Source organism: Carassius auratus, chromosome 1 (genome assembly GCF_003368295.1).
Source record: "Carassius auratus strain Wakin chromosome 1, ASM336829v1, whole genome shotgun sequence".
Classification (NCBI taxonomy): Eukaryota; Metazoa; Chordata; class Actinopteri; order Cypriniformes; family Cyprinidae; genus Carassius; species Carassius auratus.
This window is the reverse complement of record NC_039243.1, coordinates 29831440-29935568: the sequence shown is the minus strand read 5'-3', so window position 1 is coordinate 29935568 and position 104129 is coordinate 29831440. Positions and strand designations below refer to the sequence as shown.

Sequence of the window (104129 nt, the reverse complement as noted above, 5' to 3'; positions counted from 1 at the left end):
GATTAAAATTCACAGACTTAAACAAAATGCTAAAACCTAAAAAGTACATTGACACTGAACTAACACTAAACTTAAAATATAGCTGATTAAATTAACACTAATGCCATGGTCTGGATCAATACATTTGATTGCATATACAATACAAAAATTGCATATGACCATTTAGTCAGCAACTTTAATTACGTTTTGGATTATCAGATGATAATTATGGAAGCATGTTTCCACTGAATAAATCCTAAAACAAGGTAACTGCTTTTTATCTCACAATTCTGACAAAATTGTGAGTTACAAAGACAGAATATATAATGAAAGTCGCAAAGAGTTCACATCTCGCAATTCTGCCTTTTTTCTTTACTTTATAACTTTTTGGATTTATAACTCGCTTTATAAGTCAAAATTGCAGAATGAACTTGAAATTTTAAGGAAAAAAAAGTCAGAATTGCGAGTTTATATCACAAAATTGTGAAATAATAAAGAGTCTCAATAACCTTGCTTTATTTTTTATTTAGTGGCGGAAACAGGTCTTCCATAGATAATAACTAACTGCAACACTAGGGGGCACTATATTGATAATGCATTCAGTTAATAGCCTGTACACAAAAAAAAACTACATGACCAGAAAAACATGGACATCACCTTCTTATTAACTAGTTTGACTATATAAGAATTCTAGGATTTTATTAATAATTAAACTATATTTTGTGTGGATGATATGTCCTGTTAAAATATTTTTCATGATTTATCTTTATGATATGTATGCGTTTCATTCTTTGCCTTCTCTTCAGTGGTTACGACATTCCTCTGAACCCCCTACATTTGATTCCATTCTACGCTGGAGCTCGTTTCCATGATTTCCATCACATGAATTTTGTGGGCAACTATGGATCCACATTCACCTGGTGGGACAGACTTTTCAACACTGATTCCCAGTTTAAGAAACATTACTCACAACATAAAGCTGTGAAGAGCGACTGATGCCTCACCATCGGCCAGAACAAGCTGTTTCTCATGGACTCCCGTCTGGGCTTTGGTTGCTCTGATGCATTTTCATTGTCTTCCACTGCACTCGCTCACTCTTAAGTATTTAAAACCGGACTGAATGGATTCAAATCAATGCCGGCTTCTTACAGCACTGTGCCTTTGAAAAGAGAAAACACACCCCACGGCTCACTGTGCAACAACAGACTGTTTATTAGGAATGAAACAATTTCAGCCTGTTCTGTGCTCTCTATTATAAACATTCATCTGTCTCAAATAATAATGACATTATTCTTTAAATGCACTTTACTTTCACCTAAACAAAGATGCAATGTTTTAAATTGATATTTTTGTAATGTTTTTTTTTCTTTACTTTTTTTTTTTTTTTTTTGCTAAAGATTTTATAACTTTCCACAGTGACCATCTATATAGCATATTAGATATGCTTTTGAAAGGATTTGGAGAACAAATTATATATATAAAAAAATTCATAAGGGAGAAAGCTAATTGAGATGTTAGTTTGTTCATTTAAATGCAACTTAATTAAAAACATAAATCAACTCTGCAGTTGTGCTGTATTTAAACAGTGAGAGCGTCCAAACATTTCAGTATGTGTTTTCATCACGATTCACATTCCCCAGCGTTGATCATCTTACACGTCAAATTACATCATGTACACAATACATGGTGGGTAGACATTCCCAGAACAGAATATACATACTACAATTTTTTATGTGTCACATGAGGTAATGTAATGTAAATATTATTGTATGTAAATAACCATATGGATTGAATAGACAGTCAAATATTACAGTATGTAAATTATCCAATGGAAAGGGTAGATGGCCGTCCTTTTATCTAAATACACAGTGTACAGTAATGAAGTACTTTCTTATTAGTACTTCAAGTACTTGTGCTAAAGTACAGTTTTTGGAAATTTCCACATTACTCGTATGCAAGGTTTTGTTGACTTGATATTTTTTCCTTAACTAAAGAGGAAATCTATGCTTTTACACTGCTACATTTTTCCAGTCCCTTTCATGACATTAGCAACTACAAAATTGCAAAAATGATTTTTTGCTACAGTTTAAATTCTTTTGAATCCACCCTTCGTTTGTGAAGGGTTTTAAACAAAAACTCATTTCATTATGTTGTTGCATAGATTTATGTTAATATATAGGCTGCTACTTTGTTTTTGTGATTCCAAAGACCATTCGATTGATTCAGTTGCATTGAATCAAACCGGTTCACAAAGAGGTCTGTGTCGAGAGACATTCAGAGCGTAAACCAAATTGCCCTCTTTATTTTATTTACATTTTTTGTTTATTTTTTGAATGCTTCGATGAGATGCTTGTCGGTATGACATCACTAACATTGACTAAATCCAGACATCTCTTCACGGGTGCTGGTCATATGGGTTCCTGCTTCACAAGCTCATTCTGGGGTTACATGGGGACCACTGAGCTCTAGTTTAGATTAATAGTTGGGGTGTAGCACTAGGAACCTCTAGGGGACCTCATGAAGCCGTGAGGTGGGTGGCTTGGCCAGCAGGGGGCGCCTTAGATCCTAATTAAAAAAGTTTTTATAACTGTGTTTCTAAAAAATAGACTCATCTCACTATGTGTGTGGTATTACCCTTTGATACAACACTTCAACATGGCACTGCCACAGCACTTTTTGTGAGGGTTATTAAACTATCTATTTTTGTTATATATGTAGTTATAGTTTATATTTATATCAATATATACTTCTTTGTTTTGTATGTTTCTGTGAAATTATAATAACTCAAGATCAAGAAGTAAATGATGATTGTATCAGTCGGTGATCCTAATGGAACGTTTAGCTGGGTATTGCAGCCCGCTTTCTCTTGTAATTATATTATAATTACTTCCATGTGTAATCAATGGATTTTACTTTAACATAGAACATGAGTATAACATTTCAACATTTCAAATAATTACAATATTACTCAAGTAGGAGTTTAGGACCCACTTTATATTAAGTGTCCTTAACTACCATCTGCTTACATTTCAAATTACTTATTTGATAGAGTGCACTTATTGTACACATGCATATTTTACACATGCGTACTTATATTTGAAAATACCATCCTGTAATTACATCTGTAATGTAGTTAAATCTATAATTACACCATTGACCCCTAAGCCTAACCAGACCACCAAACCTGTCCCTAGCCTCACCCATATCCAACCTCAATCAATTTAACATGAACACTATAAGTGTATAGTGTTATATAATCCATCTGACCTTTGGATACTTAATGCAACGCTGCAATTCGATTTCGTCATAACTTAAGCCACGCCCCTGCAGGGGTAGCACCGTGCGCGTTCGCCAGTTGCGCGCTGCGCTTCCACTATCTCAAGCGCGTCCCCGCGTGCGCACGCATCCGTTCTGCTGCGGCTCTATACGGTACACGACACAGAAAACGAGAGACGAGGAAAACCAGACAGGAAAGAAAAGGAAGACTGACAGGGGTGCCAAGAGCGACAGAATAGGAATAGGCGGAGAGAGAGAGAGAGAAGGGTCGAGTGCTTTGAGAGACGGGAGTGATGATGACAGCGGCGGTGTTCTGCGGGGCTTTGCTGATGCTGGCTCTGGCCTCGGCCGGGGATGCTGCGGGGGAAGGCGGAATCTCGTTCGAGTACCACCGATATGAGGAGATGCGGAAAGCGCTGGTGTCCGTGTGGCTGCAGTGCCCCTCCATCACCCGCATCTACACGGTGGGCGAGAGTCACGAGGGCCGAGAGCTTCTGGTGCTGGAGATGAGCGACAACCCTGGGGTCCATGAGCCTGGTGAGAGAGGATCATTCGTTGTGTCAGATTATAATGAAGGAAGGCAGACCATCGTTGCATTAACTAATGAAGCTCTGTAGAGCAGCACAAGCAAGCATCTTCCTTTGTGTGTGCCATGTTTATCCATTGTACATGAAATTAAATCAGACTTTTAATCACTAAAGGGGGTTCTTCTTATGAAATAACCACCTTTGACATTTTGCAATTTGTATATTTAGACTATTACATGTTTCAGGCTCTTTACATACACAGGCGAGGAGCCCAAGGCGAGCCAGACATCCACTCGATGGCTATTGAAATTCATTATTTTTTAACATTCAAATTTGTAATGCAGACTTGTCTCTAGGTCTGTTGAAACCCAACAGTGATTGCATTAGAAACTGTTTTGCAGGGTCATAATGGTGTGTGCTGTTTCATTTAATCATGTTCCAAGTGCTTCATAAATCATCGCGCGGATGTCTATCGCTGCTCACTGTGACGCGCAGGTGCGCTTTGGTGTGGTCTGCGCGCTCCCGGGGCTCACTGTGCGCGTGGACGCCATTTTGCGAGGGTTGCAGAAACGCACTACTTCTTACTAAATTTATAGATGCATTAACATAAATATTGATTATATCGTTTATTAGCTTACTTATAGAGACTGCAGAGTAAAGTGTGAAGGAGCCTTCGGTTGTCTAAATGAGGGCCAGTGTTGTCTGCTGTCATTATTCTAGAAAAATACAACATTAAAAAAAAACCTCGATTGCTGAATGTTGGAGCCATCAGACTAAAGTATTTCAGAGAGTCTTAGAATAAAATAAGAATTTTTGAAGTGCACATTCAGATCTTTATTTTAGGCCTACATATGCCATTCCTCTAATGGTTGCACAAGACAGGGTTTGAGTAATAAAGGCTTAAAACATGAAAGTAATATTCATGCTGGCATTTAGTTTGTGTTGTGTAGGCCTATGTAGGCTACTATGGTTTTAAGTCTTTGATGTGGAGCTGTGTATACTAATTAGTTCATTTAGTGTGCTCTATTTAGATTTGGGACTGGAACAGATTAAGCTAATCACTAAACAACTCCAACTGAAACCTATAGAGACGCATCGGTTATTTAGGAGTGTTCATTTTTTGATATTTTGTGTTCTGTCTTCAGTACGTGATTACTGAAGCTCAATATGATGTGTGCTATTATATTTATAGCTTATCAATATCAATAAAACACATTTTGATTAGCTAAAACAGACTTGAATTTATAAAACAAGTACCTATCTTTACCCTATAATGTAATTTATTCTGACTAGATTGAAGTCATTAATTATCATCATTAGTTAATTCATTAGAACTCACAACAAAGCATTTATTAATCTAGGTTATTTTTAAATTCTGTATTTACTAATATAATATTTGCGTTTCAAATTGAATAAATTAATGAAAAATATTTAAAATAAACATTCTCTGTTGAATAATAATAATAATCATTTTTTTAAGAAGAAATATTGAATGTATTAGTTGACAGTAATACCAAGGTAGTGGTTAGTCTTAATGGAGTCCGACAAGTAAAAAAACAAAATTACATTAATCCATTAAAATAAAAATAAAACAATACAATAAAACATGCAAACCCAATATTCATTCAAAAGATAAAAATCAGCAATTAACAGAGTACTGTACCATTAAATATTCTTTTAACGATTTTTCAAACCTCATTTTACTTGTTAAAAAACAGTTAATGTCTGATGGCAATTCATTCCATATTTTCATTCCTCTATACATTACAGTGCTTTAGAACAAGAAGCAAAAATATCCTTTTAATGCATGCCTGGTGTTAAAATTATGACTAGCATTACTATACAAATGTTAAAAGTACAATACACCTGAAACTCTCGATACGGAAATATTTCTTATAAAACATAGCAGAGAAACAATTGCCCTATCCTTCACCAGTAGCCAACCTAGAATTTATTGCATTCTCAAAATATTAACCCTTCTCTTACAGTTCAGCATTAGTCGTGCAGCTCTATTCTGGACTAATTGTAACTTTTCGAAGTCTTTACTTGATGCACTCGACCATACCACTGGACAGTAGTCTAAATAAATAAGAACCATTGTTTGCACATCTTCATGGCCCCTGTTCCTTAAATAGTATGGTTGGTTCTCCGTATGTGTGTTTGCATGGATATGACTCATTGCATTAAGTCCTTTATTGCTAGCAGATGAGTTTCCAGCACCACCCATACCGTGTAGCCGTGGTCAACCCACTCAGCAGCAGCAGCGTACAGATGCAGGAGTGAGAACGGGATATCAAAGACAGGTCGGGTGCTGCTAGTCTTGAGTGTTACAGCTGGGCAGAAATAGCTGTTGTCCTAGAGACAGATCAGCTTAGCACTGTGAGCCATGCGCTTCCCTGTGCTCAGTCAGATGAGGAAGAGATGAGTGGAAGAATTAGCGTGCGATGCCACGCGCTCAGAAACAGGCCATCTGGTGCTCTGCTGAGTGAGCATGTGACAACACCTAGATCAGATGCACACATTCACACATACGATTAGATCTGGTCTTTTTATTGCTTTGTCTTAAAGGGATAGTTCACCCACAAATGAAAACTCTGTGTCATTATTTACACACCCTTATGCTGTTCCAAACCTGTATGAGTTTCCTTCATCTGTTGGACAGAAAAGAAGATATTTTGAAGAACAGTTGACGGTAGCCATTGACTAATGGTATGAAGAATAAAAAAAAAAATACTATGAAAGTCAATGGATACCGTCAACTGTTTGGTTAATAACATACTTTTTCAAAGTATCTTTTTTATATTCATACACTTTTGGAGTAAATGACAACAATTTTCATTTTTGGATGAACTACCCCCTTTTCAAACTGATCAAGCGTTTTGTATTTCAATATTAATATTGCATGTTCATATTTTCAGATAGCACTTTCCGCTAATTGGTATTCTGTGGTTTTTATTTATTTATTTAAAAGCATTTGAAGGACACATGGGGCCCTATCTTGCACCCAGCGCAATTGATTTTGTACACCGACGCATGTGTCATTCCTATTTTGCACCTGCGCAAAGCGCGCTTTTCCCTCCACAGAAGCACGTCGCTAAACTAGTGAATGAACTTGCGCTCCCTGGGCGGTTCAGCGCAAAAAAGGAGGCGTGGTCCGGCGCAAACAATCCCTGGTGCTATTTTGCTGTTCCATTAAACGATTGCGCGTTGCGCGTTGTTCATTATGCTATTTGAAGGGCGCATGCTTGACCATAGTGTATAGCGTGCACAACGCGCATACACTTTGCTCATGTAATCTACACAGATGCAACAGTTATTTTTGCAAATCATAAATTGTTACACTAAAAAAATATTAACACTTGAGATGACGGAAATCATTGTGGTGTGCCACGAAGATGTGAAAAAATAGGCATAAATCTAGCTTACAAATTATTGAGGCTAATTGTAGTAATTAAGGATCAGACCTGTTTGAGGTCATATATGTAGCTATATAAGGACATCTGACAAATTGGTTTGTCCGTCAAGAACCATGAAAAAAATTGTGGCTATTTCCTCCCACGCCTGTTTAACCGACGCTATTTTGGGTGGGTTTCTCCCATCCCCATACAACACAACTTCTCTGTCTTTCACTGCTCTTACAGGAACACCAGTCTCCTCGGCTGTGAACCGCTCCTGGCGTGCGCCTGGTAAATACGCCTAATAATAGCAATCCATAATGGAACTTGCGCACCTGCTTTTAAAGGGAATGTTGGATGACGCTCTGATTGGTTTATTTCACGTTACGCCCAAACAACACCTATGAATAATGAAGCTACTTCAGACCAACCCATTTTAGATTTGCGCCGGGCGCAAGAGCCATTTATCCCGCCGGGAAAATAGCAACAGCGCCGAGACCCGCCCACAAACTAAATTGCACTTAGCGCTTTGACACTTGCGTTTCTGATCGTTAAAATAGGGCCCATGGTGTTCGTTTTGAAAAATACATAAAATCATTCAAAAGTACCATTGTTTGTCGTTATCCATTGAATTGAATATATATATATATATATATATATATATATATATATATATATATATATATATATATTTATAATTTTTCATTATTGTCCAAAATGTAATATTTCACTGTATCCCACATGTTGTACAATCCTGTTACCGGATGCATTTTCCCAAATGGGAAGAAAAGTAATTAATATTAGTCCATTGTTAATTTTTTTTACACATTTTGTTTATTCATCAAACTTAACCATTGCTCAAGTTATTGTAAGAAAAAAAAATGGTTGGGAACATGGAAAAAAATATATTTTAATCAATAAATACAAAAAACATAAACCAAACAAAACTTGCTAGAAAGTAGCTAAATCATGGCTAAACATGCAACCCTGTGACCCACTTTGCCATAGTTTAAAAATATATAATTAAATTAATTAAATTTAATTTAATTTAATATAAATATTTAAACATTATTTTAAAATTAAGCAGTTCAGCCTCAAATTAAGATTATGTCATTGTTATTCTCCCTTATGACTTGAGTGATGAAGGAATTCTCATTTTTGGGTGAACTAGCCAGAGATGTATAGTAACGAAGTAGAACTACTTCACTACTAAAAAGGCGGTATCTGTACTTTACTAGAGTATTATTTTTTTCTCCTTCTTCCACTTTTACTTCGGTACATATTTTCGCTGAGTTTAATACTTTTACTCCGATATTTTTTTTATGTGCCTCATCGTTACTCGTTACAATTATAAAAAGGTTACGAATCATTCCATTACAAACCACTGCCAGAACTGTAGATGGCAGGTTTGATGAAGCTGCCACATCATTGAGCGAATCAAGCGAGACTGAACTGCTGTGAAGAGAGAGATGAACACCGAGCCGAGCCAGATAATGACTCGTTCACGAGTCAAGAACCGGTTGCATCGGTTTTCGGATGACCAGTAACGTTAGTTCTTTCTGACATTTCGATTCAATAAACCAGTTGAAGAAAACAGTTCACCGATTCTTTTGCGCTCGATGCAATGGCGTCATTGGCGTTGACTGCACATGGGCTCATAACATTAACACAGAATCAGTTCAGAATCAATCACCAAAAGAATCAGTTCGGTTCCAGACGCTCTGTGTGTCGGTTTGCTTCACGCTAAATCACACATGCGCAGTATCATCAGCTCCTCGGTTCATGAATCGGACGCGTCTGACAGAAACGGTTCTTGACTCGTGAACGAGTCATTATCTGGCTCTGCTCGGTGTTCATCTTCAGTTCTCTCTTCACAGCAGTTCAGTCAGTGTACTGTTTGAGTCAATGAATTACTCCGGTATATTGGTTTGTTTTAACTCAGAGGGAGTGTCAGACACATTAAACAAGTTAACAGCTTAATTCATCTGTGGATTAATGCGTATTGGAGACGCGAACCGTTTAAAACGATTCAGTTCGAATGTCATCGAATGATTCGTTCGCGAACCAGATATCACAAACTGCTTTGTTTTTAACTGTCTTACAACAGACACGTAAGAGAAGACAATGCTGAATAAAGTCATAGTTTTTGCTATTTTTGGACCAAAATGTATTTTCAATGCTTCAAAAAATTCGAAATGACCCTCTGATGTCTTACGGGTTTGAAACAACATGAGGGTAAGTTATTAATGACATCATTTTGCAAATTGGGCTAACTAACCCTAGTAACTGTTTTTTGTTTACAAGAAGTTACAGCCAAAGGAATTGTGATTGTCCTTTAGGTTAATCATTTGAAATAGTAAAAACAATATGTTCAAACTTTTGACTATTTTCTTTAATAGCTACATAACACAATACTTCTACTTTTACTTTCAGTACTTGAGTAGTAAATTTTAAAATAAACTACTTGCAATACTTAAGTACAAAAAATGTTGAATACTTTAGTACTTCTACTTAAGTGTGGTGCTTAAAGAGCACTTCTACTTCTACTCAAGTCACTTTTTTGATAGAGCACTTGTACTTTTACTCAAGTATGGTTCTCTAGTACTTTATACATCTCTGGAACTAGCCCATTAATTTTTATGTTCATTTAAATATTTAATGCTTCAAAATAAGAAAAGCTATTCTACAGTTGTTTGACATCTTAAGGTTAATAATGAAAACTTTCTAAAAGGTTAAGCACCTCTTTTCACTGACCATATGTTAGAAAAACGAGAAATTTCAGGCTCTATTCATGGAAACTGTCATATATTATTTCTATCTATACATTTCCCCACTGTGTTGTACATATTTATTGTACAGAAAAAGAAGAGAATATCTGAAACAGTTGAAGCTCTCTGTCTCTTTCTGGGTTTTTGCACAATGGGTGTGAAGAAAGTGTATCTTCCAGTGACTGAAAGTTCATTAATAATGCAAGCTAGAGGGATCCCACGTCTGCTTTCATCTCTCTCTCTCTCTCATAGATCACACAATATGTTTAATGAGATCATTAGTTATTTTGGACAGGAATATTGTTTAGTTATACAGTGTACAGCTTTCCTTTTCTTTAATCATCATCGTCTCTACAGTCAGATTGTTGTTGAGGTCGTATGAAACAGCGTACATTTCCCGGCCTTCTGTGTTTTCACTAAAAAAGTGTGCTGAATCAGTCATCTATGTCTCCTTTGGTCAACATGGGGATGGAAAAGCAGTGTGTCTTTGACGTTACTAGTAGTGTTTGCGTATGTCTTTAAGACCTGCGTCATAAGCACACACATCCTGACTGACTGAACTGATGAATTCACGCATGGATGGGCTAAGTACAAAGAACAGGATGGAATCAAAACTAAATGTGTAATGCTGACGTTTGAGGTTATAGAGAGGAAGAGAGTCTTTGATGTTATGTAAATGATGTTGTGATTTATTTGTCATCATGTGGTCATATGAAGATCAGAATGATTAGAATAAAACCACTTCCTCTCTCTTTTCCTCGCATGAAGGTGAGACAGCAGTTTCTGCTCTCTAAGGCACTGCGTTTCTCATCTCTGAGCTCGCTCTTCTCTCAATGTGGCAGTAAAGACATTTATAAAGTAAGATTTAGCTATTTCAAATAAATCCTTTTTAGGAATTCTGAAAAATGTATCACAGTTTGCACAAAAAATATCAAGCAGTTTTCAATGTTAATATTAGAAAGATTTCTGAAGGATCATGTGACACTGAAGACTGGAGTCATGATGCTGAAAATTAAAATTTGACATCATTTTATAATATATTCGAATAGAAAGCATTGAATATTACCATCTTTACTGTATAAATGTAGCCTGAATGAGTCATTTATAAAATCTTGCAAATGTTTAAATTGCATCAAGATTAACTCCATAAATTTGTTAGATTAATCTTCATTTACTGTATTTATCAGCAATCCTAATGAATATATTTATCTTACTGTGGGACCCAGTATACAGACTACATTTGCTTGCTGATGAAATCGTGGAATGTTTACCAGTCATTCTGTGACATTTCATCTTTATTCAAGAGTTTTATTCAAGGCAGATAGTTAGTAAGTATGATAACTTCACTTGTTAGATATCTAACTCTCCCTTAAATATGAGTGTATTGAACATCGGTTTAAACAAAAGAGACCTTTCAGTTACATTTATACACTTTTAGACTTAATAAAGGCTTTGGGTTTGTCTAACAAACAGATGTGAAGGTACACAAATAATAAAGTTAAATAAATTTAAGAAACAGTACACTGTCTCTTTAAATGTTTGTCTTGAAGAATTGTCAAAAATGAGGTTAACAGATACCTTGTAATAGTTCTTGTCTTTCAATTCTTTGTTAGAAAGAGAACAAAGAGAAAGAGGGATAAAGAAGGCAGGGAACAGAAACAAAGCTGAGAGGACGTGAGTGTGTGAGAGATGTGTTGATGTTACAGAATATGTTTCGAGAGAGAGGCAATGATGACTGTTTGGCTTTGAAATGTGTTATTTTAGTCTTTTTGTTTGTCAGTTTCTCTGACAGATGAGCAGTTTTTCCTTCTTCACCTCATCTGCGCCGCACATGATTTCCTCATCACTGCTATCCAGAAAGCTTTACTTTCTATTGGATAAGATGCACATTATAACTGTGTTTCTGTTTCGTAATGAAGGGGAAGTTTGTTCTTCACAACCTTGTGTGGGATTTCACACTTTTGCAATCATCTTTGCTGAAAACCCTTCGCCCATCTCGTTTCATTTTGAGACTACATGTGTAAAAACAATTATGACATGAACATTCACAGCACCTCTCATAGAACTTTCTGTAAGTATTACGTAGTCATTAATGTAAAATAGTAAAGGCAACATTTCAGTTTGACTGACACCTGTACCAATATTCATTTTTAAGATGATGATTTAAGAACTTTTTAATAAGACAAATGAATTTTCCAGAACAACTTTACATAGCTATAATGCTATGAAAAGTATTATTCTTTTTTAGATATTTATAATGGATAAAAACAAACAATAATTAAAATCTTATATCATTTTCCATACTAATGATTCCCTGCAGTTAAGTTGTTTCTGCATCATATTTTTGAAAAGATGACTCGTACCAAAAAACAAATATGCAAAAAAAAAAAAAAAAAAGTTTGGATGTTTTTTTGTTTATTTCAGAACGTTGATGTCTTTGAATTTAATTTACATATATTTTTATCAGTAACACTTTAGTTTGGGGACAAATTCTCACTATTAGCAAACTGTTAAATATTATTTATTTGCTGCTTATTAACAGTTAGAAAGGTAGTTGTTAAGTTTAGGTGATGGTTATGGTTAGGTAAAGGGATCTAAAATATGATCGTTCAGAATAAAGCATTAATATGTGCTTTTTAAGTGCAAAAAAAAAATGAAAACACCGTCACTTTTGTCTCTCACACACTTTTTCGCACTCACCTACCCATCTACACACATTACACATTCATCCGCACATTTCCTGCGGACAGGCCTGGGAATACTTTACTTTGACTTTAACATCTGTGAAAGAGCTTGGCGGTAATTTCATTTTGATTGGAGTTTCAAAGTCTGGTTGTAAATGTGACAGGGACATACGTCCTTATTTAGGAGCTTGAACACACACACACACACACACACACACTGTGGATATTGTGCACATGCTGCTCTTTAATTGCGAGATGAAGAATATTAAGATGTTTAAGTAGGCAATGAAATAGACGGCTATAAAAAGGCCAAAGCCTGCAAGGACCCCTGCTGAATTAAAGCGGCGCTTCCATCTGCTTCCAATCTGTGTGCGCGGCAAATAAATGTGCGTCCAGTACTGTATCTGTATGCCTTTGTTTTCTTCCTTAACTGGTGTGTTGGCTTTTCTAAATGGGTCTGTCCAATGCAAACATCCTTTTCAGAGCCTATATAAGGTGCTTAAATATATTATATAATGTTTACTGCGCAAAAGCAGGTAAACCTTGCTTGTATGTTGTGTATCTGTATAAGCTCAGTGTGGTGTGATTATCAGGCCGAATTGTTCTCAGAAGCTCATGTTTCTGAGATTAATAAAGAAAAAAACTTCTAGTGTCCTTTCCTGGCCTTTGATGATTTGTGCTTGTTACCTGAGGGATGAAGTGTGTCAATGCTCATGTTTGAGCGTGAAAGTGTTGGGGAGGATTTAAGTGGGCCAGGGCTTTGTTGTGTGAAAGCAGAGAGGTTTCTGAAAGGTCATTAAAATGAGTCCAGGTTTGCTCTGGTTCAGATGATACTGTATATAATATCTGTTTTTTTTTTTTTTGTATAAGCATGTATATTTTATTGCACGAATGGTTTTATTAATATTTTTGAAGGTTTTTATATGAAGGTTGTGTGTAACTGGTTTGATTTGAATGTGAGGTGAAATTTATTTTATTCCTGTGGTTATCTATTAGATCGCCGCTGATTTGCCAATTTAGAGTAGTTAGGTATGGTTCTTTGTATTTAAATGTTTTGGTTGATTATATTGATTTATTTTCTAGATTGATTTTGTTTGTTGTTTTGGGTCTTAGGTCTCTCTGAAGCCTAGTACCACATATTGAATCTTTCTCTTCATCTTTTATATGAATTTAAACCTTCAATTTAAGGTGTTTTCTTTGGTTTCATTTCTGGTCTGACGGCTTGATGCGAGTCTTTATTCTTATTATTGCGTCTTAACCCTAGTGGACATCATATACTACTCCATCTGTGCAGTCAATCCAGCATTATGGATGTTATGATGATGAATATCCCCTCTCTCTCTCTCTCTCTCTCTCTCTGTCTTTATGCGTGTGTGTTGATCTTAACATCTGGCTAGGTGTTCTCAGAGGAGGAATTCTCAGTAAATCCACAACCTAGACCAGAATCATTCAACACACGCTATAAACAAGAGGAAACCAAAGTCATTAAAGCAAACAAATAAGACCATGTCTTGATTATTCAAACAGAGAGGACATTAAAAATAACCAAGAGGAAGTGTAACATCTCATATAAACTGAATAGAAAATAAAACAGCTCATAAAGTATCTAGTTTGACCTCCTGGTGTAGAAATGACTTAGTCTATAAATAGTTTCAGGCCCTATTTGTGGAAAGTGACAAGTATACTAAAATATCCTTTAACTATGTGGATATTCCTTTTATATATCTCAGTGTTTTTGAAACAGTTGACTTGATTTATTTTATGATTTCCAGTGTGCTTTTCTTGATATTTTACAGTTTTAATTTAAGTTTTGAGTTTTGCATTTAACAGTTTAATGTGGTGACTGTCTTAAAATGCCAAAAATTGTCAGTATGTAATGAACTCTTTTTTTTTTTTTTTTATATTTAATATTATATTTTTATTTGACATTGAATTTAAGTGAATCTTTCTATTCATCCTCAACCCAGTATCATGATTGTAAAATACATCATAAAATTTCTATAATAATTGCTAAATGAAATTGTCCATTTTGATTGGTTGGTAAGATACTGATGGTGTTGTTTTTGATATTTATGCATGTGATTCATGCAACTCAAATAGAACAGATCACTTTTAAAAGATAAAGCTTGAATTAAGATGCATCATTTAGCTGTTATTTGCATCGGTTGATTTGACTCACATGTGCACACAGCATGGGATCATGAACTGTGTTTGGTTTTGTGTGACAGGCGAGCCGGAGTTTAAGTACATTGGGAACATGCACGGTAATGAAGCAGTGGGCAGAGAGCTGCTCATCTATCTGGCTCAGTATCTCTGTAATGAGTACCAGGAGGGCAACGACACCATCATCGACCTGATCCACTCCACACGCATTCACATCATGCCCTCCATGAATCCTGACGGCTTTGAGAAAGCAGCCTCACAGGTACACACACACACACACACACAATGTAGCTATAGCCAAAAAAGAATTGCATGGGACAAAATTATAGATTTTTCTTTTATGCCAAAAATCATTAGGATATTGAGTAAATATCATGTTACTTGAAGATATTTTGTAGATTTCCTACTGTAAATATCTAAAAACTTAATTTTTGATTAGTAATATGCATTGCTAGGAATTCATTTGGACAACTTTAAAGATGATTTTCTCAGTATTTAGATTTTTTTTTTTTTTTTTTGCACCCTCAGATTCCAGATTTTCAAGTAGTTGTGTCTCGGCCAAATACATCAATAAAAAAGATTATTTATTCCATTTTCAGATGATGTGTAAATCTCAATTTTGAAAAACTGACACTTAAGACTTTGTAGTCCAGGGTCACATATGTTTGCAGTTTCTAAATATATATTTAGAGTTTATACATATTAACTGTAAAAATAAAAATGAAAATATAATGAGAAAATCTCATTCTTAAAAACAGTTGCATTTATCATATGTTCTCATATTTATTTTGTTAATAATATGATAAAGGTTTAATTTAGTTATAGTGTAGGCTAGGGGCAAACAACATGAGCAAAATCTTATATCAAAAAAATATTATATTTCAAAATAGCAATATATATCACAATATAGTTGTTTTTGCTTTAAGTAAGGTTTTTATGAAATTTCATAACTCTCATCATCAGTTTCAATATCACAAAAACATAGCTCTCAACCTTGACAAGACAAGTAAACATTATAAAATAAGAACAAAAAAAAAATAAAAATACAACCAATAGGACAAAAAACTGTAATACACATATAAAAACACGAACAATTAGACATGTGAAAAACTTTAAGCTCTAGAAATAAAAAATATTACTTAAATTGTGTTATGTACAAAAAACAAAAAACAAAAAAAAAAACATACACACTGCATAGTCTTCCCTTAATTCAGGGCCAGCGAGAGATTTTCTCTCTTTTGTTGTTTTTTTAGGCTGCTGTCACTTTAAGATCAAATGCACATATCAAATATACTGATACACAAGCATTTTCTTTCTCAACTGTTTTTGTTTGCTAACCTGTGTTTACAAGGACACATACACTTGACACATAACTGTGTGTTTGACGGTTCAAACCCAATGAGGCACAAAAGTTCAGTACACACACATTATGTGCGCATGTTTCAGGAGTTACCAGTTAGTGGTGACTCACTAAAATCTGATTAATTATTTTTTTCGTAGTACTATTAAATGGAACCCACAACAATGTAAAAACAACGCAAAATTTAGAGATAACAACAAGTGAGGTTTGTGTGATATTTTAACCACTGAACCAAAAAAACTGTTCAACTTGAGTTTTGTTGGCAGAATGTAGGGATGCTGATTTCAAGACACTTTATTTTGGTTTACCACATCCTTCTGCAGCCTGTGCTCACACAAGTGTGGGCTGTAACATTTCATGACACATTTGACTTTTAGATTCACATGTGTTTAGGGGATACCAAGAGATTATGAAGCACCTCACTGTGGTGTGGTTTACTGCACTGCTTTACTGATAACACAGCAAACATGCGTTCTGTCTGGGCTTTGGGATAGTTTCAGAGGTGATTTTGGGTATGGGTTTTATTTGTACATTAAATCAGTAACGGTTGTATTCAGGTTGGAACTCACTTTACAAGACTCTGGCTTTTCCTGTAGCGTCTGAAAAATGACAAATAACTGAAGTGATTTCCTCATTAGTCTGCAACTTATTCCCCACATCTCAGTCTGTTCAACTTTCACTGTTCATAACTTTATGTCAGCCCTGTCAAAAAAAAAATGTACTTAAAAAAATTATATGTGTGTGCGTGTGTTTTATAATAGATTCATATTTTTTTTATTCAGTAGAGATGCATTAAATTGACAAAATAATTATTTTAAGCTCAAAAAAAAAAATATTAAAAATTACTATACTTTACTGGTAGAAAAGCAGCATAAAAAATCTTTAAAAAAATAATATACTGTATATATATTGACAAGATGTACATACAAATTTGGAACCAATTTTTATTAATTTTTTGAGTGAACTATTTAAAAATTGAGATTTTTTATTTATTTATTTAGATTATGGCAATTTGGCTAATAGTATCATTATTCTCATAACTGTGTGCAGCCTGGTGAGATGAAGGACTGGTTTGTGGGCCGCAGCAATGCTCAGGGGATTGATCTGAACCGAAACTTTCCAGATCTTGATCGCATCATCTACATGAATGAAAGAGAGGGTGGATCCAACAACCATCTCCTGAAAAACATGAAGAAAGCTGTGGATGAAAACACCAAGGCGAGAGAGGCTATTTGTTAAATGTTGTAGCATGGTAGTTTTAGCAGTGCTCCGAGCATCATTATTTTTTGAGCTGGGGAAATGATTTTTGATCTGTGTGTTACAGCTGGCACCAGAAACTAAGGCTGTCATTCACTGGATTATGGACATTCCTTTTGTGTTGTCAGCCAATCTGCATGGAGGAGACGTGGTGGCCAATTACCCATATGATGAGACGCGTAGTGGTGAGAAAGCACCAAACACACACACACAAATGTATATATGGCGTATATACAGTACTGTAATGATAGATAAATATTTGAATATTAAAAAATACAAAATATTTGCATCATTCAACATCATTTGTCATATTAAGTTACATTTTCTATTAGTTGCTTTTAAAAAATGTTACCAAAATTGTGGCTCTCACAAGTATAGTGAATAAATGAGATCTCATATACCAGTTGATCATAGAATTAAACCAGGAAAACTGGTCATAGAATGTGATTGGCTATTTGTTTTGTTTGTCCACCAGGTTCTACTCATGAATATAGTGCTAGTCCAGATGATCAGGTGTTTAAGACTTTGGCTAAGGCCTACTCCAGCTATAACCCAGTGATGTCCGACCCAAACCGACCGCCATGCCGCAAGAATGATGATGACTCCAGCTTCAAAGAGGGCATCACGAACGGAGGAGCCTGGTACAGTGTGCCTGGAGGTATAATGAAACACTCATATACTCTATTTGTTATGTTTGGGTCTCCACATGCTTTGACAATGTTGTGATGAATAAAAAAAAGTCACTTAGTGTTAGTTGAAAACCTTTGATCTTTCCCTATCTCTGTCTGTCAGGCATGCAGGACTTTAACTATCTTAGCAGCAATTGTTTTGAGATCACCCTGGAGCTGAGCTGTGATAAGTTTCCTCCTGAGGACACACTCAAGCAGTACTGGGACCAGAACCGTAACTCACTGGTCAGCTACATAGAGCAGGTACAGCCCAATCCTCTCTGACGCCTGCTCTTTGTTTGAAGGCGGAGAGTTGTTTTGTTTTCTGTGAAGCTCAGACTCACGAGTCAGGATTAGAGGAGGCTAGGTTCATCCCTTCTTGATCCCTCGCGTCCTTCACAGGTTCACAGAGGAGTGGCGGGATTTGTGCGGGATCTACAAGGAAACCCCATCTCAAACGCTTCTATTTCTGTTGAAGGAATTGACCATGATATCACCACAGGTACACACACACACGCACGCACACACACACGCACAAACACGTATGTTTGTTTTTGTGAAAAGTGTGTTCATCCCATAGACGTAATGGTTTTTATACTGTACAAACTGTATATTCTATCGCCCTACACCAACTCTACACCTAACCCTAACCCTCACAGGAAACTTTATGCATTTTTACTTTCTTAAAAAAACGTAATTCTGTATGATTTATAAGTGTTTTGAAAAATGGGGAAATGGGTTATGTCCTCATAAGTCACCCTCTCCTTGTAATACCTGTGTCATACCCATGACATTATACAGAGTTGTGTCCTGATATGACACACACACGCACACACACAGCAATTTGAAATAATTTAAAGGCTAAGCACAGCTTATATATATATATATATATATATATATATATATATATATATATATATATATATATATATATATATATATATATATATATATATTACCTGATCAGTGACCTAGAAGTAGTGCAAAATATTAATATTTAATATTACAATTATTGTTAATTATTATACAAATGTATCAAATATATATTTTAATTAATACTTCTTTTATACCAGGTTTTGAATTTGGACTTTATATTTTTATTCCATGGATTTATGTGCTTCCTCATAAATATTATATTGTATAACTAAGCAAGTAATGAAATAAAGTTTTTTTTTTTTTTTACTTTTCAGAGAATTAAAATATTACAGATATTTACGGATAATAAAAAAGGTGTTATTGTTATTATATTTTAACAAAAAAATTGTGTTTTCTTTCCATGAAATTCTGTGTACATAAATTTTAAAAAGTGACTTGTCTCTGCAAATTAAGAGAGAAAATAAATAAGAAACAATTGTTTCACCTTTAAAACAATGAACTTGGTAACACCCAGTTAGGTTTCTGTTCAAAACTTGTGTGTGGTACTGCCCTCTAGTGGCATTTTTGGCCACTTTTTGGAAGTAAAATTTCAAACGTAAATCACTTACATATTTTTGATTGGTCATTATTTTCTTTAGCTAAGGATGGTGACTACTGGCGCTTGTTGGGTCCTGGTAACTACAAAGTGTCAGCATCTGCTCCTGGGTACCTGACTGTGGTCAAGAAAGTGGCTGTTCCCCATAGCCCTGTCACACGGGTAAACACACACCCTCTCTTCTCTCCCTTTTCTCATTGTATCTCACATCCTATTCTGATGTCTCCGTCTTTCTCACTCCCAGCTGGATTTTGAGCTGGAGTCGCTGGAAGAGAGGAAGGAGGAAGAGAAGGAGGAGCTCATGGATTGGTGGAAGATGATGTCAGAGACACTCAACTTCTAACTCACCTGAGGCTTTGGCCTACACAAGCATCATAGGTGTAAAATATTCATTGTTGTTGTATGTGTGTGCTCATCAACTTAAAATAACATAATTCAGTTTATTGGTTTGTTTTGGCTGTTTTGCATTAGAGGTACTGCATTTTTACATTTATAACAGCCATTCATTAAGCCATTCCTACATTAACAAAGACAACCAGTGTTACTCAGTATTTGCATATATGGTTGTCCTTGTAAATATGGATGAATATAAATAAATGAAATGCTATGTAGATCTGGTAAAGTGCTAGTTGACCCTATTGTAGGGTTTTTGCGATTTCGATCAACTAGGTTAGTGTTACTCTAGAGCAAGTTTCCTTCAGTCAAGCAAAGGTTATTACTGTACATGCACACACAGAAAAGAAACACGGAGAACACAGACATTTGATATTGTGGAGGCCAATTGACCGATTTATCACTCTTTTGTAAGGTTGTGTTTTACACTGATATTGTGAGATTATTTTGTAACTATGATCACCAATCACTCTAACCAATCAGAGAGCACTGTGTTGTGATGAATGTACATCAGCAATGAATATTACTATTTATTCTGACTATGACTGAAGCCATTGTAGACTCATTCACACCTTGATCTCAAGTCTCTTTCTGTCCCTGTGGGTTTCAATAAAATTATGCTTGATGTTTTGAACGGGAGTGCTTTTGATAAACCTGTTTCATTTACAAATGCTTTAATAATTATCATATCCAGACAATTGCTCAGATGAAAAGAAAATGGAAAAGGTTATCAATTGAACTCCTTTTTTATGTTATAAGAACTATATAGGAAACTAAATAATTCTGAACGTATGATAGCTATAAATCTGTATTATCTATGTTTATCAAGCAGTGAGTTTCATTTCAGATCATATAACAGCAGATTTTAATGGCACAAACTAATAAAATAGACATTTATTTAGATCGTATGGTTTTGTAATGAATACCAAAATGCACAATGAAAATGTGCCCGATGAAGTCCTATCTGCAGTCTCTATTGAACATTCTGTAATATATTGTCTTTTTTGTCTGTTTCAGTATCTTTATAGTTAGTGTATTTCTGTAATATGAAATGGCATGTTAATGCTAAATCAATCAACATTAAGTCTATAATCCTGCATTCAGAATTTTTAATTAAAACCCTTTAGTTTGGGAAATTTCTTAATCTAAATTAAACCCAAGCTTAAACTTTCAACATTAATGCCATAAATTGGCATTTCAAGTCAGCTTATGTATTTTTCCTTTGAGACTTCAGTGGTATGTCTTGTATATGAATGTAATGATTTAATTGAATGATGCAGTTCGCAACCAAAATAAACTTCCTTTTCTGTTTTCAGTCTACCTCCTGAATTTCATCTTTCTATGTTATAAAATAACTTCCATCACATTTTTCTGTTCTGTCTGAATATTTGCAAATGCTAATATTTGTACTTAAAAATAAAATTAATAATAATAATAATAATAAACACTAAACCGATAATATATTGCAAGCAGAGTAAATATCTCAAATCCTAACCATTATTGTATTCAATATCTTTGGAAGTTTGAAATGTCTTTGCAACGATATACTGTTAACAAACATGAAGACGCCATCCTTGTTGCTGAGATTGATGTTTAGATGAATAAGTAAATAGGTGCCGCACACTTTCTTCATATAACAAAATAAACACACACATACACACACATATGACAGCGGTGAGAAAGCAGCAGTTAAGAAAGCATCCAATAAGGATGTGGATATGTATGCACCAGATCTGCAATTTCACTGCACAAGATATTAACTGATGGATTGGAGTGGTGTGGATTACTTGTGGATTATTATGGTGATGTTTTTATCAGCTGTTTGGACTCTCATTCTGACGGCACCCATTCACTGCAGGGGATCAATTGGTGAGAAAGTGATGCTACATTTCTCCAAATCAGATGAAGAACAAACGCATGTATATCTTGGATGGTCTGAGGGTGCGGACATTTTCAACAAATTAAAATTTTTGGGTGAACTGTTCCTTTAAGTCTCAAGCCTTTGCAGTGTAAACAAACTTGCCTCTGACATCAAGCAAAAGTTTGTGAACAAGTCTTAAGTTCATAAGTTTACATGTCTACGGTAAAGGTAAAGTTCACTCTTCTTTACTGCTATTCGAAAAGCTCTGCAGTTAATGTAAAGTTGTGTCGACATGTTACTCAGTTCTATTCTGTAGTTGCTGGCATAGCAGATTCAAGCAATCTCCTCCATTTTTCATTCCTTACCTATTAGCATAAACCTGATCAATACTATTGATCAGAGAGGAGACAGCAACTGTATGGCAGTTTCTCCTTTTAGCCCAAAGGGATCTCATAATGCCTAAAACAGCAATACCATCTCTACTTCTCTCATTACTTTCCTGTGAGAGGGCTGAGAGTAGCATTGATATGTGTTTAATTAAAGCTAAAAAATACACATTAGCTCCAGTCTCGCAGGAGAGCTGACACCGATATCCTATTGAATGCATTAAACAACAGCACAAAGTTTCACAAATGGCCAATTACTTTACTTTTGCACTTGAGTATTTGGAGTCCTGACTTACTTTGGCATGTTGGACACTTTCTTTTCTGATTGCCTCTCCCTCTGAATTTTTCCTAAAACTTCTGTTCTATTGTTTCTGTCAAAATATTAGGCTTGTATAAGAAAACAAAACAATTCAATATCGGAAGTAAAAACAATACATGCATATATATGTTATTCTATCTGTTTTCTTTTTATTTATGATATTATTTAAAAGCCCATGCTACGTGTACTGTGTTAAGCTAACTGAGACTTGTTATAGCACTTATATATCATTGCTCTTTTTGTTGTTTTTGATTGCTTCCACTGTCCTCATCTGTAAGTCGCTTTGGATAAAAGCATCTGCTAAATGGCTAAATGTAATGTAAATGTAATAAATTTAATGTAAATGTAAATATATATTTACATTTACATTACATTTAGCAGACACTTTTATCTAAAGCGACTTACAAATGAGGACAGTATGTATATATATATATATATATATATATATATATATATATATATATATATATATATATATATATATATATGTGTGTGTGTGTGTGTGTGTGTGTGTGTGTGTGTGTGTGTGTGTGTGTGTGTGTGTGTGTGTGTGTGTGTGTGTGTGTGTGTGACATTACTATTAAATACAATTTTAAATAGACATTTCTTATGAACATCAACAGATGGCGCTGCTGAAGCATTTTGTCAAATGTTGGCTAAATGAGCAACTTCTTAAATCAGCTTTCATGTGCAAAAGTGCATATGCATCATTTCAATTATAGCCATGTTCCACACATTCATGTGCCATTGGGACTGTAGTTTTAAATGAAGCAACATGTGAATGTCAATTTTATTCTTTCATAGGCTGAACTGCACAGAATGTTGTTTTACCCCTTTTCCCCTGTCATTGTGTGGTGGCTAATGCTCATACGGTTACAGCCACATTATCAGCCTAAACGTCTTAAATGTTAACAAAAGCAGTCCTGTGAATCTATTTCCTGTGGTGCAGAATGAGTGTCAGGAATGAAAAAGACATGAGACAGATATGATCGCATGCATGCAAGCTGTGTACTCAAGTGTGTGTGTGTGTGTGTTAGTGGGGCAGCTTATATCTTTGATTCATTTGTTTCAAATCCTCTCCTCCTTTCAGTCCTTTTCCCTTTTTCTGTATTTCTTCTTTGTTCTTCTGGGTGGCCTAACCTTCTCTTCTTTCTCCAAATATCCTTCTATCACTGGGCTGTGAACACCATCCTAATCTTTGTGTGTGTGTGTGTGTGTGTGTGTGTGTGTGTGTGTATTCAGTATGTGTGTGGATGTCCAAAGAAAGAAAAATAAGAAAGATTCACATTCATGTCAGTTTGAAGTAGTGTATGTTAATGTTTGTGTTGTTTATGTGAGTGTGCCTGTGGGGTGTGAGTGAGTGTGTTTGTGTGTGTGTGTGTGTGTGAGTGAGAGAGAGAGAGAGAGAGAGAGAGAGAGAGATGGATTTCAGGGATTTCAGATTACCATAACAACTACATAGTAAAACCCTGGAAAGAACCCTCAACACTGTAGAATTATAGCGGTGAGTTAATACCACTCACATTTTCTACAAAAAATCTAGTTTAGTAGAACCATTGGCTATAAGTATAGTTCAGACTTTGGTATTCTTGGCTTTATTGCTGGTACATGTTATAATCTTTTCTTCCACCTGCATGTGATTATGAGTAAATCAAGTAAAGCAGCAATTACGCATGAAACACTTCTAAACTATATCTATTAATCATGATACGTGCTGGGCTACTGTAGGGGAATCCAGCAGGGAATTAAATCAAGTTTCTGTGTGTGTGTGTGTATGTGAGTGAGAGAGAGAGAGTTCCTTCACCTCCTTCACTTTCCTTAGATACTCTGTCTTTAGTTTTATCTTCTTTGTCATGATTCTGTAACTCTCTTTGTGTTTTAAACAGTACAGTGTAACCTCTTGTTCTTTGTCTTTGAATACAATGATAACTCTCTTTCTGTGTGTGTGTGTGTGTGTGTGTGTGTGTTGTACTCCAGCACACCGACTCTCCATTTCCCCATCGGCTGCGGTGGTGGCATGACAGACAGATGCTCTGGAGGTGTTTTCACGCCGTCTGTTGGACATTTGAGTTTTATGTATCAGAACAGCTGCTGCTAGGGATCAGCCAATCACAGAGATGAGCAGTCACCTCCACAGACACCTCACACAGACCCCGGCAGAACCCTGCCACAGCCAATCAGATCTGCGTGTGATAGGTCACTACCCCAGGAGCATCCACACAAACATGTTTTTCACATTTTCACTCATGAATCCAAAGATAAAGTCTGCAAAATCTTAGATTATCAATTGTGAATAATGACAAGAAAAATAGCAACCAAACACTACACAATAAAACATAAAACATATCTCTATTTGCCAAAAAAGGTACCATATCCAAGAAATTATAGAAACAAAAGGGATTGAAGATAAAAAATAAAGCTTCTCAAGACATTAAAAATACTCTAATATACCATATGTACAATGATGGTTTTGATATTAGTTATCATGGCAGCACTTGGTTTCTGAGGATGAACTGGAAAAAAATGTAAAATTAATTTTGCTGCGATGAAATTGTAACTGGTTTTCTATATTCGATCTGTTTCTGAAGACCTGGAAAACTGGCATGTGTAGGTAAAATTATATGTATTAAATGAAATGTGAGTATAGGCCATATGAGATAATATATCTGTAATTTGAACCATATTTTGCATGTCTTTTTTAATATATGAATGGTTACTAACCCAGAGCCTACTTGCCCATGCTAAGCAGCAAAGTCTTGAATTCCAAGAAATAATTTAACTCTGAATCACTCGTTAAGATCCTGGCTATTTTTATTCTTTATAATTAAAGATTAAACACACACTTGGGTGTAGGTCACTCACAGTGTGCATCCAGCTCTTTTTCTGTTCAGACTGTGACACAATTAGTTTTGTTTAGCCACATTTTTGACTAACGGAGCAAAGTCTGATCTGATTTGCTGCTTATTCAAGTAAACCCCCCAAAACCCTTATTGATCAGGTTTAATGTTGTCTAAATGTGCATAGACTTTCTGAATTTACAATTCTGCCTATCCAAAAGTAATACGAACAGATAATTTCACAGGCATAACTCCAGAACAATGTGAAATGCAGAAGGAATCAGATGGTCAGTAAACAACATATCTTTGAGGTCTTGAGGTGTGTTTACAATACAACCCCATACTTAATGCATTTTTAGAAGTGAAATAAGACATAAGTTAGTCATTTTGTTGTAAAGACTGTCTTTGCAAGGCCATTTCCAGAAATCTGCCCTTTACAAGTAGTGAAACATATACACACACACGCCAAACTAAACACACAGAAGCTCCTTTAGTTGATGTAACAATCCTTTCAGCATCCTTTGACAAACATCTTCACGTCCTTTTCCTGTTTCAAAGGGGGCCTTTTCCTGTTGGCTCTGCCACCTCAGCTGTCCAATCTTCCCCTGTCCACAAAGCCCGAGTGATTTGGTCTGCATGGCTCTTATCATATCTGGAGCAGTCCACACCTTTATATATGTGAGGTGATGGAGGGAAAGAGAAAATGCAAGGGGCTACACATGCACATGTTAGTTACACACACACACACCTTGTGAAATTAATATTTTGCGTGGAATGATATTGTGTAATATCTATGTAAGATCCAATCCAAATTAATGTATTCAATATAATTTAGTCAGAGTGAGTTTAATTTACTTACTTTTCAGCTGTATGTTAGGTTAGGATTTCGTTTAGTCAGTAACTGAAGAAATGTCCACACACACATACACACACTTACACACTCCCTAAAGCTGATCATAATGCACTTCCACTCTGGAGAGGAAACATATCTCACACAGCCAGAGACACAGACTCAAAGAGACACCAGTTCCTGACACACACATCCACTCTTTACTTAAGGAAAATCACAGCATGCTGATTTCCGTGTGCTAGAACGGGGCTGAAAGCTCAGCTCCTTTCAGAAATTACTCTACTGTGTACGGTGTACTTGTGAATGTACATTCCTGTAAAAGCACATGTTTTACAAGGATATATTTTTCTATCTCTCCTACTACAGCTGTTCTTTTTCTTTGAAATACTCTAATCGCACTGGTTACTGAATATTCAAATTAGAATATTCTTTTAATTCAGTTTAGAAGAACAGAAGTTCTGTTTTAACTCTAAGCCTTAAGTGCACGCATAAACAGTGTGCACTGTGTTTATACCTTTATGTGTTTTCTTTACATTTCTCCTTGTCTACTGGTCTGCATATTTCATATTCTCACCATCCTTGTAGGAGGAAATGGGTTATATTATAAAATATTGCTTACAAAATGGTAAGATATATGATTTATTCAGCTTGTTAGAGGCTTATAACGTAAAGAAAATTACGGTAAAAATGTTAAAATCTCAGCACATCCATTTCACTGACCTTGCTTCTGTCTCCTCTCTCCTGGAACACTCTCACAGCGTTTAAACAGAGGAAATCCTCTCTTCCCGTTGGCCAAGTGTGTGTTTACTCACAGAAGGACTCCACTACACTCCAGAACTGTGGTCACACACAGGGTCAAAGGGCACGGTCCCTCACTCCACACTTACACGTACAGTGTGTACCAGACTTCACCTCTCGCACCAAAGCAGTCTATGCCTTCCTCTTAGTAATTCACTCAGGCTACAAACACCCACAGAGAGTTAAGTGTATTACAAAATTGCATGAAAACAATTGACACAAAAAATAGAAAAACCCACTGTATTAAGATGTGACATAACAATATGACATTAAAAACTAGTGGCAAAAAAGTGGACTTGTGACACCTGCTTCAGAGGTTGAATGCACAGCAAAAACTACAGCCAACAGTTCTAGACTGTAGAATGTAAATTCTTTGCTTGTGGCAGTAGTCTGTATTTGTCAAAGGAAAAGCAGAGCTAGCACTTTGGATATACAAACCATAAATTAAGCAGCAACTGCTTATCATTTTCAGTATAAAAATGAGTTCTTCTTCACTTTCTTCATTCCAGATGGCTTTGTCGTTATGAACGTTTTCATATAGCCCTATTGGAATGCTCATGAGCCAATCAGAGAAGTATCTTGCGCGATGACTCTCTTAATCAGCTGAAAAGCCATCAGTGATGAGCGATCCGACTCGTTCCAAAGGTCCAGAACACAGAGCAAAAACTGGGCTTACAGATGCTCAACGATTGCAATGTTTTCTAAATTGTTATGTATGAAGGAAACTCACATAGCACATTTTAAAGCAACACATTGTAAATTTTGGCGCTCTAGTGGTTAATAAACAGAACTGCGTGCATCCTGCAGAAGAACATTCTAACCTGAGCTACTTCTCCAATTTCATGTCTAGGACGATTCACACATGTTTATGTTACTCCGCAGGATGTTTGTGTATGAATTTCTTCCTATTTCAGAAGAAATCTTTGCACAACTCCAGCACTGAACTGACCCTCGTTTGTGAGGCAGTCCGGTATAAAATGTTAGCACAAATGTACAAAACCTTTCAGTATGTTTCTGGGACATTTCCTTCGAAAATTAAAGCTCACTGGCCTATGGAGACTCCTATGTTTGTTGGTGCATCCCAATATATGACACATTTAATGGCTCTATAGCGCTAACATTGTACCTCCAGCAGCTACAGCAAGAGAACAGTAATGGCGGACCGCAGCTTCTCACTCAGGGCTGTGTATATGCTAATAGGGCAGAGAGCATCACAAATGGGCAGTACTATGTCGACTACGTCATCACAGTAGTGAGAAACCTAGAAGTAATAGTGTGGAGAGACTGTTTATTAATTATTGGGATTATAAAACAATGAGTGGGGGGATTTTTACCATTATGGGCTGGTTGTTTTCACACACAGCAGCCACACAACTGTGTTCCAACACCTTATAAAAGTGATTTTTGCATTCTATGGCACCTTTAAGTCCATTCCAGGTCTCAACCAGACAGGTCAAACTGCAGTCTGTGTCAGTTAATCTGGCACCTCGATGCTAATCGCGTCTTTATTTAATTCGTGTTCTCACTTACACCTCAATCCCAATGAACATTGTATTGCTGCTGAGGTTACTGAGGATCAGATGTCGTCCATTAAAGGCCTGGAAAATACCTCTGATTAGTGTTTGAGTGCTGGCAGTGTAAGAACCACACTGAGATTCCAGTATAGAGCAATTCAAGCATTTTAGTTTTATAAATAAATATGGACATATTGTTATTTAAGTAGCATGCACAGGGGGCAGTTGAATCTTAATTGATATATTCAGTTTGGTACACCATTGGGGGCAGTGCAAAATGCTTTTTTTTTCCGGTGGCAAAGCTGAATCAAAGTTTTCAGTGTTACATGAAATCATGCTGTTTAGGTGCTAAATTCTTATTGGTGCTCAATTATTAAGATGTGTTCCTCCTGTGTGACTGCTGGTGTGGGCAAAACCTGATCTACACACACACAAATGTGCACTCACTAAGAACTTTGTTTCACAGTATCTTCCCTGTTTCACCCATCCAGGGAGATTTCCCTCCTTTCAAATCATCTTTGCACTGAATTGGTCACTACCTATGCCCTCTGACTGACTCCTTGTCAGAATGTTAGCAGCCATTCATATATGTTAATCATTCATAATTTTAACCACTGTTTAAACCACATTTACAATCACTCTAGTGCTCTAGTCATGCAGTGCATGAGTTTTTGCTAAGTGAGGCAGATTGATGGATTGATGGCGTGACGTCAACACACAGTTACCTTGTCGTGAGGGAGGGGGGGATTAATCTGTGTGTATGTGTGTGTCGGGAGAGAGAAAGAGAGACTAGTTAATCTCCAGGGAAATGGGCACGTTTGCAATAAGCGGCACCAGTCAGTGGCTGTGGAAGAAGTGTTTTCCAGAGAGAGAGAGAGAGAGAGAGAGAGGGGAGGAGAGAGAGAGAAAGGGAATATGAGGGCAGTACTCAGGATGAGCCTGCGCTTTGAGGCTGTAAAACACTAGACCCTGAGGGCATTCTCTGAGGTAAGCTCCGTCTCTCACACATTTTAACAAGGTTTGACGCCACGGTGTTAAACTACTGCGCGTCTATTCTTTGTGTTTGTAAAGTGGCGCGCGATCAAGGCTCGGGTCTCCTCGCGTTTACTCGGACGCTCCGCTCTGTTCTGTCAGATGTGACGGAGATGCAAACTCTCCTGGGGTTAATAGGCGTTGAAGGAGATCGGGCCCCGGGGTTATGGCCGGTAAATTAGTATTAGTCAGGACTTGGGAGTGCGGTAAACGAGCTCAAAGCTGGCTTTAAGAGTCCTTTCGGCGTTTTGACAGTCCCTTCACTCAAATGAGAGAAGTTTATACACTCAGACTGAGATGTGTTGAATGGAAATGTAGCCTGCATCAGCTGCAGCCAGCGCTTTTCTAGTGTTTCTGGGCTTTCTTGCTTCAGCAGGCTGTAGCTATTTTGAGGTACACACTTACCAAATTAAAGCAGCCTCACGCAGCAAATTACACACTGAGAAACTGCTTTTAGTTCAGTTTGACAGAGAGACAGAGAGAGAGAGAGAGAGAGAGAGAGAGAGAGAGAGAGAGAGAACATGTTTGTTAAATGTCACACCACAGCCGCTTTTACTGTCACCCACTAATAAAGGGACTGTTGTATTTATAACGGTTTTTAAATACGATCTCACCTACATGGAACTTGCGTTACATCCTGAAGGTTTGTATAGGCGACGGAAAACAGTGCTTTTGTCGAATCATTGCTCACGGTTTAGTGAATGTGTGACTTTTACAGCTACCGGCTCTTTTTGGTTGATCTCGGACGCATTGTTAAAAACATGTTTCCTGTGTTTATAATGCACGAAAGATGTATGTCTGTTCTTTTAAAAGTGGATGTATGCACTTTTAAATTACTGTTCCTATACCTTTTGATGTTATGTGTGAATAACACAAGGATTGCTACCTAATTACATTGCACTCTGTGTAATTAGGTCTTCTTCTTCTCTATCTATCTATCTATCTATCTATCTATCTATCTATCTATCTATCTATCTATCTATCTATCTATCTATCTATCTATCTATCTATCTATCTTCATTTAAATATTAATTTAAATGTGCATCACGCCTCATCCGCTGCCACCAGTGTCTTGTTTCATTTTAAAACTGGCTTTCATTGCAGATCTGCGTCTTCAGGAGAACTGACTGTGGAAGAGGAAAGCGAGCTGGGATCAGCAGCAGTTGTTGAGGTTGTCCAGCTGAGATGCGCGACGCTGACGGTCCTGCCCCGTCTGTCGAACCGGACCAATGATGATAATGAAGATGATGATGTCCACGAGGCGCGTGTAGCGCTAAATCACCACCTCCGGACTCTAGGAGACCCTCGACTGATCCGCGCTCATTCAAACTTCAGATGGACTACCTTTACTCAGCACTGACCTGTAAAATGAATTGGATCACACTCCTGCTGGCCGGCTTGACTTTATGGGGCAAAGTGTCCGTGCACAGCTGCTTAGATTACGATGACAGTTATGATTATTATGAAGAGGACAAAACAGAAACGATAGACTACAAGGATCCCTGCAAAGCTGGTAAGACGGTTTTGTGCGATTTATCCTTGCTTTTGGTCTGAAAACATTTTTTGTGAGGTGATGAAAGGAGAAAGAAAGCATAAAAATTTCAATCTCGTTCCTGTATAGTGATAAACGGAAGGAGGAGTGAATTGTTGGGCTTGTTTTTCTCAAACTCTGTTTATTTTTGCACTGGTTACGCATTGAGTCCTCTGCTGCGCGAACATCTGCGACGCCTTTTTATTCTCTTTTTTTCTCTTTCTTTTTTTTTTTTTGACGTAGAAATATCCCCCACAAGCCTCGCACGACCCCTCCTCTCCCCCTGAAATGATCTGACCCGCTTTAATTCGGTTTCTCCCGGGATGATCCCGGGGCTCGCGAGTCCACGTGCGCTCCGCTGTCATTAACCCGTGCCTTCCGCGCGCACGTTTGTCCACCTGCACGATTTACAATCTCTTACATAATTATTATATCAATCTAACGGATGTGTAAGTGAGTTCACTCCCTCCATCTGAATCAGTATTTAACTTGCAGGCAAACGTTATGACGAATGTTATTAGAATAATTCATGTTTATTATGTAAGGAACGAGTAATTACAATATGCGCCTTTTATATGTACTGACATTGTGCATAATTGTATTTGTATTTAACATTTATTTTTACGTAAGGATTTAGATTGTAAAGCCTAAACACCTATGGAGATTGTTCATGTAATATGGAGGGTTAAACTGTAAAGATTACAGTAGCACTCAAGGAACAGTGTGTATATGTATGTATATAGTCAATATTAGTGGTGACGTGTATGTATTGTATCTTTATGTTGACACATCTTCATAAAGAAGGCCAGTAATATGATTTTTTTTCACTCTGTCCTCTCTTGGATGTGTAAGTAAACTCCACCTAAGGGAGAGCAGATGTTTAAATGCATCGTCTGCAATTACATTTGGTAAAATTGCTCTGTTCCTCCCTCTCTTGCATGCCAACACAAATTCTCTCTCTCACTTTCCTTTGTGTATATATCATGTTTACTCAGGAACTATAAATCTGAGCATTGGTTTCTCTGCTGCAATGTGTTGGCATTGTTTCCAGGCTTTCTTGAGATAATGTATGTACACACGCAGAGGGCACACATACTGTACACACAGGCAATATAGATTACGGATAAGAATGAAAACAAAAGCACCTGTCTGAGTTGTTTTTAGAGGTCATTGTAAGAGTGTTTGTATGTGTGCAGTGTGTATGAATGTTTGGATTAGTGTGTCTATGATTGGGTGTATGCGTGTAGGAGTTTGACTGTTTTACAGTCATAGGGAGGACCTCTGTTTTCCCAAACTGTGAAATATTCTGCCTAGATTTTGACAGGCTCGTTGATAGCAGTACTACTGGGAAAGGGTGGACAACATCATCACATAACCTTTAAGCACATACATACATAAATAGACAAAGAAAAACACTTTTAATCTTTATTACACACACTTCTGTCAGATTTCTATCACATATTCCCATCTTAATTCATACTGTTAGTACTGGAACTTTAAGATGCTAGTAAACAGCCTGTATAACATGTGTATGAACATACCCAACTTCCTTATAACTACCAGTGTACACCCAAGATGACCGAATCTCAGTATAACATTTCAGGTGTGGTTCATCTGCCATCATGCTAAACCTCCGTTGATGTTCGGTCTACTTTGGGCAGTGGCCCCGAAAACATCATGATGTTACAGTAATATTAAAAAGAACACACACGCACACATGCATGCACACACGCGCACACACACACACACACATATATATATACAGTTGATATATCGTTGATACAGTAATGACACGTATTGGTGGAGTTGGCGTTAAAGTGCTTGAAACATCTTTGCATCACACCAGGTGAAATGCTGACCATCCAAAAGCTGTCCAGATCATTGAGCGTTTTCGATCCAGCTCTCTCTTATGCTAACATTAGCCTCTCTCTTAGCTGAAGGAGCATTTTACTGATGCATTTGTTTGCAGAAATAGCCTTACATTAGCATATCTGCCCTGTGTTTGTGTTTGAGCAGAAATAGCCTTGCTAATTAAAGGCAAGGTGTCAATGAGGGGAGCTGCTGTGCCTTTCAGATGAATGGTCCCAAATTTAGTTTAATTGTTTACAGGAACACAGTATTAAAACTTGGCTTCATTTGACATAGCACACACAAACACGTTGTTTTTTTTTGTTTTTGTTTTTGTAGGAACTTTCCGTAGTGATGCTGTATATTTTATTATTCTGCGTACACTGTGTCTCTAACTCAGTCCCTTTTCCTTAACACAACCCTCACAGAAAACATAAAATAAACATAATTTGATATGATTTATAAGCTGTTTTTCCCATGGGGCCAAAAATGTCAGGTTTAATTATCCTTAACATAGGGTTTACCTGAACCACACTTTTGCTAATCTGATTCTCTTTTACATGTGTTGTTTTTATTAAAAGCTAATTGTGATTACTAAACACTAGCCGTACACATTTTGGCATTTGTAGATATAAATCAAGACATTATTCACTCTCTTTATTAACTATATCAAGGGTTTTGGCATTGCATGTTGGTTTGGTTAAGTTTTGCCAGTGTTTTATTGTACTGTAGGGTTGGAAAACCTGAAATGCATGCACATTTACTTCTGAATGTTCAAGGTGTACCACTTTCATGAGTTCCTATTAATAGTTTCTTTTGATTGACCCAACAGAAGGCTATTAGCTTCATTAATGAGGTAAATGCATTGTTAAGAACTTCTGTTCTTGTTTACAGGAGCTCTTTTGGTTTCAGTAGGTCACTAAAGGACTAGTAACATTATACAGTCATTAGGTGATTTTATCTGTTTCTGTTATCTTAAGACATTGTAAACCTAATGACATTGTTGCCACAGAATAACCAATCTTTTCTGATTATGCAAATTTAGCCCACGCCCCCTTGTTTAGGCAAGAGGAATATAAACAAACCCGAAGGGAGTTTACTGGGCGTGTTTGCAGACAGACTTAGCTTAAGGGGCAAACACGCTACTCTCAAAATGAGAGTCAACATCTTTGATTGACAGCATTTACAATATTGCCAAAGTTTTTACACAGTACTTATAATAGCAAAATTAAAATACTGAAAATAAATGAGGTCAGGTAAAGGAAATAATATTTACACTATTCTATTACCTTCTTCTCACCATATTGTTTATTCATAGTGATTGCACTTCATTCCTCACTCTTTCTTCAATGCACATATTATTTTTTTTAGCGTTTAGTTGAGTTTGTGGTATTGTAGTTTATAATTCTCTAGTTTATAGTAGCCTGGATCCAGTAAACAAGGGCATCTTAATGGCAGAGAAGTACAATGGTAATTCATAAAAATGTAATAAACAAAGCAGATAATACTTTATTGTCCTTCATATTAGTGATGAACATCACCATTGGCAAGTCAATGCTTTACTGAAGATAAGCTAGTCTCTCTCTCATTGAGAAACTGCACCTGTCACAAAAAAAGCGAAGAATACACATCATCACAATTTTGTTTTTAATATCTAATAGTTTTGGTGGCTTAGTGTGAGGAGTTTTTTTTTTTTTTTTTTTAAGTCATCCTAGATTTTTTTAACTGAGGTAAGAGTTATTAAAGATAGATTTGCTTACATTTGTGTCCAATTTCATCAGCAATTCATGCAGTACAATAATGTAGGCAAGTATATGCTACATACCAAATCTCAACAGCTAAAATCTGCTAAATGTGACTAAAAGACATGCAGATATTAACATCTTTATTTTCTGTAAAGCTGCTTTGAAGCAATGTGTATTTTGAAATAATTTTGATTTTACATGATCAATTCTGGATAATAACACCACTTAGCTTAAATATACATTATATATCTTATAAAATTAATGATCATTTAAAAAACCCTTTTAATTACTCACCAACATGTATGTTATATTATGCAATGCAGCTGGGTGTTAAATTTACATCTACATACGTGACAGATTCATATCCATCTATTTACATATTGCTTATGACCTTGTATCATATGTGTGTGTACAGTGGAAATGACTCTGTGTGGTTGATCATCTTGCTGCTGTTGTTCTTGCGAAAACAGAATGTGAATATTTGGCCGTGTGCTTATCTCATGCCATTAGAGTGCACTAAACACATTTCCATCTCTTTGTACACTGATTTCCCTCACTGTGTGTGTGTGTGTGTTTTGGTGTGTGTGTATGTGCGCGTGTGTGTGAACGAATGTGGGAGCCCACTTCATTCAGGCAGTTATCTCTTCCTGGTAGCCTGCATCCTGCCACTTAGCTTGAGAAGAATCTCTCTCTCTCTCACTCACACATGCACACACACACATGCCTTCATTCATGCCCCTTACAAAAGAGGGTTTTTGTCATAAAACTGTGGACACAGCAAAACATAGAGTGTGAGTGAGTGAAAAGAGAAAAAAACTTTCACTTGCAGTTTTATTGTTCGACTGTCTGCAACGTAGAAGTGTTAATCTAGAGAGTTGTATTCAAATACACTCAATTTAATTTTACATTCAGGATTTACTACATCACACATGTCATCAGTCTGTCCTCACATCTCACATGATTTTTTGCACTTTGACTTCGTTTACTTCAGCTTTTCTTTGAAGTCAGCTTCAAACAGTAGTTAAATCAGTAGTTGAGCTGTTCTATAATTGTGAGATGGAGACGGTATACGTTTAATAAAAAAAAAGATTTTCCAGGAGCACTCTGGTCTGAGAGCCAGCTTCCGAAAATTCCCCAAAATTCCCGCATCAGCACTCTTCTCCGCCATGGACTGTTTGTTTTGGAATAGTGAAACATGAGTCAGCGATCCACGCACTTCCTCCTAGAATGTGTTTTACTAATTAAACAATTACGCCTTTACACATCCTGATGTGTGAAAAGGTTCTTTGAAGCTCCGACAATGGTAGTGTCTGAAGTCTTTCTGTCTGTCTCTCATACACACAGTGGTACATTTACTAAGAGTGTGATGACAGTGATGGTTGGTCTCTCCCAGACCTGTTTTAACATCCGATTTGGTTGATTACAAGTAGTTAGTAATAAATAAAGATGTATATTGACTCTGTATGTATCTAATTGCTGCATATTTGGAGTGCATTTGTAGTGTAAAGTCTTTATCTCATTGAAATGATTATTGAAAAAAATGATCTGACTCTGTGGTAGACAGTATGAACAACTAAGCTTGCAAATTGTCAATGGCTGTACAAAAATATCTACATTTGCTCAAAGCAAAGCAATTATATGATGGTCGATGTTTTTAGAAAATGGATTAATTGATTTAATAAGCATTTGTCATACTGTATGACAATGACATTTTTTGTTGCATTTTTGCTTTAGTGTAATCTAATTACTTTTTTTTTTCAGTCGTTCACGTGTCATGTATATAGACACATAAATGCCATTGTTCAGGTTACTGCTCTGATTAATGCTTGTCTTAAAAAAAACCTGTATGTAAGTTTCAAACATTGTCAGGATGCAAGTTGACATCAAGCAGTTATTGTAACTGTTCGGATGTGTATGTGTTTTGTTGCACATGTTTGTGCTTGCTGGAATGCTTTTTAGGCTGTCACCCAAAATGCTTTGCGTCATGTCTCTCTGACATGTGGTGCAGATGTCTTTAGTTACGCATGTCACTGATAAACAGAAACACCACGCTCATCCTTCAGCTCCCATGATACTCATCCATCAGACTCCGCTGCATGCTTCTATGCATTTAATGAGGAAGGGATTCTCTGTATTAAACTGACATCACAGTAATGAAGCATCAACATATGGACTCTCTAAACCCGTAGTGTGTGTTGATCGGTGCCTCCCTGCAGGATTCTCCACAACATCTGCCGCCTGTGTGTACTGTGGGACTGTCTGTGGGATTGACGAAGAGAAGATAATCAGTTGATTCAAGTACAGTCTTCAGCTCTGTTCCAAAGCTGAGTGAGCTGTTTGGCTATCATAGACAGTTGAGAGTAATAAAGCTTGACATTAGTGTGTTGTTAAGATAATATATATGTGTGTGTGTGTGTGTGCTACCGTATATATTATATAGATTAAAACGTGTACTTGTAATCAACATTTCTCTTGCTTTATCCACCTTTTTGGATTGATCATAATTATGCTGTCTACCATAGTCATCTCTTATAATGGCTGAAAATCACCGGGATTTGGAACAGAGATTTTTGAGAAACTAGATTTTGAAGTGGTTTACTGAATGTGTCAATTTGGATCTACTTTTTAATTGTTTTTGGTGAGATTTGCAATGCAAAAAAAAAAAAAAATACTTCAAAGCGATCTCTATGTACTTGCTGAGACGAGTTTAGTCAAATTGAATGCATTGTTAGTTACAGCAGTGCTTACCTCTAACTCTTAAATCATTCAAAGGAAACAGTGAAAGTGATTTGGATGTTTCCAGGATAACTTGGAGAGTCTCATTTGGGACTGTAGTGTGACCTCCAGGATAATCTCCCGTTTTAATACACAATTTTATCTGCGGATATCACTGCACCCAGATTAAATCACACCTCCCGCCACACTACAGTAATCTTGGAGATTATCATTTCATATTTGCCAAAACCTTTTTATTCCTCTCCAGATGACACATTCTGCAGAGGTCTCTTTGTTCCCATTTAAGCAGATGTAAAGCTGTTACATTTAACAATCCACATGTCACTGTGATGGTCACGTTAGTCAGTTCATAATCGATTCTTAAGTACAGCCTCAGCTCTGTGTTTATCGATCCTCTCAGCTGAAGTTATTGACTGGTGCTAAATTAAGATGTGCAGTCAAAGTCTCATTGATGTTAAGTGAATACATGATTGCTGAGGCATTACAGGGCTTCAGTCCCAGACATTGCAAATCAATGTTTAAATTCAACACAAAGCTTTTTCCACTGTGGTCATGTCTAAACACTTTGCCTTGTTCATCTGGATACACATTTAGCATATTTTGTCTTGTCTCATTGTCAAGGCTGTTATGAAAACTGCAGAGACCGTACTGTATGTCAGCTTTTAAGTATAAAATTATTTAGCAGATTTGCATGCTTTAATATCGATGGATGAATGGCGTTGCAATCTTATGTAATGTGGAAGAAACAATTTGAAGCCACATAGTGATTTACTATTAAAAGTCAACTTTGCAATTGCATTTTATAAAAATAAAATATGAATATGCTTTTCTTGAATTTTCATGTATGATTATAACAACTGCATAATTTCTATCTACGTTTGCAAAAGCATTGCTAATATTAGTTCTGTATGAAGGTTGTGATCCATGGGAGACTCCAGCTATATATGAATGTGAATGGATCACAGTCACAGATTAAAGCTGAATATTGTCTGAGGAGTTGATGGGGGAGGGATGGATGCTTGTACACACACGTGTGCATGCAATCATAAACAATGCATGAGAAACAATAGTGGCGGCCTAAAGGTGCAGTTCACCGTTACGTGTACATACACACTCACACACACACACATGGACAGAGTGTATTCCAATATAAAACAATCAAGCTATCTTAAAGCATAATTCCTCATTGTTTATTGTTTTCTTATCAAGGTTGAGGAGAGTATTCCCTGCCAAAATAACTTGCACACACAAATGGCGTAGTTCCCAATATTATCTTTTTTTTTTATGGCCATCTCTGTGACCTCCTTGGCGACAGGCTAATGATGCATGATGTCATGACTGTAGATGAACATTAGGAATGTCGGAGCATGCGAGATATGGACATTATGTGAACAGGGTTGGTAAGATCGCAACAGGAAGTATGTACATGCTCGCTGACACACGCTTGTTAATTTTTAATCAGCATCTCTGAGGGTGAAAGAGCGAAGGACAAGTTGCCAGCCCGAGATTTTTCTTCTCTAGTTAACTTGTCAATCGATTGCATATGCAGCAAACCTTAAATTAGCATCAGTCAATAGCTCAGGCCGCTCTGGTGTGAGTCTCAGACGTGTCTGCCAGCACACAGAACATCAATCTATGGTGCTGCCAATAATATCATTGTCTCTTTTCTTTCCAGCTGCATTTTGGGGAGATATTGCCTTGGATGAAGAAGACTTGAAAATGTTTCAGATCGATGGAACAATAGAGCTTTTACAGCAGTCGCATGGGAGAAAGGGACACGCGTCGGGTAAGACACATGGGATATCACACCGCAGTTGTCGACAGTAGTTTAAAATTGGCCAGTTTGTGAACTAATGAAGAACTGGTTCTTTTTAAGATTTGGGAAAAAGCCTCAAACTCTTGATTTAACAGTTTGAATCAGACTTAGTAAACTGTCTTACTGAGACTTGCAGCTATATGCATGTTAAATATTCTCAATATTATAGTTAATTGCTTATTTAAATGTTATTTCTAGTCATTTAGTCTAGTATTTTTTATTTTTTTTCGTCTAGAGCTCTACATATTATTAACTGACAAATCTGTCACATAATCTGGATTTGAAAAATGAAAGGTCCTCAATTTATTTTGAGGTTCTAAGGCTCATGTTTTTTTCAGCTGAGTTCAGTAGCAGATGTTTGGTAGATGAGGTTAAAGCTGCAGTCAGCAGCTGTTGAGGGTTGTTTCTGGTGCAGAACAACAACAATGACTCTTTCTACAGTAAGGTTCACGGTTTGGGCTTCGGTTTGACTCAGTCCTTGAAGCCACCCATGTGCTTGCTTTTTCATCCTGATGTCATCTTTGGAATCAGACCTTCCTCCGGGTGTTAAATGCTCTGATCTAGCACTGGCCTCTGTGCAGTTTTGACTGCAGGGTGACACAAAGAACCACACACATACTGTATACGGTAGCCTCTGTGGATTTTGCATTTAAGGGAATTTCTCAATGAGTCTGAGAAGCTGAGTTGTAATAAGCAATGTTTTTTCTAAGTTGCATGCATGTAGAAGAAATGATATGCAGTGCACAGGACAGATGCAAAAATGAGTTGGGGAAGCCATTTGATTGCTAAATAATTGCAATGCTCGGGTAAACTGCAGTAAAGTTGGCATTGCCATAGAACGGGTTAATGCAGTTTACAGGTTTCATAGAAAGAGAATGATGTCCGCCAAATCAGTCGCTGCAGAACTCGAGTACTTTAATAGTTGGGGATGAAATAGCTCTTTATGTAAGAATTGAACTGATCTGCGTGAGATTTTTAATAAAGTTTCTTGGTAAGTAACACAGCACTGTTAAAATGTTTTCTCAGGTAACCTAAAATGTGCATTTTTTTAGTTACATCAAGAGTCAAATTAAATTTAAATAGCACATCAAAGTTAAAAGTTACTCACTTTTGTGTGTGTGCTGTACAGGTGTGGTATAAAGAATGTTTTGTTCGGGTGGCTGAAATGTTCACCCAATACAGAAAAGTTTTGCTGATGAGGGAACATAAGGATGGAATAGATGTCCATGATTGTGTTGTGGGTTGTGGGTGATTTAAATTTATTAAAGTCGAAGTGAAGTTGAAGAATGTGTGGGGATATTGGGAGTGTATAGCTTCAGGTGATTAGACGTGATAAATGCTTCTGTCTCCACTCCACTGCACCATCAGCAAACAATCGTGTGTGTGTTTGCATAGCAAGGTCTTTGTCTTCCACTCCTTATGTAATGGGAAAAGTGCAGAAGCGTATGTGGGTGCAAATGCTAGTTTAATGTGAGATAGAACAAACATTGTTAAGAAAGTCCTTCCTTGCTGATATCTAAACTAAAAAAAGTAAAAATGTGAGTGTGTGTGTGTCTTTTCCAGTGGCACATTGTTAAGGTAAAACAGGATACAATCTCAAGAATGAGTGATGACTTCTTAGACTAACAGCCAACTAAGAGAAATTGACCTTGCTGGGTAGCAACGTTGTCAGCAACATCACCTTTATAATCGTCTCAGTCTGGCAGCAGAAGATGGAAGTGAGGCCAAGAAGACGATAAGGATTCAGCTTTGCGCTTCCGTTCTGACTGGGGTTGTTACAGGATGTGCCACCGGGGCAGAAGGGCAAACTGCATCAGGACCAGGAACAGCAAACCAGTCAGCACAGGTCTTTCTTGGCATCAGGATGCTGTCTGTCTGTCATGGAGACAACAGCACACGCTTGTATACCTGCCAGTGTTACGTGTGAGAGATGGAGCATTTGTGCTCAGACTTTTCCTGTGTCTCGGATTCAGAGAGAATTGTTTGTTCCCCACTTTCCTGTCTGCCTCAGAGAAATTCCAGAGAGAGAGCGAGACGGGGTAAATGCAAAAGGAAGATGTGTGAATAGAGATGTTACGTGAGAACCCTGGGAGTGAAAGACAAGAGTAGGTGAGATGTTGAACGAAGAAAAGAGTGGTCAATGGGTAGATGGATGAAATAGGTGTGATAATCACAGAGAGATGGGTTTTTCCATCTTTTCTTGGCTCACTGACAGTGTTCTTGTAACATTATAACAGCTAAAGTTTGGTTTTAAACTAGGTTTACTCAACATATAATTAAAATTCCCACAAAATGATATCACTCTCACAGCATTCTCAAAATTATTTCGTTGTATGTTTCTTTTTCTCAGGTTTTCTAGGAGAGCATAATCCCAGTAATAAGAGAGGTTCATTACATCTGTTGCTTGATAGAATACGACGGTTAGGTTTTGGTAAGTTTGGATTGCTTCTCAACTTTTTTGATCAGTTCATCTTATTGTGAACGATTAATCCATGCATAATGTTTCTATTTGATGTAAATTTGACATATGTCGATCTTTCGGTGAAACGACACTTTTCTTTTGTGACGAATGCAGGACCATCCCTTTTTAAATTCAACCTACAGTACAAATTCAGCATAAATACAGTTTCTAAGAGCAATTATTTCTAATATTTCTCCAAGAAAGTTCTAGGAGCAAATTTATTTAAGAGTGAACAAATGTAACAGATTTTTGCAAGGCTGATATCAATTATCATGAAAGTTCAATAACTATGAAATGTCTCCCACGAGAAACATTATAACTTAACTTAACTAAATTTGTTGACATTTTTATTTAATAAATGCACATTTATATTTGTAATCATGCAGTTTGAGGAAGATATATATAAGATGTCCTGTGTTTGCAAAAACTGAACAACAAAATATAAATCTAAAAAATATTCACAATTGGTCATTTGAATCTAGCCCTATTAGTGCAGCTTTATTGCACTGGAATCGTATCAGTAGTGTTGTCATGTGTTGTCTGGATGGATTTTATTGTGCATGTTTAACCGTTAGAGAACAAACTCTTAAGAAATACGACCTAATTTTGACAGTTCAACATATTTTAATATATTTAAACCCAACTCTCATTACTTGGGGTGGTTTGGCATTCGATTTAATGTTCCTGTAAGATGCTTTCTACCATTCGCTCTATGGTGTAGAGTCGGTACCAGTCAACAGCCGAAAAGATGTGTCAAGCTCCAAGGCTGGAGGGAAGAGTGTAAAGAGCGACAGAGGTGTGAAGTCTCGAGTGCCACGTGCAGCCACATCCCGAGCTGAGAAGATCTGGCCTGGAGGAGTCATCCCTTATGTCATAGGAGGCAACTTCACCGGTAAAGAGACCCGAGTGTGTGTGTGTGTGTGTGTGTTTAACATCAACATATGAATGTGTGTGATTTACGTATAATGGTTTCTGTGTTTTTCAGGAAGTCAGAGGGCCATGTTAAAACAAGCAATGAGACACTGGGAGAAACAGACATGTGTGACCTTCATTGAGAAAACTGATGAGGAGAGCTACATCGTCTTCACCTACAGACCCTGCGGGTTCGTGTCCATTTTCTAAATGCATTTGTGACCTCGGACCACAAAACCAGTCGTAAGGGTCAATTTTTCAAAACTGAGATTTATACATCATCTGAAAGCTGAATAAATTAGATTTCCATTCATGTATGGCTTGTTTGGATAGATCAATTGGTTGAGATACAACTATTTGAAAATCTGGAATCTGAAAAATAAAAATACTGAGAAAATCATCTTTATAGTTGTCCAAATTAAGTTCTTAGCAATGCATATTAGTAATCAAAAATTAAGTTTTGATATATTTACAGTAGGCAATTTACAAAATATCTTCATGGAACATGATCTTTACTTAACATCAATAATTAAAAATCAATAATTTTGACCCGTACAATGTATTTTTGTCTATTGCAACAAATTTACCCCAGCAACTTAAGACTGAAACAATTATTCTGGTCATGTCTCATTTTATAAAGAATGTTTCACCTCATAATGATTCATCAAAAATCTCTGGTGATGTTTGCCAGACTCCCCCAATCATTTAGTCCTCTTAAACCCTGTCTCTGTAAGTTTGTGTTCATCTGCCTCCACATTTGAGTGCAATATCCACATCTCAAAATCCAGTCTCAAATCATGCATGAAGCCAAGTTGCCATCCTACATTTTCTCTTTTATGTTAATCCAGTAATCTGTTACACCAGTTGCCACATTGGGTTCTTGAGTTCACATTGGGTTTCAAACTAGTTTTATGTCATCGCTAATTTGTTCTTGTTCTTTGAAAACCTTAATTTTTAAGTTCCTGGGACAAGACCAGCAAGTTTTAGAGATGGATTAAAGTGACCAAAACTGTTTTTTGATTGCCCGAAAATGTATGAAAAGCTACCAGTTCCACTTTGCTGGGATACAAAAAACTTGTTTTGGGGACAGAGTCTAGTTTAGAGATTTGATTCTTTATTTCTGAGCTCCATTAGTAGTTTGCTGGATGTAAAAAAGCTTGAATGAAGCGTGGTCTTCATTAAGGAACTCAATCTCATTGTTAAGAGTGTATCCTGTAAAGCATGTTTAAAACAAAGGTATGTGTGTTTGAGAGAGAGGGAGTGAGTGAGAGTCTTTAGATGACTACGGTCGGCCAGGCTTTCCTTCCTTCCCTGTTATTACGGTGAGCAAACCACCCATTGTTCTTAGGAATGGAATCCTAACAGTGTGTTAACAAGGAAGAGAGAGAGAGAGAGAGAGAGGGAGAAGGGAAGACGGAAATTGCATAAGTCTAGAGAAACAATGTTGCCGATTGTTCGTATCTGAAAACTTTTAATTGATTATTTGATCACATAGAACAATGTTTATTATGACACAACACCTGATAAGAAGGTGTTTAACCACTAATAGAAGTGTTATCAGTTAAACTGGAATGAAATGAAAACTGTGGATGTTAAACATCTGTGTTGGAATAATGCTTATGGAAGGTGAGGTGAAATAATAAGGGCAGATCACATAGAAATAGGCCGAATGACCATTGATAGAATATTAACACTTTTTGCATTTAGCCAATGCTTTTTTCAAAAGCACCTTACAGTGCATTCAGGCTATACATTTTTTACCAGTATCTGTGTTCCCTGGGAATCGAACCCACAACCTTTTGTGCTGCTAACTGCAATGTTCGGTAACGCTTTAAAATAATGGTCCGTTGTTAATAAGTAACTACGCAGGAAGTAATAGGTAGTACTACATTAACACTTAACTTAATACTATTAACTAATATAGAAGCAAGATTAACTAAGCAGTAAGTAATAGCTCATTTAGGACATAGGTAGTTCCTTATTAGTTATTTGATAATTACTAAAGAAAAATATCGTCATTGAGAACTACTTTGGAACTATGGCCAACTAATGAAGAATAACCAATTAATTACTAATCACAACAGCTACGTCTATAAAGTGAACAATTAGCTTCTTTATGGAAACGTGTATATATATATATATATATATATATATATATATATATATATATATATATATATATATATATATATATATATATATATATATATATATATATATATATATATATATATATATATATATATATATATATATATATATATATATAGCCTATCCATATGATATATTTTATGAGCTCCATTAAGTTCAATGTCTCCAACTCTAATAACTTTAACGTTAGTGATATCATGCTGTGGAGGGCTTCTCTTTAGGAAGTGACAATAAATAATGATGTTCTCTTGTCAAAACATCTTTGCATCCTTCATGAAAACATTGACTGCATTTATAGTGTTAAGCACAAAACAACATCTTCCAGATTACAATGTCTGGTAGAATATCACTAGTTCCTCACAGAAATATATGGCTGTACAGTATGTGTCAGATAATTTTATTGTAAAGTACTACCTATTACTAGTACTACCTATTACTTCCTGCGTAGCTACTTATTAACAACGGACCATTATTTTAAAGCGTTACCCAATGTTCAACCACTGAGTCACATGAACTCAAGGAGAAGGACAAGGCTAGATTAGCATGGAGAGGAGAGAGAGGTAGCGAGAGCATTGCATAATATTATCCATCTCAGTGTGGTCATATCTGTTATAATCTGCAGACGTCATTTAGCTATAAACCTGCTGACAGACCAACACAAGCACTGAGCGTTAACCTTCCACATGACTGCATGTGCTTTTGAGGCATTTAGCACGTAGCTTGGGCCCATGTGTGTATGGATGTTAAGAAAGTGTTGACAGGCTTGATGTCTGACTCCTTTGCACAAATCTGCATTAAATATAAAGATATCTGATGGTTGCATATCTGTCACTTGTTAAACATTTAGAATTTATTTCTATAGCACTCTATGTTCCATAATATAAATGCTTTCAAAGCAGCATTACAAAGAAAAATACACACATTTTTGTTTCAGGTATACATTATTCTGGCTGGTGAGTGTGTTTTATTTTTAGTCTCTTTTTGTTTGTTTGAATCTCTCTCTCTCTCTCTCTCTCTCTCTCTCTCTCTCTCTCTCTCTCTCTCTGTGTGTATGTGTGTGTGTGTGTGTGTGTCTACTCCACACTATCAATGGCTATGAAATGAGGAATTAAGGTTTTGTAATCCAAGTTATAAATAGTGAGCGAGTGGTATTGAGATTACTGCTTTGTTTGTAGGTGTGTTTAAGTGTCTGAGGCATGCTTAATGGTAGACTATTAAGATTCCTTGAACTCTGACTCCACAGTTTTGACTTGTCTCTGTTTCCATCTTGTATTAAGATTGTGTTCAGATTTCACCAAGGATCTCTTTTCCCTTTAGTGCAGACCACTTGTAATAGGAATCACAAATATGCATCTTAATGAGAAATAATTTCTGATTAGACGGCTCATTCCATACGGCATAAATGCCAGTTTGCAACTGTTATTCAGAAAAACAACTGAAAGAATCTAAATGAACAGCACATCAGATGGTCAATATATGAAAACAGTTGAGCAGAACACAAACTTCAACAAAGTCAGCAGGGTTGTGAGGCTGCTGGCAATATTTCTGTTAATAATAATCGGATTTACAGGCTTATACAAACACCAGCAAGGGAAACAATTCACCTTAATGTGCCAGATATTCTAACCTGCTTAATTCAGTGCGCACACACACACACACACACACACACACACACACACACACACACACACACAGTGCAACTTGAATAGTGCTTTGTCAACATAATAATCATATATCAATATATTGTAAGTCTTTTTCTCACAATATTGCATCAATACTTTAGACAAATGGTTCTTAAATAATGAGTCACACAACCTACAAATGGGTCGCAGGTCTGTTCTGGAGGGATTTTTTTTTTTTTTACAGTTTTGGTACAGTAGATGCTCAACTTAAAATCTGGGATCTGAAGCAAAACCACTGCTTTAGACTCTCTTTGGCATTTATTTTGGGAGCCACCTGTTTCTTTCTCTTTCCTCTCTTGCGATTCATTGCATTGGCACACAGTCAGAGGTGAACAATGTGCGCTTATTTGTTGTTAAGGAAACAACACAGAAGGAATCTGAAAGCTAACCCCAACTCACCCTAATCACCATTAATCAGCTCTCATCATTTCACACTATCCTCTGTTCACCCCACACTACACTGCATTACCCCAAACAACTAAGAATTAGCCCAGCTCACCTCCCATCACCCCCTCATTACAATCATCGTAGCACTATATGACGCTCTTGTGACAACCAGATTCAAAAGTGTTTTGAGCCAACAAGACGCTGACATTAAATTGAGATTTTTAGACTTTTAATTATTATTTTTTTGGTTCTTAAGGTGTTGTTCTTACGTCGGCCGTCGAGGCAATGGTCCCCAGGCGATATCCATTGGAAAGAACTGTGACAAGTTTGGCATCGTTGTTCACGAACTTGGACACGTAATTGGCTTTTGGCACGAACACACACGACCTGACCGTGACGATCATGTGACCATCATTCGAGACAACATCCAACCAGGTACTTTATCAGACCCATGACTCAAGTCTTTTTATCCTACCAGGTGACTGCTAGATTTAATCTAGAAAGATTTGTCTTCAGTTATTTGTTCATACAGACAGATTTGAGCTTCTGTTGTATGAGCAGAAAAATTTGAGAATCACACCTGTCAATCAATTCTAAATACTTGCGTTGTGAATGTAGCCTAACGGTTTTAATATGAGTGTATGTGTGCACACTCAGGTCAGGAGTATAACTTCATTAAGATGGAACCAGGGGATGTCAACTCTCTTGGTGAGCCGTATGATTTTGACAGCATCATGCATTATGCCAGAAACACCTTCTCCAGGTAAGACTTCTGTCACACCTGTTTTATTTCATTTAGAAGTTTCTATACGAATACAAATGTTCTAATTTTTGTCTTTCTCTTCCGTAGAGGAATGTTTTTGGATACGATTCTTCCCTCTCGCGATGAGAATGGCGTCAGGCCTGCTATCGGTCAGAGAACTAGACTCAGCAAAGGAGATATATCCCAAGCCAAGAAGCTATACAGATGCCCAGGTAACCCTACAGTGTGTGAGTGTGTATGAGAGAGAGAGTGTGAAAATGTAATTGAAGGAAGACCAAGGGTGTTAACTGCACGAAGATGACCTCACTGTATGTGGAGATAATTGACTCGATAATTGGCTTGCATGAGATCATTTGTTTTTGTCAGTTTTATGATGTACTTCTTGCAGTGGCTCAGTGGGTAATACTGGCGCCTTACAGCAAGAAGGTCCCAGCTGAGACACACTGCCTTCTTGTGTGTAATTTGCATGGTTTTTCTTTGTTGTCATGGGTTCCCCTCGATGCTCCAGTTTCTTCCCCAATCCAGAGGCATGTACGTGAATTGGAGACACTAAATTGCAAACCTACTTATGGATGGATTTGCTTTTCTCTCAGGAAAGAAAAGAGGGCCACCCTGGCATTTGAGGGACAAAGAGAATGATAAGACCCTCTCGCTCTACTGCGTGCATGTGTGTGTGTGTCCATACGAGTGTGTTATTTTACTGCTGTATTGTTTTGTGTTCATGCACTACTAGTGAGGTTGTGTGTGTGTGTAAATGCGTGACGCATGGCCTACTTCACATTCAAAGACAAAGCTCTCTCTCTTCCGCCATATTCACTCTCTGTGACTAAATTTGTAAACTGAATGGCCACTTTTATTTGACAATTTGCCAAAAAATAATAGTTTACCTAGCCATTCCAGACTCATTTTGTAATGGAGCACAACATGAAAAGGTAAATAGAATGACTGAACTGTTCCCTTCAAACTTTTCCCTTCAATGCAGGTGGAGAGAAAATTATACAAAAAAGCATACTAAAAGTTTTATAAAAGCAGTCTTTTTTGGTTCTTGACTGTATAAATCACTACTTACCTTCTTCGTATGGAAAAGAGCAGCTTGGACATTCTGCTTAACGTCTACCTTTTTTGTATTTGGTAGAAAAAGAAATTGGCATGGGTGACATGATAAATGATGTAAATAATAATAATAAAGTAAATTGTGTAATTTTATGTGAACGTTTTGGAAACTGTTTTTGAAAGTTCCTGTCTCTGCTGCTGTTCCATGCAGGTTATGAGTCAAAGTTTAGACTGAAATAGGGGTGACTGTCTCCACCCAAGCCAAAGATAACAGCTTATCTACCGTGTGGATTGACTTGTGACTACGTTTTTATATTTCCTTGAAACTGACACCCAAAAGCACCTCCGTACGCAATCACTGTCCAGTGAGCTGTGATGAAAAACAGAGGCCTCTCAGGCAAATGTTTGGCCAACCGCTACATCGCTAATTGGGAGGAACTTTTGGCAAATGTTAGCAGATGATTTGGCTTCTCTTGAACAGAGAATCTGCTCCACTAGCCTGTATGGTTTGGCTCCAGAGATCTCATTAGAATAGTCAGTAGGTCTTTGTTACTTCACTGTGTGTGTGTGTGTGTGTGTGTGTGTGTGTATCTGTTTCCTGCACTGCTATTTAACAGTGGTCCTCCGCCGCTGCTGAACATACGGTGCTACGATACAAGAATTTGTAATCATGAACATCTTTCTATTGTGTTGTCTTCCCGACTGCATGAAAAAGCAAACATACAGCACGTCCAGTGTAGTCCGATTAATGAATGAATGACTGTTGAGTTGGTTCTTAAAAAAAATAATTGTTAACAGTTTGAATCAGTCTAATGAATCATTAACGAGTCTTTCAAAGAGGTCACTAAATTAACATCTAATTAAAGTAACACATTTAAGTTTTTTTTTTTTTTTACAATAAATGGAATTTTTTGCACACGCTCATTAATCATATTATTGTGTTGATCTGTTCTCAGCATGTGGCGAAACACTACAGGACTCAGTTGGTAATTTCTCATCTCCGGGATATCCTAATGGATATCCATCATATACACACTGTGTATGGAGGATCTCCGTCACACCTGGGGAGAAGGTAAGACACTTCTTTACAGAGGTTCATTGTTCCGCATTTATCTGCAATTTTCAATCCATTTCTTCCTGTAATTGTCTTCATTACGAGGTAAAGACACTCTGGTCTAATGCATGAAGTTTGACGTATATGACAGTTGCATGCATGCTGTCCATTCCAGATAGTGTTAAACTTCACCACTATGGACCTCTACAAGAGCAGCCTGTGCTGGTATGACTACATTGAGGTTCGTGACGGATACTGGAGGAAAGCACCACTGCTGGGTACATACATGCTGGTAGATTCACCAGGAATATATTGGAGTATATTAAGAAATAATATGTATAAACAATGCAATGCATGCTTAATGAGGCACCGTTATTTATTGTGTGTGTGTGTGTGTGTGCAGGTCGTTTCTGTGGTGATAAAATTCCAGAAGCGTTGGTCTCTACAGACAGCCGGATGTGGATTGAGTTCCGCAGTAGCAGCAATTGGGTTGGAAAGGGATTCGCAGCAGTCTATGAAGGTGTGTGTGTGTGTGTGTGTGTGTGCATGTTATGGCTGTAACAGTATCAGATTTTCACTTTTTTTTTGATAACATATTAAAAAATATATTTTATTTTTTGGCCAATGAATCTCACTCAGAATACAAGTGTAGACAAGCATAGATAAAGTTTGTACCCATAATACCTGGTCTTTTTACGGAATCAAAATCTTCCTTTTTGCCTTTTCTGATTTATGATTGGTAGAATATGGTTTAAACAAATATTATATATTTTTTTTTATAAATAGTATACTGTTTAGATTCACATTGAAAATCAAATACAATATGTGACCCAGGGGCACAAAATCAGTTTTAAGTCACTGGGGTATGTTTGTAGCAATAGGCAAAAATACATTGTATAATGGGTCAAAATGATCGATTTTTCTTTTATGCCAAAGTTAAGATCAAGTTCCATAAAAATATTTTGTCAATTTTCTACTATAAATCTTTCTAAACTTAATTTTTGTTTAGTAATATGCATTTCTAAGAATTCACTTGGACAACTTTAAAGGCAATTTTCTCAGTATTTAGATTTTGTTGCACCCTCAGATTCCAGATTTCCAAATAGTTGTATCTCGGCCGAATATTGTCCGATCCTAACAAACCATACATCAATGGAAGATTATTTATTCAGTTTTCGGATGAAGTATAAATCTAATTTTTGACAAAGTATGTGACCCAGTATATTTTTGACGACAAAGTAAAAGTTTAACATTCTCTTTCTCTTTGGTAGCAATATGTGGAGGGGACATCAGTAAGGACTCTGGACAGATTCAGTCCCCAAACTATCCAGATGACTACCGTCCATCTAAGGAATGTGTGTGGAGGATCACAGTGTCCGAAGGCTACAGCGTGGGCTTGAGCTTTCAGGTCTTTGAGGTGAAGTTGTTGTCTCCTCTCTTTTTTCTGTGTTCAATTTATGCATTTCCAATCAAGTTCCTCTCTTGTTCTCCCCCCTTTCCCTTGTGTTATCATTCTGAGAAGGAGAGTGAAAAAGAGGATAGTTTTTGCTATTTACATCATGTGTGCTGTTTAAAGACTTTATGAAATACACATACAAATAGACACATCTTTGTCAAGCTGAATTTCCTATTAGACTACAGGTGTGTGAGGCCAAAAGACAGACATGTTTTAAAATGTCAGAATGTTGTTACAAGAAATACTGTAAATATATATGCAGACCATTGTGTGTGTCAGTAGGTCAAAGGTGTCGAATTGTTCAGAGGGAATGAAAACACTCTCTGCCGGTGCATGCACACATTCACACTTTCTTTTGCATGCATAGAGCCTATAAAGAACAGGACGTGTACCAGTGCGCATATAATATACACAGAGACACCTGAGATCCTGTTTTTATTGGATTGTTTCCTAGGCACTGACACCTAAGGTGCCGTAGACATGCTAATGCCATTACTACATACTTTACTGTGCCTGTGTTTTTGCAGATCGAGAGGCATGACAGCTGTGCATATGACTATCTAGAAGTTAGAGATGGATTGTCAGAGAACAGCCCTATTATCGGCCGATTCTGTGGCTATGATAAACCTGAAGATATCCGTTCCACCTCCAACACTCTCTGGATGAAATTCATCTCTGATGGGACGGTTAATAAAGCAGGTTTTGCTGCAAACTTCTTCAAAGGTACACACACAGGAAAAATGCAATCAGATGCTGATTAGTTGGCCCTTGTCCATTCAGCTGACGTTACTCTGTGTCTGTGTCATTAAAACAGAGGAAGACGAGTGTCTGAAGCCAGATAATGGGGGCTGTGAACAGAGATGTGTTAACACATTAGGAAGCTTCAAATGTGCCTGTGATCCTGGATACGAACTGGCCCCTGACAAGAAGAGCTGTGAAGGTAAGAGATGTGTGTGTGTGCGATCGAGCTGCACACAGGTGCATCCGTCTGCCTGACTCAAACATGCTCAGCAGATGCTCAAGCCAAACTGAATGGTTCAGGAAAACATCTGCAATCAAAAGGAAAACAACAAGAACAAACAGCACTTAGGCCACACTCACTCTGCTCAGAAACCACATGATTTCTGTCATTATTAAAGTACAATGTGTTGTGGTTATGCTAAAATAACACAAAAACCAGCAAAGACCTGTGCCATAGTTTTTATTGAATTGAATGTTTAATTATCAGTATAATTCCAGAGAACTGAAGACAGAACCTTTCACTCGTTCTCACAAAGGTTACTACAGTTACCTAAAATGAAAACCATAAAAAAAAACATTTTTAATTAATCATTAGTTTTAATTGAAATAAACTTAAAACCTTAAACTTATTTTAGCTAGCTGCCATTTAGTTTACCTTTATGTAATAAAATAACTCAAAATAAAACTGAATTTAAAATGATTAAAGTGCCCCTATTATTTCATTTCTAAGGTTCCTGATATTGTTTTGGGAGTCTGCATGCATGCAAGCTCACAAAACACTTTTGTTTTCTCAGAACATGCATTTAATATCACGGCATTTTCCAGCAATCCTCAAGCTATGCGTTCGATGCAGTTCAAAGATTCAGCCCTCCTTTCTGTGAGCTTACTCCACTCTGATTGGTCATATGGCCCAGTCTGTTGTGATTGGTCTACCACGTACAGTGCATGTTGGAAACGACACCCCCCCCCCCCATTGTCACAGTTCTGTATTTTGAACGCTCAATAGAAAATATAAACATCTATTTTTTTATCATACTCTCAGGTTGTAATTCAGTGGAGCCAGCTGGCCCAAATAATAATAAAAAAATTAAATAAATAAACACACAAGTTTACTAAATTGTTAACTAAAATAAAAATGAAAACCAAAAATATAAATAAACTTGAAACCTTAAATACAAATGAATTTAAAAGATGAATAAAAACTATAATATCATGATTAGTGATGCTAAAATAACACTGGTGCTCACTCTTTTTCTCTTTCAGCTGCATGTGGTGGCTTGCTGACCAAGTTGAATGGCACAATCACTACCCCAGGCTGGCCTAAGGAATACCCTCCCAATAAGAACTGTGTGTGGCAAGTGGTGGCTCCCACTCAGTACCGCATATCCATGCAGTTTGAAACCTTCGAACTAGAGGGAAATGAGGTGAGACTCTCTAACTGTGTATGTGGCAGTGTGGGAGAGTGTGCTATCGTAGGTAGATAGACAAACAGACAGACAGAAGGATGGCTGTTTATCAGTGTATTATTTGTATATTTAATCTGCACAGGTTTGCAAGTATGACCATGTTGAGGTGCGAAGCGGCTTGTCATCTGACTCTAAGCTTCATGGGAAATACTGCGGTGCGGAAGTCCCTGAGGTCATCACCTCCCAGTACAACAACATGCGAATTGAGTTCAAATCCGACAACACAGTCTCCAAGAAAGGCTTCAAAGCTCATTTCTTCTCCGGTAAGACCACCGTGCCAGTGCTTTTCATTTGAAGTGGAGATATGAAAGTCTTCAGCTATGTTTTGACACCTCCACCCATGCTCGTTTGTATATATGAATATCATTATGTAAAGTTCAAAAGCTTTCCAAAAATTTTCTGAGGTAAAAGCCCTTACGAAAGGAAAATATATTTACCAATATATTTCTTAAAATATATTGTGATATATTGTAATATATTATTTTCCCTTTTTATTTTCTATTATTTTATATATTTTAATACATTTAATAATATATTGATGATACATATATTATATAATATATTGCAAAATATACAAATGATTGCCACTTTCAATATATTGCAATAAATTGGAAAAAATAAATATATATAAGAATATATGCCTAATATATTACATGATATTTTCCAATATACTGCAATATATTTTTGTTTCATAAGGGAGGCCCCTATCTATCATAGCTATATCATGAGAAGTTTTGTGGGGTTTGGTTAGAAATGTTTCATGTTGGAACTTTATTCCAAACAGTGGAATCTAGACTTTAGCATAATTAATATTATTTTATTAAATTAATAATAAAATAAATATGGGTAATATATTTAGAAGATTCAGAAGGGTATTATAATCTCATAACATTGTAGACTCTTATAGAGAAAGAGAATGTCTAGGTTACATATGTAACACTCTTTTTCTGAAGGAGGGAAATGAAAAGTTACGTCATGGGATCAAAATGACAAATGGGATCTCACCCGAGAGCCCAATAACCTTCGAGTGGTAACAAAATGAGCCATGGAGTACCCTGGTCTGCAGAATTTGCATCGTGAGCTCCGCACCCGCTGTGCATCCCGCACTCAAATCTTTGTTGAGGAGCCGAGTCCAGTGACCCGGCCGTTCAGCGGAACAGCGATGTTGCAAAGGGACGTAACATCTCTGTTCCCTCCTTTAGGGAACGAGGGTTACATACGTAACCTAGACATTCCCTTTCAGTCAGTCACGTTCTACGTTACGTCAGAAAGAGACTGACGAATGGGGTCCCTTACAAAACGCCACATGGCTGTCTTCCAGTGACCCGTGTGAGCGATAAGCACCCTGTCGTGAGGCCAGCACGAGTGAGGGCCTATAGCTAACACAGAATACACTGGGTAGCATATTCCGGTATATACTCGGTACCAACCAAGAGGTGGTGATACACATGAACTCTGAGGTACTAGCCCACAGGGTGGAAGTTTCATCGATAGAGCTGGCAAGGTGCTTGCCAAGGGAAAGACACATGCTACGAAGAGATTTATTGTGGAATACACACGTGGGATTGCCCAAAAAAGACGAATCACAACACATGGAGGCACCTAGTCCCACACAGGGCTGACCGATAGGGCATGCATGCAAGTGCTGGACATCAACAGTGCTGAAGAAACCCAGGGTTCTGGACTGAGGAACTCACCTAAGGGTAATAGTGCATGCATCCAGTCTGTGGAGTGGAATGGTGCAGCAAGCGGATTGACACCGAGCAGGTTCTTACTGGCCCGAAGGGGCGAGTACCCGGGAGGACACAGGCTCTACACAGAGATTATAAGGCGCCATGCACCAGCGCCCAGGAGGAGGCTAAACTCCTAGTTGAGTGAGCTGTCACCCCTAGGGGGCTTGGCAAGTCTTGAGCCTGATAAACCAGGACAATACCATCCACTATCCAGTGGGATAACCTCTGCTTGGAGAGAGCCTTTCCCTTCTGCTGGCCTCCGTAACAAACAAAGAGCTGGTCTGGAGCGCACGTCTGGGGTGCACGTACTGGACACAGCAGCGCCAGGGCTGGGTCTTCCTCCTTCAGGGGCAGCACATGCAAGTTCACCACCTGGTCTCTAAAAGGAGTGGTGGGAACTTTGGGTACGTGCCCAGGCCGGGGTCTCAAGATAACGTGAGATTTGGCCGGCCCGAATTCCAGGCGTGCTTCATCAACTGAAAATGCCTGCAGGTCCCCAACCCTCTTCACCGAAGCCAAAGCCGTTCGCACAGTTTTCAGTGAAAGAAACTTTAGCTCTACTGAGAGCAAGGGTTCGAAGGGAGCCTTCTGCAGTGCAGATAGAACCACTGCAAGGTCCCAAGAGGGAACTTGCTGAAGGCGAGGCAGATTAAGCCTCCTGGCCCCTCTCAGGAACCTGATGATCAGATCATGCTTCCCAAGAGACTTACCATCAACAGGGTCAACAGGCTCCTCGTCCTCCCTGATCTTGCACAACGTCTGTGCAAGAAAGCTCACTGGGGAAAATGCATACTTGCGCAGGCCCAGCGCTCAGCTGTGTGCCAGAGCGTCCGTGCCAAGGGTGCCCTCGGTCAGGGAGTAAAACAACTGGCAGAGGCAATTTTCTGGAGAGGCAAACAGGTCTACTTGAGCGTCTCCGAAGCATTCCCAAATCAGCTGAACCGACTGGGGGTGGAGTCTCCATTCCCGGGGTTGAGACTGCTACCGTGAGAGCTCGTCGGCTGAACGATTGAGCCTGCCCGGGATGTTAATGGCACAAAGTGACCCCAGATGCTTCTGTCTCCACAAGAGGAGATGGTGAGCGAGTTGCAACATGCTGTGGGAGCATAGACCGCCCTGACAGTTGATGTAGGATACGGTCGCAGTGTTGTCTGTACAGACCAGAACGTGCTTGTCCTTCAGCAGGGCCCTAAAGCTGTGCAGAGCAAGCTGTACTGCTAGCAACTCGAGTCAACTGACATTCCACCGAAGTCGGGGTTTCCTGTCCAGGAACCTGATGCAGCATGCCCGTTGCAAATGGCACCCCAGGCTGTGGCAGAGGCATCTGTTGACACCACAACATGTCTGGACACAGGTTCTAGGGGAACGCCAGCCCATAGAAATGTCTGCCAGGTTCAGCCATAGGTGGCGCATCACCTGACCCAAAGTGGACATCACCTGACCCAAGGAGCGCGCTGTAACCTTCGTTCGCCCGGAGAGCGAGGTCGGTAGCGGGGCTTACCTCATGCAAAACCCTTGGGTCAACACTGCCCCCGTGCAGCTCTTTGAGCAGGTAGACTTGTAGGGTGGCTATGGCGTGCAGGGCAGAAGCGACCTGAATTGCAACAGAACGTTGATTTTTCAAAAGTTTTTCTGATTGGCTAGATTTCATGTTCAAAAAAAGTCACACAACTTATTGTGCTTATTATTTTAAGCTAAAGCACAGGCAGGATCTGCTATTTTATGATTCATCTGTTTTGTATTTAGATCTTCTGGATATATTTCTTCTGTATAAAACAAATGCACGAATGAACATATAGTGCATGTGTATGTTGAACGAGTACTGCTGTATCTACGTGGGAGAGAGAATAAGCTCACCTCTCAATGAGCTACAATAGCGTCACTCTTATTGTCTGGAAGTCACTGAGGTTGGTTTTTTGCTCGCCCAGTGCTGACAGACTTATAGAGGTCCCCAGAGCTCTCCCACACACTCCTAATCTGTGAGTGTGTACTGAGCCGAATAAGAGCGCTGAACTGGAAACAGTGAAAGAGTTGATTAATTTCTTGTATATGCACAGTAAAGAAAGCAGGATTTTTTTTATACGCTGGACCTTTAAAATGATTTTAAGTGGCGCAAATATTCCTCTGATTTCCTCCACAGTGGAATTTTATGATCAAGCATTAAATTCTCATGAAAAAAAGGATCTTTTGTACAGAAACCACATGTGCACAGTAACAGTAGGAAATAATCCAAGATGTGGTTTGAATACAGCATTAATTATGAAAAACGTGCGGTAACCCACAAAGTCTTGGGTCTCTTTCGTTCTCTCTCCATCTGTCATTCTTTGGGTTTGTATGATGAATATGCTGGTGGTTTTGAACAGTGGTTGAAGTGATAATTAGCTAAACCTGAGACTTCCATGGAAATAACAGCTTTTGACCCATGGGACAGAAGGGGTGTAAGGATAAGCAAAAATACAAAAACAACCACATAAGGAATCATTATCTGTTTCTGAACATGCAACCATTAAGTGACATTTAGTTTACACTTATTTGACACACATACTAAATATGATAGCACTTTTTCTTAATCACTTAACCCTTCCTCAACAACATTCAGTATAATTCAATTCTGTCTTTCCTGTTTTAAAATGGAAAAGGAGCTATGTTGTTGTGCCCATTTGCAAGAGTGTTGTTTTCTTGCCCAATTAACTAAAGGAATTATGCAAATCAGATTATGGTTTATAATATATGCATATATCTTTAATATATGCATCTATAACTAGCCTAATTTACATAAATTGAAGGCATTTGTGCTAGAGAAAATGGCAGTGGCTAAATTAAAATTTGGTGTCGCTCTGTTTCAGTTTATGCAGCATGGGGTTAAATGGATTTGTGGCCGGTTTTTGTGGTGAAACATCAAAGATAAAAGTGACAGTCCCTTTACCTATGAATCTTTTGACTTTTCTTACTGTCCTTTTCAAGATTTTCCTCCATCTCTTTTGGCTAATGAACGGATATTGGCATTTAACCTCGATCACTTAATATAATTGCATTTTACAGAAAATAAAAACCAAACAAAACCAAAATCAGACTCTAGATGTCAGAATTTATCATTACACTGAAGTGCAAAGTGTTACATTTATCTCTAAATCAACTCTTATGCAAGTATGTCTCCTAATTTTTATTTTTTTGTTGCTTTCTTCTCTTTTTGTTACAGATAAAGATGAATGTTCAAAAGATAACGGTGGATGCCAGCATGAGTGTATCAACACTATTGGGAGCTATGTGTGCCAGTGCCGCAATGGCTTTATTCTGCATGAGAACAAACACGACTGCAAAGAAGGTATGTACAGGCAATCGCAAAAGAATAATAGTGGCTACAAGAGGATAAGTGAGGGTAGTCATCTGGTGGTGGCGCATCTAGCATGTGTAAGCATGTTGATTTATACTAGATTCTGCTCAGGATGAACAAAAACATACAACTCACACAAATAAAAACTACAACTATAGAATGATCTGAAGTTTTTAAGATTTTCCAACGAGGACTCAATTCAATCTGACCTAAACACTTCAACATGGACTGTTTTCTGAACCTGACACAATATACTGTAATGCAGGCTTTGAAGAAATTTTGTTATGAAGAATGGGCTAGTTATTGTTTAAATAAAACTACACTAGAGCTCATAACTAACCTACTGTACAGCGCACAACAAAGAAAAGGTTGCACTGTTTACACCGAGTTCTTAAAGTCACAGAAGTGAAAAACAAACCTGTTTATAGAGTCCGAGTGAGGTCTGATAGAATTTCGACAGACAAAATATTTAAAAACAGTGTTTTTGTGTGATTGATATTTAAAGGTGCATTAGAAATACAATGAATGATGTGACTAAACTTAGTAAACTATAAAACAGATGACCTCAGATCTCTGCATGTTGAAGCGTTTAGATGGCAGTGTCTCCTACTGAACCTCGCCTTTCATACAAGCACTCCAGTGCAGCTCTAACCTGCAGGCCTTTTAAAAAAAATTTGTGGGCTTTGGAAAGTTTAAAGCAGAGTGTGTTTTTCTCTTTGAAAAGACCTGAGGAGAGGAGGATAGAGATATTACCCATTAAGCTCGAGAGTCAGGGTCAAGAAGTTAAACCGGCAGCATCCTGGAATACACACACACACACAAACATAAACACACACACACACACACACTCTTTTCTGTCTCTTTGATTTTAAACATCTGGAGTTTCACACAGCATCATATTTTTAATCCTGCTTCTGTTTTAATTTTTCTTTGTGCATGCGCGAGCGTAAGATGTGTACCTCTTAAAAGTCTCTCAGAAGCAACACTAGACCAGCTTTACAGCTTTACTAGTTGATTATACAAGTATAACTAGTGTATTTACACAAAACTGTCAGTTTAACAAAGTCAAGAGCCATCTGGGATATTGCGCCTTTAATGGTGATACTAATATTCTATTAATGGTGATATAAACACGCAAATAACTGCTTTCAAGTCACTTTATCTATTCAAACTTAAACACACACAAACTAACAGCATTTAAAGCAGTCACATCATTGATTGAGAAGCATGTGTAACACTAGAGGCAGAACACTGTAAATACCGTTGTTCACTAATGCACACTGACCTAATTTCGAGAGGCTTAACAAGACTTAGTGCTCATGTGTGTTGGTGTGTGTGTGTGTGTAGTGTGATGGTGGTACTACTGTTCATGCGACAGTGGGGTCCAGAACTCTGATACCACATTTTGACTATATATATATATATATATATATATATATATATATATATATATATATATATAATGTATATATGTATATGTATGTATATATATATATATAAAATATAAAAAGGGTCCATCAGTGCTGCTAAAGAATTATGTCAAGTATTGAAGTTTATCTAAACGGTATCACTCATATGTTATTATTGTGCTGCATCACTGTTTCTAATGAGCTTTACCCTCTTCACCCCAAACCTTGTTTATCAGCCGAGTGTGAGCACAAGATCCACAGCACGAGTGGAACCATCAGCAGTCCGAACTGGCCTGACAAATACCCCAGCAGGAAGGAGTGCACGTGGGACATCAGCGCCACCCCGGGCCACCGGGTCAAGATTGTGAGTCTTTATATAATTCTCTGCTTTATGTTTACATGTGCTAAACAACCTTTACTTTAACACATACACTCACAAACTTCTCACAAAACAAGCACACAAGACACCGACCCGAGCATAGACACAAACACACATGCAATCCTATTATGTTCCTCTCACCTTCAAAGGCAAATAATCTTGCGTCACACATAAACAAACAAAACCTCCCTCGCTTATATTACATAGACACATACAGTACAAGTTCTCACAAACACGCACAAGATACAAGTTAGCCGGGACATCTAATAAATCACATTAATAAGGCTTGAGCAGTTGTGTCCTTCAGCTCATATTTCAATTCACAGTTAGGATTGGAACATATTAACAAACATGTTAGAAGTTAGTTATGGTTAGGGTGACCTTAAAATCTCCCTCTGTGTTCCCTCCCTCCCTCCCTTCTGAGTCGTCTTTTTAGATCTAAAGTGATTCTAAATGGCCCTCATCTCTCAGAGAGCAAGAAGGAGAATTTTATTGTTTGTTTGGATGAGGTAGTTTTGGGGATTGATTGTTTTAGGGTCCATTAGAATGAATATATCGTTTTGGCATTAATGTTTGAAGAGTTGAAGAGTTGCTTTTTCTCTGTGTAGCCGCAACAGCTGGCTTTTTACGTAAGGATTGTGTTGTAAAAGGTACAACTTTAAAACATGTAATTCAGACTCATGCAGTGCTTCAGGGATTTGCGGATGCTCCAACACAGCCCAGTTTAACACAACAAGACATCTTGGCAAACACTCCTGAGCAGCTACACAAGGAACCTATTCTTTCAGAAAGCTCTACAGATGTTTGCAGATTTGAAACCCCCATCATTCACACATCCTGACCCTTTGCATGTTTGTTTATTCAATATTTTGCTGAATTTGATCAATGCTTCCAAGTCTCTTATGCTCATGATTTAAAATTCAAAACAGAGACAGCTGTGCCGCTTAATATTTTTGTGGAAAAAGTGATGCGGATGTTTGTCTGTTTAGATTTTATTTGACATGCTCCTTAAATATGTCAGCTATTAGCAGAGGAGGTCAGAGAAGAGAGACTTTTCTTACTGTTGAACTGATGTGTCAGTGACTGTTTTTTCTAACAGATTTTTCCTCTGTTGTGTCTTTCTGTTACTAGTCTTTTAATGAGTTTGAGATTGAGCAGCACCAGGAATGTGCATATGATCACCTGGAGGCTTTTGACGGTGACTCGGACAAGACACCCATCCTGAGCCGCCTGTGTGGCAGTAAGATTCCAGAGGCGCTCATTTCCACGAGCAACCGAATGTACCTGCGGTTCATCTCCGATGCCTCAGTGCAACGGAAAGGCTTTCAGGCCACTCATTCCACTGGTAACTTCCCTGCCTTTTCTGCATCTGATGTGTTTCGTGTAATGCGCATTGGGTCAAATGTGACCCAAGTGCTCAAAGAAGCAATCCTTATGTCATGCTCACAGTTTAACAGAGCCCTCTAGTGGATCATTACTGCATTGCATGTTGACTGAAGCCTTTGAAGTGATACTTTTTCATATTTGAATTGTTGCTAAGCTCCGCCCACACTGGTTACAGTTGCTTATTACAGTCAGCTAAAAAAAGATAAGACTTAAGCAAAAAAACTTTTTTGTAATGGAGTAAAGGTGCATTATATTTTAGTTAATCAGTTTATATATGTGTGTGTAGAATGTGGCGGTAGGCTGAAAGCAGAAGCACGGCAGAAGAACCTGTATTCTCATGCTCAGTTTGGGGATAATAACTATCCAAGCCATGCCGACTGTGAGTGGCTCATAACGGCAGAGTCGGGTTACGGCATCGAGCTCACCTTCACCACCTTTGAGGTAGAGGAGGAGGCTGACTGCGGGTATGACTACATCGAACTTTACGATGGCTACGACACCGGAGCGCACAAACTCGGACGCTTTTGTGGATCTGGGGTATGAGCAGTGTGTTCATGTGTGAGTCGAGGATTTTCTTGTATCTTGCAGCTGACCTCTTTCTCTCTCTGTTTAGCCTCATGAGGAGCTTTACTCTGCTGGTGAGGCCGTGTTGATCCATTTCCACTCTGATGACACAATCAGTAAGAAAGGCTTCCATATCCGCTACACTAGCACAAAGTTTCAGGAAGCGCTACACACACACAAGTAACATCTCCCTGACTGAGAGAGACTGAGCACAGGAGTGAAATGTTACTACAACAAAGCCTTGGTGTGTTTCCTGCATTGGTTTTGACTCTATATTCAGCCACTAAGGAAGTGCTGTCATTTTGATCCTAAACACCAATCAGCTGCTCTTATGTGTGGGATAGCTCCGCCCACTGGAGTGGTGTCCTGCACTCTCTGACTGGACTGATGAAGCAAATCAACCCCTGGAAAAAACAAACTCAGACGTAAAAACATTTTGTTGGTTCTCCGTTCTTCAGATAAGCCAGTTATATATTGAGTTGCACACTGAAACTAAGACAATGACAATAAGACAACAAGGAACTGCTATTGAATTTGTGTGTGTGTGTGCATGATATTCATGACAGCATGAGCAATTTGGCTGCTTATGGCACACCACACTGTACCTCAACTAAAATGTGTGTGTGTGTGTGCGTGTGTGTGTATGCGTGGTTGTGGATGTGTGTGTGTTTGAGAGAGAGAGGCCTTCAAATACCAGCCTGAACTCATTCAAATGTTTTTAAATCTGGTTGTAATTTTACAGTTATTCTGGTAACTTTATGGAATTTTTTATTTTTTTTTCTTTCTGTTGAAAGTGCAAAAGTAAATATGTAGCCGTATTTAACAATAAGCTTCCTTACATATATGTAGCCCATTGTTTATGTTTGCAGTGACCAACATAACAATTCTACGCCAAGCTGTTTTGAGGCAATGGGTCTTATTCAGAAATCATGCGTCCATATGAATAAGTGTGTGAAATCTGCATACAAATTATGATTTCCAATAATTTTCATACTAAAACATATTATAAATTGATGAGAAACCACACGTACTGAAGGTAAATCACATGCTCTGGGTGGCCTTATAATCGTGTTAGGATGAATAGATGTTTCATCATATATAGTGAAAAGCAGCATTATAGCTCAAGCTACGATGTTTCTCAGTGCAAATATGTGTATGTACAGCCTCTTTCGAGATTGAGATCTGTGAAATGTAAGGCTGTGTGGAACACCCTTAAGTAGAGATGGATTTGCCATGTTTTATGCAAACAACCTCAACACACTCGTTCAATAATAGTCAGTTAAGAACAAATTAATGTATTTATGCTCATGAATTAGGCGGAAACTTTTCCCCTGGATGTACAAATACAAAATAATCCCAGCAATTTTGAGTGAATGAGACCCAGTGTCTTGTGCTTCATGCATGAGCAGGCCCACAAGGAATCTGCATTGCAGCATTCATGCCTTTTGTCTTCACATTTTGCATAATTTCAACCGTCAATGAGATAATCAGACTCTAATTCAATTCTGCAGATTTCCATGCATTATTTATTATAATATGTAAAAATTTGCAGATTCCATCTGGGCCTTCTGATGAGTTGCAGAAACCTTGTGAAGTTGTTTGAGTTTAAATTACATTTGTGTGTGTGTATGTGTGTGTGAGGGAGAAAACTGATAGAATATTATCTAATTTGTCTGTAGAACAAATCTTTCTTACTCTTCCAGTAACGCCTCCTGAAGAAGTGAACAATGAACATGATGTGAACAGGAAATGATGTCATAAAGCCTTGCGTAAGATGTCTGTTACAGCTGTGACAACGGACTACAACCATCTCAACCCTGTGTGCTTTATATGCACTTAACACAGAAAGACTGTGGAACTGTGTGCTCAGCAAACATGGAAATGAAATACCAATGAAGCTGAAGGGAATGTTCTCTGTTGCTATTTTCCCAATGACAGGTTTTCTCTGCTTGGAAACAAAGCAAAGTCGCTGGTGAAGGGATTCCCTACGGTGCTATTCAATGTCTCCGGAAAAAAAAAAACTACATGTCCCACAAGGCAATGCTGCAGCCATTCAGTGAATGCATTGGTGCAGTGGAGAGGCAACGTTGAAATAATGTTGCTCATCAACACAGATAGAACATTAACAAAATACTCAGCATTGACAGCACTGGTGTTGAGGAGGAATAATTATTGCCTTAGAACCAAAATGTACATTCTTGCACATGATGTTTCTGTAAATATATTTTTTTCAAATTATAATATTTTATTTGATATTAAGTTTAAAGAACTTGAAACTTTGTGTTATAAAATAAATTGAAATGCACTGACCTGAAGCCGTCCCCTTCTGTCCAGTTACACAAACAAACGCACACTTGTCTGCATAAATGCTTGCACATGATCATGTGCGCACACAAACACAAACTAATGTTACATTAATTTGAATGCTTTAAAGTCAGCGTTAAGACCATGGCATATGTGTGCATCTTTTGGTCTGTGTGTTACATAGCACATGTCATGTGACTCTGTTCTGACTCGTGAATATTTCTGTATGTGCCAAGCTCCTGTTGATTCCACTCTAGGTCGGAACTATGACATATATGACAATGTGAATCATGATTTATTCACCTGTTAAATCATCAGCCTCATGTTGACTCTTCACTCTCAAGTGATTAAACTCATGTCAGGTCAGTTAAACATGCAGTCTTGTTTGTTCTTTCTCTTCCTCGTGTGTTCTTCTTGTAGAAACATTAATAGTGTGCTCTCTGCACTTCTTGTAAGTGGATAAGAAATGTTTTTTTCAAAGGCTTCTTTTAAATAGGTAATTACTTGGCAACCATTAAAAAAGTATGTTCTGTATTTTTTTTAAATAAGATTTATGTTGCCCAGTGTTGAACAAAGTATCCAATCATTATATTTAAAAGTAAAAAGTAAATGAACATGAACATGTCTAGGTATCACTATAGATCTTTGACACAAATGCACAGTGATTGTATCATTTTGTAATAATACTATCTATCTATCTATCTATCTATCTATCTATCTATCTATCTATCTATCTATCTATCTATCTATCTATCTATCTACGTTTTGGGATCCAATGTCTTCATGAAAAAATAGTAACAAAACATTGCTAAACAGTAGTCTTTTTTTTTTTTTTACTTTAAAAAGTAGTTTTCCCAGGTAAATTACAACATATATTATGAAGCCTGTATTAATAATAGTTCAAATGCCTGCTGATAGTAATATCAGAGAACTAGCACCAGATGGCAGCACGCTCTTTAACATCAACACGACGTCACGCTGGACTCCGGAACTGATGGAGTTCGCAAACTCTGTCGAGTGTGTATTTGTGTCTTCAGGTGAGCTTGGTCTGGGCTGGAAATGAATTCTGAGCATTTAGACCTCAGGTCAAGTGTAAGTTTTTTTTTATGTTTTGTTTGGATTGCGTTTGTTGTCTTGAGGATTCTTCCTTTCTCTCTCACCCTTGCTCAGAGATAACATTGGGATTTTAATTGGATTTTCCCTCAGCTCTAATAAGGTGTCTTTAGATTGGAGCCAACAAACCATTTCAGAAAAGACTCCCATTTGTTGTTTTTAATAATGCAGAGCCACTGTAGACAATATTAATGATTGATCAATAATTTATTTTTTTAATATGCAGTTGCTTTGACCCAAAAAATATTCGGTTATAAAATATATAAATTAAGGCACAGGACTAGAGTAAGTTAGCATCATTCTGAAGGGTTTTGTGATGCTTGGCTTTCTGTCCCACTTATAAGGGCTACTTTAAAATTAAATTGATCTATATGACAAATTTTATAATGTAGGCATTTTTAATTACACGTTATATAATAAAAAGGGTAATACAAAAATGAATAGTAGGCCTAGTTGTTTCTTATTGGCCTGATTAGTCAAGCCCTCAATAAAATACACAAAACAAGATTTTAAGTAGGCTAATTAATACTCCAAATAACATGTATTAAACAAACCTCACACATTAGCTCTTGATGATTGTAACGTGTTTTGTGCATGTTTTGAGTGAGACTAGAGGGCATGCAGTTTTTTTGTGGGTTCAGTTGATTCGGATTTATAAAGGCATGTCTTGTTCAGTCACAGCTGTTTCTATCACTCCGTTTTGGCAGTGGTGTGCTTTTCAGTGACCTACTGCAGGTTATACTTGCCCTGTCCCAAATGTCCCTTACGGTCGGCCTCTGAGTGTGCACTTTCGTGAAGTAAGGCCGCTTTGACTGCTGGGTAGAAGTAGACTGTGTAGCTCGCAGGGCGAATAGAGGAAAATATTCCAGGATTTTTCTCCATATAATGTACTTCAGTGGAGACCAACAGACTGAAAGTCCAAATTGCAGTTTCAGAGCAGCTTCAAAAGGCTCTACATGATCCCAGCCGAGGAATAAGGGTCTTATTTAGTGAAACAATAATAATAAAAAAAAAAATCTAAAGTTTACTGCAAATGCACATCTTGCACTAGTTTTGCCATACTTGTATTTACATAATCACCATGGAAAGTACATTTGGGACAGGGCCATTGTTACTCCTGTAGATGGTGTGGAGTGACACTGAATCATTGACTTAACAGATTCTGACTCGCTCAGAAACCAGTCGCCGCTGTTGTGTGTTCCTTGGAGACTTTAGTTCAGAACTATTTTTGTTGTCAAAATAACTGGCTTGAAATGTAAGTTGTTATTAACTTGTTTATTGAATAGTTAACTCCAATAGCGCTCTTGATATTACTGTATAACAGTTAGAGCTGTTTCTAACCAAAGACTGTAGATGCTCATTCAGTGGCATGAGGTTTAACATCTAGCTACATGTCATAGTTTTAATGCTATGTTATATAAATATATATATATATATATCTCTCTATTTTTGTCCGTCTGTGTCTGGTTGTTTCATTAGTTTGTATTGATGAATGGATCAGGAGATTTAAGTGGATGAGTTGCATTGATCTGTGCAAACACACACACACACACACACACATAAACAACAGTTTCAGGGGAAAACTAGATCTCTGCTTTCGTCATCTTCGTCACTCCTCTCTCTCTCTCTCTCTCTCTCTGTCTTTGAACACCTTCCTCTTTTTAATCATGATGATGATCATTACACTCTTTTTGTCTGCCAGTAAAAGCCTTTTATCACCCAGCTCTCAGCTAACTGGAAAGCCCCATTATTCCCACACAATCACCCACAATAATTCCAGGAAACACGCACATTGATTGTTTTTCCCCAAAAATGAGAGTATTTTGATAGGATTATGAAATGGGTTGCAATTTTGTAAGGCACAATTTTAAATTTAACAACTACCTTTCGGTTCATGATTGTGAATTGAATTGAACTGAATTGAAATTTTAATCAGAATAACAAGAAGATTTACTTGAATACAATTCACAGAGGAGTTTGATTAAACACATTAAGTTTTGCAAGAATATAATTGTTAATTATGTTAATAATAATTAAATTATTATTTCGAACTAAAACACACACACACACACACACACACATATAATTTCTCTAGGTGGTATTTTAAAACTCCAAAATAATCTACTGTTTCTGGAATTAACAAAATACGGAAAAAAAACTGCACTTCCAGTTGTTACAGTGTATAAGTTTAATTCTATTCCTTAAATTCAACTTTTAATCACAATTATGAATCTTGCTTGCTACCAGAGTTCAGTTTGGGCACTATAAATGTCATTTTAAAAACATTCCCAATTCAGTTATTAATGGTGCATATCCTTGATGGACTGGCAAATTTGTATAATGAAACCCATTTAACATCTAAATCAACTTTAAATGCAGATATAGTTGCTCAAGTGGTCTTTGTGATGTGTGCCTGATGCAATAAGGTTTTGTAAAAAAAAAAGAAAGATTCAGTGCGGTGTTTTTCTCTCTCTTTAAAGACTCAGAATTGGACAAAGTGGCATCAGCTTAAACTGTGCCATCAAGTAGTTACAAACTATAACTCTCCCCGCTTTTCTATTTGCTCTGGTTGCTAAGCGATGCTAGACATAGTTTATTAGCCAATGCAATTCCACCTCCATCAGTTTTCTACTGAGAACTGCAGACTCACACACACACTCACACAAATAGATCAATATGACCCCTAGGGAAGGTTACGGACAGTATTTTGCATTTACAGTAAAATCTGTGCTTGGGTAAAAAACCCATTTAAAACTGTTCTGATAAAAACGGCACAGAGCAATAATAACAGAAATATGAATCGATGAGCAGCGGAGAAGAGGTGTGTTGACCATGTGACCACTTCATTTTAATGGGCTTCTTGAACGCTGTTATGGGCAGAAAAGAATCCGCTAGCTTGCTCCACATGAGATAAGGGAGGTGGAACAGCCATTGATCGAAGCTAATGATTTTCACATTAAATTGGAGGAAAGGACAGAGACAAAGAGTCAGAGAGAGAGCGAGGATGGGGGAAATGTTTCTTCCTCTTCTAATCCTGCTGTAGAAATGAAATGTGAGGATAAAGTTTACAGCAGAAGTGTGCAGAACAGTGCTCCGTTTGTAAGCCAGCAACTCAAATACTCAGCAAATACTTTACATTGATATTGATCTGTAAACACAGTAATAGTTCAAATATGCATAGTATAATAGTTAATAATATGCATAATAGTTCAAATATGTAAATAGTTCAAATATGCATCTACGGAGATATTTCAGCCTGTCTGGACCTGTGAAAATGACTTCTTGGTTTAACAGCAAAATATTTGTAAAAGTCTTAAAGGAATAGGTCACCCAATTTCTTTTTTTTTTTTTTTTTTTTTTTTTTTTTTTTTTTACCATGAGAAATTCTAACCACTTTTTTTCTGTGCAACACAGAAGTAAATATGTACAGAAACAGCTTTTGCCATGCAATGATAATGGAAAACTCTGTGACCAGGAGATGTCAATCCCCAAACATAAAAACAAGTAGAAACCAGTTTCATATATCAAGACAAGTTTTCTGAAATGATACAATACAGAAGTTTTGATCGAAGAACAAACTGTATTCACTGATAATCTTCAATTCTAACAAAGCTCACATCTAACCGCCGCCTTCATTTTAATTTTCATATTTCATGAATCTTCTAAACATGGTCCAGAAGGCCAAGGCTCATTTAAAATGGACTATGGCAAAGTTAAAAACAGTTCTGTGGTCAGACCAATCAAAATTTGGGAAAACTGAGGGGCTATGTCATCCAGACTAAAGAGGTCAAAGACGACCCAAGTTGTTATCAGAGCTCAGTTCAGTAGCCTGTATCTCTGATGGTATGGGGTTTCATGAGTGCATGTGGCATGGGCAGCTTACACATCTGGAAAGGCACCATCAATGCTGAAAGGTATATCCAAGTTCAAGAACAACATATGCTCCCATCCAGACGTCGTCTCTTTCAGGGAAGACCTTGCATTTTCCAACATGACAATCCCAGACCACATACTGCATCAATTACAACATCATGGCTGTGTAGAAGAAGGATCCGGGTACTGAAATGACCAGCCTGCAGTCCAGATCTTTCACCCATAGAAAACATTTGGCGCATCATAAAGAGGAAGATGCGACGAAGAAGACCTAAGACAGTTGAGCAACTAGAAGCCTGTATTAGACAAGAATAGGACAACTCTCCTCAGTCCCCAGATGTTTGCAGATTGTTATAAAAAGAAGAGGGGATGCCACACAGTGTTAAACATGGCCTTGTCCCAACTTTTTTGAGATGTGTTGATGCCATCAAATTTAAAATCAACTTATTTTTCCCTTGAAATTACACATTTTCTCAGTTTAAACATTTGATATGTCATCTATGTTGTATTCTGAATAAAATACTGAAATTTGAAACTTCCACATCATTGCATTCTGTTTTTATTCACAATTTGTACAGTGTCCCAACTTTATTGGAATCGGGTTTGTACATTAGGTACATTATATGTACATTATTTAGTGATAAAGTTAATTGCATTATTCTAGTGTCATGTGCTATAGTGTTCATGTGTTTGACTATTCACTGGCCATGTTTTATGGACATGCAACCTAGAATGACATCTGATTCATCATGTGTTTTTTTGTGTGCATTATTATAGTGCTTAACAGTACATTTTAAGGTAAAAAGCAGATCTTGATAGTTTGGTGTATTCACATTATATCAGTAAAGAAAATATATGCTTATAAGTTGACATGTAAAATGTAAACAATTGTACTTTTCGGTTTTGATGAAAAAAAAAAATAGCACGCAGGTTTGAAACCACAAGACTTTGATTAAATAGACAGATTTTCCATTTTTAGGTGAACCATTCCCTGAACTACACAATATATCATCTAAAAGTTTTACAGAAATTCTCCAATGGTTAGATTTTGGTGCTATTGTTTCCTAAATGTAGGTTTCTCCTCCTCTGAACAGTCTGAACTGCAGTGACACATTCATTTAGATCACAGCCTTGTGTATGTTCCAGGGAAATGAAATGGGTCTTGATGTTGTTTTGTATTTTAAGTGGTTTTAGGCTGACCCTTTTCTAATTTGGCAGATTATGTAAGAGAATTTCAATCTGAAGCCTCTGTCTCTGTGAGATTACGAGGAAAACGGATCTTGTAATCTTGAAAACATGATAAAACTGATGATCACTGTCACCTGTTATAACCGTTTGTGTTTTGTTTTTAAGAACTGCTTGCAAATCTTATATATATTTATGGAAATTCATAATATTTTGTGTGCTCTACTGTAGGCTCTCTTTGCATTCAAACCACACTGTATTTGCATTCTGGATTCTTTGTGTGTGTGTGTGTGTGTGTGTGTGTGTGTGTCTGTGTGACTTTAATCCAAAGCCAGCAGTAGTGTGATTTTCTATGACCGGAAGAGGAAAAGCTGTTGAATGAAAACGCTTCTTGTTTATCCAGTTGGTTCCTTGTACAGAGCTGTGGACAGACACACACTCACACAGCCTTTCATTACACACATGCACAGTACGATATGCAAACATATTTAGTATGAATTCTAGCACTTTCCAAACCATTGATTCCTCTTTGCATCATATTTTAATTGAATTTTGGATATGCATTTTAATTATTTAATTAATTACAGTGTACTTGTGATCCAGACACACATACATTAGTTGACAGGAACATGATTGTGTTTTAATGATTAAATAAGTGTTCATCCTCGCAGACGCCCCAGTTTATGTGTGTGTGTACAGATGAGAAATTGTGGCATATCAAATATTAAAAATTGCATTTATACATAATTCAGCACTGACCAGACTAGACGCATCGGTCTCTCACTCACACACAATTATAATACCAAAAACTATTTTTTAGTCTTTGTAACTTTATTTGAGCAAATTATATATATACTGTAAAAAACAAACAAACCAAAATGTGTTATCTCTATGACAACAGCTGGACAACACTGATAAAGTTGGTTCCTTTGACCTCTGCAACTGATGATCATAAACTCATTCGACCAAATGACCTTTTTCATTTTTTTAAAAGAAAACACCACAATGTCCGTAGAAGGAACTTTATATTTTCATATGCACATTATGAAAACAAATCTGACAGAAAATGCAAAAGCACTGAGAGAGACGAGGAGAATAAATGACAGCAGCAGCATCTATTATATGATTTGTCATCTACAGTAACATATGCAAAATAACTAATCATGTTCCATTTCTGGCATTTGACCAAAACAACAAAGAACGTGATGCAAAAACCTTTTTTAGATTCATATGCCAGTCAAGTTCTACATTCTAACACTAAATAGCTCCTTCTCTCTTTTTTTCCCCAGACCTCTTCCCCGTGTTGTGTCAAAGGCACCTAATGCCCAAAGCCTGCCAAAGTGTTCACAAGATAAGTGTGTGTGCGTGTGTCTAAGTCTCTGTAAATAGCATGACTCTGTCCTCTCTTAACAGTCACATCTGTGTTACTGGGTGTCTGACGTGTGGTCACTACAGGCCTTGTCTTAACCGTTTCTTCTAGAATGTCCATTCTAACATACAATTACAGATACATTTTAATAGTTTATCTGTCATTTTAATTATCATTCTGCTGATTAAAAAAAAGAAACGTAAAGAGCCATGAATATCGACGTTAACCTCTAAAGGCATGACTGTAAAATCACATTCTAGACAATGTAAAGTCCTCATGACATCATGTGTTCACATGTATTTCATACGCATGTTTATAAGTGCAAACATTTAACCCTCAATAATCTTCTAGTTATGTCTATATACTTATTCGCTTTGGATGAATATAAGACATGTTATAAAAATGAAAGGTGGTTACTGAGTACTGGTATTAATTTTGCTCAAATGTTATACAGCACAGGGGAAGAAGAACTCTTAAGTAATGTTAGTACTGCACTCTACTGAGGCCACCTAGAAACCTGCTTTACAACCAAATCAAAGTCGGTTTATTTATCTATTTTTATTATTTGGTTCCTTGTTTTTAAATGTCTTAAAATAATTATATATATATTTAAAAAAAGACAGCGGAAAACGGATTATGACAGGTACCCATATTCATCATCAACTTGTTCATATTCATCATCATCATCTCCCATCTCTTCTTCATCATTTACAACATCACCATCCTCATCATCTGAGAGCAGAGCGTCACCGCTGCCAAAATCTCCAGAAGACTCCACAGCTGAAAGAGAAACAGTTTCTTTCATTTTGATTTCTTGACTTAAGAGTAACACATCTCTTTGCTGTTTTTTTTTTTTTCTTTTTTGAGAATGAAGTTTGGGGCGAGTACGTTTTTTAAAGAGATACTTTTATTTAGAAATGATGCATTTATTTAAATAAATGTGACAATAAAGACATTTATAATTTTACAGATTATCAAAGAGTTATCAAAAAATTATTTATCCTCAAAAATATTCAGTTTTCAACATTGATAGCAATCAGAAATGTTTCTTGAGCAGCAAATCAGCATATTAGAATAATTTCTGAAGATTATGTGACACTGGAGACTGGAGGAATGATGCTGAAAATACAGTTTTGAATAAATAGCATTTTAAAGTATTAAAATACACAACAAGTTAATTTAAATAAGAGTAATCTTACTGACCCCAAACTTTTAAATGGTAGTGCAGAACTAATGTCAAATGTTTAATGTGTCTAAGCTTGTACTCATACACAGTACATTAGACCTGGACTCGTCATGGATTATTTCAAGCTTTACACACTCATTTTGATCAAAAGACACATTCTTTCGTTTCATGTGTGTAATTGAAGTCAGATAGACTTCTTTGGCTGTTGTGCCACATCTCACTGATTTTCTTTCAGCATCTCACTTTTGGTAACACTTTATAATAACTGCATGCTATTAATAATTAGTTAAGCATTAGGAAACAGTTAATTCATCATTTCTAAAGCATTAATAGAAATTTATAAACAGTTTATAAATACAGATATAAATGTTTTATACCTGATTTAAAAGCATATATATAATGTATTTAATAATTGTTGTTTTCATACTTTATTAATGATCAATTTGTCATTTCTAAATTAAGTATAGCATTATTTCCACACCAGTTATTAAGGAGTTGTCAGTGGTTCATAAGATCACTTAGAAATTGTAAGTAAATTATTAATAAACTATTTAAATGTGCATTCGTACATGTTTTTATTCAGACATACAGTAATAGTTACTTATAGTGTTAATAAATGGTTTATTAACATGTATTTCTACTGTAATTCAGGGTTAATTCAGGTAGTTATAAAACATATGCAGTTGTTAGTTAACTATTTTTGTGAGCTTATCTAAAGTGAGGACTATTTATGCCTTGTAAAGCTTTTACAAATGAGATTTAAAGGCTGTTAATATTTCTATGTTCTGCATCACTGTGTTGTGTTTGTTTCCATTTTTTGTTTAAAAGATAACTGAGCCTTTAAATATTCTTTATAAATGCTTTACAAGGCATAACTAGTCCTCACTTTAGATGAGCTCACATAAATGGTTAACTGACCACTACTAAATGCTTTATAACTACCTGAATTTACTACATTTCTTGTGATCTTATGAATCACTGGCAACTCCTAAATAACTTGTTTGTAAATAATGCTATACTTCATTGAGAAATGATAAACTGATCTTGAATAAAATATGAAAATACAATTATCAAACACATTATAGATATGTTTTAAATCAAGAATAAAGCATTTATATATGTGTTTATAAACTGCTTATTACTGTCTATTAATGTTTTATAAATTATGAATTATCTGTTTACTAATGCTTAATCATTAATAGTGTGCAGTTATTATAAAGTGTTACCCCACTTTTTGGTCAAGTTAAAAGTTAAAACAGTTCAGATTCACAAAATCAAAGGATTCATTATTGAACAAAAGAACTAATTCTCTGCGAATCCAAGTGATTTCACAAGTATGCTTGGATATTTTAAAATACCTGCAGTACTTTAAATACACAATACTTGTACAGTAAATCATATAATTTTTTTTTTTAATTGCGATCTATTTTGCATCAACTTTTTAGTTTATTAGCTACTTCATTAGCCATTCCAGTTGAAAGATATCACACCAACACAAGTTCCATGTCATTGCACCCCGACATGTTACAGATTAAACACATTACTTCACTTTTTTCTCTTGATCTAGATAATGAATCAAAAGATCTGAGGTAATGTACAGTAGGACGCACCCCTCTTACCACAGTCAGCAGGCCCATGGGTAAGAGACCCCACAATCTCAATTCCATTGCGATCCACACACCAGCACTGACCCCTGCTTCTGTGACACTGCTGAGGCCTATAGAAGCCATCCTCATCACAGGAGGGGGTGTACGGACCTACACACACACACACACACACACACACATTAGCATCAATCCTAACGTCAGGAAACATTGCATCACAGACAAAGATTATACACACTCAAACAGATAGGGAGATGATATATTTAATGTCAGAGAATGTAACTGTCCTCTCTCTCTCTCTCTCTGTGTCTCTCACACACATTAATCGTGTTTCAAACAGAATAACCATAGTAAATCTTTTTTTTTTTTTGTCTTTTTATAATTTAGTGCCAGAGGCCATAGAGCCGTCACTGTGCTTTCCACTCAGGGGAGAAACAGTAGTTAAAAATATCCATCTGTTCATGTCCAATTTCTCCTCATCTCATTCCCTTGCTCAAATTAAACACATGACCTTCAGAGAGAGGGACAGAAACTCTGAGTGATTTCCAGCTTTAATAGAATTAATATCGGCTTTTCTTCTGTTTGACACCTTGCTTGTTCTGTAACTGTGTTCAGATTGTGTTGACATTGAGATGGTTATTAAATTCAAGTGCTTTCTATATGAAAATGGTGTTACAAAATGTGTAACTTTGTAAGTTTGGTGTTTATAGCTGATGCTCATAGTGTGTTATTGTTTAGGATGTCTGGGTGACAGATTTGATTTTTTATGGTATAGTGATGGGATTGCTATTTGGTTATTTCAAAGTATATGTTTCAAAATCATCTACAAATATGATGTAGACTACTGACTGGACTTTTACTGAAAAAAGTAACTTTTTGTGTTTTGGGTAAGAATTATATATATAATATAGTTAATATAAATAATAAAAAATACCCATTAAATTCCTGCATGTAAATACAAATTGTAAAATATGACTAACTTAACCTATATTCAGTGTGGTTTCAGGTGAGAAGTGTCTTATGCTCACCAAGGCTCCCGTGTATTTAATAAAAAATACAGTAAAACCAATAATATTTTTAAATATTATTATAGTGTTATATGTTTTATATATAATGTAAAATGCAATGTGATAGAAAGCTGAATTTATTAGAATCAGCATCTTTACTCCATTCTTCAGTGTCACATGATCTCCATTCTAATATGCTGATTTGCTGCTCAAGAAACATTTCTCATTATTGTCAAGTTGTGATGAATCTAATGCATCCTTACTGATCAGAAGGTGAACAATAGTGTTTATTTAAAAGATTTGTTCTGTTTATTTATTTATTGTATGTACACTGTCCTTTCAGATGCCTGCTGAGAGATTTTGGAACATCTGTTATTAAGCTAAGTGGAAATGGGTATCAGTCAATGCTAATGATCTCAATAAGACCAGACACCCAAGGCCCACATGATCTCGCATTACAAACAAAACCACTTTGTCCATGCGGAAATTACACAAATAAACAAAATGCACGAGAAAATGAACTCACCCAGTAATTTCTTCCCGGCTTGCTGTTTGTGGATGCTGGTGATCTCTGATTGGCAGGGAGCCTCTGAAACACATTGATTTCAGATCAGCAGTGAGAAAGACACCTCCACCATTATTCCTCTGGTACAGAGATTTTACCTGCAGGCATTGTGTCATTTAGTATATAAATATCTCAGAAATTGATTATCCCCACAGTGCTGCATCATTTCCAGAATGCCTTTCAGTCTTAACGCTAAATGATTTTCTGTCTTCATGTCCTAATTTTCTTTCTCAGATGAACTACACAGGTTGTATGTGCTTTGTAGAGTATACAGTAACACTTTACAATAAGGTTTATATGATAATATTAATATTTTAACATTATTTATTCATTTTATGATAAAGAGTTCATTTTAACCATTAAAACATTGCATTATAAACATACAGTACATGTGTAGTATATTTAAAAAATAACACTGAGAAGATCAATTAATTTTAAACAGTACGTGAACACACTTTTGTGTTTGGCTGAGGCAAAGTACTTTTTTATGTTGAATTCCTTAAAAGCATGTTGAAAAGTACGTGCAAATCCCTAATCGGACTGTAATTGTTTCTTTTGGGGACATAACGTGCTTTCAACATTTGCAAGGACTAGTCTGTGGTTTTATTTCTATCTGAATCTAGAATGTCAAGAGTTTTTCCGCCCACAGCCGGCATGAAAAATTCACGTCGAATTACCTCCTGTTTTTTTCTTTTTGAAAAACACCAAAGTGTGGTAATTTAACTGCTTCCAGAATCCAAATCCAAAAGTCATTTTGTAAATCCTTTTTGACTACTGTCAAGCACCATACATTAAGTACACATTACTGAAATGCTGGAAAGTATAGTAGAAGAACAGTATTTCATCACTGCTCCAATACAGTTTTAAAACATGTATAATATACAATTATATACATTAAAAATATAAATCAAGTAACTGGGTTTACCTTATGTTAATAAAAGGATGCATTAGCTTTATTAAAATGACTTCTATTCTGAGAGAAAATGCAACACACAAAATCATTTAAACCAATAGCGGGTCAATTTTCCTTCTATTAAATAAGTTAATTAAATAAATAATACATAAATATATTATTATTTTCCTATTGTTAAATTAGGGGTGTGCAATATCAGGATTTTTGATCATGGATGATTAATAATGTCAAAAACACAGAAGACTGGTTTACATATAAGCACAGTTTTTATGTCTGAAGTGAAATTAAACGGCTGTACTAAGAGTACTAAACATGCTGCCGCCTTCATTAAAGTGATAGTTCACCCAAAAATGACAATTCTGCTGTCCTTATTTACTCACTCTCATGTTGTCCTAAACCTGTATTCATTTATTTCTTGTGCTGAACACAATTATACACAATTATTAAATATATTGATGAATGTGGGAATACTTTGAAGAAAGCTGGTCCCCATTGACTTTGATAGTAGGAAAAAAATACTAATGAAGTCACTGGGGACCAACTACTGTTTGGTTTCATACATTCTTCAAAATAACTTTTATGTTCAACAGAAGAAAGAAACTCATTCAGGATTAAAACAACTTGAAAGTGAGTAAAAGATGACAGGAATTTCATTTTTTGGGTAAACTTTGCCTTTAATATTAATAAAATCAAAACACAGAGAAAAATCACTCACCGCTCTTGACTGAAGAATATTCATTTAATAAACATTGCATTGAGTTGCCGGTGTATAATTTGTACAGTGAAATGTATATACTGTAGTGTTTTATTTGTTCATTCAGTTTCTTGAAAGCTGCTGAAATACCTAAGAAATAAAGCACTGTTCGTTTTGTTTATTATGCGTATTTGCAATTTGTATATTTTTTTTTCTATCTTTTTAGCTCACTTTGGGCTAAATATCTGCCACTGTTTTTTATTTTATATTTTGTAACCTTGTAAGTCTTTGTTTTTAAAATAGTGAAATTAGTTTGGCTTTTCTGCTCATTAGTAAAACCAACAAGAATGAATTATGATAAAATCGTGATTTTCCTGGAAAACGTTGTGATATATTTTTGTCATATTGGCCACACCTGTGTTCAATGAAAGTTTAATTTATTCATTGTCCAAGCAATGTGACTGATCCAGGTTTGTATTTTCACAAACTCACACCTCCAACATGAATTTATCTGCATCCCAACACGTGTGTTATTTTTACAGACATCCCAATTACTGTCTGAATACAGCTCAAGTTTACCTTGATATCTCTGGAAGCAGGAACACCACTCTTGGCTGGAAACGAGTCTGTCTCTGTCTGTGTCACATGACCTGAAGAAGGCTTTAGTGCACACATCGCTCTTCTCTGAGCTCAGGCTGGACAGCTCTGACTGATCGAGCTGAAGGTCAAAGTTTGTGTCCAGTCTGGAGAACATCCAGCCCAGAGAGTCCTTACAGAGAGGAACCTTACTCGTGTCCACCACTGCACAGACACACAGAGCAGCATTATGACGGTTATCAGGTTAGCACTAATATTATAGCAGTTTGTGTGTGTGTGTGTGTGTGTGTGTGTGTGTGTGTGCTCACTCTTCTCTGGCTTCTGGAACTTTAATTTCTTGCTGGGATTGCCGCTCTCATGAAGAACTGTGATCCACTCTCGTAATCTGCTAACCACTTCAGTCATCTCCGCATTACCACACTCTAGGCAGAAAAACACACAGAAGATAAATTAAACAATCAAGCACAAGTTAAAATCTCATTCTTTTTACAAGGATTTTTTTTTAGATAATGTTTTGGGGCTGTGTGCATCTGTAGCAGTCACAAATCAATGCAATTTCATTTTTAGTTGCAGAGTTTCCTGTGCAAGACTATGGACCAATGCCTTTCAATGCATTTCAATGATTTAATCGAGTCAAACATCTTATGTATTTGTACTATAATACGTACTGATATATTAACGCTCGTGTGTCTATTAGTAACATACAAGAACTTCTGCTGGTATTATTGTCAATGGACGGCCAACAGTTTTGACAAGAAAACAGAACTAACTTGACAAGTTGACAATAAACCTCTATTTATCCCCTAAAGTGACCAGTCTTTACTCGTATTTACTGTTTTATGAGATGTACAACCTTGTCTAAATCTTTAGCTCTGTAATGTTATGTTGTTTGTATTCTATTCTGTGTCCAAAACTCTACTTTTGGAGGTCACCTTAAAATTTTACCATCATTTATGATGTGCTTATGTTGATTCATGGCTCGAGCAGAATTTAAGCAGACAGTCTTGTACCTTTTTTTTTTTTTTTTTTTTTTTTTTTCAAATGCTGTTCCCTTATGAAACAAAAATATATTGCAGTATATTGGGAAATATCATGTAATATATTAGGCATATATTCTTTTATATATTTATTTTTTCCAATATATTGAAAGCGGCAATCATTTGTATATTTTGCAATATATTAGATAATATATGTATCATCAATATATTATTAAATGTATTCAAATATATAAAATATTAGAAAATAAAAAGTTCAAATAATATATCACAATATATTTTAGGAAATATATTGGTAAATATATTTTCCTTTCGTAAGGGTTTTGCTTTGAATCAAAGGAAATGTGACTAATCTTGGAGCTTGTTGATTTGACTCAAGGCTTAAAACTCTAGAGCATTAAAAACAATACCTGTGGAAAATTTATGTCATTTATTTTGGTCAAATTAATTTATTTCAGGGTTGCTGAAAAAGTGTGCAACCCCTGTTGGACTATATTGACTTACATTTATGAATTTTCAAGTATACACTTTTCTAGCTTACAGCTGAACTTGATTAGTGATTTCATTGGGAATAGATAAAACATCCAGCTTCATTGCTGGTTATAAAATAAATAGATCACGCAAAAATGATAAATACCCTCAAGCCATCCTAAGTGTATATGACTGACTTCTTTCATTGCTCCCATTGGAGCTGTGTGGAGCACTTTTATGATAGATTAATGCACTTTTTTGGGCTGCAAAGTCTCGACCATCATTCACTACCATTATAAAGCTCGGAAGAGCCAGGATTTTCTAAATGGTGTCGCTGCAGGCTATAAAACCCATAATATTGAATAACATCAGCAATAACTGTTCCTGCGGGTGAGATTTGTACTTATCCGATGTATAAATAATTTCCAGTTTACTTGATTGTATTTTTTTTTGCATCCGGTGTTTGTTTTGTTTTGATATGTTCATTAGATTTAATAGTCTGTGCATATTGTTTGGGGATAGTTTGGGGCCAATTGATAAATCTAGTTTTGTTGTAAGTGATTAATGAGCGTAACTGATTGAATTCTTGTAGTTAATGCATCATACGTCTGTGCTGATGGTTGATAAGATGCAGTACTGGAAGGAAGGAAGGGCTGGGGCTTTCTTTGCATTCAGAAACAGCTACGAGAGCTTATAGTCATGTTCTCTAATTTGGGGTTTGTTCTTTTTCCATTTTTATGTGCAAAAGTGATGAAATGTTCAAATATTCAGCAGAGACACATCAGGCTGTGTTTTCTCTGACACTTTGTATGTTTTTTTGTTTGTTTGTTTGTTTTTTTAATCCGTTAGCATTGACTGAGTGTATATAATAATGGGATGTGTAGATTTTCTAGCTTGTTTTTTAATTAGCTCTAGATGATTAAGTCTGGGAAAAGTCAATATAGGTTGATCTCTCATGACGGCTAAAAAACAATATGACAAATAAATAATCCACTGACAAATATAAACCCTTGTGGATACACAATTAAGATGAAAACCCGATTAAAGCAAAAAGAAGCCACATGTTACAGTGACTTTGTTATATATTTTAAATGCAATATATTCCATTGATTGCAGCCTTTAATTCAGTTTCACATTATCCTTCAGAAATGCTTATTTGGTGCTCAAGGAACATTTATTATTATTATTATTATCAAAAAAGTTGTGCGTTATAAGTATTATTTTTTTCAGGATTCTTTGATGAAAACTTAAAAATAACTATTTGAAATAGAATTCATTTATTATATTGTAAATGTCCCTATAAATAAATGTAATGTTTTTTTATGAAAATAAAAATAAAAAACATGAATTTCTTATTGATCCCAGACTTCTGAATGGAGGCGTCTATATGAAGAGCTTTGAAAAAAATAAAAAATAAAATATTCATGCTTCTCACCCCTTCATAAATCTATTTTGATTTCACTTTCATAATCTTAAGTCTAGTTTTTGATGCTTTATGCTCTAAGTAGTCATTGACAATCTTTTGATGGTGCATGTGACTGAATTTCTTCTATAGGCCTGAAGCAGAGCAATTCAAGACAGGACTTAAGTTCGGTGGGATAATGATGAAAACAAACATTCCCGTGCTGTCTTTCTCACACGTACACGCATACACACACCGACACAAGCAATCTGGAGCAGCAAACATTTAATAAGTTCCTAAGGGATTCAGTAGCTTTGAGATCCTGCACAAAATAAGACTAGTTTGGTGAACTGAAATCTCTTTGCTGCTCTCGTTGAAGATGAAAACATGTGATGTACCCACCATAAAGGGTTCAACTTCTCACAGCTACCGAAATGAAAGATTGGTTTCAGATATAGAATAAATTATTGGTTCATTAAGTAATGACATGAGATACTCATCATTACCATTTATTAGGGTTTAAGGGAGAAAAAAACACTTTTATCCCTAAAAGCAGTAATAGCATATATATATATATATATATATATATATATATATATCTTTATAATTTTTTGACTTAAGACATTTTTACAGATTAAAAAAAAGGGATTTCCAAACTGATAACTAGATTCCACTTGCTAAATTAAGCCAGCAGTATAGGTCAATTACAATGTTTGGATATACTTAAAAATGAACACACCACGTGATGAGCATGTTTTTTTTTTTTTTTTTTTTTTTTTTTGGGGGGGGGGGGGCATAAAGATTATTGTATAGATTATTGAGTTATTTTATCTATTTTAATATATTATTGTAATTTATTCCTGTGAAGGAAAGCTGAATTATCAGTTGTCTTCAGGTGTCACATGATCCTTCAGAAATCATTCTAATACGTTGATTTGCTGCACAAGAAACATTTCTTATTATTATTAATGTTGAAAACTGTTGTGTTTCTTCATATTTTATGTGAACTGACATCGTTTTCCGGTTTCTTTAATTAATAGAAAATTAAAAAGAAAAGGGTTTATGTCAAATAAAAATAGTTTAGAATATTAGCAATGCATTTTCTGTCATTTTTGATAAATGGAATGCATGTTTCTGGCCCCAAAGTGGTATTGTATATTTTAGGGTGTAAATAAAATATGGAAGATAGGGGGAAAGAAGAGAAGGGAAAAGGTTATGGTTTTGCTAATGTTATTACAAAGAAATCAAATTTTTTGTCATCAAATTAAAACATTTCTTAAAAATGGCATAACTGTTTGTCAAAACCATATCAAGTACATTTCTAAGAACATAGCACATGTGTTTTAAACTAGAATTTTAAAACATTTTAATTTCCTTTATCGTTGACACATTGAGCCATATGTTTATCATATCCTTAATGCATATTAAATGAACAGTGTATACTGTACGATATTCAGTAAGGGGGGCACATATTCCTTTGCAAACAAAGGCAAGTCCTCATGGGTCTAACAGAAATTAACTGCATTAATAAAGTGTGTGTACCTCTCTTCTCTGCTGGATTTCCTGAAGGGCAGGGACACTGTCCTGGACACTTCACGGAAATCTGCTTCCCAGAGATGCAAGCTTGATATTCTACTTTACACTACAACACACACACACACACAAAACTGAGATTAGATAAGTACATTGTCGATCTGGGATTAATCTCTTGGTTGAATACAGTTCCTCTGTGACTCAGCATTATGAAAAGCAGTTCAACCCATATATACATACTGTATAGAAACACACACACACAGTGGCAATTCTCACAAACAGACAGTGTGTGTGTTACCTTGGTGGAGTAAGTGTGTCCATCTGTTCCACAAACAGGTGAAGGGTGCACAACTGGACATCTTTTGCATTTCAGCAGTGGTGAGTTCAAATTGCTGTCCTTAATACTGCAAAATAGAAATGATAATTTTAGCACTAACAAAGAAGAAGCCAAACAATACTGATCTGCAGAAATGCAGCCTGTTTCTATCTGTGCTCTTCTTACTATCATCTGCTGCTCTGGTTCTGGGATGGTTTTACTTCATTTATGACAATGAAGATCCAGTGGGAAACAAATACAGTACAATAAAGAAATGATGTCCCTAGAATCAGTTGATATCTATTTTATTTTGAACCAACATTATTAGCATGGCAGGCTAAATAGGAAAACTGTTGATTTTGATTTAAAAGATGGTTTCATGTAAAACACACTTTGGTCATTCTGGTCAACACAAATCACATTTATTCTCACTTTAAGTGAATATCTTCATATTTTAGTTTCCATTGTAAAGTTCTGTTCATTGTTTGGAGGATGATGAGATGTTAGGAACCCATACAGGAATCTGCCTAATTTGTAGGAGTATGAATCTTTGGGTTAACTCAAATCAGATTCATTTACAATTCACTTGTTTCCTCTTAGATACCAAAGCAATATTTACCAATCCTGAATTATTTAATATGATTCATTACACAATTTGATTAGGCAACTATTTATGTATAACTATTTAAGTAAATGCTTTTATAAGATACTTTAATTTGTCTAAATTTTACCAAGTTATGAATTAACTTGCATGAAACCATTTGGAAAAGAGCCCACTAAGGCACCTTAGGAGGACCTAAAATTATTTACATTTTGATTATAAATAATTAATTTCTAGATTTGTGCTTTGAATATCACTGTGGACCATGGGGAGCGAATGAGCTGAAAGCCATTTCTTCTCCATTTCTTTGTCTGTTTCTTTAGGCCATTACAAAAAAGGTTTGTATTATGCTATCACCCCAAATTCATTAACTGATTAGTTTCATAACGACAATCACTGTTGACAACTGTAGCTTGCAAAATCCAGGTCAGTCAGTGCCTTATTTTCACCTCGGTCTCACACACACAGAGACACACACACACACACACACACACACTTCAGAAGAATAATTCCCAATTTTTGGCAGGCAAGTTTGCACAGTTAGTTCCAGTATAGTTTGACTGGGTTAGAACATAGAACAACCCTTGTTTCATCTCAACAACTTTTTGGACATATTTAACATCAAACCTGCAGAAAAATGTACCATGTAAAATCAATATTTAAAAAATATGGAAAAATGCAAGTAAGTCCATAACTGGAGTAAAGAAAATGAATTACTATCAATGACCAAAAATATTACATCTTACAAAAATATACCAAAACATATTTTGTTACCCATATATGTATTTGCTTAATTTGTAGTGGCTTGGAAAAAAATACCAGCTGTTATTAACACCATAGATTTAATATTCTGGTAGCACAGCTTAAACTGTTTTTTTTTCCTCCTCAGATATCTTCAGTGGTATTCTCACTGTGTTTTGTTTTCAACCATTCCTGGCTGTTTGTGAAGTGTTCCAGATCACTGACCCATGATGTCTGACCGATACATAGCTGTGTCCAAATTTATTGTAATTCAAGATGTCTTGCACACATTCAATCTTTTAACCACGTGTACAAAGCCGCATGTGTAGACTGGTTTTCCTACTGTTTCAGTAATGAGCAGTAACTGTGAGATAGACAGATCGGAGGAAGTTTACCTCATTCTGCGTTGACTAACACAAGTGGGTGTTTGGTAATCTTCAGCCACACACACTTTATGCCGGCCACATTTTATCTTGAGGCACGGGTCTTTGGCAGGGTCCAGAGCTGAAACACATACAAAGACAGACATGTGCATGAATACAAACAATGAAAACATGATAACACTGTTATATTCAGCTGACATGATATGAACTCAATAAGAATGAATTGTGAACAAAGATAGTGTTGTTTAGCTGCACACAGTCTGAATGTTTTAGCACCACTTCAAAATGTTCATAAATATGGTGTAAAAGTAATCAATATGAATCGAGTGGTTTAATTCAAATCTTTTGAAGATAAACAATCTTATACGATGAACTGATTTAATTTGTGTTCACATATAAACACTGATCAACGTACGTACGTACATACACAGAGCTCATACAGTACATGCTTGTTATAGGCACAAGAACCAATGAGGTTTGTTCTCGCATGTGAGGCAAAAACATTTCAGATTTCACAAAAACAAATTCATTCTAGGGTGTAAGGCATGTATAGTTGAGCTTCTTTTTACCATATTTGATGTGCTCTACAGTATGATCAATGTCTCAAATCAGATGGATTATTTGTTATTCTTTTTAATTTTTGGGTGCAACAGATAATAAAACTCATGGTTTGGATCACAGATCGGATAATTTTTTAGATAAACAACAACAAAAAAGATAAAGAACACTGGTATTTATAGGCTGCTGTCCCTTTAAGACCTAATGCATGGACCCAATATTTTAATAAACAAAATATTTTCACCTCTTTTTGCGTTTGAATGATTTTAACGTGCTTGATTGTAAACTGGCAAAACTTAGAAACACATCAGTCTGTGGAGCATGGTCCATACAGATCACGGACCAACTATGATCCATTACACCCCTTGTCTTTTTGGTCTTTTTGAAGCATCAATGTTTTGGTTGCACTGACATTCAGTGGCAGGGCAGAAATCTCTCTGGTTTCATTAAAATGTCTTCATTTGTGTTTTGAAGATGACCAAATGTCTTATGGGTTTGGGTAATTGATGACGGAATATTCATTTTTGTCTGGACTAGCCCTTTCAATGATATTTTAGCACATTAAGTACCTGGTTAAACTAGATTGCAGGTGGTTAGTGAATAAAGTGCAGATTTTTGCATTTAAAAGTGTTTAGCAAACTGAAATACTTGAATGAATAGCAAAAGTAAACTCCTTTACTACGAAACCACTTAACTCCACAAATAATGTATCTCATGTGCAGGGTTCAACAAAAATACATGAAAGCCACATTTACAGCTGCAGACATACTTTCGCAAAGTATGATCTGTCTGATATTTGTGTGTGTGGAAATGAGAATTAAATTTCTGTAATAGTCTGAAATGGGGGAAGTAGCTAATGCACTGTGATGAAAAGTAAGCGATAAGGACAGAGAGAAAGAAAGAATAACAGTCCTAATGCCATTAAGTGCTTTTATAGTCCTAAGAGGCTCACGCACATGCACGTGCACATGCACAGAGGAAGAAAGACAAGATCTCACAAACATACTCATCCTTTACCTTCCCCTTGTCAAAGAACAAACACAGCCACACTTCGAACGCTCTCTGACCTCAGATGGTAAGAGCCTTAGTCAAATCCTGCATAGGCTTTAGGGCTTATCCAATCCCAATCTCCTCAGAGTCCATTGTCCATGTGTGTGTGTGTGTGTGTGTGTGTGTGTGTGTGTGTGTGTGTGTGCGTATATGACAAAATTTGTGATAGATTTGTGCATCATCTTGTTGAGTGTGATCAGAATCTGTTTTAAACTGCTCTACTTGCTATTTTTGACTCACTCGATGCTCTATCAATAGTGATTTGCATAAATATCAAACTCCTGATGAATATGCAACAGGGTTCTAATGACTATCAAATATGCAAAATCTCGTAAGATTTACTGCACACTGAGAGTCTGATGTGATGAGAGTCTTAAAAAACAGTTTTCACATTTTCTCAGATGGGTGTAGCGTGATGATACGGGTATTAGGCCACAGCATGTGACTGTGAATTAGCACAACAGCGGCGTTCTCATATATGCCTGATTAACGTCCACTCAACACTGATAACCCACAAGACGCTATGGCTCAAAAGAGCAGAGATTCACATCCTTCCATTTCCAATGACCTCAAAAAAACGTGTAACATATCAACATTTTAAGCATTAAGGCAAATCTTCTGCTTTTTTTGTTACTAATTCAATTTCAAGTTACTTTTCCCATCTAAACCTTGGTAAAGTTGCTAATGTTGGCTTATTATGTTCATACTGCTTTTAAGCATAACTTGTGACGTATACAGTCCCACTGCTGAATCCCTTAATCTGATTGGTTGACAGACGTTTCAACATGTTGATTAACTTTCTATAACTGCATGTCTGTGATGTAGTTATCATATTGGTGAGGTCACATTTATCTTTGCTTTGCAAAATTTTGGAGGACAATTCCATTCATTTTAAAAAGATTTGTACGATTGGGGTTTTTGCGCAAGGGCAAACGTTCCCCATGCAGATTTCTCTCATATTCAAGTTGGTCAAGCAAATTCACCATCCTGTCCAATAGAAAACGGCTGGGTTTTTAAATGACTTTGTTGTAAGCAGTGCTTCATACATTGCTAGAAAGCATTTATTAACTGCATTATGAACAGTATTTATTTGAAACTGAAATCTTTTGTAATTTTATAAATGTCTGTGTCATTCCTTACTGAATAAAAGTATAAAAATAAAACTTATTGGGCCCAAACTTTTGAACAATAGTGAATATGCACTTCAAAAATAAATAAATGAAATAAATTAATTCAATAAATTAACTGGAGAAGCAACACTGCAATGAGTTGCAATGACTAATTTACAGTGAAAAGGATATTTAATACAATTTAAATTTGTCTTGCTGGAATTGCAGATTCACTTTTTCAAAACAACAAAGTTAAAAACCAGTGCAGATAAAAATCTGTTAGTCCAGTAAGACATGCACTGTATGAAAACAAAATGCATTTTGCTGTGGCTGTGTTGCTTCTCAAGTATAGTAAATGTATCCTGTGTTAAGGATTGAATGTGTTTTTGCTGCAAAACCGCATATAAACAGCCAATGGTTTGGGTGAATTAGCAGTGGCATCCTGGGCTGTGTAATCAGTGATGTTAGAAGTTGTGCAAGGAAGAGCATTTTAAAAACAACCACTTTAAAAACATGTCTTGAGGAAATCAGATGTACATATTCCATGCATAGACATCAGGAATAATTGACTCGTTCACATTATTGAAAATAATAACTAATGAACACTCCACTAATCCTTAACTGGTAAAGCAAAACACATATTACCCCCTAAAACTCACGCCATTTGTTAAGCAGTTGTTGCTGAGTCTGGCTGGTCAGGAGAAAGAATTTTACTAAAAAACGAAAGAAAGACTTCTTTGATTTTTCCACTCTGAACACATGCAAAACACACTTAGGTTTTAACCCATGGCTGACAGTCCTACCTTGATCAAATGGTTTTCCTGGACTCCATGTTCCTGGTTCCTAAAAAAACAAAACAAAACATAAGTTAATAAGCTGAAAACTTAATCAACTGCCTGCATTTCATTTTTCTGAGCTTCTGTTTGTTACAGTACATAAAGTAATCTGCTCTTGCTGTTTGAACTATGCATTTTTACACTTCTTTGCTCATAATTACTCATGTGAAACATACAAGCAGTTACACTTAATGCATACTGCTTTATTATTTTATCTTGCAAATACAGCAGCTTTAAGGACACAAAAGAAAGAATTTGCCTTCAAACAAACAGGCAGATTAGCAATTCTCAGTTCTGATGGAAAACCAAAAGCACAATCATACAAACCTCCACCTCCTGATTGTAGAGGAAGCATTGTGGGGGGGGGGGGGGGGGACAAAACAAATAAACATTAGACAGAACATTAAACTCACATCACTTCAACAATACAACACAAGATGGAGCACAACAAAATATGCTATAAACAAAAAAATAATAATGAAATACATATGTATAGCAATTTGTCACATTCAGTCATTTCTCTGCACTCTTCTTCATGCTTAATTAAGACAGCTTGTACTGTATGTCAGATTACATCAAAGGTCCATCGAAGACTGATACCACCATATGATGACACACACACACACACACACACACACACTGATATTCTGATGGCTGCCATTTCTCTCACTCCTTCATCCGAGTGTGTGTTTGTGTGTACGACATGCATGCAAATACCTCTTGTAATAAACAACAGCACATGAAATCCATTACAGCATCTCCGTTGGTCATTCATAATATCCTTTCCTTTCCTTTCTGCTCACAAAGAACTTTATCTTTCTCAGATTCACTGCACTGCCATTGTTCTTTTTCGTCTGGTTTTTGCATCTATTTCTGCAGCTAAACACATGTATGCATTTGTCTTTCTTTATATCTTTATGTAGGCTACAGATCAGTGTATTCATCTAAGACCTACACAGAGAATGTAAGGGAGCACAAGCTAGAAACAGAATAGCCTCCATTGTGTTGCAAGCAATGCTTTTTATAGAAGCCATGTGATAGGAGGACTGAATGAATGGTTGCTGTCCCCTTGTCTTGCATGTTCTTTAATCGAGTACATTCACATACTTTCACCAGAAAGGAATGAGTGAAAGGAAAAATCAGTAAGTGACTCTTTATTTTGAGACTCACAATAATCTTCTTGTTAAGACAATGTAAATTATTCAGACATTATATCAAATATACAGTATATATTTATATATATTGTCAAACTTGTAGTTAATAATTAAGTTAGTTCTGAATAAAGTATTTTTTTTGAAGGGGTGGGGGGAATATAAAAAAAAGTTTTCTGTTCATTAAAAAGCTCCCAAAATATATGAAGTGATAGAGATTCTTACAATATTAGGTAATATTCTTGATACTATTTTGGAATCCTGCTCATTCCTTGTAATTCCCTTGTTTATCTAAAATGCATTTAACTAAATGAAGCAATTAAATTAATTTAAGTCAAAAAATACTAGAACATATCAACTTTAAAACGGTCAAATTAAAAGAGCAAACAAATTGTCCTCAAGTAATCAATTTACTTGATTTATTTTAGTATTTAAATAAAGGAACATTATGCTCAGTAGGAAACCATAGACTTGACGTTCAACAAAATTTCAATTAAACGCAATAGTTCAACAGCATTTTCTGCTGCTTAAATGCCCTGCATGTTTTGTTTTGTTTGTTTTTTTTCCTATAGTGCCTCATTCTCTTCTGGTGATGGTACATGCACGAGCATTTGCTGCATGCTCCATTAAGACATCGACCCTTTCGACAGCTCTTATATTGAGAGTAATCTGTGCTCCTCCATTTCCTGCTGTTTCCCATCTCTCACAATCAAGAACAGGAACAGTCTCCAAACCATAGTAAACATCTGCTCTGAAATCACTGGAGTGGGTTTATGAAGTCTAGACACTATGAACAGCGGACCAGGAGAAGAATGGCATTCTGAGTGCCATTAAAGATGTTAGCTCTGAGCTATTACTAAAGATGCACTCATAACACCAGACTATTTCTTAGCTGTGTTATTAATACAACACTGACATGCTAAAGTACCACATTTTTAATAAATAAACAGCAGTTGGTACTGGAAGACATTTGAAAGTAACTCTCCCATCTCAACTTATTAAATTCCCATGTCTTCATCACCTTTAGCTCAGCATCTGTCTGTCTGATGTTCCCTGTGCCCCAAATAAATAGCTTCTCAGGGATTTATAAAGTGTCATTATTTTGTTTTGTATCTGAATGTGTGATAAAACCAGTCATAAGAGTACATTTCACAAAGCTGAGATTTATACCTCACCTGAAAGTTGAATAAATAAGCTTTCCTTTTTAATGTATTATGGATTGTTAGGATAGAACAAAATCTGGCCAAGATGGTGCAAAAAACTCTAAAAACTGAGAAAATCACCTTTAAAGTTGTCCAAATGAAGTTCTTAGCAATGCATATTACTAATCAAACATTACGTTTTGATATATTTACGGTAGGAAATTTACAAAATATCTTAATGGAACACAATCTTTACTTAAAATCCTAATGATTTTTAGCAGAAAATAAAAATCTATAATTTTGACCCATACAATGTGTTTTTTGGCTATTGCTAAAAATATACCCCAGCGATTTAAGACTGGTTTTGTGCGCCAGGGTCACACATATAGTAAATAATTATAATGTGCAATACCAGTCATTTATTTCATGGGTTTTAATACCACAGTTCCCATGCTTCAAACACACATACACAAACAGATTAGCATACTCTGATCACTATAAATCATGATTATTTCCACTCTAATCACTTTAAGGGCATTTCTGAGCATACAGAGGGATTTCCTTGGGTATTATTAGAAGGCTTAACAGCATATGTTGAATGAATAACCAATAAAGAAAGAGAGTAGCATTAATCTGTTAATACTAAGAGAAGTACAGCATTAAACCAGTGACACTGGACAGTGTACAGAAAAAAAACACTCTTATCACCACACACATTTAGCATATTGAGAAGCAGGTCATTGTGTGTGTGTGTGTGTGTGTGTGTGTGTGTGTGTGTGTGTGTGTGAGAGAGAGAGAGAGAGAGAGGGCGGCCAGCATGACAGCAAGGCGGCTGTTCTCTCATGCAGAAAGTGCCGGAAGCGTCTCACCCCTCTGACATCATTCATTCTTTATGACTCGCCGCCCCCTTCCCCTCTCTCTGTCCAGTCTTTAACCACACACGCATTCACAAGGGCACCACAAACAGGAACATAACCTACAGAGAGAGCAGAAGCTACACAGAATCAGAACAGAATCAGTCCATGCCACAGCAGATGCTACATGACACGAGCGATAAAAAACAACTCTTCAGACTGACAGCAATTTGCAGTGACAAAGCATTCATTTTTAAAGACAGCTGACGATTTCGGGCAAAATGAGCGACAGCGACTGTTGGCAATGAAAACCCATTTGATGAGGTCACTCCCATTGGTACTGCAAACTATCACTGCTCACTTAAAGTTTAGTCATTTCCTATTTAGACTTTTCTTGTCAAGCCGCTCTTTTCAAAAAATAATCAGCTAAACTACAAGCTAACATAAAGTATTTACTGCATTGAAGTTACTTGAACAGTTCTCAAGCAGGGAGTCAGAATATTCTGAACTAATGTAACATCCAGTCGATCACATGATCATTTAGAAAGCATTCTAATATTCTGATTTATTATGAGTGTTGGAAACAGTTCTGCTGTCTAATATATTTGATGAATAAATGTTAAAAAGAACTGCATTTATTAAAAATATATATATTTTTAATAATATATATTCTAATAATATATTTTCTTTACTTTCACTTTTTATCAATTTAACACATCCTTGCTGAATAAAAATATTGATTTTATTTAAAAAAGAAAGAAAAAAAAATTACTGACCTCAAATTACTGACCACTAGTGTATATTGTTTTTACAAAATATTTATATTTTAAAAACATAGCTTCTTTTTTTATTTTTATTATTATTCATCAAAGTATCCTAAAAAAGTATCACATGTTCTGAAAAAATATTAAGCAGCAGAACTGTTTCCAACTTTGATAATGAATCATCATATTAGAATGATTTCTAAAGGATCATGTGATAATGATCCTAAAAATTCAGCTTTGCATCACAGAAATAAATGATAATTTAAAGTGTAATAAATTTAAAAACAATTATTTTAAATTGTAATAATATATCACAATATTACATTTTTTTCTGTACTTTTGATCAAATAAATGAAGGCTTGATGAGCAGAAGAAACTTCTTTCAAAAACATGAAAAATAGTAATGTTTCCAAACTTTTGGTCTGTACTGTATATGGAAATATTAAAGGCGTGTCATGAAAAGTCAAGAAAATGTAATAAAACGTTTATATTTCTATAACAAGTATAGATTTTTTTTACTTATTTCAATGTCTAAAGTATTCGGTCCTTTAGAAAATCGCTCAGAAATTGCTGTTTGAAAATAATAAATCACATAACCACAAACTGGAAAAGGCATGTAAATTGATTTGTACAAAGAGTGTTAACCCTGAGGAAAATTCAGTTTTTGAAACTTCTGAAATGATTGTTTTTTCCTAGTAATTATTTTATTGAATGATTAATTTCTACTTTCCAAAAATTTCAGGGGGCCTTCACATATGGAGGTCCTTGGATTCACAAAGGTTGAAAAGCACTTCACTAGATATAGAATATAAAGTATAGCCTACTGTATATATACATACACATACAGTAGTCTGTATTTACTCTGTGTTTTAAAAAATGTTATCATAGAACCTCTGGAACCTATACAGAGATTTAATCATCACCATTTAGATCAGATTTTTGTCCTGCTTCCCGTCTACCATAAAAATTGCAATGGTCAAAAATAACTCTGCATAACTACATTAAACATCAAATATCTTCTGACTGACTGTGTTTGAGTCATGTCACACAGCAGCTTTGATTCGTAAAGCAAATCTCAGTTCAATTAGCTTCATGATTAGTATCATCTGCGTTAGATTTTGTTGAGGAAAGTTAAATGTATTTTATAACATCCCTCATTCACAAGTCTGCCTGTGTTGGTGTGTCCATGTGGACTGTCCGAAGGAATATTTTCATAAACATGGCCAAATTACTCCTCTCTCTCTCTCTCTCCATTAGCTCAAGGCCTGGAGCAGACTGCCAACCTCCATTCCATTAAGAAGACAAAGAAAAGAGGATGAATGAGAGAACAGAGCGATAGACGCAGAGACAAAGCTGTGAGGATGAAAGAGAGAAGGAAAAGGGAAGATACAGTTGAGAGTACAGAGTATGAATTAGTTATCTCTCAATATACTAGTACGGGAGTTTATGAAACCACAACTGAATTCAGAGTAAGAAACACTATCGAATGGAAGAACAAAGCCCAAATGTCCAAAAACCATTTGTCATTTGACCTTAGTATAAAATCTGTAAATCATATTTTCATTCTCAGCAATACTGTATTGTCATTTCTCAATAATATTGGTAATGTCTTTGCTGGGAAGATCTAATAGTGATTTCCCAGGGGGACATTTTTATTGCTCCATTCAAAATCGATCAGGAGTCCCACAAATGAATAAATGGGAAAGTTTCTTGCTCTAAAGCTGTGTTTCTCAAACATTTTCACTTGAAGGCCCCCCGTTTTCAAAAAAGAAAGAAAGAAAAAATAATAATTTGAAGCCATTTTTAGAAACTGCTCTTCAAGAACAAAAGAAAAGAAAAGAAAGTTTACATCTTGAATTTACTGTATTTTTATTGTATTTTTTTTTTTTGAGAGATTATAACTAGATTATTTTCTTATAATAATAATAATTTATTAATTTACTTTTTAAGTAAAATTAAATAAGTATATCAGTAACTTTGGCTTTTAATTTGTGATTTCTCGATGTGTTTACATGCTACCAAATTATTCATGAGTAATCAGATTGATGGCTCAATCAGAATGGAAAGCCTTCCAATAAATACCTCAATAGTTCCAACTCAGCTTGATTTGATTGGATTGGTTGGTTTAGACCGGCAAAAATCCCAACAACAGGAAAAAAATAACCATGTAAATGCCTGAATTTGATATTTTCTCAATCAGGCTCAAAACTAGTTTGCATGTCAATAATGTGCAGTGCAATCTGTATCTTTAAATATGTCTTACATCTTAAAAACATGAACTGGTCAGTGGAGGAAGACTCAATATTTACAAAATACTTGCTAAAAAGTTCTTCAGATTTTCGTTCATTCATGTAATTTAATAATTTCGTTTTTCCATTTAATCAAAGAATTGTTCACAATAACAAATTAAACCATTTATATACACATTTCATTGATTCATTTATTGATAAGTCATTTATATCATATTATAGCAATATTTTCCCATATTTGACCTGATATACTGTAAGACTGTTAATAAGTGCATCCAGAAGTTTCGGTTTCGGTTTCAGCCCAGAATTATTATTCCGGTGCATTCCTAGACAAAACACTGTTTAATGGGTTTTATGTATTAGACAACTTTAATGACAGATCAGTTGTTCCGTTACCACACAAAACAGATATTTTCTGATAGGATCTGGCATCCAGGGCCGGATGTTTCGGATCTAACCTGTCATCAATGCAAAAATGATAATTATTCTCATGGTAGCTTTCTGTGACATTACCGATAATATTATTATTCCAGTTCTGAACCTGGAATACATGGAATGCACATGTAAATGCATATATGTATCATTTTAGGGTTTAAATAAACAGTAAAGGAATCTGGATTTGAATTCTTTCAGATTGATGAAATTTAGTGATTTTAAACATGCCTACATGTCATTTTAGTACTGCAAAAGCCTTGCAGCGTTTCCTTTTTGTGAGATATAGTCCCTCCTGTTTCGAGGAAGCTTTCCAGACGTGTCCTTTACACCAAAGTCAAACACATGCTCATAGATTGGCTGTGCTTCTCATTCAAGCCTCTCACAAAGTCATAGAAAATTCTCCGTTCTCATTCCTACCTCCTCTGGCGACATTAGCCTGAAGTTGATAGAGCGTTAAAAATGTCACTATAGCACAGCTGACAGTGAAGTCAAGAGAGACTGAAGATGTTTGACACTGCAGGGGGATCACTGATGGCCATTTTCAGCCTGTCAATCTAACAAAGCCACACACACTTCACCAAACAAAAGCTTGACAGCCCGTGCTTCCCTTACATGTGCGGCGTCTCAGAGCGCAAATGTGATTGGGGGTCTGTGATTGTAGGGCTCAGAGTCTTTCAGTAATTGCTTTGCTGTAAGGGCCAGTTGATTACGGGGAAAAATCTCGCTGAGCCGCGTTTGCTGAACAACTAATCTGCATAAATCACTTTCTCTTTACTGATGGCCTGAAGTGTCACATAGAAAGCCTAAGTAATCTCTAATGTGCCTTTAGCTGTGAAGCTGAAATGAAAAGATGCAAGAGAAGACAACTGAGGGAGAGAGAGAGAGAGAGAGAGAGAGAGAGAGTGATTTCAGTGAGTGCATGTGTGCATGCACTGTCAAATATAAAGGGAATTATGTTTTATCCAGCAAATGTGGTTTCTGAGTTGCAGATTAAGAAATGTCAATTACTTCTACAGAAAAACACAAAATTCCCTCTAAACTTGAAACTTTTTTTTTTCTTTTTTATTATTATTATTTTTATTTTTTTACATGCCATTATTGTATAATTGTATTTTATATTTTGTATTTTATATTTGATCTAGATTTTAAGGCTCTACTGTTAGTTTTATCTGTATTAAACCGGGGGTCTGAGAGTAACGCAATTTACCTGTACATGTGGAAAAATGTACAAAAATGCAGACTTGAGTTGACTTGACATTGTCCAAAGAGTGTATTGTTGCTGATTAAGGGTATGTGAATTCCCAGCATGCATTGCATCACGAATCCATTACCTGGTTACTGCCAAACCTGTATACATTTCCTTGTGAAACACAAAAGAATATATTTCTTTTGGCAGAATTTACATTTTTGTGAACTACCCTTTGTCTTAACTAGATAGTTGTTATATATTAATATAGTCCATCTTTTTTTCTAATGTTTTTGTGAAAATTGTTGAGGCCGATGTTATCTATAGAAAACTAATGCACATACAGTAATAGCTTTGCTTTGCAAAATGTTGTGTTCTTCAGGGACAAATATTCATATCAAATTAAGGCAAATACAAATCTCAATAGTTGTAATTTACAATTGGTTGAACAAGAAGCCTTTAGCTGTTTTGATGAACATATTAGCGGAATGAGATTTTGTGTTTAGTGAGCAATAAAATACATGTCTAAATTAAAGTAGCATAACATAATCTCAGGAATTAAAATGTCAATACACCATGTTTCCTTAATTAATTTCCTTTTCCTAATAATTGTTTAGTTAAATGGAGTCTTAAATGGCCTTGACGTTCTTGATACTGAAACAATGTCAATGTCATTGGTGTTCCTGAATCTACCAGTTTGAACATTTTCGTTTTTACTGGCATTCCCATAAAGCACCCTTCAATAATTCACTGAAATGAGAGTATGTATACAATAAAAGAACAGGAGAGAGAGAGAGAGAGAGAGAGAGAATAATCAGGTAGTGAAACAGTTCTATTCGTCACGATCTGTGTTTGAGACCTACGCCACCCATGTGATTGTCTTAACTACATCCCTTACATAAACAACATTACCGCAAACAGGCACACAGGAGGAAATGGAAGTCCTCTGGTCCAGATGATATCATTACACTGAGCGTTCACTGTCAGTTAACATCATGTTTAGAAAGAACCTTGTTATGTAACTCGACACATCTTCATTGTGTTTTTTAATGTTAATGTGCATTCAGACAAGCTATCAGGGCTTGTCACTTTTGGTTTGCCAGTCAGGTTCAAAACATTTATTGTTCTATGCATCTTTATTTATGAGTATTTTGGTTTAACACAATGTTTCCAATTTTTTTATTTTTTTTGTTGTCTTATATCTTAAACACTAAACCAGAAACTAGAGTCCCACTAGAGTCCCATCTAAATCATATTATACTGAATATATTTAGCATTATCATTAATTTGTTTAACTTGAATTTAATTGGCAGAGTGGCATACTTTTTTAATTTATTTTTTCCATAAAGCAGGGTTTACAGTTTTGCAGAGAGTGGGAAATGGAAGTGATTACAGAATGCTTTGAGTGGGGAGCACAAACCACATATACACTATTCCAGACTGATGTTTGACATGCACACGCTTGAAGCTTTTGCATTCTTTTAGAATTATTTTTGTAAACAATGAAGAAACAAACTAACCTGCCAAAGGATTTTTTTTTTTTTTGCCTGAAGTAACTCAGCATCTTCTTGTTCATTAATGGCTGTATAAAATCGATATCACACTCAATATCATGCATTTACTCTGACTATCAACACCAGTGCAGCATATACATTTTAAAATTAGTTTTAATTTGTCTAATTTTTCATATATTTTAATAAGTCATAATTACAGTTTTTATAATTTTCACAAAGCAAAATCCTTCCTATAACCAGGTAAAGTATCTTTGGTGCCAAGTGTACCGCACGGTTGAAATCACATGCACGCACACGCATCACGCATCGCAACATCCGAAGGTGAAAAGAATAGGCTACTTGTTCTTTATAAGATGCTCTCATTTCTGGTCTTTTTATTTAACAAACCAAGTGCTCAGACTGAAAGACACAAAGCCTAGTTCAGACCTCGTCTTAGTGTATTAGCCCGTGCATGGTTAAAATAGCCGTTCCAAAGCCCATTTAGCGGCGCAGAAGTGACGCACGAGTCTAACTGATCGGTTACTGTCTTACATTATATACTGAATTAATACAAAACGCGGATTTACGAAAGCCGTGCTTGTGTTTTTACACAGGCCAAATATTATCCTGCTGCTAACTAAACATTTAGCATCATACCGTAAAAAAAAACATGACACACACTCTCAAACAACACACACGGACCCAAATTACCGGCTGTGCTCAAACCCGAGTGAGCTGCCTATCTAGTCAGCATCCTTTCAAAAGCGCTTTTGCGATGCCCAAAAATCGCCTTCTAGGTAGGCAGCTCACTAGAATTAGGGAATGAGCAACTATTATGAAACACTCACATCTCTGAATTTGTCCCATCTCCCGGTCAACCATTTGTCGTCCAAAAAATTGCCGTTGTCGTTGCGGGCAGAAGCTCCAGCGATCAGCAGCGCGCACACACCGACCAGCACAAGCATCTGCATCGAGACAGAGACAGAAATCAACACACCGAGAAACACAGCGGCAGAAAGATGACGAATAACCGGTGAAATAATCCCTCGTGCGTCACCTTCAAGAGGAGAACGTGAGCGCTGTCATTGACTGAAGATCTCTGTGCTAAGACTCGGCTGATCTTCACCACACCAACCTCTCTCTCTCTTTCTCTCTCTCTTACTCTCTCTCTCTCTCTCTACAGATATAAAGCGAATGCTCGTGGAGGCGGACGTGGGCGCGCGCGCTATCTTTCCATTTAAAATCAAGTTACCCGTTATTTTCTTTCGATATTAGTCATGTAGCCTACATCCGAATGAGAAGCATGAACAATTTAAATAAGTAAATATTTGATTTAAGTTAAATATTAAATCAGCTCAGAGGTGTCTTTTTAACTTCTCACTCAGAAGGTCTAAAAATCAAACTTGATTGAGGACTCTGGGAAGGAAATAAATTATATATATAGGCTATATATATATATATATATATATATATATATATATATATATATATATATATATATATATATATATATATATATATATATATATATATATATATATATATATATAGATAGATAGATAGATAGATAGATAGATAGATAGATAGATAGATATATGCTGTAATAAAACCTGTGTTCTGTGCAATTATATTAATATTAATTAATTTCGATGTAGCCTAAATGTGATTTTGAAGTTATTTCAGTAAGTTTGTAATACCTCACAATGGACAACTCTTGATCACATTTTTGTAAATATAATTTAAGACATAAAGGCCTAACAGAAAAAAAGTAAACTATCTTGTAAGAAAAACAATTTAGCAGAAAAACAGAAAGTGAATTCCTAATACATTTTCAGTTAAGCGTACAAACATTTCCTGTTTTTCTGCAGCAGAAAGCCTCTCTGTGTAAAGCATGTGAGACTGTTGCAGTTGGTGTCTTTTACAATGTTAACTTGTGTGTACATTGTGAAAAAGGCGTTAAAGAAATAGTAAAACCAAAAGTAACAATTTTGGATTATTGTGATGTTTTTACAGCACCCATTCACTGCAGAGCATCCATTGCTGAACAAGTGAATGGTGTTAAATTAATCAAAATCTGAAAAAAAAAAAAAAAAAAAAATTGGATGGCCTGAGGATGGATACATTATCAGCAAATTTTCAATTTTGGGGGTGAACTATTCATTTAAAGGCAATCATAACAAGTAAACTTGACTGACTTTCTTCAGTGGAACACAAAAGAAGATTTTAAAGAATGTTGATTTTGGTGACTATTAAAGGAATACTCCACCCCAAAATTAACATTTTGTCATTAATCACTGACCCCCATGTCTTTCCAAACCCATAAAAGTTTTATTCATCTTCAGAACACAATTTAACATATTTTGGATGAAAACCAGGAGGCTTGAGACTGTCCCATAAGCCCCTTTCACACTGCCATTCCGGCAAATACAGGGGTAAAGTGTTCCTGCAATTGTTCACTGGTCGCTAGATTTTGTACTTTTACACTGCCAGTGATTTCCCGGTATATGTGCGTGCTTTCACACACAACCCTTGAAGATCCCGTAACGACACGTGACATCAGCGCGTGACGTGTAATGTACGATTCGACAACGCTAGGCACATTATACTTTAACTGAAGCAAGCAAACGATCTCTGCGTCAGCGCGGAAAGTGAGTAACTAACTGATCTTTGCTTCATTACAGTTTGCACATGTGTTTTCGTCACAAACTTTGATCTCCCTTCAAAACAGCCGGTAAAAGAGTCGCGCGATAATGCGCGTCATCACTTCGACACGGAATTAGATCTGGCTTTTGTTCACACAGCCCTCGTCCCGGGTCGAACCCCGCAATGTTACTAGGTCCCCGACCCGGGTTCAATTCGGTAATCAATCCCGGGACTGGTTGCTTTCACACAGAAGGCGACCCGGCAATGTTCCGGAAATATTGCGGGTCCGACGTGCAGTGTGAAAGGGGCTATAGACTGCCAAGTAAATTACACTGCAAGGTCCAGAAAAGAGAACATCCGCTGAATGCAACTTCTGTGTCACATTGTAAAAAAAAAAAAGGTAAATGACTGGCAGCTACGGCTGCCAAACAAAAACTGTAAAATTAAAATTAAAGTTAAAATGAAAGTAAAATATCTTAATTTAAATAAAGTGCAAAAACAATAATTTTACAGAAATTTTCAGTAAAGGTGTTACAGAAAAAACTTTATTTTACAGATTTTTTCTTGTTTCAATTGTGCTATTTTAATTTAATAGTAAGTTGTTGTTTTCTTGGCAGCCATATATGCCAGTCATTTACCAATTTTTTTTACGGGACTTTTTTACTTTTTTTTTTTTTTACAGTGCAGCGTATGATGCTTGCGTTCAGTGGATGTTCTCCAAAATTTTGATTGCACGTCTGATGGCAGATGGACTATTCTGACGATGTCTTTCATACTTTTCTGGACGTTGACACTGTTATTTACTTGGCAGTTTTTGGGACAGTCACAAGCCTCCCGGTTTTCATCCAAAATATCTTAAATTGTGTTCCGAAGACGAACTGAGCTTTTACGGGTTTGGAACGACATGAGGGTAAGTGATTAATGCAAAAATGTTATTTTGGGGTGTAGTATCCCTTTAACTTCAATTGTACGGATGAATAAACACAGACACATTTCTCACAGTATCTTCTTTTATGTTACACAGAAGAAAGGAAGGCAGTGAACATAGTATTTTTCTTAGAAAAGGAAAGGTCCAGTGCCCTCTGCTGTTTGAAAGAAAGTCACAACCGATAGATAATGGCTAGCAGGTTATTTATTGTTTATTTTTCTGACAGCGATACAGTGGGCCAGTATAGAATATGGAAAAACATACACAAAGTAAGTCTGCATAAAAACAAAACAATAAAATTAAAGTGCATTTCTGTTTTGCACACGTATACACCCTTTGGACAACAGACAAGTGTTCTGGTCATGGCTTGTTCTTTATTATTTAAAACATGATTAAAAATGCAATACTGGGCTTGAGACGTAGCAAAGAGTGATTTCTTTCTGCACACACACACACACACAAACACACACACACACACACACACACACTTTCACTCGCTCTCTCTTACCACCTTGTGTTTATGCAGGCAGGTGGGAAAAGGGAGGTACATTTTCTCAGTTTTCTTCTCAGTTTTCAGGGGAAGTGACTGATTTCATATCATTTTTTGCAGAATTTGACCTCTTTCACTTGTCTTATCAAATATGGGATTTAAAAAAAAAAACATTTAAATGTATGCATACTTTTATTTCCCTTAAAAGGGATGTGAAAGTGTTAACAGATGGCTCAGAAGATGAATCAAAAGAGGAAGTCTGCAAACAATTTACAAACAGACCCCACAACACTTATCTTTGCAGTAGGCCTGCTTGCAGTGGTTTGCAGTTTGTACAATTCCAGTTATTATTAGTCATAGCAGTTCCTGTTATTACAGGAATAGTGCACTTAAAAAAATAAAATTAAAAAAATTACCCTCATGCATCCAAGATTTAAATGAGTTTGTTTCTTAATCAGAAAATATTTGATGAAATTTAGCATTGCATCACTTGCTCATCAATGGATCGTCTGCAGTGAATGGGTGCCGTCAGAATCCAAACTAAAATATGCTAAAAACATCACAATGTTATGAAATGAAAACGTTAGTTAGGAAATGAGCCCTAACACACACTGTAAGTTGATGAGTTGATTTATCCACATTTTAATATGCCTCTGGTCACAGAGATTTTTAGTTGGATCTTGGGGATTTTAGGTCACTAGAATCTGCGATCTCTGACCCACGTTGTTTGCTGATCTCAGTGGTTGTGATACGCTTTTTTCCACTCTCTGGCAACCCATGATGTCCAAATGGTTAAACTGGCAGTTTGACACCTAATCAGAGGCCTGTTTAAGAAAGGAGGTTAAGTGAAAACTATGTTAACCCTGAAATGATGGAAACTTTGGGTTTTCCGTTTCAGAATGGAAAGTTTGTCAAACCTGAGAGGTAACTTAGAGTCAGTTACCATTTCTTCATTAAACCCAGAGTCTCATCTTCCTTAGTAATGCTTAAATACCTCATTCATTCACGCTGCAAAAATGCATAAAGTGAGTAAAGTCAAGTCACCTTTATTTGTATAGTGCTTTATACAATACTGGTTGTGTCAAAGCAGCTTAACAGTGTTAAACAGGAAAATAGATAGTCACTAATGCAAGAAGACAATGAGAGAGTGAGTATTTTGGAATTTAAATTAAGTGAATTTTACTTAAAACAAGAAAAGTAACATGATTGCAAATTGAAAGATTATGTTTCTCACCCCATTGGTAGATAATTAGCAAAATAAGAAAAATACACTTATAAGATATATATATATATATATAAATTATTATTATTTTTTTTTTATTCATTTTTTTGCAGCGCAGGTACATTCATTCATTGCACAAACTTTCACACTGCTGAAAACACTCTGAAAGTGTCAAACGGCATGTCCTCTTCCCTAACGAAAATTAATCACGGTTTAACCACAAAAAAAAAAAAAAAAAAAAGACATGGTTACTATAGTTAAACCATGGAAACCACAAATTTACCATGGTTTTGCTACACTAACCATAGTTTCCCCATGGTAACTTTAGTAAAATTGTGTTCATACAAATGGCTATCAATACAAAAAATTTTTTGTAAGAGTTATACTGAATCTATCCCAAGATTAAGTTAAAGTGTTCAGTAGCCGAGTCGAAGCATTCAGAAGTAGGCCATTAGGCTTATTGATTTTATTTTCTTAAATGCACAAATTATTATTATAAATAAATAATGATAAAACACTTTTCTTCATTTGATAAGCTTATTTGTCTCTCAGCAGATCGTATAATCACAGTCCATGACAATGCACTTTAATCACAAAGTTATGCATCATTGGGATACCAAATGAATGTACATTAATAGAAATCCAGCATTATAGAAATAAGCATATCAAACGTAGGCCTGCATGTCATAGGAAAAAACTGGCTACTAAACACACAAATGTAATGTAAGTGAGGGTGGAAGTGACAGAATCATTTTCAGCTCAACTTTTCCTTTAAAATTTAAAAGAAATAAGAATACAAGAGGATATAGAAGTGAAGCAGAATAAAAGACATGCAGACAGAAAGAGAAAGACAAATGGAAAATGAAGTGTATAGCCACCAGGATCAACAGAAAGAGTGAGGGCCTGAAGAGAAATGCATGATGGGTTATCTAAACACAGAGGGCTTTTTACACATGACAAGTTTGTCCTTGTGCACCTGCCCACAGAGAGGAAGAGATAAGAGAAAGTAAATTAATAAATCT

At 36.3% G+C, this 104129-nt stretch overlaps 4 protein-coding genes across 8 annotated transcripts in view; 3 read left to right on the top strand and 1 right to left on the bottom strand.

The window, feature by feature from the left end:
• msmo1 (methylsterol monooxygenase 1) overlaps positions 1 to 1538 on the top strand; it is a 4239-nt gene extending 2701 nt beyond the window's left edge. Inside the window, exon 6 of the mRNA XM_026268979.1 lies at positions 786 to 1538. Coding sequence (XP_026124764.1) covers positions 786 to 975 — 190 coding nt within the window. The 3' untranslated portion in view covers positions 976 to 1538. The remainder of the gene's footprint in view (positions 1 to 785) is intronic.
• Positions 1539 to 3332: 1794 nt separating this feature from the next.
• LOC113106919 (carboxypeptidase E) lies at positions 3333 to 21261 on the top strand. The gene is made up of 9 exons (XM_026268967.1): positions 3333 to 3792; positions 14858 to 15054; positions 17203 to 17370; positions 17477 to 17594; positions 17885 to 18067; positions 18202 to 18341; positions 18480 to 18579; positions 19592 to 19710; positions 19793 to 21261. Exons 1-9 carry the CDS (start codon positions 3549 to 3551, stop codon positions 19889 to 19891), a joined length of 1368 nt encoding a protein of 455 aa, XP_026124752.1. The 5' UTR covers positions 3333 to 3548; the 3' UTR covers positions 19892 to 21261.
• An 8080-nt stretch (positions 21262 to 29341) lies between these two features.
• On the top strand, positions 29342 to 64810 carry LOC113106913 (dorsal-ventral patterning tolloid-like protein 1). Its single transcript, XM_026268954.1, has 22 exons — positions 29342 to 29493; positions 30643 to 31051; positions 39074 to 39184; positions 41565 to 41645; positions 42397 to 42567; positions 42661 to 42778; positions 47064 to 47242; positions 47465 to 47570; positions 47658 to 47782; positions 49580 to 49695; positions 49853 to 49955; positions 50081 to 50197; positions 50949 to 51094; positions 51661 to 51856; positions 51948 to 52073; positions 53138 to 53298; positions 53423 to 53603; positions 58273 to 58398; positions 60053 to 60180; positions 61327 to 61540; positions 61868 to 62118; positions 62195 to 64810. Exons 2-22 carry the CDS (start codon positions 30874 to 30876, stop codon positions 62327 to 62329), a joined length of 3069 nt encoding a protein of 1022 aa, XP_026124739.1. The 5' UTR covers positions 29342 to 29493; positions 30643 to 30873; the 3' UTR covers positions 62330 to 64810.
• Positions 64811 to 71430: 6620 nt separating this feature from the next.
• Positions 71431 to 99003, bottom strand: LOC113106889 (testican-3-like). Of its 5 annotated transcripts, XM_026268914.1 has the most exons (12): positions 98882 to 99003; positions 98673 to 98789; positions 88878 to 88886; positions 88518 to 88557; positions 85010 to 85118; positions 83255 to 83360; positions 82966 to 83065; positions 78864 to 78977; positions 78538 to 78759; positions 76313 to 76375; positions 74786 to 74932; positions 71431 to 72769 (listed from the first exon to the last, which is right to left on the bottom strand). In XM_026268914.1, exons 2-12 carry the CDS (start codon positions 98787 to 98789, stop codon positions 72624 to 72626), a joined length of 1173 nt encoding a protein of 390 aa, XP_026124699.1. In that variant the 5' UTR covers positions 98882 to 99003; the 3' UTR covers positions 71431 to 72623. The 5 variants fall into 5 exon arrangements, with proteins under 5 accessions (XP_026124699.1, XP_026124717.1, XP_026124726.1 ...); XM_026268932.1 differs by lacking the exon at positions 88878 to 88886; XM_026268941.1 differs by lacking the exon at positions 88878 to 88886 and having other exon boundaries at positions 74795 to 74932.
• Between the last annotated feature and the right edge of the window lie 5126 nt (positions 99004 to 104129).

Bases quoted from the DNA above. Each gene is read 5' to 3' on its own strand.
- LOC113106913 (XM_026268954.1), top strand. From the start codon at position 30,874: ATGGACTACCTTTACTCAGCACTGACCTGTAAAATGAATTGGATCACA. The intron at 51,857-51,947 runs GTACACACACAG...TCATTAAAACAG, and splicing joins TGCTGCAAACTTCTTCAAAG to AGGAAGACGAGTGTCTGAAG. The intron at 60,181-61,326 runs GTGAGTCTTTAT...TTCTGTTACTAG, and splicing joins CGGGCCACCGGGTCAAGATT to TCTTTTAATGAGTTTGAGAT.
- LOC113106889 (XM_026268906.1), bottom strand. From the start codon at position 98,795: ATGCAGATGCTTGTGCTGGTCGGTGTGTGCGCGCTGCTGATCGCTGGA. The intron at 76,376-78,537 runs GTAAACTTGAGC...AATGTGTTTCAG, and splicing joins CTGCTTCCAGAGATATCAAG to AGGCTCCCTGCCAATCAGAG. The intron at 74,933-76,312 runs GTGAGTTCATTT...GTGTGTGTGTAG, and splicing joins AGCCGGGAAGAAATTACTGG to GTCCGTACACCCCCTCCTGT.
- LOC113106919 (XM_026268967.1), top strand. From the start codon at position 3,549: ATGATGACAGCGGCGGTGTTCTGCGGGGCTTTGCTGATGCTGGCTCTG. The intron at 3,793-14,857 runs GTGAGAGAGGAT...TTTGTGTGACAG, and splicing joins CCCTGGGGTCCATGAGCCTG to GCGAGCCGGAGTTTAAGTAC. The intron at 18,580-19,591 runs GTACACACACAC...TATTTTCTTTAG, and splicing joins TGACCATGATATCACCACAG to CTAAGGATGGTGACTACTGG.